The 143,103-nt window shown below is 40.7% G+C and overlaps 5 protein-coding genes and 1 non-coding gene across 11 annotated transcripts; 1 reads left to right on the forward strand and 5 right to left on the reverse strand.

The window, feature by feature from the left end:
- Positions 1-4,931: 4,931 nt before the first annotated feature.
- On the reverse strand, positions 4,932-9,441 carry NAA20 (N-alpha-acetyltransferase 20, NatB catalytic subunit). The gene is made up of 6 exons (XM_038144289.1): positions 9,276-9,441; positions 9,114-9,138; positions 8,935-9,025; positions 7,645-7,780; positions 6,542-6,687; positions 4,932-5,258 (listed from the first exon to the last, which is right to left on the reverse strand). Exons 1-6 carry the CDS (start codon positions 9,326-9,328, stop codon positions 5,173-5,175), a joined length of 537 nt encoding a protein of 178 aa, XP_038000217.1. The 5' UTR covers positions 9,329-9,441; the 3' UTR covers positions 4,932-5,172.
- Positions 9,442-11,386: 1,945 nt separating this feature from the next.
- RABGGTB (Rab geranylgeranyltransferase subunit beta) lies at positions 11,387-23,512 on the reverse strand. 3 transcript variants are annotated; one of them, XM_038144285.1, is made up of 9 exons: positions 23,397-23,512; positions 22,820-22,927; positions 21,641-21,838; positions 19,287-19,392; positions 17,819-17,871; positions 17,581-17,691; positions 14,370-14,495; positions 13,429-13,578; positions 11,387-12,391 (listed from the first exon to the last, which is right to left on the reverse strand). In XM_038144285.1, exons 1-9 carry the CDS (start codon positions 23,397-23,399, stop codon positions 12,251-12,253), a joined length of 996 nt encoding a protein of 331 aa, XP_038000213.1. In that variant the 5' UTR covers positions 23,400-23,512; the 3' UTR covers positions 11,387-12,250. The 3 variants fall into 3 exon arrangements, with proteins under 3 accessions (XP_038000213.1, XP_038000214.1, XP_038000215.1); XM_038144286.1 differs by lacking the exon at positions 23,397-23,512 and adding an exon at positions 22,440-22,489; XM_038144287.1 differs by lacking the exon at positions 23,397-23,512 and having other exon boundaries at positions 21,641-21,861; positions 22,820-22,901.
- LOC119704275 lies at positions 22,585-22,667 on the reverse strand. The gene has a single exon (XR_005257906.1). It is a non-coding gene; the product is annotated as a small nucleolar RNA SNORD45 (small nucleolar RNA).
- Positions 23,513-25,049: 1,537 nt separating the features above from the next.
- On the reverse strand, positions 25,050-39,723 carry ACADM (acyl-CoA dehydrogenase medium chain). Of its 2 annotated transcripts, none has more exons than XM_038144283.1 (12): positions 39,376-39,723; positions 36,022-36,121; positions 35,122-35,219; positions 34,931-35,000; positions 32,890-32,990; positions 32,722-32,802; positions 32,141-32,271; positions 31,052-31,160; positions 30,045-30,185; positions 29,872-29,967; positions 28,935-29,183; positions 25,050-25,348 (listed from the first exon to the last, which is right to left on the reverse strand). In XM_038144283.1, exons 1-12 carry the CDS (start codon positions 39,706-39,708, stop codon positions 25,277-25,279), a joined length of 1,581 nt encoding a protein of 526 aa, XP_038000211.1. In that variant the 5' UTR covers positions 39,709-39,723; the 3' UTR covers positions 25,050-25,276. The 2 variants fall into 2 exon arrangements, with proteins under 2 accessions (XP_038000211.1, XP_038000212.1); XM_038144284.1 differs by lacking the exon at positions 39,376-39,723 and adding an exon at positions 38,884-39,030.
- Positions 39,724-47,367: 7,644 nt separating this feature from the next.
- SLC44A5 (solute carrier family 44 member 5) lies at positions 47,368-114,999 on the forward strand. 3 transcript variants are annotated; one of them, XM_038144306.1, is made up of 22 exons: positions 47,368-47,570; positions 77,869-77,917; positions 79,377-79,450; positions 81,254-81,338; positions 84,405-84,489; positions 86,877-87,005; positions 87,772-87,832; positions 89,449-89,572; positions 90,429-90,512; positions 93,102-93,214; positions 93,637-93,768; positions 96,505-96,604; positions 99,489-99,581; positions 100,515-100,602; positions 102,225-102,487; positions 103,516-103,610; positions 103,986-104,089; positions 105,329-105,402; positions 107,235-107,305; positions 108,391-108,479; positions 109,096-109,180; positions 109,954-114,999. In XM_038144306.1, exons 1-22 carry the CDS (start codon positions 47,552-47,554, stop codon positions 110,064-110,066), a joined length of 2,130 nt encoding a protein of 709 aa, XP_038000234.1. In that variant the 5' UTR covers positions 47,368-47,551; the 3' UTR covers positions 110,067-114,999. The 3 variants fall into 3 exon arrangements, with proteins under 3 accessions (XP_038000234.1, XP_038000233.1, XP_038000232.1); XM_038144305.1 differs by lacking the exon at positions 47,368-47,570 and adding an exon at positions 47,754-47,995; XM_038144304.1 differs by lacking the exon at positions 47,368-47,570 and adding an exon at positions 48,023-48,317.
- A 5,715-nt stretch (positions 115,000-120,714) lies between these two features.
- LHX8 (LIM homeobox 8) lies at positions 120,715-134,290 on the reverse strand. The gene is made up of 9 exons (XM_038144418.1): positions 133,354-134,290; positions 131,474-131,635; positions 131,140-131,298; positions 128,277-128,398; positions 126,656-126,876; positions 125,952-126,055; positions 123,269-123,364; positions 122,043-122,226; positions 120,715-121,316 (listed from the first exon to the last, which is right to left on the reverse strand). Exons 2-9 carry the CDS (start codon positions 131,552-131,554, stop codon positions 121,240-121,242), a joined length of 1,044 nt encoding a protein of 347 aa, XP_038000346.1. The 5' UTR covers positions 131,555-131,635; positions 133,354-134,290; the 3' UTR covers positions 120,715-121,239.
- Positions 134,291-143,103: the final 8,813 nt, after the last annotated feature.

A 143,103-nucleotide genomic window follows, 5' to 3' on the forward strand; every position in this document is an offset into this window, starting at 1 on the left:
GGAAAAAACATCTGTCTCAGTCCAAAGGGACAGCAGAGCTCACATCTGCTCACAATAATCCTCTGGAGAGTGGAGCAATGTTTGTATGGAAAGATGACTGGGGATAAAATCAGAGGAAACTGAGAAGTTACATTTATATCCTAACAGGAATTATAGTGGGACAGAAATTGTAGGGTAAAATACAGGTGCTGTTCCCAGGATGGAACTGGGTTGGCATGCTCCACGATGATTCCTCATACAACAATAAGCACCTGCTAAGGGAGGGTGGAGTGGAATAGAGACACCACAACCAGGCTCTGCCAAAATCTATGGCAACAACTTGATGGTACTTTGAAGCTGATTAACTGCATAGCAGCTGTGAGAGAGGAGATGTCTTGCTGCCAAGCCAGCAACGTGGCAAAATTACTTTCCTCAGATGAACGTGGTTCATTATAGCCTAATTGTAATATTAATGCACAGCTCCATCCCAAAGTTACCTGCCTCCAAGTTACAACAACCTCTCAGGGGGCATGAGCCCTATACATTTTTTTGACTGTATCTTTGAAAGTGAAGTGAGAGGATTTTACACCAATCAGTAGCAAATATATGCATGAGTAGAGTCACTCAAGCTTCACCTAAATGTAAAGAAATAGTATAAAACTCAGCCAAGAATGGAGAAAAAGTTAGTGAAGGCTCCATCATTACTGCTGGGATCAGTCAATGGGCTGAACCTGTCTTCTCCCCCATAGGAATACCTGTTGGGTTAGAAATGCACTCTGCCTGCTGTATATTTTTATTGGGAACTACAGCTTGTCTGTATATTGCTTTGAATAAGTTTTTGCAGTCAAATACTATCACTAACAGATACCATCACCAACAATCCCTGAACCTTAACCTGTCACAATTTTATATTTATGAAGAGTATGGTTCCATAAACTGTTCCCTAAAATTCCAAAGTGTGACTCCTTCATGCATGCTAGCAGTTGCCATCAGCAGGTAACATATTCAAACAGGAAGTCCTACTGAGGATTCATAAAGTGGGAAGACCTGCTGAGGGGTCTCCCTTATGCTCTTGGCCTATTTCCCTGAATGTCAGTCACACTTCCCTCCAATCCAGCAGCACTGCTCAACAAAGGGTCCTTGTAACAGGACACTGACAAACTGGTCAGGCACAAGGGTCTCAGCTTTCTTGGGGCACTGACAGGCAAATTAAATACTAAGGGCCAAGAAAATCTTCCCTTTTCACATGACAGTTCTCCAGCTACAAGGTTGTGATTCCTTGCAGAAGCTCTAACACTACAGACATGCACATGCCAGTAGGGCCTGGAGCATGATCCTGCCTAGAAAACTGTTGGTAGCTACTCTAAACATGATCACTCACTCTTTCACACTCCAATGACAGTACTTACTAAATCTCCCCTTCAGTGAAAGCCCAGACACTTTGTTCAGAATACTACTGTGGTGGGTGCACCCCGGCTGGATGGCAGGTGCCCACCAGAGCCTCTCTATCAATCACTTCTTTCCTCAGCTACATAAAATGTAAGAAAAGCTCATGAGCTGAGATAAGGACAGGGAGACATCAGAGGGAAAAAAAGGGAGAAATTAATTGGATTGATTACCAATCAAACTCAGAATAGGGTAATGAGAAGTAAAACAAGTCTTTAAAATATCTTTCCCCTATCCCTTTCTCCTTCTCAGGATTAACTTTATTCCCCATCCTCTCCCTCCTCCCCACCAGCAGTGCAAGAGGAGGAGAACATAAGTCACAGTCCATTCATGCCACTGTTTCCCCCTCAGGAAGAGGAGGACTTGTGCTGCTGCAACATGAGATCCCTCCTACAGGAGGCAGTTCTCCATTAATTTCTCCAATATGGGTCCTTCTCATGGGCTGCAGTTCCTTACAAGCTTCTCTTCCTAAACTCCTCATGAGTTGCATTCCTCCTAAAAAAAAAAAAAAAAAAAAAAAAACCAAAAAAAAACCACCCCAAAAAAACCCCCAAGAAAACCAGAAATCGTAAAAGCATATCACTACCCCTGAATACACAACCCAAAACAACGAACTTAAATACTCCCTGTGTTCAATGCTGTTCTCTGCACAGTATCTTTAAAGTCTCAGTTATTTTAGATGCCCAAAAGCACCTACTGAAAACAAGCTGAAACAGCCTCTTCACTGAAATGAGAGAAGAACTATTATCCCAGCTGATCCTAGAAAGGGAATGAAGGCCCTTAGCAAAGGCTGGGGTTGATATACCCCTGATTGTACCCGCCTCTCATTTCCACAATACCCGGGAAAAGTGAGGGGGCAAATCCCACCAGGTATAAAAGCTCTCAGAGCAGCTGCAGCTGTTTGGCTCCTCTGACTAAATGCAAGGTGGATAAAGGGCTTGATGAAGGAGAAAATTCTTCAAGGAAATGGTAGTGCTTTGTTTCTTGCTGCAACTACTCTAAGTAAAAGGGAAGAAAAGTGCTGAGAAATAAGGTTTGTGTTTTGGCAGCATAGCTAGATAAGTTAGATAATTTGTTGTTAACTTGCATAATTGTTCCGTAGTGGTTACTCAGTAGTACTCCACATGTGAGTAAGCAGGATGGAGAAGAATTTAAATGTGAATAGTGTCCACTCTCATTGGGACCTCTAATTAGACCTATATAGATTATAAATAAAAACTTTTTAAAAAATTAGACCCCTGGGCAGTGCAATGGTTACATGTGTGCTCAGCCCACACTGGTGTGACATTTGGTACTGGGGCATGGGTAGGAGCACCCTGAAATGTAGATTTAAACCCTTAAAATGCTGAAAAAGAAGAAGCTTCCCTCAATTAAATCCCTTTAATTGAGGGAAAGTGGGGGCTTACCTCTACTTAGACTGATACAATGGCAAACAAATGGCTTCTTCCCTTTAATTTAATCCCTTAAACTACTGGAGAAAGGTGGGGTTTTCCTGCTTTAAATATCTCTGCTGATGAGAAAAGGGGGATTTTTCCTCAGTTCAAACCCTTTAGAAGGAGGGACAACTGGGCTTCCCCCTCAATTTAAACCTTAGGATGATGAGAAGGGGGGAGTTACCCTTAATTCAAACCCATAAAATAGCATCATCAAGGTTTTTGCCTTCTATTTAAACTGGAAAATAATGGAAAATGGGTGCTCCCTGTTGATTAATACTCCCAGCACCATGGAAAAGGACTAAAATTGCAGGGAAAGCAGATTCCTCTTCAATTTAGACACAGACAGTTACAGAAAAGGAAGCCTTTGCCCTTGTTTTAATCTCCTTTTCTCCTAATAGCCCTTCTCTTTTCTGGGGGCTGTGGGGGGAGGGAGGGGACTGACCAGATGAAAGAGGAAACTTTAAAGTTTCCCCCTGGGACCACACATGCTGTTCTGCCTGCTCAGGTGCTGTCTCTTGGCATGAGGGCTTTTTCTTGAAGCGATGCTCCGGTGCCCAGGTGCATCCGGCTGCTCCCTAGCCCCTGCTGGACCCTGTAACCATTGATCCTGGAGGGACTCTCGGGATGCCTGTGTTGCCCCCTCTTGACTCTCAGCTCTCTGTGCAGGTGTGCCCGCGCAACCCTCTGAAAGGAGCCTCTGGCAGGAGCTGCCCCCTCCTCATCCTCACAGGTCACACCTGCGGCTGCTGCACCTTGGAGTGGGGGGGTGAGGTGGAAAAAGGTCCCGGTTGTTTTTCCCTCCCCTGTACGGCCCCCTGTCTGCCCCTGAAACACTGGGGTGCTGGGCTTTCCTTTCTGTGGAAAAGAACTAGCCTTCTAACCCAGGTGCCCGTGGCCAAAACTGGGATTCTGCCTCTGAAATTCCGTATGTCCTAGCTTTGTAATTACCGAGGAAATTCTCCATGGACCGTAAGTGATTACTGATAATTTTTCTTCTGTAATTGTTACTGACCTGTGTTTCTGTCGAAGCATTTGACATGTCCCTTGAGGGGTCATGGGTTTGGCTGTTGTTTACGGCTAATCCTGATGAACCTGAGCACACCCATCGCTGCTGTGTCCTGAATTTCAGTGAAATATGTAAATGCTGCCTTTGCCTGCTCTGCAGTCTTTCCTTGTGCATCTGCAGAAAACAGATTTACTCCATCCTTTGATCCCGACTGCAGCTCTCTGGCCCAAATCCCAGTTCTCACAGACACAAACTAAGCAGACAGCTACTACAAGTGTTTGCTTGTAAAGTAAAATTCTTATTGCATCTGGCTGTACAATTAGAATAAATGCATGTATTGATGGTCATCAGAGGAAAGCTCTACAGATGAGAAAATATCCATTTTGGTAGCACAGATTCCATTTTGACAATATTGCATTCTTTTGGGTTTGGGAATCCTGACCACATAAGAGATCTGAAAATTGGTGGTTTGCAGTTTGATATTTTGAAATGGGGTCATTCTGATATTTTGGAACTTGATATTCTGGTATTTTGAAACAGAATTATTTTGGTGCTTTGTGACTTGGTGTTCTAGTGTTTTGAAACTGTGTTATTTTGATATTTCAGAACTTGCTGTTCTGGTATTTTGAAATTGGGTTACTTTTGTATTTTGGAACTTGGGTTAGGTTAAAATTCTGGTATTTTAAAATCTGTGATTTTGAAACCTGGTTTTCTTTAGTATTTTGGAATTTGGTTTCCTATTATTTTGAAACTAGTGCTCAAAACTGGGGTTTTGAACAAAAATACAACTAGGGCTGTATTTTGGAACCTAGTTTTTTGCAGGGGGAAGTTTTGGTATTTTTGTACCTGAGCTTCTAGTATTTTTGTAACCTGGGGTGGGTTTTTTTTGGCAACCTGTGATTGGCAGGGGTTTGGGTCATCCTAGTTGAGTGTCCTGGCTTCATTTGCCTTCTTCCACCACAATTAACCTGGCATAGGAACTGTTAAATCACAGACTATACAATGAGATGCTTCCTGAATCAGTAGTAAATTCTAGCTGCAACAAGAAAACCAAGAAAAGACCATACAGGAAGTAATTCCATTTTAATAGTCTCCAAATCTCCAACATGTGAAAGGAAAAATAATAGAGTAAGTGTGGCAGTATACAGACATTACCAATAGAAGCAGTTAGTCAGCTTCTCAACATTGCTTTCAAGTATTTTATTGGAAAAACATTTGGCCTAAAACTTCTTATGCATAAGTTTTTGGGGTTATAGGAGATGGAATCTGACCCTTAGTAAATTGCATGAGAACCACAGCTTAAAGTTACTCAATGTCTTCTGGTCTCACAGGATGAGGCAGAGGTATAACTGATTTCTTCTCTGTATCTCTGGAAAGAGCTTTTCTCATATCTAGAGCAACAGGAAAAAATGTTATTACACTAATGCAGTCATTGTACAAAGCCATATTAAGTGAATTCTCCATTAAAATAAGATAATTTCCAATCAAGAAAATTTCCTAGATTCATAAAACTACCTCAAGTTTGAAAGGACCCATAAGGATGCAACTCCCTGCTCCACACAGTACTACCTAATTATAACATATGATTAGGAGCATTGTGCAGATATTCTTGGTGTCATGACCCTTTCCCTGGAGAGACCACTGCAGTTACCAACCACCCTCTCGGTGAAGAGCCTTCTAACATCCAGTCTGAACATCCCCTGACACAGCTTTGCTCCATCTCCTCATGTCCCATCACTGGTCACCGGAGGGAGGAGATCAACACCCCCCTCTGCTCTCCTCGGAAGTTATAGACTGTGACAAGGGCATGCGTCAGCTTTCTCTTCTCCAAGTGGCACAAACTCATGGACATCAGCTGCTCCTCCTAAATCTTGCTCTTGAGACCTCTCACCATCTTGGTTGCTCTCCTCAGGACACAATGCTGTCCTTACTGTTGCTCAATGGCAATGATATCAACTGATACAAAACACTGCATGAAACTCAGCCAAATGGAAAGGAAATGACAAGCTAAAGAGACAAATATATGACTTAAGTCACATGTGGCAATGGTAGGTGTCTATCTGAGCCCTTGTACTTCACAGTGCTCCTACATATCAAATAAACAGTGCAAGAACAGAAATGATACACAGCCTGGCCATGTAACCCTCTGAGAGGATAATTTAAGAAAGGACCTAGAAAGAGGAAGCACCTTGTAGTTCACTTTTGTTAACATAATTAACATTAACATACTTGAATTTCCATGTTCCTTTCCTTTTAACTTGAAAATGTTACACAATTCTTTGCCCTTGCTGAATGCTGACAATTGTTAATTTATAGGTAGACATCTGAGAAAAAAAAGTTTCAAGTCCCTGTTATGGGATGAAAGGAAGAAAGCACTGACATTCCTTCTCATTTATTCTTGTTTTGTGGTTGATTTTGCCAGAGATGCTACAAAATGTGTAAATGGCAAGATTAAGCTTTGTAACTGATATAATCTTAAGTAGGAAAAGTTACAAAAATACAAAAATCCCATTAATCAGCAACTATCTGAAATAGTTTCCTATAATTGTTTTAAATTGTTTCATGTTTTCTTATGTTTCATAGTAACAGTAAATAGTAACAGTCTTACAAACAAGGCCAGCAACCCTCAACATGAGAATAGTTCCATTCAATTTGAGACCAAACGAGAACTTACCATAAGCATCTTCATCTGGCTCCCCACTGCTAGCTGAGTAGTACTCTAAGACTGTCCGGTACACACTGTAGCCTAGTTGCTTATACATATTTACAGCAACCTGATTTGATACTCTCACAAAGAGATCGACAAAAAATCCACCCTTTCTTTAGCATGGGAGGAAAAGAAACGAACAAACAAAACCACATTAAGGAATAGTAGGTAAATGTATTTCTAAGTAACAACTCATAAATTGTAATGAAACACAAGCAAGTCCAATGTAGTATACAATGTAATATAATTAAACATCTTTCCCAATGTAATAACAGATACACTCGTTTACCAAGGGACAATTCAATCATAGACAAGGGTTTAATTTTATTTTTATCACATGGCCATCTTTCACCAGCCAGTGGGTTCAGAAATTTGATCAGAAAGAACAAGACAAGTTAAATGCCCCCACAGGCCTATATCCAATTTAAAAAGTATCCACATGTTAGATTGCTTGGATTAGGAGAAGTGGAATCAGTCACAAAATTCAGTTGCCTAACAGGAGATGACAGACCTTCAATTACACAAGGCAAATTTTTCAAAACATCATACTACTTTCCAGTCTTGCCAACCACAGTGGGGTTGCCCTACTAGAATCAGTAAAGGACATTTCCCAGTGGGTTCATCTGACACTAAATTACATTTTCTCAGGTACAAGTAACCAAGCAAGGGATGGCAAGTAAACTAAGATACTCTCTGCAGTACAAAATTTGTTCAGGATTGTGCCTGAGGGCATTGCACAAAGCCCACAGTTACTGAACAAGTATGTTGGAGGCCCTACAGGAAACAGTGCTCTTTTCCTGTCAAGGAATGTTCTTTTATACACTATCTCTACTGGAATTTCAGGCTATGTCCTCCTTGCTCCTTGCAAGTTAGCTTTCAGAGAAACCCTGAGATTTTAAACTGCCAAGCAACTTTCATAACTCTTTTTCTCCAACTATGAGGAATTTCAGAAAATCAGAACACCACATAAAGTAAAATTCTGCCACGTAAAACAGGGACAGATTTCTGTAGAAATACTACTTTTAAATGTTACTTTAAAAGATGAATTTAAAGATAGCCATACTACTCACTTTTCTGAAATTTCTTCCAGGAGCTCCATCAATTTAGCAGCCAAACCAAGCCGTCGAAATTCTGGTGCAACAGAGAGAGCAGTAACGTGTCCATGCCATTCTTCCCTAGCCACAGAGCCTTCGGCTTTGCCCATGACTGTAAACATACAGAGCATCAGTGCAGCAGCACCTTTGGGGTAATGCACTGCCTGCAGCCAGACAACTTCTCAAGAGGAATAAGCCATGGATAAACACACATTACAATGGTTGTGGTAAAGGCTAAAACAGGGATGTCTACCTTTTCACTCTATGATTCAGCAGCCACTAAAAATGTCATTTTGCTCAAATATTACAGCAGTTTCTTGACTAGTGTAAAAAAACACCAAACAAGTTTGCAAATTCCTTGCTTGAGGTGACTTCTAAATGCAAATTTTAAGCAATTCTTACAAGTATCACCAAACTAAAATTTAAGATCTGACTGAAATAAAGGAGGCACAGAGGGCTAGAAACCCAAAACTAGCATCCCAGCAACTATTTGAGACTTTTGGAGATTATGAGGGAATAGATCTTGGGAAGCTTTGCTAGTCTGGCAATAGAAAGCTGAGGCCCTGCAAACACGATGTGTTTAAGGGGGAAAAAAAGTGGAGGTGGGGATGGTGTTTTGCGGTTTTTTTTCCTAGTTTCTCTCCTTTCTACACTGTTAGTTTATTAATGAGCATTCACACTTCCACCCGGTGCTTTTTATAGATATCACAATTACTGCTAATAAGCAACGAGTCTGATGGATACAGAGAAATGTTCTATACAGCACACATACTTTCAGTTTTAGTATGTCAAATACTTTTAGTTCCTGGGTCCCTGTAAAAACCATTACTCTGCCCCACCCTGTCTCCTGGCAGTTCTCTTTGGCATGATTTCTGAAAAACACAAATATTCCACAGCAAATTAGCAAACGACATCCAGGCCCAGAGTTTTCCCTTACAGGGCAATGCAAACCGCAAGTCCAGCACTTTTACTGACTGTGGGTAGGGACTTAATCTTTCAGATTACAGAAATACCCATTCACCAAATACAGGTGGATGTTACCACAGCCAAGGCTCCTCTCGCTGCGCTAGGAACATCTAACTGGAAGCTATGGCCATGAGTCTTGCATAATACTCTAAGACATTTAAGAAACGGGAAGATGCAACGCAAGGTTCCTCTTACATGTTGGACATTTGGTAAACGCGAAGAGTAAGAAAAGTTCCCGCGTTATATTCCCCGAAATAGGTAACGAAGGGAGACGTTACCGCCGGAACACCCGGCACTCACTGTAACCCATCAGCTCCCCGCCGGGCGCCTCGGCGACGATGAAATACTCGGGCCAGTGGGCGAGGTACTGCAAGTAGAAGGGGATCCCGTACTGGGCGCTCGGTTAAGGAGCAACTGCGGCCGCCACGGCTGCGCCGCCCGCGCCCGACCCCGCGCCCCTGCCCCGGCGGGAAGGATACGGTCTCGGTCAGCGGGTCCAGATTGCTGTGGGGGAAGAGAGCGCGGCGCTCAGCGCGGGCCCGGGCCCGGACCGCCCGGCCGGCGAGGCGCCGCGGGGAACCGCGGGGTGGGGAAGCGCGAAGGGATTCGGGGGCAGGAAGCGGGGGACAGCCGGCGCTCACATGTTGTTGAATCGGAAGAGGTCGTCGCAGGTGAAGGCGCGGAGCGTTGTCATGATGATGGCGATCCCGGCGCAGACGCTGAGCGCGACGGTGACGACGCTGCCCCGGAAACGCTCGCAGCCCAGCGGCCTCTTTCGCCGCGGAGAGGCGGCACACGGAGCGCCCCCGCCCCTGGGCAGCCCTGCCCCGCCCGCAGAACCGCCCCGGCCCGCCCGCGCCTGGGACCCGCCGCAGCGGGCCGCGCTGAGGAGGGGCACGGCTGAGCAGGGGCCGGGATCCCGCCGAGAGCAGCGGGAGGGCGGCTGGCACGGCTGAGCCAGCCCCTGGCGGCGTGGGGCCCGGGCAAGGGCAGGAGCAGGAGCGCTCCGAGCTTGTGCAGCTCCACCCCGAGCACTCACAGGCTACACGGGTAACGCGACGTGACCGTAGTATGCGAGACTACCATACGCAGAAAAAACAATTCTGCCTCTGGAAAGATGCCGCCGGACGAGGTCGGACACACACCGGAACTGCCGTGCCCGGCACATGCTCGCCTCATGTGGAATGAATCCCCCAGCTGCTCTCAGCACCAAAACATCACTGATCCTGAACACTCCTCTCCACTGCACTGATTCAAGCACCTCGCTCACCCCATTCTGCAGTATCTCCACCTTATCCTCTCAGACCATTGGCCCTTCAACTTCGCTTTCAGAGGGCAGCGAGTCAGAATCCATCCTCAAAAAGAACATCGATTTAACTGGGATCCTGCTGCCATCAGCAGTAGGCGCCACTTCATGATTTGCAAAAACACAGGGCTGGAGGTCATGCCAGCCAACACGGACATCTTCCACAAAAATATTGTCCTCAGTAGTGGACTATACTCCACTCACCCGTTGCACAGCATCTCCTGTGGCACCCAAGAAAACAAAGAAACAAGATGTCCACTACACCCAGAAGCACTCACCTACTCCACATGGCCTGGTGTGCCATTCCTCTCACTTCCATTCAAATGCTGAGCTATTTCTGAAGCAAGTTACCACTGCAAGGGACCCAGATCACTCTAGTTATTCTGAAGAAAGACTTGCCCAAAAGTTGGAGGCCATACTGTGGGTTTGATTTTGTCCTTGAAATTCTGCATGAGATGCAGTGAATGGAGTTTGGGTACATGTCCTAGGACAATGAAAGAGGCTTTTCTTGACCTGGAATTTGGAATCAGGAGATGTTGGCAAGGCTACTCCAGAGAGAGCATAGCCTGTCAGATTCAAGATGTGCCAGATTTCTGATAATTTAAGGGTCAATGTTTTGGTAGGAGAAAGTTGATTCAAGGTCTGTAGTTGTGGTGCAACAGTGATGTGGGATTTCAGAGATGCCAGAAACAGAAAGAGACTACACTTTTCAGGATGGTGGTGGAGGTGTGAGGGGGGTATCAAACTTGGGAGAAGGAATAGACGATTTTAAGGCTCGTTCTTGATCCTTTGATGTGCTAGGAAATATATAGCTTTATAACCCTCTCCCACTTGAGGCACTCTTTTATTGCAGAACTACAAGAATGATATAATGACACACGCTTAAGAATAGAAAAAGCTCAACCGTTCACCTGTCTGCCGTGACTTAAGGCACTCTCTCCAGCCAAACTGGACTTTGGGCTGCTTTGCTGTACTCAAGATAAAGCCTTTGCTTCTGAAGTGCTAAAAAAGGCACTAAAAAGTGCAAAAAGGCATTTTTGTTACTGTGACTGAACTTGGTTCAAAAGCTGGTCATGGCTACAGCAGTCTTTACTATTATCAAATTAATTAATTCCCAATATTGTAGCCTAAGGCAGTATTTTCTACTCAGTGAGTTTGGGTTTTATTTTAAATGACTACATATCAATATATAGTTCTGCTAGTATGGAAACTGTGCAGGCCGAATCTTGGGTGGCTATCTCTGCTGAGTGAAGTACAGGTGAAACAACTTTAGGCCTTATTTAAACGTAAGTACAGAGATTATCAAAGACTTCCCCCCCTTCCTTCCCAATTACCTTTTACTGTGGAATATCATTCAGTCTCAGCTAGGATGTGGAGAATGTAAATTAAGAGGCAATTTCAGCACTTCTATAAAGACAAAGAGGATTTCACCCTTCAGAGAACAAGTATTTTTCACAGCTAATTTTATTTTCAATTACACCAAAATCAAGTGTTGACAATTAGTGTCTTAAAAGCTACAAAAGCAGGATTTCAACCCAGCAAGAGATTAAGAATCAACTGTATGTTCAATTACAAGTCACCGTCCAACAGACACCTTCTCTAGAATGTTTAATGTTAGCAAGTTTCATTCAACATACTCAAGGTATGCTGTATCTCAAGTATCAGTGGAATTTTGTCTAAGGGACTCATCAATAAATGAAGACATCCGTATATTTAAAAGAACCATAATTATGGCATTACTGGTATCAATTACTGTGAGAAGAAGCAGCTGTTTCTCACTCACTACGGAAAAGTTATGGCAAATGTGAACAGGAATAATTAAATATGTAAGTGTATGGCATTAAGTGCATGCCTCAGGTAGGATTTTATTGGTTTGTTTGGTTTGGGGTTTTTTTTGTTTTTTTTTAAAGTGCTTTGCATGATCCACCATCACAAGAGGCCTGTATTAGAAGACCAATACTAGCATGGTTGATATTACAGGAATAGAAAAGTTAAGCATTCACACAGTCAAGCTCTGATTTGAATATTATATTGAAAAAAAGAAAAAAAGCCAAAGCCCATACATTTAGATAATTGAAATGTTTCTACACATCTTAGAATACAACCAAGTAACATGTTACACTCAGATTATGAGAACCAGCCTGTCCTGAAACAATTTATAAAGTGACAAAGTCCACAGCACAGCTATTGCTTTACTTCCACAATGTAAACACATCTGAAAGAAGAATATGCTGACAGTTTCACAGATGAGATTATAAATCAGGAAAACCAAAGCAATTGGTCATACAAAAGTTTTGTCTCTTATGAGGCTTAGCTTACAAGCTCAGGCTGTACATTTATTCTTCGAAGGACATCTTCTGGCATACAAAAGACAGGATTGACTGCCTTAATTTGTTCTTCTCCTAATAAAGATAGTCCAGCAATACCAAATAAGGTGTGAAATGGATCCACCTGGAAGTAAAAAGAAAGCTTGTGTCTGTTTCCAAAAGTCTACTGGTTTTTCACTTGTATGGAATGAAATTTTCATTTGCCAGCAAGAGAATGGAAAATCTCCATGGCTTCTCTGGGGAAGACAATACTACTGAATAAATTTTCATTTGTGCTACCATGTGTTGACAGGCAAGAAATTTCCATAGCAGGCATTTACAATACTATGATTTACTCAGGCATGCTTGTCAATTATCTGCTGCTAAAACAATTTCCAACTCCGAGTTAGACACAAAACACTCACATTTGTCTATTAGCATGCAATATCACAGGGTGGTAGAAGCAAAGATAATTAACATTTTAAAAGTAAACTGGATCATCTACAGGTACCACTTCCATAAATTCCCCATTTGTTCTTCAGAAACATCATAATGCTCTTTATTGGTCTCCAAATACAGAGCTGAGCTGTAAAACCTTGAGAGGGAAGCAGCAACCTATTTTGCTAGAAAACCTCCCAGAACTATAAATAAAAACAACCCCCCCCCCCCCAAAACTCTACTCCTAAACCACATGAACACCACCTCCTCACCCCCCTAAAAAACAAACAAATGAAAAAACAACACAAACACAAAATACTCCAAAACAATAAGGTCTGTTAGGACTGAGTTTCTGCAGGAATAAAGCAAAAACCTGGGACTCAACATTTCTACAGGAGTAGGAATTTCTACACTTCAGCAATCGAAGACAGGTAAAAACAATATTAAATGACTGCTAATGTAACATAGAAAAGCTATCCCAAAGGTGCTCTCCTTAGTTATGGGAGACCAAACCAGATTTTGTAAGTAATGGCAACTGACTTCACAGGGGGGATACATGTGTGTTATAGAGAATGCGCTCCCCAAGTATGCCTTCAATGGCAATTCTACACTATTCCTCCTTCAGAGTAAACTGCAGCCTCTGCAAAACCCACCTAGACCATGATTCAAGTTACACTCAAACAAAAGTTGAAATTTCCAGTTGAAATTTTCATGTGTATTTTATTTAGAAAAAATATCACTCACCATATCTCCCGGTCTGTCAGCAAATCCTCCAGTCTCCTCATCCTGGCATGCCAAAATAAAGCAGCGCAGTTTCTCTCTGTCAATCCACTGTATCCTACCAATCATCTTCAAAGAAGCTAGCACCCACCACGAATAACATACATCAGGTAACTGGCAAGCAGAGAGGCAGATTAAATATTTGCTTGGGTATTAAACATAATCTTGCAAATTTTACTGGTAACTCTGCACATTATCAGGTGTGCTATCATAATACTCTTGCAGAGACACAACACTTAAGAGTGTCTTTGGAGTAGAAGAATTTCTTGACAGAATCTCTTTTCAGTGGACTTCTGTTTTCAAGAAAGGAAAGAACTTTTTCAAAGTTCTTTAAGAAACAAGACCACAAGAATGTGATTTTTAAAGACTTCACTTTCTGTGAGAGAGGCTGAAAAACCACAGCAATTCTTTCAAGAGGAAATACAAAGACGCTCATATCAACTATTTGTATTTTGTGGGCAAGGGGGGAAGCAGGGGAATCTGTTGGTTGATTATCTATTTGCCAGAGATTATTCTAGGTTACACAAATCTCTAGTGTGATGTGGAACACTATGACACTCAGGATTTACATCCAATAGAACAGTAATTTTTATACAGATCCTATAGAAAAGATCATTCCCCAAGTTAGAAAATATTAAAGACCGAGTTTAACAGGATAATGGTTCAAGTGGTCAGCAACACATCCTTCAGTATGTGTACTTTGCTACACTGAGGACTCAAACGAAGCATAGCTAAGGACTGCATGACAGGTTGTTAGTAAAAAAAGAAAGAATCAGGATGAAGGCCTGACTTCTTTGAAAAGTTTACTAGATGTTTTATAGAAGTGATGTCATTTTGCAGTAGTTCAGCTTCAGAAAAAGCAATCTCTATTGAGGTTTGAACAAAGAAAAGAAGCCACACAATACCTTCTCTGGTCGTCCGTTGAGACCTCCAGAAGGTAACTGACGTTCACAAAGCCACCAACCTAGCAAGTCAACATTTACTTGATGCAACTGGTCTGTTATAGCCAGAAATCCTGTGCAACAATAGATCTAAAATTACAGACATAAATTTTTTGTGTATTTAATAACTAAATACAGTTTAGCAGGCTAAATGCAGGAAGATCTCAAAGCAGCAATACAGTCATAAAAACAATGCAAAATAAGCTCACACACATTTCAGCTTTTAGTTTCAAAGACTTTTCCTTCAGAAAACCAGGTTATTGTTATAGTTCCTTTTGTAAAAAAGTACCAGTAGTACAGTTTGTAGTATTTCACTATAAGACAATAATGTAAGGTTTGGAAAGTAATCCTAGGAGATCTGAGAGAGCCATATAATTTTATTTTAAAAACACAGACTCTCAAGCCAGAGTAGTCAAACTGGCTTCTGCAGGCTGGATATGGCCTTTATAAAAATTTTGCATCCAGCCTACAGTTTGTTCCTGTACCTGCCTTTTACCCTAATGTTTGCAAACAGTAAACAACAGACCAAATGAACCCCCTAACAAAAGAAGGCTAACTCAGATCATTAACTGTCTTGGCAATTCCCTATGTGTTCAGTCATGTCACACTTACTTTCAAAGTACCATGTAATAGATCTGCATTGATTAATCCCCTTTAAATTTTATTAAACCCCTAAATTATTTAGTTAATAAAATTAATTAATACAATTAATTGTGTTAATTTTAATTTAATCCCCTTTTAATAATAATTTTTAAATTAATAGTTTTTTCCTGGGAGATAACATTTATGGTGCAACAGCCCACTTTGGTCACATTTCATGCAGTCACTAAGAAAGCAGCAAAGCACAAAAAGCCAAGAATCATAGAATCATTAAGGCTGGAAAAGGCCCCCAAAATCATCAAGTCCAACCTTTAACTTAATACCACCAAATAACACTATACTATATCAGGAACTGCCACATCTACTCATTTTTTGAACACTTCCAGAGATGGTGACTCCACCACTTTTCTAGGGAGTCTGCTCCAATGCTTAACCACTCCTTCAGTGAAGAAATTCTTCCTAATACGCAAGCTGAATCTCCTGCAGTGCAACTTGAGGTCATTTTCCCTTGTCCTGTAACTAAATGACTGGGAGAAGAGGCTGACCCCCACCTTGCCACAACCTCCTTTCAGGTAGTCTCTCTTGAACCTTCTTTTCTCAGGACTAAACACTCCAGTACCCTCAGCTGGTCCTCACAGGCCTTATGTTCCAGACCCTTCCCCAGCCCTATTACCCTTCTCTAGACATGCTCCAGCAGTATAATATCCTTTTGGAAGTGATGGGCCCAAAACTGCCCTCAGGATTGGAGGTGCCCCCAGCAGTGCCAGCGCAAGGGACACCAACTGCCCTGATCCAGTGCCTGGTACAGGTACATTGGCTGGTACAGGTGCCAATGGCCTTCTTGCCCACCTGTGCACACCGGGGCTGATGCTGAGCTCCTGCCAACCAGCAGCCCTAGGTCCTTTCCTGCTGGGTAGCTTTCTAGCCACTCTTCTCCAAACCTGGAGCATTCCACAGGGTTGTTGTGACAGAAGTGTAGGACCCAGCACTTGGCCTCGTTGGATGTCACACAGTTGGAAATGGCCCATGGATCCAGGCTTTGCACGGCCTTCTGCCCATGAATCAAAACTCCCACACAAACCCGTCCTTCCTCTGACCTTACTGAGGATGCACTTGATTCCTTTGTCCAGACCACTGATGAGGATATCAAATAGGACTGGCCCTAAAACTGAGCCCTGGAGAATCCCATTTATGACCCTTCGCCAACTGGGTTTAACATCATTCCCCACTACTGTCTGGGTCTGGCCATGCAGCCAAGACTGCACCCTGTCCAAGCCATGGGCTGCAGCCTCTCCAGGAGGCTGTGAGAAAGCATGTCAAAAGCTTTACTCAAGTCCAGGTAGACATATCCACTGCCTCTGTCTCATCTACTAGGCAGGTCACCCGCTCATAAAAGGAGATCAGGTTTGGCAACATTCCCAGAAAAATTCTGAACTTCCATGGAGGTGAAAGAGAGAGCTTTCTAAGGAGTATGTGAATAACCACAACAGATCTAATCCTCACAGGAAATGCCAGCTGCAAACAGAGTGAGTTCAGCTATTGAACTGACTTCCTTGAACACTAGAACATGGTCCAGCCATTTAGACTATATGGGCAATGCTACTGTACATTAAAACTATAAGGTAAGTACACATAACAGATTTACCTTTTTTCCTGATTTTAAACAAAGAAGGGACAGGAAACCCAACACTTGTCAACAAAATGCCTTTAATATTTTCATGTGATGGGGTGAATCCTAGCTATGGCATTACTCACACCATAATTATGCAAAAGAAACAGGTAACTGCAACAGCATTAAAAGTTGATTTTTTTCACACATTAAGGTTAAGTGCACTAAACTTTTCTATGAAAAGAAAAAAATATAGGAAAGGTAAATTTAAATGCAAAATTATTTCCATTATGTAAATTTCCTTCTGAAAGAAGTTACTTAGATTGTCTTCCTCGGGAGATCCCTTAATTTTTTCTAATTATACTACTGCATTTTCTTCTCAAGTACATTTTACTGAGCTTTTTTCAGAATTCACTGTCACCAATAACAGCGTGTAACACTAGTGATTCTAGCTGATAAATATGCCCATTACTAAGTTAGGTATGTCATCTAAAAACTGACTTTCCTCAAAAAATAAAGCAATTCTTGACAGGATTCATGTCTTGTTTTTATTTGGGTTCATTGACTGATAAATCTCAAACAGACTATACAATTAAACTTTATGTCTCATTATGACCTGTGTCAGAAACAGTGATAAATCTTGTTCACCGTCTCCATTGATACCCATTTCAAATTCTCTAAAAATCCTCATGGTGGCAGTTTCAAAATCACTATGCAAAGACTCAAATACAGTCCTAAAAGCTGTTCTGTCACTGTCTTTTTTTCTACCTAAACTCTCAAGTCTCAACTCACCTTCCCAGATTAGGTTACGTATCCGTTTATTTATTTTAACTAAGATAGTAGAATCAGGCATTTGGGAAACAAGAAGTACATCCACTGTCATCAGTGATACACGGTAAAGTACCATTTATAGGCAGTATGTGATGCTTGCTAATTTTAAGTATTTCCATATAAAGAGAAACTCACCTGTCCTGCATGTGATTCGGAACCTGGTCTACAACCAAATCCTCCATCAAAGTTCATACAGGACAAAACGAATTCTACTGCTTTTCCCACATCAATAGCATCCAGCTTTCCCTGCAAGTCAGAAAATAACTCATGTACTTGATCTTCTACCAAGCTGATCTTCTGCAGAAACTTCAGCAGTACCAAAGAGCAGTACCAATCGACTCTCTACTTGTACAAGTGATGGTTTAGGACTTACCAGAAGTGCAAGAGTTGCTGCAGCACAGAAAGAGAACCTTGTATCTATTTCTCCTATAATGTGGGGGATAAGGAATGAAATCAGATTATTTTTTCAACAAACATACATTTAAATCACTACTGAAAATACAGAACAAAATGCTAAAATCCTAGGTTCTACATCAAAAAACAAAAATCAGCTAAAAAAATCCCCCCATACAATTAAATTTTCCAGCTTACCAATTATTTCCCCAGTAATTTAGAAAATACACATTAGCATTTAAGTGATCTGTATATTTTACTGTGCATAAAAGTCAACAACTCATTTAGAGCTGGACAGCTATATATCCAAAACAATTCAGCTACTGGTAATTTACAAACAACTGTTTAATTTTAGAGTTTATCTGTAGTGCTCTACAGACAGTTACAGAGCAATGGAAATAATGCAAAAATAATCTGACAGCTCTTGCTTTGCCTTAAATCCAGCCGGAAGTAAAAGCCATTTCTTGTTTTAGGGGAAATCTATTAAAGTTACAAGGCTTCTTTTGCATATTTGTACCTGGAAGCAAAACTAAAGCTCCTACACCTGTAACAGAATGATTGCTTGTCAAGTCCAATATAACTCTTGTAGCACAAACTCCAGGCAATTAATACTTTAAGTCACAATTTAAAATTTAACTGAGCTGCAAACATTCTGTTTCTTGGTCGAACTTTTGCAAGACTTCTGTTCTTAAGAAATTCACGAGCTGAAACACATAAATCAAACGTCTGCTGCTCTGTCCTACATCAGGGGTCACACTCCCTCAGTCACGCCTCTCGGAATACTTCAACAAAGAGGGCGCAGCAAACTATGAATCAATTTAGCACACAGCATACCATCTAGCTTTATAGTAGCATACATATACTGCTAAGATCTCAGTTGCTGAATTTTACCTGAACAAGAGGGATATGCAATAGATTTTCTAAAAATTTAGGTCTTTGGTGGTGATAAATACTTTTAGAGTGACTAAATATTTATGTCACAGCTTAAAAATGCTGTGTTTGTTCATAAAAATTTATATGCAGAAACAAAATCAGTATTAAGAGAAGTTCATGAGTACAAACGCAGTTTTTCTCACTCCCACACAGAGAAAAATCCTTTCACATTTGACATGGATATAGGTCATTACTAACTACCATCAAATAGCAAGTATAAAACCTTCCTTATGAAACAGTGTATCTAGTATTCAAAGTACTGTTAAGTTAAAAATGCCTGAAAGTTTTCCTCCTCAAGACACTTTATTCTTAATACAAGAATGGAACTGAAGTTGAGAATATTTATGAAAGGAATGAAACATAACTCTGTCCTTCACAAACCCTTCTTTTTCATGACACAGAAAATAAAAGTGTTCACATATAATACATATGCAAAAAGACCATCCAAGAAAACTTAAGTTTACAGACTTCCACAAGTCAACCTAGACACCACATTTAAAAAATCTAAAAATTACCCCATTCATCTCCAGCGAATGATCCATCTTCTTTCTGCAAGCTCTGTATATATTCAACAATTTTATTTACATCAACTACATGGAGACTATCATATAAAATAAGAATCTAGGAGGGGAAAAAAAGGACACAGTAACAATCAAATAGGAGCAAAAATTTTAAAAACATATTTGTTAAAAAAAATCATGGGTTTATAAAAGACTTGATTTAATTAAGTCTGAATACTATTTGGTAAAGTTTATTAAAGTAAACTTTTTTCCCACTTTAGTAGTTAATCTCTGCACTGATTAATCTCACACTAGATTATCTTGGCCTAAAACCTTTAGGACATTCTCAAAGGGAGATACAAACAATTCAAACTGAACTCTTTCATGCTTTGTTAACTTTCCAGTGTTGAGGTCTTCTTTCAAAAGCACAACCCGGTTTATTTATTTTATGTTAGCAATATGCAGAACAGAGATTTGATTATGGCCACTATTGTAATGGGACAATGACACCTTAGATGTACCAACTTGTAGTTTTGCACTGCGACTACTTGGATATGTGTATGTTAAGTTACTAACTCTACTTACAGTGCAATCTTGTCAACAATTACTCATTTCAAATTATTAGATTTTTATTTACATTAAAATTTTGAATATAATGAATGGAACCAAAATGCAATAATTTAAGAAGAACTATGAACAATATGATTATACACCAACTGTACAGTGAATATATTCTGGAAGAAAAATAAAGGTTATAGTAGGGAATACAATTTTCCAAACCACTGCTGATTTAAATCAGCAAATCTGTATGCCACAATGTCGTGTGAAAACAACAGTACTGTTTCTGAGCCCTATCTGACTTAAGGTTTTTACTCATACCTTGCAAATCAGTAAAGAGAGTAAATAAGAATTTATTATATATCACAAAATGGAAAAAAAACCCAGCTGAAACAAAGCAATATTATAGTACCAATCTGAAAAACATTGGACACTATGACTTTAGATCTAGTTAGCTGGAATCTTTCAATTGTTAGATAAAAACGAAGTCAAATAAAATATAAGTCTTACAGAAAATTCCAAAAAAAAGAACGTACAACTCCAACTGAAAATATATCATCACAACACGCACCCTAAATGCAAACCTGAACGAATTACTACTAACTGTGATCACAAGAACATATGATGTGACCCTTTAAACATCCTGGATATGTAGACAGGACTAAACAGTGTTTGTTCACTAAGACCACGCATAGTCATTAAGATATGCTGGTTAAGTTTACCACAAAAATTTTATATCAGCATTTGTGAACACTTCTTCAGTTTGGACAGCTACAGCTCAATTTAGTTAACATGAAAATATCTCCTACTAATATCAAGCACATATTTAAGAACTAACATATCTAATATGTAAGGTAACCACCTCAAATTGTACCCCCCTTATACTGAATTGGAATTTTTGAAAGGAGCAGGATTGGACAGTTTGGAAAAGTTGAGACATCACAGCCTGGAAAAACTTTAGTGTCCTGGTTCTCACAGTATTCAGAGTAGTTCTAGTGCTAAAGTGGTAATAATGATCAACCTTAGAGCATCCTGTCCTACCTAAGGGGTTCAAACCCAATATCTTAAATTCAGCATAGTTTCTGCCTAGAAAAGAATGCTGTATTGTTTTTTTGTAATGCCATTAAAATACTTCATCCATAAGACTGAATGAGAGACGCACACTGCAAGCAATCAAGCTAATTGTTCAAAAGTGTTTGAGCCTTTTTGGTACTTTTTCACACAATGGTTTGCATCAGCAGAACAAACCGAAACAAAAAACAGAACAAAATAAAGGCATAAGCAATAGTGAGAAAATAAGTCTATAATGGAGATAGCTGCAGTGAAAAAATAAGATTGAGAGTTACTTCTTATCAGGGGGAGCATATGCACCAAATAAATTAAATGCTCAACAGACTAGTTCAATTTTTAAATTACACACCCCCAAAAAACTCACATAAAAAATTTTGCTCTTGTTTTGGTCATACGTATCTGTCACCTCAATGTACACCAAGAAGAATTTATAAAATCAAAAATTATCTATAAAATGCTCCAGTAAAACCTGTAGCTAAGGAGTATTCTGAGATAACTTACAAAACTGGCAACAATGCAGTAACCATTAATTGACCATTAAAAGTAAAACATTCCCAAATATGACAATTTTTAGAAAGTGATACATCTAAATCCTACAGTTTTGTCCATTCAATTTTTTTTTATTAAGATACTGAAATCATTTTTGTCATGGACCTCCAACAGTAACTGGTTCATAAATCTGCAATCATCAAAATCTTAATCACAAACACTTTTTTCTAAAATTACCCTCCTACATTTACCTGGACAGCACTGAGGGTATACAGAAGATGAGGATCATGACCTATGCTGGCACTTATTCCACCACACTCATGTTGACATAATTTGATGAATGACAGAATTTCTTCTTTGTTCATTCGATGCAGCTGCCCCATGAGATCCATTGCTGTCAGTCCCCAGTACACACCACTCATCCTCAAATACTCCGACATACAGTACTCCTAAACAGTGCATTACTTTAGTTCTTGATCAGATAAGCACACCATCAATACAGCACAATGAAAATATGTTAGTTAACTTTCACAAATAGCTTCTAGTTAGTCAACCGTTTTCCAACCATTTAGCAACTACTCATCAGCCACTCACAGATATGCTGTACATCATGCACATGTGTATATACACATACATATGGGAAAATGCACACATAGATACCAACACGTACTACACTCCCTTCCTCCCTGTATTTTTCTAGTTCAAACCGCAAAGCTCAATGTCAAATTAGCCACAAACAAATAGTTGTGCACCAGTTCCCTCCAGATTACTTATTATCTTGACTTTCAAAGAAACCCTCAAATTGCCACCCCAACTAGTCTCAAAAAATAACAAGTCTATTTCCAAGTGCCAAAACACTCACAATTTAAAGTTGCACTAGGGAGTGAAACTTCATATTGAATTCTCTTACACTGATTACATCACCTGCACTACATAAACATTATTTTTTACATGCACTACAATTGAAAGCAACAGTTCTTGGCATGCTTTTGTGAACAGTAAAGGTAACCGCAACTTTTCTTCACATAAGCAATTATTGACAATTTTTACCTGCTGGATGTGGAATCCTATTGTTGTGGACTACATCCAACCACTTAGGACTGTAAAAGTGATTTAAGTTGTCCCATCAAAAGAGTAACATGCAAATGCAACTCTACTTGTGCATTCTAGTAGAATAAGCTAGTAGCCTGTTTCTCAGGTCTCAGAGTAATTATAGAGCTAAAATGATAATCTTCAAATTTATAGTCAGATAATACATGCCAAAACTCATCACAGACCTAGAGACATTAGCAAGGGCACCTTTACTTTATACTTTGTATTGCAGGGTAAAAACAATTAGCTTCTTAACATGCATCTAACCCTTAACTCTGAGCCAATAAATAAAGGTTATTACTGTTAACAAAACCACAGTTGTACAAACAGATACCTACATAATCATCTTTCTTTGTTCCATATGAAGCTATATAGTCCGCGTGTTTTTCTGAAAGTAATGTGCTTGGTGCATCGGGTTTTATTATAACATCCTTTTGCGGTGTCCCCTGTAAAAAGCACCAACAAGTCAGTTGTAATGTCAGGTCAAAACGTTTTATCAACTTGGTGACTGCGAACTTGGTGACTGCAACACCGGTGACCAACACCGGTGACTGCGATTCTGGGAGAAAAAAACATCTCTCTAGCTATTTTGAGCCTAGGTCAGGTTTCGCATCTCACGCCATCACTGTTCAGCCTGGCTAAACCCTTCCCCAGGAAAGGCTACGAACCGAGCCTTGCAACAAAGCTGAGAAATAACACCAACTGGCCAAGAATGACCGGAGGTGCCGGACGCAGGAGCCTTTCCCGAGGCCGGGCCCGGCCCGCGCGCTCCCGGGGCCGCCGGAGAGGCGAGCGCCGCGCGTCCCCCGAGCGCGCCCAGCGCGACTCGCGCCCCCCAGGGCGGTACAGCCGGGCGCTAGGAAACAAAGCGCTCCCGCAGGCGAGACGGGCCGCGACACCGAGCCCGGCACCCACCATGATCTCCGCACGCACAGGAAGAGGCCGAGCGGAAGGCGGCGGCCGGCGGGGCCTCGCTGCGCCCGCCCGGCCCCGCCCGGCGGTGGCTGCGCAGAACCGAGCGGCGCTGGGGCCGCGGGGCGCGCTGCGCCCTGCCGGGGCCCGGCGGCGGCTGCCGTCTTCTGGCGTGCCGCAGGTAAAGTCTTTTACCTTTGAAACAGGTAGTAAATTTAAAGTACACTAACTCCAACTGTGCACTTTCTTGCATCACAGCAAATAAGACAGCGTTTAGAAATAACTTCGATTTCCTTCTTCGGCTCTATGAAAAAGCAAATCCAAGAATTTTGTCGCAGGTCAAATGGGTAAAGATAACTGTCTTTCTGCTCAAAACCGTCTCTCTTGCTTCCTAATTAAAACTATCTTGGTTGATTCTGTTCATGATTACCAACTCTTGATGTTGGCACGTGTTCCCCCTGAACTATACCAGGCAGGAGCACCAAAGAAGTAGTACTATTGCATAGGACAGTCAAAAATAAGGTCTTACATACGTCAAATACCAAAGATGTTGCATTATGACTGTTCCTGGAGGAAAGTCAGTAAGTTGTAGAGATTAAATGCTTTCTTTAAAGAACTAATTTCCCAGGTAGTTTACCCAAGAAATAAGGATTGCAGAGCTTATACCTGATGACAGTAGTAGTACCATCCAGTAAATTCAGATGAGACATGAAAGAGACCGGACACAGGCGAGGACATTTTGGAGTGAAATTGGAAATTAATTAATAGAATTATTGAGGTTTGAAGATAGCTCTTGAAATCATGGAACAAAACCCACCTACACAAAGCAGGCTTAGCTAGAGCAGGTTGATCGAGACCACTACCTGTTGAGTTTTGAGTGTCAAACGGAGACTCCACCACCTCTGCCAGCATATGACATCCCTCACAGTAAAAAAAAAAGTTGTGTTCCAGTGGAATGTCATGTTTGTAATCTGTCCCCAATGTCTCTTGTCTTGTTAATGGGTACTATGAGACTGGATCCCTCCTCTTCATTACATCCCATCAAGTATTAATGCACATAGATAAAGTTACCCAAGCTTTCTCTCGTCCAAGCTAAAAAGTTAGCCTCTTCTCACATGACAGATGCTTCAGGTCCTTAATATTTTTGTGGCCGTGTGCTAGACTCCCTCTTTTAAGTCCCCATCTTTCTTATACAGGGGAGCCTAGAACTGGATGCAGTACAGCCTCACATGGGATTTTTGTGCAGGGCCAGGAGCTGGACTTGATGGTCCTTGCGGGTCCCTCCCAACTCGGCACACTGTCTGACTCTGTGTTTAAATATACTGGATTTTAAATAAAAAACATATTGTAGGTCATTGTTGAGGGAAAGCTACACATTCTCACTTGAAGTGATTCATCCTCATTAATATGTACATGCTCCAGAGTGTAAAGGCCAGACTCTACTGCTGATTAGTATATAAATCCCCAGCACAGATGCACAAGGACAATAGCAATGCAGGCCTTCCTGCTGCTCAACTGGAATGGCTGTTCAGCTGCTTGGGGCAAGAGCATAGAGAAACTGAAATACAGCTATTAATGTACTTCAGAAATAGTAGTTTGGGTTAGTTGTCCAGTGAAAGTGATATGACAAGCAAAATTAACACAAACCAACCATACTTCTCTTAAAAATATTTTATTGAAATGCAGCATTGACTGTCAAAATTATGCTCTGATTATCTTATTTTATACTGAGAACAGAATCAGTGTTTAATAATGAACAGAATAAAAATATTTTGAAGGATTTTTTAAAATTTCTTTTTAATTCTATTGAGAAACAAACTAAAATCTTCTTCCATAAGAACACAGAACACTACAGCAGCACCACACACACTTTATACATTTCTTTAAGCCTTAAATTTGCCAATATGTTCACGAGCTATGATCATCCTTTGAATCTGAGCAGTTCCTTCATAAATCTGAAAAGAAGAATTGCAATAATGTTACTGGGTGATTTTAAAAAAGCTTTTAACAGGTATACATTTTTTAAACATCCATAGCACTAATCCAGTGTGGATTGGAATGTGCAGGAAGACAGAAAAAAAACAGAGAAAATTCCAGTGTACCAGAGTAATTACAGTGGGCTAAATTAAATTTAAATCATACAAGATACTGACAAAGTCTTGTTCTCTCAGGTGCTCCTATCTAAAGTCAGTAGGACTCTCTTGAAAATAGGTGACAAAATTCCTCTTGTTAAAGGAAGAAAATATATTATTTAGATTTTTCAAAGTAGGATCTGAAATCATGGTTAGATGGGAAGAGATGACTTGTCCTTTAGTGTTTTCTTTAACTAGCCTTTCAAGGTCATACCATATGTTGTCTTTGATCCATTTATTTCCATTACTTCTTGTTAACTAGTACTCTCTCCCACAGTTTTGTTTGGGGTTTTCTTTATTCTTGCATTTTCTTCTAGAAACAGCCTGCATCATCCCTCTGTACTGTTTGTTTGCTGGCAGCAAAGGTAAAAATAGACAAAAAAGCACCTATGAAGTTCTAATGCCAAAGGAGGACGTATGCTCCACAGACATACTGCAATGCAATGCAAGGGCTGAGGCAACATAGTCTAGAGGTTTTAATGTTTCAGCTCCCAGTTCTGCCAGAACTTGGTTTGGCAAAATGCTGGAAATCATGCAAATTCACTTACAGGAATAATCTTTCCAGGAACATTAAAGAGCACTTAAAAAATAAGAATGCTATAACCTGTGTTCACATTAGTGTTCTGGTTCAGAGCAAGCTGTTGATTCCTAAGGCGAATTCTCTGCTGCTGCTTACCCCATGTTGATCCACTCCACAGAGCAGACTGTGTTTTGTGAGTACTAGGTGCCTTCTGAAACCAACTGAAATGGAAGCTCTGCTTTCTCTCTATACTAAACATTCACCAATCCCTAGGAAAGCCATAATGGTACAAGCTGACACCTGGACCCTAACAGTTGGATGCCTGTCAGGGACATACATTCCAAGGGACCAAACAGACTTGCTATGAACTCAGCCTGCTCAAACTGCTTAGAGCATAGGTGTCAAGGTCTCAGCAGCTGCTCCTATTGCACTAAATTCGCACTTGCTGATGAACACAGCCATGGAAATCAAGTGTAAAGACATCACAACTCACAATCTCATTTAGTAATTACAGGAAAGGTTTTGGTTTATAAGCCGATGGAAATAGTTTCAAGACTCTCTGACAATTAAAGAAAGGAAGTTTTCCAAATTTGAGAGTTTCCAAACCTAAGAGTTTCTACCAAAGTAGCCAAGATTTCTAGCCGGACAAAACTAGGACACAGTTAAGACGTGTAAAAATGTTATCAGTCAACACAATAAAAGGATTGTGTAATACCAAAAAAGATCAAATATATGAAAGATAATTTGAAAAGTCAAGTTTTTCTGCATGCAATGTATGGCCAAAAGTATACACCATCTGGAATTGAGAAGTAATACAGCAAAGCACAATGAAGTGTAAGATATAATCAAGAGACATGGACAAAATAATTGCAAGACAAAAACCCTTTCCTGAATTCTTTTGGGGATGAAATGGAAGTACCAGTCATCAAAAATTTAATGCTAAATCTGATTAATTACAAAAACAAGCCTACTTAGCCATGCATTTGGATCACTGTAATGAAAAAACTACATAATAATGGAATTTTGTCAAATCAATCTCAATCAATCTGAGTTTCAACCCTCACACTATCATTCTCTAAAAAAGCATGCAATCTGAGAGGAAAAAAAATCCCAATTGTAAATTTCAAATAGTCATTCATTTCCTCATTTACAGAAGTGAAGTTAGTTATAGGGACCACCTTTAGATTCCAGCATAGCAGTTGTTGTTCCTTAAACTGAGAAAAATAAATTCTTGGCTAGTGGCAATAATAGTTTGCATTTTGAAGTCAGCTATAAGACAAATATTAACTGCCTAGAATCTTGGATTGACAGCTGTTGTAGCTAGCAATCATTAGAGGTCATGGTCTATGTGCGTTTCTTCATATCATCTACTTTGGTATGTTTTATCTAGTCACTACTAGTGTTAGATGTCAATAAAGATTACTGGTTTTGCTGAATGAAATTAAAATATTCTTGCTGAATGAAGAACTGCAGCATAGTATATGCCAATATAATAATTACAACATCACATGGAATAATTTCTTGACAGTAACACTGCAGTAAAAAAACCTGGGGATTTCAGTGAACTATGGGCTAAATATGAGTATAAAAGGGTCTTTTTAAAAAAGTGGATAATCACTCTAGGTTGTGTCACACTTCTGTTGATACATCACATGCAAGGTAATAATTTTACACGTCATGGTGCCAGCTAGGATAGGGTTAATAATTTTCCTAGTAGCTGGTCCAGTGCTGTGTTTTCTGAGAATAGTGCTGGTAACACTTTCATGTTTCAGTTCTTGCTCTGTAGTTCTTACTGCAAATCCAGGACTTTCAGTTTCCTGTGATCTGCCAGTGAGGAGGTGCACAAAAAGCTGGAAGGGAGCACGGCCAGGAGTGCCGACCTGGAATGGCCAAAGGGGCATTTCATGCCATAGAGAGTCACTTAGGGGGACCTGACCAGGAGGGTGCTGATTGCCGTGGGTGGATGGGGTGGGCATTGGTCACCAGGTGGTGAACAACTTTATTGTGCATCACTTGTTCTTCCTGGGTTCTATTCCTATCTGCCTCTCTCTTTTATTATTATAAGTTACTTTATTTCAATTATTAAACTAATTATTATTATTAAATTTATTTCAATTATCCTCAATGCATGAGATTTACCGTTTTTTCCCATTTCTCTCCACCATCCCTCAGGAGCAGGGAGGAGAAGGGAGTGAGCAACTTCCTTGTGTGGCAACTTAGTTGCCAGCTGGGTTTAAACCACAACACCATGATACTCAATACTGTTGATACATCAGCCCTGGCATTCTACATAGCTTATAATACCAAAGTTTCAAACAGAAAGTTTAATGGAAAAGTAAAACAAAAACCCCAACCAAACAAATAACACTTCTTCCCTCATAAGTTGTTGGGGTAAGAAACTGCTTTAGTGTTCAGGCTAAGAAGACAGCTGATCTATAAGCACACATCAATCCAGGATACAGAAGATGGTCAAAAGTTTTTCATCTCTGGAGATTTTCAAGAATGGTATGATATATAAACCACCTCTACTTACAGAATGCCGAAGCAAGCATTGGTATTTTGATCAAGATTTTTTTTTCTAAGAGTTCAAAGACTTCAAAATTGACAATCCAAGAACTGCAATGAGTTACCACATTAGAGGGAAAAAAAAACAAAACCAAAATCCACACAATATAATTTATTTCTCTTAAGTGGTTTCAGTTTTTGTCAAGTGCAATGACTTTAGTATGAAGTAATTTCCTGATTTGAATCACTGTTTCTTTAAATGGAAAGATTACTGCTTTCATTCCAAAATTATTTTTTTAATATGTGTACATCATGATTTGAAGTAAGTAGCCATTACTTTATTCTGTATAAAATCTATGCATTATCACTTTCTCTTTTACTTACCTGGTAGATTTTAGCATCTCTCATTAGTTTTTCTACAGGATATTCAGTATTAAATCCATTTCCTCCAAAAATCTGCACTGCATCTGCAGCTACTTGGTTTGCAATGTCACCAGCAAATGCCTTTGCAATGGAAGCATAGTAGGTATTCCTGCGACCGGCATCAACTTCCCATGCAGCTCTCTGGTAAGCCATCCTAGCGAGTTCAACTTTCATTGCCATTTCAGCAAGCAAGAAAGACACTGCTTGGTGCTATGATGAAATAAACTAGGTTAATATTGCCTGCTTAAAATTCTATGACACACAGGAAAGATAAAATCTCCTTAATGCAGTGATTTTTTTCAAAAAACTCAGTAAGTCATACAAGAGAACTTATAGAGAACATGCATCATGCTGTCATATATGTATGTTGAATTATACTCTTAAGTTTTCGATTTCCGAATCCATTTAGTCATAGGGATTAAATACTGATGAAACAACAACTGAAGTTGTTCTTTCCTATTTGTTGGTATTTATCTTGTTGTTTATTCATATTTTTTCCAAACTGGTAAGCAGCATGATGGGCAATTATTCTATTGGTGTTAATACTATATATGTTGTTCCACATACCTCAGATGTTTTCTTCTTTCCTGAAAATCCCTTTTTATTAGTGCTGAAGAACTTAAGTATTACCAGTTGGTATGTAAGTTCTGAGCTTTGGGGCAGAATTTTCTTTCTCCTTTTCCTACTATCATTGATAAATTACCAAAAATTCTTGAAGTTACCACATAGCTAAGTTTACTTACAGTGCAACCTAGATACTTGGAAATCACAAAATGGCAGAGGTATAATATATAAACTAAGGAAATATAAATATCAAGGAATAACCTTGAAAAATAAGTAGCAGTACATCTGGTGTGAAAACATAAGCTTTTATTACATTGTCTGCCCCCACACTTACTTCAACAATTGGTTTCCCAAACGTTTTTCTCTCCAAAGCGTATCTAGTAGCTTCATCAAGGGCTCTTTTTGCTAATCCAACAGCACCAGCTGCTACCTAAATTTAATACAGGCCAGAATAAAAAATCAGAAATTCCTGCAATATTTTATAACCTATTTTTTTCTGATACTTACGGGTGGTCTGGTCTTATCAAAAGCTCCCATTGCGATTTTAAAGCCAGCTCCTTCAGCTATCAATACATTTTCTTTTGGGACTCTCACATCTTCAAAGACAATGCCTCTTGTATCTGAGCAGCGTTGACCCATATTCATTTCCTGAAGTGGGAAATTTACAGATGTGCTGCTAACTTGGATTATTCAAAGGTACATTATGTTTTCATTTTTTTGTTGACTGAAAGCATAGTTTTTCTTCCCCAAAACACTTAATCTAAAAATTACCACATGCAAGACAAATACTAGTTTTGAATTTGCAGACCAGCATGCCCTTAACTTGTCTAAGCTGGGCAGCTTACTTTCTTTTCTCCTTATATGAAATTAGTTCTGTCACTCTAATCAGTCTTCTTGTGTTCTTCTGGTTCAACTGTCTTTGAGATGCAAGTGGGAAAAGAATCTAATATGCAGGAAGTACAGGTATACTACAAGTGAATAAATAAATGAGCTTTTCAAGTTTTCAGATTTCTTGCCTGATGTTCCACATTCAGTTTTACGTACTATTAAAAATAGTAATTTGTGTAAAGAGAGAAGTAGCATCAGTATCTCTACAGCCTCTTCTTTGACCAGTACTGGCTAAAATTAAAACTCACTATGTGTGTATTTGCAGTCAAAATTGTCCAGCTTGCTTCTTATTTTTTCAAGGCATACTACTTCTCATTTATTGGCACCTGCCAATACAGTCATTCTCAAAGACTCTTTGCAGACATTCAAAGTAGTCATCTTACTTTAGACCATTCTGAGTAATTCCTTTTCTGAATTAATAGCTTTAAAATTATGTTTCATGCATAGTTCCTCTATGTTGTGAAAACGAAAAGATAAGCATACATAAGCATACATAAGTACATAAGCATATGAAACTGTTCAGTTGTGTAACAGTCTTTTTTCTTTAGTGGTACATTTGTTTTATTGTTGGTTTAGAACTGAACAAGAATTCCTGGCTTGTCGAAAACAAGAAATACAGTCTTCACCTTTCTTCCAATTTGTATCCCTGGGCTATCTGCTTCCACAATGAATCCAGTAAAGGCTTTGCTTGCAGGAGCTTTTGGATCTGGATTTGTGCGTGCTAGCAAAAAATACCTAGTGTAAAACAAAGTAGATGGATGCAGTTCATCTTCACAATTAACAAGATATATTTATCTAGCACTTTAAACATTTTTATGTGCATTTCTACCAAATAATAAATTCTGTCTGTGAGTTAATAACCTTTCTTTCTTGCCCATCCTGAAAATAAAATGAGAGGGAGCAAGAGAGTAGAAGTTTCAAAGATTCAATATTTCATAAAGTTACTCAGATCAACATGCAAATATTTTAAGTCTTTATGATATTAACAGCTTCCCAAATAGTACAAAAGAAACCTATTCATAGCATGTACATAAAAATTAATGCTTAGGACATACTTTCTTGGATGTAAAAGTTATAGCCTGATTTCCAAGATCTTGATTTAATTTTTCCAAGTATAAGTTGTAAATAAGTATTTCTCTTAAAAATTAGGCAGCTGTTAAATCACTTCTATGGTATTCAGTAAAGTCAAAATAAATCTGACAGATTGTCTTTGGTGGGTCTGCCTTCAACAAGAAAATAACTAGAAAATTACGGTTTTGGGCAAGTGTGTAAAGTTTCTTCCACTTGAATTCAGGGAAATTTCTGTGTTGTGAATCAGTGTGATGTAAGACACTATTTGTCTTGACATGTAAGACAAGTAACACTACAATCTAACAGCATTTCTAGCTTCACTAGAGGTGTTTCTAGTAGAATCACATTTAATTTTAATTGCCGAAAGATTCAAGAGGCTATTATTGAGTGTGGGGTCATAATGTCATTACTCATTTTTCTTTTTAGGCTTTGCATAGCACTCAAGACTGCATTTGTATATGCTATCCTGATAGCTATCCTCATAAGCTGGGCAGAGATTAAAATGGAGTCTGCTGAAACACCGAGAACATTCAGATTTGTGTCTGAAGGATAGGTTTTTTAAAGGATTGGTCTTTAAAGAATTTAACTGAGGTTGGAGGGGTGGGTAAAGCTACAGCATAGAACTATGACACCAGTTAACATACCAGTTTGCTTTCCCCCCATTTGTGATCCACATCTTCTGACCATTAATGACATATTCATCTCCTTTCTTCTCAGCCTTTGTTTTTATACCAGCCACATCAGAGCCTGCTCCAGGTTCTGTTACACAGTAAGCCTAAAAAAAATTAAGATGCAAAATCTTGCAGAATAAAAGTTCTATCTTTACTCAACTACAAATTCATGCAGATTATGTGCATCAAACTAGTTGTTGAAGGTTTAAGTGAACTGCATGGTAATATCCAAACATCAAATAAACAAAACTCCCCAATAAAACCCCAAAACAACCCTACACATGGCCCCCTCCCCCTTGCAAACAGCTGGCCAAGTAAGGGTTAATTTTCTTTATAAATCCATAATAATACATAAAATTGGCTTTTAATCAAAATCCCTTTTTTAATCCCTTAAGTTACTACTTCCAGGATTCAAAAATTCTGATGTGAAAGCCGAGGATCTTTAAAGTCTGAAAATAGGAGCACCGAGTCCTTCAATTTAGGAGGAAAAAAAAAAAGGAGTAATACAATTAATGTGGTTCAGAAACATTCTGCAGTATAGCAGTTATACTTACACACATCATTGGTTCTTCTGTCATTCTTCCTAAGTATTTCTTCTGCTGATGCTCATTTCCCGCAATGATAACTGGCATTTGCTGGAAAAAAAATATTTAGACCGTTAATCCAGCTCTTTCAAGGGCAGAGACTGTAGTTTAAGGAATGCAAGAAAAGACAGAACTTACCCCTAGGGAGTTTGCTTCAATGGCAGTTTGAACCCCTGTACATCCGTAAGCTAACTCTTCTGTAATAAGGCATGCTTCAAAACTGCCAAGGCCAAGGCCACCTATGGTTGAAGTAGTTAAGTTACTCAAGGGGATTTAAATTATAACGTATTAATATTAATGATTTACACAACATACCTAATGAAAGTGTATTATTCCACATACATTTGATTGTATACTGTGTTTGGTTAGGCATTCTCACGCAAGGTTTTTAAATAAATCTTCACCAGAAGAGTAGCAGGTGATTTGAAAATTACATGTCATGTGTCCAGAGTTATTGTTTGATTAATGTGGGACAACTTGCACAAAGTGGCAAGAATGTACCACTCACTTTTTTTTTACTACTTCAAGAACATTAAGAATTAAGAGTTCTTAGGAAGCAAAGAAAGGGCCACTGAGCCAAAAGCATTTGGGAACAAAAAAGTGTCCATGTTAGTAGACAACCAACACAGTAATCTGACAGAAGCCAGCACTATGGGAAACCAGCCAACACTACATACAAGTACAATAACAACTGCCTCAAAAATATTTTTCTGAACTTTCAGGTGACTTCCTCGGTCAAAGAAATAATTCTCTTTGGTATCTTTCTTATGCCAACCCCTGACAGACATCTGTTACATGAATTTATCCAGTGTCTTTTTGAATCTATGTCAAATTTTAGCACCTATATCCTACAGGGGCAGTAAGTTGCAAATTAACTCCACACTGCATGCAGAATCATCTCCTTTCACTTGTTTTAAATCTAGCATCTGCTGACATATTTTGATGCCTTCTAGTTATATTGAAAGGGACAGTGAACCATCAATCAATCTCTTTTCACACTCTCCCATGACACTGACATTTTAGTAATTTCTCCTATAGAATTTACATCTCACACAAAAGATAAAACTTCTATATTCTTTGTCATCCTTTTAGAAACCTACTCTGTTTCCCTAATACTCTCTTGAGATGGAAGGCTCTGACTATGTAATGAGTTAAAGAGGCAAGTGCAATTTGGATTCAGGAGGCAGCATAATTATGCCTTCTGCTTTTTAATTCATTCCCTTAAGAGTCCCTCTTGACCTTAGATTTTACAGTTTTGACCACTTCTGAGCATTATGCTCATGTTCACAGGATCCAAAGATGTCTTTTCTGAGAGGCAGTATCTAGTGCACAGCATAGCTTTCCTCTGTGAAGTTCAGATTGATTCTTTCCCTTCACATGTGTATCACTTTTTCTTTTTGGAATCACATTGCCATTTTAACTCTCACTCTCTTCTGTGACCTTTTCCTGCAGCTCTCTGAACCAGATAATCTTTTCTATGCTGAATAACTTAGTATTATCAGCAAACTCTATCACCTTTGCACTTACGCCCTTCTCTGTTTATTTATAGACATCCCAAATAGCACAAGACCTAGCAAGGCTGTGCTGCTAATTTTGCCAGTATGAAACCTGATGATTTTTAAAATTTATTTTGGAAGTTCAGGCATTCTCTATCCCCTGCTAACATATTTATTAGCTACTTCAGAGAACTTCAATGATTTTATGAGGCGTGAGTTCCTTTCACTAAAACCCTTCTCTAGCATATCATGTTTGTCTGTATCACTCATACATCTTATGAGTCAGGACTCTGCTGTACTGCACTTAATCTAAAGTGAAAAATGTCCTTCTGGGATAAACTCTTAAATTGCTCCAGCCTGTGTCAGAGACTAGAACAAAACATGACCTTCTAATTTCTCTGCCTAATCAGCTGGCACTGCACCAGGAGAACATTAGGCAGCTGTAATCACGTTAGAAAAATCTGGTCATAAATTACTAAACCATAATCTGCCTAATTTGTCTCCTGATTACACCCTCACCTAGTACCACACTTGTACATGTCAACCTGCCTACTGATTAAATTTAGATTATTCAAGTATGCCACTATTTGTGTCACAGTACAGAATCCATAATTACACATAGGAATCTCATCTAATGTCTTTTTGTTGTTTCATGTTACAGATTAAAAAGAATGTTTACTTACCACAGCTTTCCGGTATGTGTGAATTCATAAGACCAAGCTCCCAAGCACGCTTTATAAGTGGAACAGGATACTGAAACAGACATGGAAAAATCACCTTCTGATTCATCACAACCAAAACTTCAAATTTTATGCAGGTTAAGATAAAAGTCTGGTTTTTCCCAGTTTTTCCCTTATACTATGGTAGAATTTACCTCTCCAGTTTTGTCATATTGTGCAGCAACAGGAATAATTTCCTCCACAGCAAATTTACGAGCAGTAGCTTGAAACTCTTTCTGTTCATCAGTAAGTTCTATTTTAAAAAAGGAAGAGAAAAAGATCATAAATCCTCTGCTGCCCAATTGTCAAGACTATGATAAAAAAGAAAACAAGAGCATCCTTCCAGAACAACCCAAACCACCATTTTTTGTGGCTCTCCGGGAAGCAAAAATGTTCAGGTTCCTCTTCCTCCTGGGACAAAACTTCATTGTTCTCTGATCAACCCCTGCATGCACTTACTTATGTCTGATAAAATTATCCACAAAATATTGAAAACGAAGAAGACAGGACTGTGTAAAATAAAATATATTACCAAAAGAAATAAGAAGAGTGCTGTGCTAATTAGAAGCATAAAAAGACAGAGGTTGCCCAAAGATCCTGGATCTTCAATTTCAAACATTTAGCTCTGATCCTCTAAATTTGTTTGTATATATATATATATTATATATAATATGCCAAGATGAAGATAAATTTCTTTTTTTACATTTCTTGATAACCAAGTTCAACTAATGACTACATTTAGGTAGTGTAACATTGAAAACAGCAATATGAGATAAGCATTCAAAGCTAAGACACTCTGGCAATAAAAAAAACCAAACTTATAGACATGAGTTAAAAAAATAAGAAAATCTTAAGAATGCTGCACACATATCTGCCTTGCCTCAGTTAAGGATAAAGTTACTTTGTTTTTCAAACTATTTTTTAACTATAAATATATTTAGAACAAATACCTTCATTTTAAAATCATGGTGAACTACAATATGGGATATGATTTCTTTTTAACTCTGCAATTTACCCGTTATTGTTACATTTCTTTCAAAAACTGTACTACTTACCAAAGCTAAAGCCAGCTCCAAGTTTGCCTACATGTAAGTTTTGAGCAGGTTTACTAGAATAGGACCTCCATCCATGCCCTGGAATGGTTTGAAGCATTTGCTAAAGAGGAAAAGAACATGAGGTGTAAGATCTCTATAGCTCAAGCCTCCTAAAGCTACTAGCCTATCTGAAGCACAGCTTTAGACTCCCTCTCTAGAAACCGTGTCACATCAAGTATAATACAATTACTACAGTGATAAAAGAATTACTGGCTACATTGTGTTTTCCTCCGGTGGCAAGCAGCACTTGCACAAACTGACATCTCTACCAGGAATCTCAGGCTTTAACATGACCAAGGGCAGGTGAACTGCTGCACACACTTTTAAGTATTGTGCAATTGACTATTTAAAAATTTATAAGAATAATTAAAATTTATGTTCACAGAGACACAACAATATATATTTCTTTCATTTATACAGACACTAATCAAACTTCATTTTCTGGCCCTCTAGTGAATATCCTATTACTCAATGCTTACATACGTGGAGATTTAGCAAGATTTTAAAAACAATCTACCTCTTAGCCAATATATCAGAATATTTTGATAAGGTCCTACACTAATCTCTGCTTTCTTTTAATAAGCTCCTGCCACTGACACTTGGTGATTATTATTGTCCTCCAATAGGAGAGGCAGCAGACTATCTGAAGTTTATTTTTCCTCCTAATACTTACCACAAATTTATTCTTTTTCATTGTAAATTCTTTCTCTGCTTTTTCAAGTTTAAAGCCCCAAATATGGTTGCTACAGGTAGTTTCATAATGTGTTAATACTGTGCAAAAACATGTCTGAAATAGTTTTAATAGGATGGTTTACTCTCTTCAAGAGCTATGAATCTCTGAAATGTTTGGAAATTAGGGAAAAATATGAAATTGGATAATTTTTTAGGATGACCCAAATCAATATTGCAAAACCGAATTTGCCTGTACACTAAGGAAAGGCTTCTTCTTGATTTTCTTCTGTGAAAATGTAGATTTCTTTTTTTTTTTTTTTTTTTTAAATTGTGATCAGAGCAGTCACTTCCTAGCATTAAAAAAAAAAAAAAAAAGAATTATTGACAGTAATGCAAAAAATATCACAGAAATTTTACTGGGAACTCTAGAAGACAAGGACATTACAGAAAGTTACACAGCTGGGGAGGCAACAAGTACCTTCAAAAAAGTTATGGTAGATAAACTGTGCTCTTAATAATAATGCTATATGATAGATGGTTATAACACAGCACAAGAAGCATGATGGATACTGCCAATAATAGGTATTAACACAGTGAAAAAAATATTTCCAGAGGATACTGAAAACACCTATAAAGTTCAAAGGTGAAGAAAGGACGAAAGGAGGTCCAGAAGGACCACTTCTAGGCAGGGAAGAGGGAGAGGCTATGACATATTTGCATACTGTGCTGGTAATGTCAATCTATTAATAGTTCAGAATTGCATTTTGCTGTAGGTAATATAATATTAATTTCAAGTTTTTAGAAACAATAAACATTGCAAAAGAGTATCTTGCTAAGTTTTCTGTTACTGCTACCTCTCATATTAAAAGCCAAAACAATACCACAAAAATCTAGATAGACCTTGATTCTTCAGAATTATTTACGCCTTATTTTATCTGGAAAAAAGACGAGATGAGGTTGAAAAAAAGTCAAATGATTGAAATTTTTTTTTTCTTTTTGTAAGGAGCAGTCCTTGATAGACTAATTGCATAGCTTTGCCACCAAAAGGTTTTGCCTACACTTACAAAAGTACTGGATTCAAACTAATGCTAAAAGTGATACCCTATACGAAAGAAGCTGTAAAATTTAAACCAGTGAAATTATGTCTATTGTGGTATAGTATGCAAGGTAACACTGAAGATTACTCTGGAAAAACTCAACAATACCCCCACAAAGAAATATGGACAGATGGGACTCATACCTGGAAGCTGCATGACTGATCAGATGACAAAGGATGAGGGTTTGCTACATGTAAAAATTTGGATGACCATCTGTCTACTTGTGAACTTTCCCACTGCTTAACTCTGAGGAACAGTTGGATTCAGTGCCAAACTACTGCTAGTGATGTTCAGATACAACTCCTACTGCATTTCCTTGCACTACTGTATAAATTCTGTCGCAATTACAAATATGATCATCAGTGTAGCAAGACTAACACTGGAACAATGTGCTGCCAGGAAAAGGGTATGACAGGGCTACTCACAAAAATGATCCAATGTCTTTGTTACCTTGATGACAAAAGAACTACAGAACCTGTTTGAAAAGATGCATGTCACAGAAAACGGTGGGACAACAATAAGCTAAGGGTCACTAACCTTGATTCTGCCTCATGTATCTCAGGGCAAAAAGGAAAAGAATTATCAAGAGCAGTTTGTTGCTGAGGTAATATGTCAGGAGGCTGAACTTGAAATAATCATTTCCTCCCTAGGAGTTCCTTCCTTTGCCTAAAGCTTTACTTTTGAGCTATAAGATACCAACTTCAGATTGAGACTTCTTCCCTCACTCTCACAGCAACACTTAGGACCTGCGGCAAAGCTGCATGAATTTGGGGCAAACTAACACCGCTGCTAGGAAGCTGTGAAGGGCCTTTCAAGTAATTCAGACTCATGAATGTCCCTGGAAAGGGGGAATCCAGAAAAAGGCATGTATAATGCTAAATGTGTTTTGAATAGCTTTCATTTTCTAGTTTGAAGCTGTGAAGTTATTGGTGGTTCAATACAGTAGAAAGTTTGTACTTTAGAAAACATACTATTATATTCCACACATATTTTTTTTTAATTAACATAGGCAGTACAGGTACGTATGCTAAAGGAAATGCATTGGATAAAATACCCTGCACTCTAATCCCGGTGTTTTGAAGCCGTCTCCACCGATAAATGGAGAGGTGCCAGACACACTTGGCACGACGCGGCCTTTGCCACATGAGGACCCCCAGGGCTGTGCAGTATCTCCACTGAAGAACATCAAATGGCAATACCCATTCGAACCGTGAGGACCACGGCATAAACTCGGGTAATACTGCGAGGCAGGAAAAACAGCACAGCGGATGGATTGCAACCCCGCCGCTTCTCCGCACCGGGGCAGCCCCGACGCCCGCAGCTGTCCCGACTGTCACGGCGGGCGGAACCCGGGCTGGCCCTGCCTCTTCCGCCCTTCGCCCTCTGCCATCCCGCGGCCCTTCCCCGCCGCCCGGCTCCCCCGGCCGCTAGCACCGGCAGCGCCTCGCTTCGGTTCGGTCTGGTCTGATCCGGTCCGGTCCGTCCCGTGCCGTGCCTCTCCCTGGCTCTTGTGTCCCCCGAGCGTTCACCCGCCCCGGCCGCTCACCCGCGTCGCCCTCAGCGCAGCCATCTCGGCGGGGAGCCCGGCAGCCGCAGCAGCTTCGGCGGGGCGGTGCTGGCGCGGCCGGGGCGGTGCCACGCGGGCCGCCCGTGGAGCCGAGGGCTGGGGAAGCCCTGCACTCGGCGGCCCGGCTCCGCCTTGCCCTGCCCCTGCGAGGAGAGCCCGCGGCCGTTCCCGTTCCTCCGCTCGCTCGTGGGAGGAGCGCCGCGCCCTGAGACCGGCCCGCCCCGGCCCGAGCGCGGGCAGTGTCCGTGCCCCCGGCTTCGCTGCCTGTTTGCTGAGTGTCCCAGGCTGGCTCCAATCACCTACATCATTCATCTGTTAGCAGAAAAGCCCGTGTAAGCAGTTTTACTGTAATTTGCGCCTCAGGGAATCATAAACTCGTGTTTCGGACGTGTGCCAGGAACTGGAGAGTGACTGGGCCTGGCGCACGGGAGTTTTAACTATCAACACAGTTGACAGTTACATAAAATATGCTTCTAAATGCTCTTAATTCCGCTTGTATTTTAAAGGAAAAGCAATGCTTTTGGAAAGTGCGTAAAATACATGCTTTTGAATAGTACTGTTTCACTGTTTCATGGCAGTGTTATTTAGGGGTTTATTGAAACAAGGATTCCAAGAAAAATGGAAGCCGTTGATTTCTCTCTCAATTCCTTGTTTGGTGTGAAATTTCAACAAAGTTAACAAAATAAAGTATTTTTCTGGAAGCTGGATTTTGAGTGACATTTTATTTTGCATAATAATACAAAATAGTATGCAACAAATATTTTTGTGTCATTATTGCCTTTTTATATTTGGCTCTTAGTTGCTTGTTTTGTTTCTGACAGTTGAGAGTATTGATTTTGTAGTTAATACCAAAGAAACAGTTTGATAGAAAACTAGCCATATAGAAGTTAGTTACAGACATATTTATCAACTGTCTGAAAGAAGATGATTGTAATGTTTTATAGACTTCATACTGTTGTGATTGCAGGTGATTACCTAAGGGAGGCATGTGGGCAACTTTGATTCAGTGCACAGGCTGCTGCTTTTTCACTCTAATTTCAGGAGATTTTTTTTCCCCCCGTACTTTAAGGGCAATGGAATAAAAGACATAAGCATAATTTAAAACTCTGTGTTGCTTAAGTACTTTTGAGGATTCTGTATGTTCCTGTTTCAAGTATACCATACCTTTGGAATGTAAAGCTGCAGTGGGGCTTTAAAATACCAGCACTCAAAGTCTGCATTTTGTGTTCTCTTCCATAGATCATGGTTCTGAATATAGTGAGGGAATTTCCTTACTGAGCAGTCCATTTTCTGCCTATATATTAGTTAACTATTTGTGTGGTTTGTGTGTAGCAATATCTTTGTATTCCTCAGTTTATTTATCATCACAACACTATGTTGTGATGATATATAAGGAAATATGTTAATCTCATTTGAAAGCTTTAAAGTTTTAATTTTTGATTTTTCACATGGATTATACTGTGCATATTCTAAGATGGCACACATCAAAATTCTAAAAATGCATAGATGGGTTCAGAGTATGTATAAAAAGCTGAAGTTGTATGTAATACATCCTGTCATGTGTAATAAGCAACTTGTTACATATGACAGGATGTATTACATGCAACAATTTGCTTGTTGCGTACAAGCAAGTCATATGCAACTCCACCTGACTGATCATGATTAAACACCTGTAAGAATGTTATGTACTAAACATAGTTGCTAGCTGCACAAAGTGGTTCAAATCCTACAGTGATCAAAAATGAAACATTATTTCTAGATGCTTTTGAGATTTAGAGATTTTTGAGATGCTTTAGGATCCATAGCCCTTCAGTAGTGAATAAGGTCTTTTTTGAGGTGAAGAGACAGCTTTGAATGGGGTTGAGGACATCCCTAAGGCAGGGAGATTGAATACATCAGTACACTGAGGGAATGTTGACATCAGGAAGTAATGCAGAACAATGCTGTTTGGCTTATGCAGTGAAATGTTGTATTCAAGACCTCAAGAACTTTTTGGAGTGTTTTTACTTCTGACTTGACTGAGTGTTCCTTAGTAAGTGGTTGGAACACTTTGGGTGCACTCCTAGACCATGTCTTCAAGTAAATTTCATCAAAAAAACCAGTCCATGTCCTCTGAAATCTCTCTGTGAATCAAGTAAGACGTCGTAAGCAGAGACAATTTGGAAACTCCCCTCAAAAGTACACTCCTCACCTGAACTGAACTGCTCATGTAGACAGAGACTGAGAAGTTGTTGTCTGAAACTGTCAAATTGAAGAAATTGAGTCAGGCATACACCATAACATTTGATGTTGTCCTGGTTTGCCTCACACTAGAAGCATCTTTGCATGTGAAATTTGCTACTTGCTTCTGAAGACAGATGTCTGTAGCAAGCTGGAAGCAAGCTTCTGTAGTAAAAAGCTGCTAACCATCTGTGATCTCCTGCAGGGTTGTAGACGTTAAAGAACAGAAATTGTTCTAGAAAAAGGAAGGAAAGAGTGCATAGAGCCAAGACAAAGGTATTCCAGGACATTTCCACTAAATGACAGGTACAAGTAGGTTAAGGTTCTAAAATCAGCTGCTCACTATGCAGCTTTCACTGATAAAGCTATACCCTTGCTTTCCTTCCTTCTCTCCTTCAAATTGTTTTCTTGCTGCCTCTCTTCACATCTCCTTGGGTAAATGAATGACAATTCTTTTGGCGATATGTTGTCAACATAGTTTTCCCAAGGCCAGTCTGGAGGAAAAATTTCAAAGCCCAGATGGTCCATTTCTACTAAGTGCTTGGGACTAGAGGGATATGAAGGATGGCAAGGTTTTTATTGAGAATACAAGCACAAGAAGGTGACGATTGAAATTTTTATCTAACATTCATGTGACAAACAATGAGGCCCTTTACAACATGAATAGCTGAAGCTCATTTTTCTATAGAAGTAACAAGACTTGTACTAGGTCAGACAAAGATCCATTTGGCATAGTATCCAGTTTATGGTAGTGCAACAAAGAATGGTCAGAAAATGGTTCCAGGTCATTTACCAATAACATAGTGATTTTGTAATTTTTTTTCTACATTTTTTCTACCCTCCAAAAATTTTTCAATTTATGAGTTTCCTGAGCTGGAGATGATGCCTTTGTGTTTAATAATGCTTCATAGATGTTTCTTCCATTAACTTAAGTGGTTGCTTTTTGAATGTGTTGGGAACCACAGCTTAGTTTCTACAGTAGGAAGAACCACTTCAGGTTGCTTCTTTTTAATCAGACATCTGATAAATTCATTTGTGGTCCCTACTACTTGAATTCAAACAGGCACATTCAAACATAATATCTTTGAGGCAGTCATCCTCTTTGAGTCTAAGATTTGATAAAAAAAGTGTTGATATCCAAACAGCAATTTCTTTTCCAAGCTGAATAATCATCTTTGAGTACTTTCCGCATTGTCTTAGCTTTGTGTCAAAGAATCAGAATCATAGAGTCGCTCATGTCCTTGCAAAAAGATGAGTATAACTTCTGTGGTCTTTTTTGTGTGATTTTCTGTTACCCTTTTTTTTAAATTCCTCTGAACACCAAAGTGAAAATTTTTATGTATTATTTATGATAACAGGATGTGGGATGTAATGGTCAACTCAAAGCTCATCTTTGTATATACTTATTTCTCTGCACCTCTTGCATTTTACATTTGACATTTTATTTGTCCTGAGCTTATCTGAAATTCTTTCAGCCCCATAACTATTGGCATCAAATTCTCCCACTTCAGTATTCCTCTCCTTTTTTAAATCTTTGAGGAGTATCTGGAACAAGAGTACCAACATACAAGCCTTTGAGAATCTGTGGATGACCCCACCAATTAAAAAAAAAATTCATGAGGTTATGTGGAAGGAAAATGTGTGCTTCTTTAAGAATATCTGGTCATGAACCTTTTCAGTGCAGAAATGGAAGAAGCCATAAACAAGAACATGAAAGACCTGACTGACAAATGGTAAGGGAGTCAAGGATGATGCACAAATCAGTTGTACTAACTGATGAGGAATGCTTATTTCAGTGCGATTATCTGATCAAAGGTCTTGTCAAGTGAGATGACAAGAGAAGGTGGAAAGCCATAAACAAAATATGGAGCCACACACTTGACAGTCAAAGATAACAGTGACAAAGACAAGAAACAAACTGCCTCTCAATAAACTGCAGGCAAATTGGGACTTTGCACCTGATAAGATGCAAATGAGGGTCCATAATGTTTGGATCTGTGGAGCTATTCAAACTGATGAAGGAATGTGCAGGTGAAGTGCGTCTGGAGGAGCAAAGGAGAAAATAAAAGATGGACCATTAAATGGACTAGTCAATGTTAAAAAGGGCAGTAGGTACACCTGTCTGACTGAGCCCAATCTCACTTTCCCACGTGTATGTGTGTTGTAAGGATAAAGTGGCAACTACTGAGGGCCCTCCATGAGTGTATTTGGCACCAAGGTTACATTTGGGAATATAAGGTGCCCACTGGTGCTGCTGGTGTTGGGGAGGTCTCATTATCTGCTACTGGAGTGGTTGGAGGTCTTAGCTGCCAGGTGCTGAGGTGGGTACAGTGAGTGCATGTCCTGAAAATCTTCTACTGAGAGGGACTGCTGTGGGTGAGGTGAGTGAGGGGTTCAGCACCAGTAGCTGGAGTGTGACCACATGTCACAGCTTGTGTGTGTGGTGCTGGATGCTGAGGGTGCCATTTTCTTCTCCATAGTGGGTGTGTGTTACTCTTTTCCTGGCAAACTTCAGGCTGGACTTGCCAATGAGTAGGAGACATCAGGTCATCAGACGGGCAGGGATCCATCCTGTCATCCATGGCAACCTGTGAGTGTGGAGTGCCTGTGGGATATGTGAGTGCAATATGTTTGAAGCAAGCATCAAGCTGAACCAACCTGGAAATAGGCACTCCTGAGGCAGGTAAAGGGGCTGGGATCTGGCCAGGAGTACCGGGTGAAGGTGGTTGGGCATGTGCCTGGGCATCCAGGGAATCTTGTGTGTGCCTGCACTAGTGACCTTTTGTCTCTGCCAGCCCAGGAGGAGGAGAGGACATGGCTGACTGTGCTCTGTGCTGGAGCTGAAGGTGAGTCCTGCATGTAGGTGCTATTGAAGACTGTGCACCACAAACAGGAATGCGGCAGCAGCCACATCACTCTGCCTGGCAGGGATCCTGCATCCCCAGGCACCAGCATGGGCTCCAATGGCAGGGCAGGACAGAAAGGGTCCTGGAGCTGCAAGAAATGATAGACCATTTTAACACCCTTTAACAATTTTCAGCCATAAAAGAACTTTTCTCTCCATGGTGGCTTATTTTATTTAAACCTTTTTTCACAAGGAGCCTTGTGGAATGTTTTCAGAAATCCAAATAACTTGAAAATCAGCTGTATGCCCTTATTTTCATGTCTTCTGTCTCCTTGGGAAATCTTCAGTAGTTCTCTGAGCCTTGACTTCTCTACAAAAATTATACTTTTCCAACATATCACAAAAATCTGTCTGCATTAAATCTGTCTGCATTATTGTAATTTTCAGTATTTGCAACAATCAGAGGCATCATCAGCAGTTTTATGGATTGTCATCGGAAGTATTTTCAAAAAATTGTGAAAATGCTTATCACCTTCAAGTCTATATGTGCATAGAAGACTTAAGGAAAATATCCTATTAACTCCACATATTGTCTTCCTCCTTTTGGCCTTTAGACAAAAGATTCTTTTTGGCATCCATACTTTTTTTGCAAAGTAATGGTCAAACTCTTTTTTGGCCTGCCTTGCTGTTCTTTCACATTCAACATGCCAAATTTTGTCATTCTTTATAATTTACTCACTTGAACACAATTGTTCCATATTTTGATAGGTTATAGAAATATAGGAATATTACTCCTTGTTTGTAGCTACTGCCCTTTTCATTCTATCTAGACCTGGTGACTTCCTTCTGCCATATCTCAGGCCCTTCAGAGAAACATGAATATACAAAGATGATCTGCCTCAAAGTGGTCTCCTTACATACCCTTCTATCTATCTGAATAGATGTCTGGTAGTTTTTCGCACTATTCTAACCTTTTGAATGCTTTTTAGCAAATTTTATCTTTTATTTTAGTGTATTTTTAAGTTGTTCCTTGGTTCTGGTAGTCAGAACCAAGTAAAAAGTTACTTCTCCTGGAGGATATAAATACTATATTATATAAACTGTACAGTATAGACACAATATAGACATACAAGCTCTGTATTATATATATATATATATATATGCGCAATATATAATATGTGATACTTATGTATCTTAGATCTTTATTTGTAGAACAGGCTATACTTAGATCTTTATTTGTAGAACTTATGTATACTTAGATCTTTATTTGTAGAACAGGCTATTTGTAGAACAGGCTACCCTATGTTTTTTATTGTTGAGATTCCAATATTAATTCTTGAAGGTAGGCTATTGTTGTGGTTTGACACTGGCCCAATGCCAGGCACCCACAAGGCCATGCCAAACCATACAGCTATATATATATATATATATACATTCCCCTGCAAAAAGGGGACAGAACACTGAAGAATAATAACTGAAGCTTCCTCAAGCCTGCTACTTAAGCTCTGACTATCAAATCTGGTCATGCCCTGCTACCTTTAGGTTCCCATGCCTTATCAGAAGGAGCCAGAAGACATTAATACACCTCCTTCCTTCTTACGAAGCTGTCCTATGCCGCATTTCTCATGTTCGACTGAGTCTTTGACACAAGAAGGTCTTTCTTCTGCAGGTGAGATTGTCTGAATTGTTTTCCTAGTCAACGTCACTGAGATGAAATAAGAAGTTCTTCTTAGATAGCAAAGTACATCAACCCTTTTCCACATCAGGTATTTACTTGAGGTCCATTTCCTGGAACACAGACAGGCATCTTGGGTAGCTAGGCTAGGTAAGGAGCCTAGAGGATAGGGAGACAAGCTTAAGGAACTCTTATTAAATTTGTAGACCACGAGCAGTGCACAGAATCATAAACCTCTGCTCAGGTTTATTATCATAAGTCAGAATCATAAACCTGTGCCCACTCTGATAAAGTGGGATGACTGAAGGAAGCAAGTACTCATTTGAAATATCTAATATTTAAAAGTATAAATTCTAACAATTCAATATGGGGGGGGGAGGGGAGAAGGAGTGACTCCCCCCAGTACTTCCACTACTAGCAGACAAAACTACATATGTGAAATTCAGTAATTACTGGAGTGATTGGCCTGAACAGAGACCGCTAGGAGGATGGATAAAGTTGTAAATATGCCTGATTTGGTTTTGTGTAAACTAGCCAAGGCAGCTACAAGACCTGATGATGCACAGACCATGTATGTAAGAGGCACGTACCCTCACTAATGCATAGATGATTGGTTTACATCTCCATACAAGCAGAGCAACAACTTCCATGATCTATGGACATTAATTTACTCATAAATAAATGAGCCATGTGCTTTTGAGGTCTTAAGCAAATTTTTGAAAGGGTAGTATTTGCAAGCCTTGGAAAGTAACTTTTTCTCCAAAGCTCATGTCTGAAAATATAAGTAATGGCTGATAGATGCACTTCTGTCATTTCAAAATGATTTGTCTTATAAAATACTCTGTGTCTTGGTCTTAGTGACAACAGATAACAACATCATGACATCTGCCTATAGTGGCCTTTTGCTGTAGTGATGATTTGTGCTGTCACGACTGTAAAAGAATCTCAGACTAATTGCTCATAAGTGGCCTTTGTCCCATTCAGGCAAAATGCATGGAGGAGGATGTCAACTGAAGGAAAGTTTATGACCAGAAATGCGTATTTCTCAGTATTGAGAGTGTTTTTTGACTGAATCATGAAAATGCCCCAACCCAAGACCATCACACTTCCCCCGTCGGGGACAGACGGACGGCAGTCGGTGAGCACATAGGAACGCTTCGCCCTCCTCCAGCCCCGGGAGCCCGTGCCGGCTGCTGGGCACGACACTGCTGCCCGGGGGCGGCCGGCCGGCCCGGCGCTCAGCACGGGCGGCACGGACAGCTCCGCCAAGGGAGCTGCTTCCCAGCGGGGCCCGGCCGGGCGGCGAGCGGCTCCAGGGCCGGCCCGCCACTTCCCACCAGCGGCAACACCTCCGGGCTCTGCGCAGGGCACGGGCACAGACACCCGGCTGCGGTCAGGGCGGTTGCTGCGGGAGGATGGAAACCGCCCTGCCAGGTACGGCCCGCCGGCTCCGGCCCCGCTCTCCCCGGATGCCGAAGTTGCCGCCGGGCCCACGCGAAGTTGGCGGCGCGCGGCCCGTGCCGGCACCCCCGGCCGGCCCTCAGCGCGGCCGCTCCGCCCGCTCCCCCCTCCTCGCGGCCCGGGCACCGGCACCGCCCCCGCGGGTCGGCGCAGGCGTCGCCGCGGAGCCGGCGGGACGGGAGGGTGGGCGTGGGGGGCGGGCGGTGCTGCGGGCGGCCGCGGCTGAGCGGAGCGGGAGGCTGCCCGGCCGCCGCCGCCTCTCATGCCTTCACGGCAACAAAGAACGCGCTGAGCGGCGGGGGAAGGCGCCGGGCCCCTGGCTGTGCCTCGGCAGTGCCGGCGCGGAGGGCTCCGAGAGACGATGGCGAGGAAGGGCGAAGCCTCCGCACATCTCTACGGTGAGCGCGGGGCACGGCGGGGCGAGCGCCGGTGCTGGGGCGGGGGCGGTCGGCGCCTGTACTGCCCTCCGGCCTGTTTACAGCGTGAATCCGCCCGGCCGGACAGCGGCGGCCGGAGGCAGACGGAGTTTGTGTCCCTTGGCGAATGTGGGGGCGCGGTGGCCGCAGGGTCCCCCGTGTCGGAGGTAGACCCCGGGACGCTGGAGCGCCTGGCTCGGCCTGGAGCAAAGCAGGACGATCGGTTCAGGGAAAGAGCCGGTGGGCGCAGAGATGGGGGCGGGCAGACCTGGAGCTTCCGCCGCCGCCCTCGCCGCGGGAGCAGGTGCGTTGTGGCCGCTTTGTCCGCGTTCTGGGGCAGAGAGGGGCCGGGTGCCAGGTGCACACGCCGGGCCGGGCCGGGCCGAGCCGACTCGAGTGCGGGATGCCTGAAGCGCTGTGCGGGGCCGGGGCCGGTGCCCGGAGCGCGGTGCGGGGGCGGAGCCCGTTGAGCGGCGGTACCTGTGCGCTGCCGGTGCTCGCGTGCAGCGGGAGCTTCCCGCCGCTCCTGCTAACCGGCGCCGCGGGAAGGTTACCGGGGGCAGAACTTCATCTGCTTGTTTGGGCTCTGCTGTAATTGCTCCTTGGAAGGCGATGTATTTGCGATGTGGGACACGGGGTTTGCAAAGCTGCTTAGCTTGTTTGAAGGTGTTGCTACAAAGCTGATTTCCTCTTCCAGTGTGCGCGATATTTCCGTGGCAAAACAAACGTGCAGAATAAGCAAACCGCCTTAGGACTGGTTTGCTGCTCCAGGAGCCCCGAAGGCCTCCAGCCATGAGCCGAGTTACGCAAAAGCGTAAACGTGGCTTGGTAAAGCAGCCTTTGCCTCGGTACCACAGGCATGCTGGTTTACACCTTGGAAAAATCTGGTTTTTAATTCACTGCCATATTGTGAACCTTGATCTGACTAAACAAAAGTCCATGGCTTGGCTTCCTTCGGAAAGGGAAATGAAAAAAAAAAAAAAGAAATAAAGCCTTTAGGGAGGGAAGACAAGCCACAAAGCTAAGGTGGTGAAATAAAAATTGGTGAGTCTGAAATAATTTAACTTCTGAGAGGACCTTTTCCTACTCCTGTGGAATTCAAATGGTTTTGCAGATTCCTGAAGAGAGTGTAGGCCTAGGATCATAGATACTCAGCACTGATAGCAGAGAGAGTGGAAGTATTATTCTGGAAGAAGAGTAGGAACACAGTATTCAGGAAGGGAAAAACCGCTTTTGAATAGAGTTCAGTAAGTGTTACGTATACTTCCTCATTTGCCGTTTGTAAGCAAGAATTCTCTAGTAAAGTCATGATGAGTTATACCAAGTTTTTACTGTCATAATACAGTAATTTTTTAAACTTAATTTTGAAAACATGTTACATGGATAAGAAAGGGTGAATCTTTTTATTCAGAAAGGCAGGAGGAAGGCAGCATTCTGAAGAATTGTAGAATTTTTGCTATTTGAGCTGTTTCATCAGTGGGTTTACCTCCTTTTCATTCATTTACGTGTATGGATATTAATAGTTGTAATGTTTATTGTGTTACTACATTTGCAGAAATCCTGAGCAGTTACTCTGCTCTTGTGTTGGGAAGCAAGGTTCTTTCCCTTATTAGAGTCCATAATGTTCAGGACTTACAAAGTGCAGCAGTTTCAAATCGAGCATGTGTAATATAGTTTTCCTTTTAAATTAGATCACTGTAATAGTTATTCTCTTGACTTTGTTGTCTTTGTCTGCAGCTAGTTATTTGTTAGCCTGCAGGTGTATTTTTCAGAGGAATAGATGTCCTAAACTTCTTTCCTTGGAATCTCAAGGATTCCTCACAGCATTCATTTATAAATGAATTCATTTATAAAGACAAATACTTCTCAAAGTTTTTTAACTTGTGTCATCAGTCTGATTCTTTAGAAGAGATTAGTCAAGTGCATGGTTTAGGAGTGGGGTTTTATTTTTTAAGGGAAGCAGTACTTTTCTTTAATGTGACTGCAGTATTAAATGCTGTCATGTGACTGTTGAAATGAATGTTGAAATTATTTTTTACATCATTGTAGAATCAGTGATTGTCCCATAAACAATTTCCTGTAGCAGTGAACTGCAGTTCAGTTTTACCTTACAAATGGACACTGAAGGCCAAAGGGATGATGACATCTTTAACAAAAACTTTTATCACTATTTTAAGAAACATTGAGAAGGCCCAATTTATTATTTCGAACTCAAATTCATCTAGCTTTTTTATATCTGTGTTTTTAGATCTTCTCTAGGAAGAACTACTTACCCATGTTTTTTTTTGCCAGTAATGGATGCAACCAGAACTTGAGTTTATAATTGTGATTGTCTAGTTACTGCTGTGAAGTGATCATGTTAGGTTTCTTCTAAGAAGACTTCTATTTTTTATGTTTCCCAGCTGGGGAAGTTCTTTTTCACTTGTGACAGCTTTTGAGGAACTGTGACACTATCATGATGTCATTCTTGTTACTTGGCCATTCTTAATTTCCTCCAGTTATGTATGTGTACCACACAGGAAGGGCATCCTCAAACTGAGGAAAATGGGCTATTTGGCCACAGCAGCGTTGTACTATGTGGAAGCTATTGGCTGTGACACTACTGCAGATAAAGCTTCCCTAGCTACTGCTGGTAAATCCTTGTGCATGTGTATGTAATTCATTTTTCCTTCTGAGGCTACAATTTCATACCAGTGGGGTAGGTTCATATCAAAAATGAAACTCTATTTAACGCTTTATTAATATATTTTAATATAGTCAGAAGTGTTGGAAGTAGTGAAATGCAGATTCAGATGGCTTATACCTTTCTTCTCTGACATAAGTTTGGTCCACTTCATCTAGGCTTTGATGTGCATGTTTTAGGCGGGATAGATCATTTACTCTTTGAGTAGATCTGCTGAACCTAGTTACAGAGCTTCGGACATACCTGATTTTGCCAGCATCATAGTTTTACATAAAATTATTCACTATGGAATAAACTTGAGAAGCTGGGCAGAATTTTAAGAATTTTAAAAACTTTGTAATATGTTCCCTGTTGTTTTTTACTGCCGACAGGTTTTTTTGAGTGAAAACTTTCTCTCTCAGCATGCTGCTTCATTTTTTGTCTGGTTCTGTGGTAATGCCCTCTACACCATCCTTGTCCCAAGAGTTAGTCACTAGTTCAGTATCCATGTGAGAACCAGTAATGATGTTCATATTGAAACCAGTGCTATTCAGTATGTACATCAACAAAATAAATGAAGTCAAGTTCACCCTCAGCACAGCTGCAGATGACACCAAGGTGAGTGGTTCAGTTGATACAGTAAAAGGAAGGGATGCCATTCGGGGGGGCATGACAAGCTTGAGCATCTGCAAGCTGCTTGAAGTCAAGCAAGGCCAAGTGCAAGATCCTACACCTGGGTCAGGTGATCCCCATTATCAGCACAAGCTGGGGGATGAATTGTTTGAGAGCAATGCTGCAGAAGAAGGACTTGAGATACCGGTGGATGAAAAATTGGCTGTGGACTGGCAATGTGCACCTGCAACCCAGAAAGCCAGTTGTGTCCTGGGCTGCATGAAAAGAAGTGGTACACCAGGTTGAGGGAGGTAATTCTGCCCCTCTCCTCCACTCTGGTGAGACGCCACCTGAAGGTAGAGCATCTGTCTCCAGCATTCCCAGCACAAGCAAGGCAGGGATCTTGGAGCAGGTCCATAGGAGGGCCACAAAGATGGTTAACAGGCTGGAGAACCTCTCCCATAAGGAAAGGTCAAAAGAGTTGGGATTGTTCAGCTTTTTAATATGTATAAAGGGGGTTTGTGAGAAAGATGGAGAAAGATTTAATTATCTATATTTTAACCCTGGGTTTTTTTGGTTGGGTTTTTTTCCTTTTTCTTCTTGTTTCCTCCAGGATGTCATTGACAGGATGAGGGACAATGGTTTTTAACTGAAAGAGGATTTTGGTTGGACATAAGGAAGAATTTTTTTTATTTCAAGGGTGATTAGGTGCTGAAGCAGGTTGCCCAGAGAAGCTGTGTCTGTGCTATCACTGGAAGTGTCCAAGGCCAGGTTGAAAGGGACTCTTGAGTAACCTAGTCAAGTGGAAGGTGTCCATTCCCATGGCATAGGGTTGGAATGAGATGAGCTTTAAGGTGTCTTCCAACTCAAATCATTTTGTGGTTCTGTGAAAATATGAAAAGTACTCCATACCAGAGATGGTTTGGTTAGTAAGTGAATAGGCAATAAAGCTGGTAGGAGTTAGGTAATACAATTTTTCCTTACCTAGTGGTCTAGCACTTTTTTGTATTTGTTGAGCCAAATTAATTACTGCATTTTCAAGTCCAGTTAAGATTCTAGAGTATCTGAAAGTATCCAGATTCTACATTTGTTATCCTTTAGCACTTGAGTGTTGTACATCTTTTAGCTTATTGACTTAAGCTGAGCCATTCTTGGTAGTAAGGTATTGGCTTAGCCATGAACAAGGATGATACAATCAGAACACCTATAATTAAGGAAATTAATGGAACTGTTATGCATAGTTATACTCTATTGAGTGGGTTATGTATAACTGTCACTGGACATTATCTAGAAAGAGTTTAATAAGCTAGGCTTCTTGTTGACTAATTAAACTTGGTTATATCTTTTAACAAGCAGGATACTAATACATAGTTGAGGGGAAATTCTCTCTACTACCATCCCAAGCCTGTATAGTGTATTATCATCCCATCTTGCATCTCTGCTTCTCAAAGTCTCTCCTGTTCTACTAGGCCTGTGTTTCTCTACACTGTATCCTTATATTAGAGTCATAAATATCTCATTCTGCACAGGTTAAATAGTTGTTACTGTTATGTAATAAGCAAAAATAAAATAAATTTGCCATAATCATCTGGTCAGAAGAAAAAATGCTGCTAAACACACAGAAATGTGGAGATGATTTAGTAAATTCAGTAACTGATCTTCACTTACATATGAGAAAATCTGTTCGCTCTGCATTCACTCCTGAAGTGTAAAGCCACATCACATTCATAGTTGCTTAATTGTGTTTGAGTTTCCTGTTGCTAGTATCTGGCTCAGAGGCAGTCAGATTTACAAAAACTGCTAATGGGATTCCTTAGTATCTGGATATTATGTCAGGGAGTCTGACATAATATTATTGTCTAATAATCTAATAAAATAATACAGAAGCATCTAGGGATAGTGTAAATTACATTAACTTAGGACTATTAAAGCACATAAACATAAGAGCTTTCCTGTGAGGTTAGGAACAAGGTGTGTTTTATGGAATAATACTCTGATTTGTTTACTACAGGGAAGATAAATACCCACATTTGTTAACAACCTTACTTTGTTACAGTGAAGTTAAGGAAAATGTTAAGGTAAGGGAAATGGCTGTACACTATACAACATATAAGTCAACCTGGATGTTTAGATTTCCATATGTGGAACTTGTACTGAATCGTTTGGGACTTTGAAGAAGGTGTTTCAGTCAGAGGTTGAGGAAACAATGAAGAAGTACCCAAGAAATCCTGGAAGGAGACTAACAGAAGAAACTTTCAAAGTTCTTTTCAACTTTATTTTCTGTGAACATTTACTTGGGAGGTGGTGTGATTACACAGGACTCAAAGTCCATGAAGATGGTGTGGAAAGGTGGTGACAAGTCTAATAAGTAACTGTGGGGGGGGAAAAAAAGTTTATAATAAACCTGTGTTTTATTTTTGCTAGGATGACAGGAAATAAATGCCTGGTGACTGTTAGCGTTAAGTGGATCTCTTCAATATCTAAGTATTCTTAGGCAACAGATCCCAACAGTGACTGAGTATAATTTTGGACAAAAGACCTGTGCAACTTAAACTTTATGTGAATGCTTCTGCTTTTTTTTTTTTTTTTTCATATTGTCAGTCTAAATTTGTTGGTACCATGCTTTGTCTCTGGGATTCACTTTTCTCTAGGTATAGCTATAAATAGCTTCATACTTGCCATTCCAAATAATAGAGCTGCAATCCATATGAAGCATCAAGAGTTTTTATCACATTAATCCGCTGTGGCACTTTGCTGCAGCTGGGATGCCATAATTACCCAGAAATAAAAGTAGCCAGGAGGGAATCTCTTTCTCTTGTGGGATAATCCCACGGAGTCTACTGCTGATATAGAAATTCACTGCTGTCCACATGCCAATACAAATTATGGGCAACTTTTCATGGGCAAAGATAGGATACATCTGACTGTTCCTTCTAACTAAGGGACATTTGCATTTTTCCAGACTCATTCCACATAAATGAAATCACCCTTTCCCTCCTAGATTGTGCTGAAGAGAGCTGCACAAGTGACTGTACTCTTTGAAGGTACTCTGTTGAGTAGTCACTTTGAAGTCAAAGGTCTTCTGTTTTACTAAAACCTGGAATGATGCCTTTGATTGACCTCTGACATCTGCCAAGAAAAAGAAATTTTGCCTAAAATGATCCTCTCCATAAAGAGGACCATTATTAAGGTTCCCAAAAGATGTTTGGTGGGTTACTTTTTCAGCAGGAAGTCCCATGCTTGTACCTCCTTCAAACCAATAGATATCTGTTAAAATAGATGATTTAATGTGTACTTCTGATGTGGTAAGAGTGGGAAGCTATTTGTACTTTAGGAGTATGTTTCACCAGAAAGAGGAGCTCTATCATGAGTGGGCTGGTATACCACATAATTATCTCTTCTGCACAGCTGATTGTATACAGAAGAAAGGGTCTATTGCATGCAGATCACCTAGACTTTTACAAGGTGATGTGCTGTGAAATTTGGTAGCTGAGTAAGTGTCCTTTATAATCAGTATAATTTGAAATAAATGAATATGTGGAATAATAACTCTGGTATTTATTATATAATATTAGTTTAGTGTATATTACATTCAAATTAACTGTTTTTTTTCATCATTGGTATTTTTCTATAAGAGTAATAATTTCTTGGATATGATCAGGTTGCTAAAAACTAGCTAAGTGTAGTAAAATACAGTATTTATTTTTAGATTCCCCCTGCCCCCTGGCAGAATGATAAATAATTCCTATGTTGTGTTGCTTTATTCTGTCAGACAAAAGGCAATAAGCTGTATTTGTGAATGCGCCTTTTTGTTGGTTTCAGTACAATGCAATATCTGTGCTAGCATCTAAGCAACTGCTATAAACAGGGAAGTGATGTGCCCTGTGACCAATACTCTTGAACTCTTATAATATTTACCCCCATAAGTAATTTAAAGGTTTGTGTAGGAATTATGAGAGAACACAGTTCTTTCACACACACATATATATATGTGTGTGTGTGTATTTAAGTAAATATCTATATAATATGTACATATATATTGCTAACAGAATTATTATAACTAGGAATACATAATTTCATTTGGAAAACAAGTAACATAATGTTACATTATATTGTATTTGTAGTTATGCAGTTCATGCAGAGCAGATCCTTTCTAATTTATGCTGATAGACTTTTCACAAATGACTAAGTGTTGAGGCAAGAGCCATGTAACACCAGTCCACAAGCTTGAGGTTAGCCACCATTTTGGTTTCCAGTCTGAGGGAAAAAAATCACATTGGCAGCTGTATGGAAGCTTATTTTGGAATTGTAGAGAGGATAATAAAGGGAGCTCAGCTGCTGGAAACTTGGCTTTTTCTTCCAATCCTTTTGTAATGAAAGGTTTTCCTTTCAACTGAGGGAATCAAAAAAATCTGTAGGTAGTGAATGAGTGCTTTGGGATACTGAGAAGCAGAACAGGAAGAGAAATCAGTGAAAGTTTTTTAACAAAGTGAAAGTAACCCCAAATCAAGTGAATCTGTAAGTGGAGATGGAAAACAAATCAACAAGTGCACTAGATTTCTGAGCCAATGACAATTCATAAATTGTGTCGTACACCTGGAAATGTGGCTCTGCAAGCAGAAAAAAACAAACCCCCCAACTGCCAAGAGCTTTTTTCCAAGACTCTTCCCTGTTATGTACACTGTAACCACTGCCAGAATAAGATATATGAGAAATCCTACAAATGTTGTTTATTTATGTTCTGTCTCCCTCAAAAGTATAAGAAAAATATAGTAAGAAAGGATGGTATGGTAAAGGAACAGTGTGGGAAAGTGTTTCTTTTTTTCCCCAGAGTTACTCTTGGGGGATGTGGATGGTCAATTAATGTATTTTTGGTCACCTGTTTTTTGACTTGTTTTAAGCTGTTGGGTCAGTTCAGTTAGTGGGATCAGTTAATGATAATATTGCACACAACGTGGGAATTAAAGTTGGTTTGATTTGACTAGTCCTAATGGACTTGTGCTAAAATGTGTTGTCTCTAACCCTTTTCTGTCATACTTTAAGGCAAAGTATCATAGTATCAAAGTATCATACATCTCTGTACCAAAGATTATCTTTAAAAGGCATCCTTCAGTGAATTTGCTTTAAAATATTGAATGTGCCTGTATTGATTTTGCCTTTAAAATAATAAATTGTAGTTGCCGAACCAAACAAGGGCAACTGACAGTAGTCCTTAATACAGACTGCTCTGCATTTGGAAAGATTCTCTTGTTTATGGGTAACATTCTGCTTGTAGCCTGCATAATAAATGACACTGAAAGAGGAAGTAGCTTCTGTTCTCACTGTGTGACCCCAAGAGCCTTTCTGGAGCACTTGTGGAATGGTAGGACTGTCATCTGTATAGCTGTGCTTTTTTTGACCTTTCAAACAAGCTTGCACTGTCTTGGCCTGTCTGCTCATCCTCTCACCCAGACCTGATGAGCACTTGCAAACCTTTGGGATAGCTGGGCACTATCTTAAAACATGTTTTCGTGATGTTAGGGCATTTTAACTTTGATATCAGTCGTGATTAGTGTAATAAAGGCCAAAGCCATATGTGTTTGCTTTCCCTTGCTATGGTCTTGTACATGATTTCCACTTACAGGGAAGTAAGTGGAGTAAGCTGGGATTGCTTTAGTTTTCACCCATGTCCTTACCTTTTCTTTTTCATAGATAGATGAAAGCTCAATATTCGATTAGAAGATTAAATTATGTGCTTATGTTTTTGTGGGCTATGTTTATATTTGATGACAGCTATGTATTATGTTGTCTTTCTCTGCTGCTTTGGCTGCACTACAAAAGCTGTGGTAAGTTATGTTGTGGTTACTCACAGCTTCCTCCTGACCATTTGACACCTCAACCAAATGCTGCTAATGTTTCTAATGTAGATGCTTCTAAATAATTGTGAGGTTGCATCCCTCCAAGGGTAAAGAAAGTTTATGCAAATTATTAGTATAGATGTCAAATTCTTGTACTATAGCTGTTGTCATTACAGGCATCAATTTTGACATCATCTATGCATCTGGAGTATCTGCTTTGTCTTTCATTATTGTCTGTCTTTCTCTCTGTTCTATCAACCTGTCTTCTTGTTACAAAATACAGTTTTAGTTTATCGCATGCTTCTTCATTGTTGTCCTCTGTTTTAGAGGAATTTTATGGTTTTCCTAGTCTCACTCTGTTGGTTTCAATTCTACATCAAAATAAATAAGAGCAAAGAGCAAGGAATCTGAAGCTTTTTTCTGTGTTATATTTGCAGTTTGCCAAAATATAATCTTATTTAGAACTCAAGTTTTCTCAGGAGGAGTTTGTACTTGACTTGCAGCTGTGAATCCTCTGTAATGCATGACGGACCCCGTGAAGGAAACCTGCCATTTTCTTTGGCAACACCTCAGTAGTGATAAACATTGATCAAGAAGTTGTTGGAGGTGATTTTGTTCATTTGTTTTGCAGCTTTCATAGAACTAGGTAGAAAGTAGTTTGCAGCAGATTTTCTATTCAGCTGAAAGTTGTTTGCAAATCTTTTCCAAATCTTCTGCTGAGTTAACGTGCTGAATCTGTAATAAAAGAAATATTTTGGCCATAAGAAAATCTTCCATGGGAAGTACTGAGTAAGAAGAATGTTGCCATGTACTATCACATTAGAAAAAGATGAGGAAATGTTTATTTGGTAAAGGAAGCCTCTTGTTTGGTTGGTTTTATTACTTGTGTCTTGCTCAAGATGGGAGACTTGCAGAATGTGTGAGAAGTTGTTCATGCTTCATGACCATTTCCCAGTAGCACTCAAAGCAATTGAAAATGTAATTGTATTGATATTGTGACAAAATGTCAGAGTATCCCAGAAATAATACGTCTTAATACCTAATGGAAGCTCTGGTTGGCTTGATGTATTTATTCCTGGTGATGCACTGTGCCAAACAATTGAAACACTTCTATTCTGGGAATACCAGTAGGATGGAATGTGTGCTGTGGAGCAGTTTTTTTTGTTTGAATTCTCTAGTGGGTGGGAAGTATTTGAAGAGTGGGGTGCCAATCGACTGCCATTTTTTTTTCCCTAAGTCTGAATGATGGCTTTTATATGTTCTGTGAAGACACATAGCTGCTTCAGTGTTCCAGCATAAGTTGCTTAACAAAGTAGGGCTTAGCAGGGTAGATATCCAAATCACACTGAGGGAAACGGGCACTTATTTTATGTCTTGACATAAAATAACCTGGAAACATGTAGTTAAAAGTGTTTTGCAAGACTATAGAGTCACTGGCAAACTGATATAATTTTCAGATTTTTAGGACAGTAATCCACAAATCAAGCATTTTTTTACTTCTTTTCCTAGCCTGTAGTGAAGCAGGAAGAGAGAGCTGAGGATAATTATTGGTATGTCAAAAAAAGCTTGGGATTGAAAAGCATTGGCTTCCATCCTTAGAATAGAATAGCAATTTGGAACAGCCTTCTGGCATGTGAGACTAGAAAGTCAGTCTTCTGTGTCCTAGTATTCCCAACTTGTCCCATTTAATCTATATTAATCCTTTCAGTTTTTATAGAAGCTTTGATTAGGTTTAGTGATTGAGATCTCTCACAAAAGGTACTCCAAGAAGAAAACCACATGTTAACCTTCATTTTGTCTATTAATAGTAGGAAAATACATGGTTGTGTTTCAGGTAATTTTCTTTCAGTCAAGTTCCTTACTGCATTTCCTAAAACATTCAGGATATATATGCATTGTCATCTCATTCTGCATTTTACCACTATGTGCTCATTATCTTTAGGGTTCTGTCTTTGTTGTTAGCATTCAGGAATAATTTCATCAGTGTATTATCCAGAAATCAAGATCAAGTAATAACTTATTGTGACTATCAAATTCTCATTTATGCAGAGTTTATTACATAGTTTGCAGTTATAGTTTGACTTAAATGGATTCAATGGATGGGAGGGTACTGTTAACTAGAAGACATTTAGGTGCATTAAAATAAATTATTGCTGATGGTTAAGATTCAAGAAACAACTCTTTGTAAGTCATAATATTAATTGTATCTTGAAAACATGCTAGGATTTGAACTTCTTTCAGTGTACACTTCTTAATTACAAAATTGCTGTGCTTTAGATTCAAAATTTTGATTCAGAAATTGATTTTTGAATAGTTTATTCAATTTTGCAGCTGTCAGGATAACCAAAGTCCCATTTTAACTCAATGCTTTTAGATTGCCTACTAAATACAACTTGTGGTGGACATGTCTTCAGTGAAGGACATATGGATAATTTGCTGCTGTTCCTGGATACCTGAGCGGTCTTATAAACTCTCCTGCACTTACGCTACAGATTGTTCTTCAGTTTACCTTTCCGCATCATCTTGTTCCTATTTCCCTTGCTTACCTGATTCTTTCCATTTCCACTTGCTTTCCATTCTATTCTTTTTCATTACTTCCTTTTTTCCCCTCCAGAGGATTTTTTTATTCCACTTAATCATTAATCAAGCCCCATTAATCACAGTGTAGATAGACATCTGGTATTGTGCCTTTTAAGCTGAAGAACAAATATTGCTATTGCTGCATTGACAGGGAAGGAAGTCTGGGAAGTTGAAAACATTAGCATTCTAAAACATTTGATCAGCCCTATTTTAATACCCAACCAACCAAAAAGCCAGCACCAAACAAAAAAAAACCCCACAATTGCCATCCTGGAAGTAGCGCTCATAAAAAAAAGAAACACTGCTATTGCACAGACCACATATTTTCTTAACAATAACATGTCTTGTTTAGGTGATTGGGGAGTCTGAATAGGGCAAACATTCAGAAGAGCTCTACTGTTGTAAAAATCTCAACAGAGTGGTTCCTGTATGAGGATGCTCTGGCTAAGAGGCCAAAGAAAATCCTGAATAAGTTTGTTTTGGTTTTTTGGTTTTGTTTCTTTGGTTGGTTTTTTGTTTATTTGTTTGTTTTGTTTTTTCTGAGAGCTCTGTAACATAAAATCAGTACTCTGAGATTGGAAACCAAGTTTCTCCCACCAGGCTAGTGTATCTGTCAACCAGTTCTGTTTTTCTCTTGGTTGACAGTGATCGTAACTTTTAAATTACTGTCCTTGTGGTTTGCTTGTAACAGGATCCCATATGTCTGCTTCTTTTCTTTTTTTTTTTTTTTTTTATGCCCTTAGTTTAGTTTATAGATCACTCTCTTCACCTTAGGTAAACCCAAACTGGGTTACTAGAGTAAAGAAAAACTTCCAGAAAATAGTAAAAGGGCAGTCAAAAAACTTCTGATACTTTGGCATCAGTTTCTCTGGCATGAGGTCTGCTGCTTAAAGCATGAGAGAAATTCAAAATTTCTTGCTATTTTTAATGCATATGTTTGCAGCTTTTCTTGGAATTCTGTAGTAATTGCCACACAAATTTAGGTTGCTCTTTAAGAACCCCATCTGTCTTATAAAAAAAAAAAGAGAAGATACAATTTAGAAGCAGTAGAGAAAGATGGAGTTTCTGAACCATTATTTCAGACTAATTCAAGTCTCATTTGACTTACAGAAAAGACTTAACCTGGGCCCTTTCCTGTGGAATCCATACAGATACCTGTCTTTAAATGAGCAAGTTAAAAAACATTTGCAAGATTTAGAATCTCAGCTTTCAAATTCATAATGCTGAATTATACACAGGAAAGAAATGTATATAGAGTATATTTCTTCTTGTAACATAAAGTCTTTTTTTTGACATTTCCTTTTATTAATCTCTCTGTCAACACAGGGTTGTTTCTACAAAACATCTCTCTTTTCAAATTAGTTTTTTGTTACCTTATAATTTACAATATTGTTGGAATGTTGATGTCACTTTTCACAGTTATTTTCTGTGACAGGCTTCCAAACAGATTGATTCTTGGCTGGCAAAATGTTTTAGGGGACATGAAGAGCTGATTTTGTTTTAATGGGTGATGGTGAAGTGTAAAGGACACCATTTCAGTGGAGACTAGACAAATGCTACTGCTCACTGAGATATTTAATTAGTGCTATGTATTCAGGTATATAAAGCAGATTTAGTATGCAGTAGTCTTGATTGGTCTTTATGTACCTTCTTATATGGCCTTTTGATTTTGGACCAGCTCTTCACATTAAAAATGTATAAAACATTTTTATCTCTAAGGGTGAACAGAATAGAAACCTGTCATTCAGGAGCAGTCTTGTTTCATATATGGCAGCAGAATGGTAATAAAAATGTGGTTAGGAAGAGAAGGGAGAATAATTTGGGATTCATGATGGAGAATTAGTTAAGAATGTGAACTAGGAAATGAGGGTTGAAGGACATTGACAGAACAGAACGAAACAGATTACAGGACCTGGAACCTTGGAGGTTACAGGTAATGGGAATAGCACTTACGAATCCTTGAACATATTCTACTTATTTTTTTGCCAGAAGAATTCCATGAAGATGTCCCTATTACAAAGGGATTGCTCTCTTAGCAGAACAGTCACTTCCGCTCAACTGGAAAGGATGTATGTAGCCTGCTAGCTAAATATGGGTGACAAAAAGTGTTATTATGCAATAATGTGGACACATGTCACCTTGGAGTGTTAAAATCTTGCATTTTAGAGTCACAGTGAAAAAAAATCCTTCCAATTAAAATTTAAAATCTATGTATGTGTATGCTCACAGACCACACATGGAAACAAACAGTAGGTGAAATAAAATTGTTGCAAAATTGCTAGTTAATAGTTTGGGGTGTTTTAGCTTCTCCAGAGATCTGGAATATTCAGTGAGTGCTGATAATAAATTCATGCATTTCTCATTTATACATAATATAGTACAGCTATAATGTCTTTCTCCTCACTTGCCGTTCTTTAAAGAGATGGGTGGATTAACGGAACATAGGAAAAAGTAGAGTACAAGCATGCACTGTGAAATCTTCCCTCTGCACACCGACACTTTGGTTTTGCAATACCTTTTGTTTGCATCAACCAGAAGTTCATCAGAATGAATACTATGATGTGGTGTCTCATTGGAGAAGGCAAATTCAGACTGCAGACCATAACATTTCTGTTGATGTGCAATTCCCTCAAGGTCTCAAGAGATGAGATTAGGTATCCTGTGGTAATGCCTTCTGTAGGTATTACCTACGTATTTTTAGCACAGTATCTGAAGGCCATACAAAGAGTGCTGTGACCTGCACTGGCTCCAGGTACATGTGTCCTGAGGGCATTTGCATTGGGAAAGACAGAGAATTCTTCATGGCACGAAGAGCAGAATTACTAGCCACAGAAACCTTACTGCTATAAATTCCATGTAGCAAAGCATGTTAGCAGCACCTTCATAGCTGAATGTTAAGCTTACATGTTTTCAGTCCACCTCTTTGGTATCTGTGTACTAGCAACTGGCTTCATACATTGCGCAGAAAAGTGTAAGTAACTTGGGTGTTAATGTGTACCACTTCAAAAATTGCAGTTTTAATGGGGACATGTAACAACAACAGCAATAATAACAATGTATTAGTTGTTTATTACTAGTATACTATTTCTTGACTATTCTTTTCAGTACCAGATGACCCTAAGAAAAAAGCGCTGCAGTTGATTCAGCAATAAAACTGTAATGCTAAAAGCTCAATTTTCAAAATTTATTTTGCTTCCAGTTCCTAGGATTTCACAGTATTCGCAGGATATTACAACCATGTCACATATAAGAGCAAAAACTAATTTCCAATTATTATTTATGTGATTATTAATATTTACCAAATATAAAACATAAATTTCTAGGAACGAGTGGGAGATTAAACCAGACATTAACTTCTAGGCATCTGGGCCTAATATTAAGCATTTTTAGCTGAGAAAATAGTACCAGAACTTCCAGTCAGCAAGTTCTTGTATACATTATGATTTTATTTCTTACTGTTATTCTCAAGATGTTAAGGTACATCTGCAGTGCATAAAGCTGAGTCTAGGACTGTAAAATGCTTGGTTTTGTAAGACTTTGTGACTTTTTGTGAGAAGGTGAGACTTGTTCTACTTCTGAGACTGGGAAGGAATTTTCTTATCTTTCATCAGAGTAAGTCAAATTCTTATTCATACGACTTCCATCTTCTCATATTTTTTCACAACTCTCTTAAAAGCTTTTTTTGGTGTTGCTAAGATGAATACATATTCTGAAAATCTCCCCAAATCCCCCAAATCTTATTTTGCCTCCTATTTCGGTTCTGGTTTTGATTTGTCTGAGATGTTTCTTCTACACAAGTTACTTGTCAGTCTGTTAAATATTCATGTGTTAAACATTCACATTAAATGTTTGTATCTACACTGGGCTGTGATTCTCTCCTTCCTTCCTTCCTCCCTCTCCCTCCAGCAGCTGGAATACACTTTTCATGTCGTTTATGTGTAACGAGTGTGTCGTGTTCTGAAGCTGCTGCAAAGTCTGTAAGACTATCTCCTCCCTCTTAGAAAACAGTGAGGGTCTGATTCAGCATCTGTATTTAACCAAATGCCCAGGTTTTGGATCCTGATCACTTGTTAAGATGTAAGGAAGGGCCATGGCCCATTCCTATAATGAAGCAGATACTGGGCTGGGCTGTCACTGAGTACCCTTTCTTTTGAACAACAAGAAGTGTTCCCAGAGGATTTTATCTTTTGTGGTCACATCTTCATTAATTCTACATATAGCTGATACACATCTAATGATTTATATATATGGGCTTTAGTCCTATAGTAATTTCAGTGTAGACTGAGGATTCAGGACTGTTATTTATGGCAGTGCGTCTGTGGATTTACATCTAGGATTATACTTTTTCAGGGGTTTTGCTCTAAATTGATACAGCAACAGCAATAGAAGACAATTTCCAAATTAGGTTTAGGTTACTCATCACAAAATGGAAAATCTTCAAACGAGTTATAATAAACCTAGTCTTATACAATGTGCATGTCATGTATTTTTCGGTTGAAATGGAGGGGGAATCTGAGCATGTTCTGTGCTTTAGACACTAACTTGACACCTGCTTCTGCAAGAAATGGGTTGTTTCCTAGAAAGACTTTTATCATAATGCATAGTGCTTGGTATAGTAGCATTGCAAGTCAGTCTGTGTACAGGTTTAGGAGTCACTGTGTATCAGTTTTTACAGATATCTAGCTAATCTGAAATTTTCCAGACTTAGTCCTCTTACATCCAAAATTATTCAAACAGTTTTCAGATCACCATTCAATTAATAATTTCGTTGTTGTAACACCTAGTAACGAAATGCATGGAGACGTTGTTTTCTGCATTACTGTGTAACAATCTCTCATTAATTGTGTATGTTGGAAATGCCAAGAAGTTCTTTGAGGAATAAAAACCTATAACTAATACTGGATTATTTATTTGCTAACAGTCTTATGAATTGAACCTGGCTCAGAGGATGCACACCAACTTAGCATAATATGTTGTTCCTTTAGAAGCCTATAGAAAAAGAAAACATCAGTAGTCATAGTCCTTTTGTCTAAGAACACAGTAGGCTTTGTGTAAAGTCAAGCTTTTGATTCCAGAGTATTTTCTTTTATGAAGACAAAATAGAGAATACAGTAGAAGTCTGTTTTTATTAATATGTGAAAAACTTGGAATAAAGGGTGACTTCTGACCCTTTCTAAGCAACTGTATTTGCTCAAATATATTATTAAATTGCATCTGCCTGTATTATAATTTAGAGAATTTATTCACTGTTCCAGACACAGAGCCATTGTTAACACTGCTAAGACTACAGAGCACATCCTACAGTAAGTGGCAGAAGTCTCAGAAATGAAGGCAAAATAAATGAAAATGTGCCTGCCTGTTAAAATACTGCATCTAATTAACATAGTCTTACAAACTCTTAATTGTCACTGCATATCTAAGGGTTCAGAAACAACCAGGGAGAGCTGGTGCTTTGTTCATTATACCAGACAGTATGCTGTACAGAGACAGAAAGACAGGCATTCATAATAATAATAATAATGCATTTTATGTACAATGTTAAATAAACAAAAATTTTAACCTGTTAAAGCAGCAATAGTCATGACTCACCAAATCCCCATCTGAATGGTTTTATTTCTGTATTGTAATATCATACTGAATACTAGCAACCAAGTGCAAAAGTTGGTCACACATTTGGGCAGTGGGACTTTCAGTGAAACTGTGGGTGCTTGCTTCAAAGAATGCCCTTTTTAAAGGCAAAATAAGACATTTTTGAGCTTTGGAAATGCCTCAAACTATCATCATGTCATATGTTAAATTCTGCAGCTTTATGTAGTGTAATTTACCAGACACTGCTCTGCAGACACAATCTATTGTTACTCAGTAATGTTTGGGTGAAAACCCTTCAGCTGTTGTGGAGAATATTCTTTTGAGGGAAAATGTTTTACTAATGTTAAATATGCTTGGACTTCTGTTACATTTTTCTTTAATAAAAATTAATTAGTCACTGTCTATGTAACCGTCCTGCTGCCAGATCGAGGTTTGCCTTGGGAGCTGGGCCACCGGTGCCGGGATTGGGCCGGCAGGCAGGGCCTGTTGTGTGGTGCCCAGCGCTGCCGGCAGGTCCGAGCGAGCGCGGGGTGCGCCAGCCTGCGGCCGGCAGGCAGAGCTGACGCTGGGCCGCTGCTGCGGGCTGAGCAGGGTCAGACGGCTCCGTGGCGTCGGGCAGGAGCGCGAAGCGGCCTGGGCTGTGCACGGCGAGGGCACGGCCGAGCTGCGGCTCGGGGATCCGCCCTGGCTGAGGCCTTCTCGCGGTGCTGCTCCGGAGCTTCTCCAGACGCGGCTAACGGAGGACGTCCCGTGGCCGTGCTGAACCCAGGCCTGGGGCAGAACAGAGAGCTCATAGGGCTTGGCATTAGCGCTTCTCTCACTCAGATGTGCACCAAAAGGGGATGCCTGAGGTGAAGACCTGAACTAGGGCAGAAAATGTCTTGCTCTGCTTCCAGTTTTTCAATCTCTCTAAGCAAAATAATGGTTTTATTTCAGACACGGAATGCGAGGAGAATGATGGCGACACCCACAGAAAACATGTTGCAACAGCTTGTCGTACAATAATGGCGTCCAGGGACTTGTTAAAGACACTGATTAAAATTTTACTAATTCTTCAAGCTATATAGAGATATTTTCTGAGTGGTTTTCTGTCGTCTCTAGTAATCAGCCATCATAGCTGGGTGTGGCTCCCATGCCAGATTCTCATACACCATAGGGCTAAGAGTTTCTGAAAGCTGTGCATTTAATTGTAGAGACAATTTTCCCAGAGACTTTGTCCTACTCTGTAAGACCGTGCTTCATAAATTTGTGGCCCCCTTTCCCTCAGAATAAAGGACCGTGGGAGTGGATATTTGTATATTCTATTGAAAAACAAAGGGTGAGAGATGGTAGTTTGTCTTGAGTGAATCAGTATGTCTGGCTTACAATTTAAAAAAAAAAAAGTAATTTCTAAATGTTGTATTTAAAAGCAGAACTTTATGTATATGCTTCTTTTACAGAATACTCTCATTTAATTTTTCTGGTTTTGAACTGATGTATGCTACAAAGCTCTTACTCAAATGCTTCTACTTCAATAGAAGGAAAAACATAATTTGCAATGCCACTTCCAGTATTCTCTTTGCATCTAAAACAAATTTTTAATTTGCAACATAAGTTTTAAATGGAAGGTTCTAAATAGGTTGTAATAGTTTTTTCTAGTAAATACTTCTGAGTATAAAAATCAATAGGAAGTAAAAGACAATTAAAAATTGTTATTTATTTTTAGTTCTCAATGGAAAATACTGACAAATCTATGAATAATCAGAGTTTTGGAGTAATTAATCATGTAGGACCAAGAATCCATTTTACAGAAAATTGTAATAATTATCAAAGATCAGAGTCCATGAGATGTAAACTTTTTGTGGAATTTGAACCTTGTGGTAAAGGTTTAGTGGTATAAATTTTGTTAGTCCCAAAAATGAATTGTGAAAGGCTATTAATGGTCTGCTTTACCCTTAACAATAAGTCATAACTTGTTCTGGAGCAAAAGGTTATCTTATTTATTTTACACCTTCCATTTGATTTCAGTACCAGACTCATTTAATTTTGTAATAGTAGTGATGGATGTTTTGTTGTTGTTTAATGAAAAACCAGAAGACAAGCTAGAGGACTGGGCAATCACCAACCATATAAAGTTTGACAAGGGCAAGTGCCAGATTCTGCCCCTGGAATTCACAAAATTCCCTGAATGCAAAGACAGACTGGGGAATGAGATGCTGGAAAGCAGTGCTGTGGAAAGCATCCTGGGGTCCTGGTTGACAGAAAGTTGAAGTATGAGTCAGCAGTGCTCTGGAGCCAGGGGAGCTGACTGCACCTGGGGCCCATCAGGCTCAGCATCACCAGCTGAGCAAGAGAAGGGATTGTACCACTCTGCTCTGCACCCGGTGGCTTCACCTTGGGTATTGTGTGTTTTGGTCACCACAATATGAGAAAGATATAAAGCTCTTAGTGAGCATCCAAAGAAGGGCATCAGAGATAGTGAAGGGCCATGAGGGGAAGCTGTATGAAGGGCTGCTGAGGCCACTTAGTCTGTTCACCGTGGAGAAGAGGAGAGTGAGGGGAGATTTCATTGCAGTCTACAACTTCCTTGTACAGGGAAGAGGAGGGGCAGACACTGATCTCGTCTTTCTGGTACCCAGTGACAAGACCTGAAGGAATGGCCTGAAGTCGTGTTAAGGGAGGTTTAGGGTGGCTGTTAGCAAAAGGTTCATAGCACCAAGCCTGACAGAATTCAAGAAACATTTGGACAATACTCTCGGGCACGTGATATGACTCTTGAGGATGGTGCTATGTGGGGCGTTTGACTCGATGATCCTTGAGGATCCCTTCCAACTCAATACATTCCGTAATTGTGTAAAAATTATGTTCAAATTCCTGTGTTTACCTGCAGGAATACAGTTCCTCTTAAAAGTGGGGTCCTAATTGTAAAAGTGAATTTGCCAGTTTCTAAATGTGCTCAGCAGGCACTTCCTGCTGAAGTGGAAGTGTTGTACATCTGTACTACAACAGTAACAGGATAGTGCACACCAGGCACAGAGTCCCCGAGACATGAAGGACCGTAAGGGGAAATAAAACAGAGGTAATTGTCTTTAAAATTTGGACGCCTGACAATTCATTGTCTTCAAGACACAAGCTGCATTTTTGAATGTTCAGAAAGGCTGTGCGGGAAGAAGGGGAGAGAAAGGATAGAACCTTATCTTAGCATTCTGAGAATTGTGTCAGTAATGCTGACTGACAAATTTTGGAATTATGGAACAACTTGAGACATCTGATAGCTATGTTCATTTTCTATTGGACATTTCACTAACATGTTGCATTAGGATTTTGATATCTATCTTTCAAAAAAAAACCCAACAGCTCATTAAACAAATACAGGCAACCATTGACCATTCTTGGTTTAATACGCAGCTATTAGAAAAGGCCTGGTATACAGAGAAAGACACATCTTCAAAATTATGCGTTGCGGCCAAAGCTCTGATTACTGCAGTTTCAACGTGGCTTTTGTGAATTAGACACTAGTTTATTCATAAGGTTGTGAGTCTGACTGTTCTCATGCTTCCAAAGTAATTGAATGCATTTGTACAAATAAAATAGTGGCATATAGATGGTGTACACAAAGTCCAGAATAATCCAGCTCTTGTTTCATCCACCTGGCATTTTTATATGTAAAAAACGTGTATAGTTGCACTTCTTTTCCCAGTAGCAACAGTGCTGTGTTGTGATTATAAATGGTAGATGCTGAAGTTAACACCTTCCCTCTGAGATTATAAAAGTGCTGTTTTAATGATTTATAGAAAAGGTCTTGGTACGGTATCCACATGCAGCATTTTACTGCATAGGAATAACTAGAAAAGGTTACAATGATATGTCACGGTATAAAGCATTTGGGGTTAGAGACTCTGCTAGGAGAAAATATTGTTAACTGCCGCCTGTCATTCTAGATCAGCTAGAGTAAAGCAGACTAGAAGCAGAAAACTGGCATTTTCTGATCCTTGGTAGAAAGCATCTGATTATTTCAAAACACTCCTTTTTCTGGGTAAAACATTGTCAAGGCTGTATTTTAGGTGCTGTTTTTTCTAACGCATGAGAGTGTGTTCCAAGATCAAGAGCCCTTTCTAGCTGGATTAATACATGAAAGCGTGGGGAAAAGGAAATATTTAACAAAACAGCTACATCAGACATAACTAACAGAGAGAACTTGCTTTGTTCTAGAGTTCACCCAGTCTCCTGGGCCCAACATCATTTTGAAAAAAATGTCTTGCAGAATAGTTGAGTTTGCAGAGAAGTACTCTTCCCACACACCATACCATTTCAGAAGTATCTTTGTGGCTGTGTCTTAGCTTAGATATTCCATGAAACTTGTTGCTGCATTTGCCGCAGAACAAGAATAAGAAATGGAAGATGGGGAAAAAAAGAACAGACAATTTCAGCTCCAAAGAAGAATTTGGGAAAACAGCTAATAAGCGCATTGAAATGGAAGCCATAATGAAGCTCTGTATGTGACCCAAACTGCTGGGAATATTCTGTTTGTTGTTCAGAGAACTGTAAAAGTTCCACTAGCTATTGGTATTTTTGATCATATGGCAGAATTGCAGTTCATTGATAGTTTGCTTAGAATACATTAACTGTATACACTTTCAGTCCCCTTTCTGAGGATAATTATTTGACAACTGGTATGTTTCAATACCAGCCTAATAGCCTGTGCTGTCACTAATATTAGGAGAATGTTAGATGTGGACCTTTGACATGAGATTATATCATGCTGGTGATGTTTTTTCTAATGTTAAGTGAACATGGACAGCATGTTAATTGTACAGTCACCATCAGGAAGAAATATTGCACAATGTTTGGACTGATAGTCATCTGGGAGTATGATATGTTGTCATTCACTTTGTCTTGTGGCTATGACATGGAATACATCATGCTTTTTCAGCTACATGGCTTGTTAGGAGTCTGCAATGATAATAATTTTATTCTTAGAGTTTAATTTAGTGCTTGGTTTTTGAACCACAGTAGAAAAACGGTCAGCCTTCTCCACTGAACAGTCACTGACCTCAGGATTCCTGGCCAATTCTCTTTATGTTGTGCACATGCCCTGGACTTCTTGGGAAACAAAGGAGTCTGAATGATGGGTAAAACTAAATAGTACACAGTAGTTTGGTCTGCTTGAAACCTTAAACCCTTGCCTTTCACTATGTTGTGTTTTTTACCCCCTCTTCCTTTATTCTGTCCTTTGGTAAGACTTGGAGCAGTGGCACTTGGTTTGTGAGCAGTGCTGAATGCCCTCAGCTTCTCTATAAGTCAGCAACAGTCACTTTTGAAATTTGGACTAAGTGTGGGTGGAAACTGACTTGCACATTGAGATCTCTGTCTTTGCAGCTTTGTAAAGAAAAGGACACATAAGTGATGAGGTGACTTGTTTATCTCATCTACCACTCCTCTTCCCTCTTCACCCTTCCATTTTTTGCAAGTCATGAGTCAGTATCAGTAGCATAATGGCAGTCCAGAAACTTATACTGACACATAAAATATATTTCAAAGGCAGCTACCATTTATTACACAGGAGAGGAATCATAAGTGCATTTTTATTATAGTTGCAATTTATGTGTGCCTGATTGTATGAAGCAAAGCGATGCAGAGTCCCCAGGCAGGTGCAAAGGAGAGCCTCTTTATTGCAAAAAACCAGGCCTTTTAAAGCAGTTAGTCCATTATCAGTTACATAGTTTGCAAACGTAACAAACGTAATCCAACCAACTGCTATAAACCGTGATGTGAATGCATAATGGTTATATAACTTGTTTTTCTACTTCCAGTTCAGCTGAACTTGTCGCTTTCCTGGAGTCCTTTCTTTCTTAGCCAAAGTAGCAGGCCTGAGCCATGATTTTACAAACATAACAAGGCCCTTATAAAATAAGGTTTTTCCTATATGCAACACATGATATTATAAGAAATGTTATACCTGAATCTTTCAAAGAGGAAAAAAGCCCCAGTATGCCAGTAAACCAGGTACAAGACTTACTGAAAGAGTTGTTTTTGTATTAATGTCAACCTTTTGACTTATTAGACTGCTTCAACACATGTGTGTCTTACAGTAATAATGTATTATTTTACATTACTAGGATTATTAGGCTGTGTCTGAATAAGGAATATTGCATGGAGCTTAAAATGTACCTGAAGTTTGCCTTAAAAAATCTTCGAAGTATAATTAAATTGACTACCACTAAACAGCAGTACATTTCAAATATTTATTTGGATTCTTTGCAAAATTAAGACTGTAAACTTTGAAATTTTTTGGCTTTTATATATGTTCAAGAAGTTTCTGCTTTTGAAAGGGCTAGATCAGTTTTGCAGGAACTTGTGTTGGGATTTTTTTATAATCCTACTGAGAACAGATAGGCAGAAGCATCAAAATCTTAATGTGATTTTTTTTAGAGAAACATAACTGAGATGACCCTCTTTCAATCCTACTACACCCCATGCATTTGTTAGCTGCCTAATCTGTCTTGTGCACTTGCATCTTTGAGAGTTCAGTTAGCAGCTTAGGTACACTTACTGTTGCTGAGGCCTTTTCTAGCAATATTTTGAATTACTTGAACTGACTAATGTGCTCCAGTAGAGGGGAGCAGCGCCTACACATGCAGATCCAACGGCTTGCTAATAAAAACACTATTCCCTTAAAAAACTGTAGCTGTTCTAGTCACTGGTGTGTGTAATTGTTAACCAAACACCAGGGAAGAAACCTGAAGAAACTAATAGTTATCAAATCAGAAATAGCATTTTATTGGAGTTGAGTAATATATTGCTGACCAAATGCATGTTAGTTAGTGTGCATTTTTGCTTAGCACTGTCTCTTCAGTGCCTTCTGTTCCTTTACTTTATTGAGATTTAGTGAAGCAACCTCTCACAGAGCTGCAAATTTGAATGGGAGCACAGTAAAATCAGTCATTTGGCCTCGCTGTATTTGTTTGGGTTTTTTTTTTCCTATATGCCTAAGAATGACAGAAGGTCTTGAGAGGTAGTTAAGTACCAGGGTTCAGTCAACAGTTAATATTTTGCAGGAGATCAGTCTACATCTTCAATGTGTTACTTTTACTTTGGTTGCCTGATACTGGTTATACTAAAGATGTAATTCGGTGAACATTAGAACATTGCTGCTAAGTTCTCTAATAACAAAATGGGCTTTGACTTCATATCACAGGCATCATTGGTTAAACATCATATGAGATTATTCTTCTTTGTCATTGCGTACTATGCAGTGACAGGGCTGACTTAAAAGTGTTGTTTTTGTCATTCCAGCATGTGGTTCAGCCGTGTCTTGTACAGTATCGTAGGAGTGCATATACAAGTGTACACATTTCTCATTGCAAAATTGTACAGTTGGTGTTTTAATCATATTCCACAGGGAATGGAAATTTCATTCTGGTCAGGATCACCACATATATATTCTGTTCCCTTGTGGCTTCAAAGGAGAGATTGCCTCAGGCTTTCAGATTCACATACTGAGTATAATGCTTTGTACTTCATTTCACTATAAAAACATTACAGTATCAATGTCACAATGCTGAGACCTTCTAGCGTTACCTCTTTTGTTCTGCGCTTTTGTGCTGTGCAGAAATACAAAAAGTACATTCTAGTAATAAATAATTTAGTAAATGATGACTACTTCTACAGATAGGCTTGCACTTGACAAGATTGGAAATGCAGTATACAGCAGACAGTTTACATTTTAGACTTATATGACTTGAACTTTGGGGTGCTAGCCATATGAGTAGAGGAGGAAAGATGTGGCCATCTGTTGCATGTAAAGACTATTTACTGTCACAGTAGCACAGGCTACAGAAATGTAGCCAAGAGTGTTTTACCTTATTTTCAGTTAGCAAATCATCCAGATTTTTTTTCGGTTATATTGACTTCCATATGCTTATTTCACTAATGGTATTCAGGTGCAGCTGTTTCCCTTTCTGCATGTGCAATGTAGGTTAATACAAGCTGATAAGAGTTATTCCTCTTTGTACAGACTGGCTTGGGTAGGTAGACAAGGCACTGAGTGATAACTTTCTATTCACAGAAAGGCCTGCCTACTTTGTTAATTTCTGTTCTAGTTGGAGAAGTCCTTGACAATGAGCTTTATTTTTAAATCTATTTAAATAGTATTTTTGGGTATCTCTGCTTGCTAGGGAAAGTGTGCTAGCTAGCAACAGAAGTACACAGCTGGTATCTCAGACAGCTTACTCAACTGATCCAGGTACCGCAACATGGATAGAGATGAAGAGAGCTACTATGGAAAACATGGTAATTTACTTGCTTTCTTAGAACAATTCAAAACACCTCATCTAAATCTCACTTTTTTCAACTATGTTATTTTGATTGACTTAAATGGGCTTGAATGCAGACTCAAATGGTGTCCTGTAACTTCTTCAATTATTAGCAATATTCTATTTTTTTCCTGCATGTCATTTGCTAGTTTATTTAAATTGTACATCAAAGGTAAGTTTTACATGTGTATATTGTAGATTTTTACTTTAGGTAAGTAATTTAGAGTTGCTCTTTAAAATTATTACAGTGATAAAGTGTAACAATTAACTTCATGTGCTGTTTGGAATCAGAATTTGTAAATACCTTGTCAGTTATTTCTGGTAATGATATTTTACTTCAACATACTCAAGTTTCGTATTATAAGGCAGCCTGTAAAATAGATCTGTCTCATCTGCAAAGAAAAAATATTATCCCAGTTTTGAATCTTAGCGGAAGGTGTAAGTCCCCCCTCACCACTGCTTTCTTCCTTATGCCTACCAAACTCCTAAAGCTTGTAATTTGCTTTCTAAATATATTTGGGCTTTTATAGCTGGGGAAGTTGTTTGCTTTTACCAGGAGCAATGTAGATACTAGAAATATAAATAATTCCCACCTCACCCCCCAAAAAATCTTCTGAATTTTTAAAGAATAGTAGTAATAAAGTAGGGCATTTGAATTTAATTTGTAATTAAGTTAGAAAAATTAGATTAAACAAATGGCATTTTTTTCTTTTTTTTTTTTTATTGTTCCATGAAACTGATCACAGTTGTGATCAGCTGTAACAAGTGTTCCAGGGATCCAGACTAATTCTGACAGTGAATTCTAGTGTATTTTGAACTTAGAATGTTGTTCCTGTTTCTTACTGTACTCTGTAATGAATTTATACCAAGAGCTCAGTGATAGAGGAGGTAGTTTGAGCCGTGTTGCCCTACACCGTGCCACCATAAGCATACAGACTGCTGGTGTGAGGAACAGTTCTTGGAAGGAGTTTTCAGTACTGCAATAATTTTACAGCTGTTAGTGGCTGTTACTTCTATTTCACAGCATCTGTCTTCTGGCTTGTTGGAGGTGAGAGTCTCCGTTTGAATTAGAGCTCCCTTTCTGTAGTGCTTTGTTTTTATCCTCTTATTTGTTGGATCCGTTTGGCTCTCTGTGTACTGAGATGTTACATTTTACTGTTCTCCTCTCCAGTGATAGCTGTATAATCCTTTCTTAAAAACTTAGTGTGATGAAAATTCCAGTGTGTGTTTCAGTATATGATTGTGTCCTGAAAGATTTCCTAATACCTAATCTAAGCCATCCTTGCTGTAAATGAGGTTAGCTTATCGAACTGGTAGAGGAAACAGAACTACTGATCGTTTTAAATTTTGTATGGTGATTGAAGACTCTTATTTTGTGCTCCTTTGCTTAATCACAGGCATTGAAGTTGCATTCATTTACTGCTTTCTGTAAACCTCCTAGTATCTTCTTTTTAAGAAGTCCCTCTACTCTCTCTAATTTGTTGGTATCTTCTGAAATTCTAGTGCCGTGATCTAGAAATAGTTATTCATTTGAGGCCTCAAATGCCCCCAAGCACAAGGAACAGTGACTTTTTCAATCATGCTCGTACATCTTGAAAGAGTGGAACTTTTTTTGCAGACTTCGCTTGACTGACTCATTCTCTCTTTGTAGTGTGCTGTAATCCTTTAGGATTCCTCTCAACAGTGGTTTTGAAATCAGTTGTTCTGTATGGATTCCTGAATGGAGTTTGTCTTTACAACTTTTGTTACTTTACAAAAATCACTTTGAAGTGTTGTTTATAAAAATCCTTTTTGATAAATACCTCGTTCTTCAGAAGTATTTTAACACTTGTCACCTGCACAGTTTCAAAGTGTTCATTCTACTTCATTTTTCTAATTTTTAAGGAGAACATTGAATAGCTTTGGAGACTAGTCTCCTCCAGTAGTGGGATTGAGTTAACTACTAAAATTCAAGAGTGAGAACTTGGAGTCTTAATGGGTGACTCAGTAAAAATGTTTGCCCATAAAAGCAAGTAGACTGTTAGAATTGTTAGGAATGGACTGAAGTCAGATAGAAAGAGTCATTATGGGATTATATAAATCACGTCCAATGTTTGTGGTGAATATCCTGTGCCATTCTGGCCCCTCCTTTTCTAGTGATCTGTAGTAGCACTTTTGTAAAGGATAAGAAAAGGAATATAAGCATGACCAAGACTATGAAATGGCTTATTGTACAAGAAGCATTTGAGCAGACCAGGACATTTGAGTATAATAATTTGTAACATTTTTGTTGGCATAACATGCTGCCATGTTACATAGTACAGTAATAAACTGATTGATTGCAAGCTTAAAACAGATTAAAAAAAGTAGTACTTCAATATTTGATTGACTTGTACTACTCTGTGATGTAGAGCATTGCAGATTGTTAAAGTATGTGCAAGGTAAATAGAGATTCCTTGAATCTCAATTTTTCAATGAATGAAAAAGAAATTCACTCACAGCTATTAAATGCAAAGTCAGTACTTTTAGTTAAGAAAAATGCAGTTGCAAGTCTCTGTAATATCAGTGTTGGGGAAATACTACAGTGTTTGCCTTGGTGTTGCATTCCTCCTCAAACATGGCCCCTTATAACATTCAGGGTGTGGATTTGGTGGATTTTTTTGTGTGATCTGGTGTGGCTGTTCTTATGTGCTCAACAGGTCCTGTAAGAGCAAAGAACAGAAGTTCAGCTTCAGTGTGCCTTAGAGCCAGAACTTGTCTATAGAGCGTGATGTTACATATGGTTTTGTTCTGGTGGTAAATTATTTTGTAGTAGAAATATTTGTTTGGTAGGAATTTCTGTTCAAAAAGGTTCATTCAATATACAGGTGTTGGCCCAACATTAGGTATTGTGTATGGTACATTTGCTTTCCTGACCATGTATCACAGCTTGGCTTCTTCCACTCCCCAGCATTGCTGTCATACATCACTTCTCTAAAGTTTTAATTTTTTGGTCTCTTCTGTATTAAGATATTTTTGTTGCAGGAGCTTGCTAAGGCGGATCTGAGTACCTCAGATGAAGGGCAAATAGGATTTTATTAAGTGCTGTGTTTATTGTACTGGTGGGCGTGTGTTTTGATAAGGTTTTTCTGATACAAACCAAGAACAAAGTCTGGCATGTAGTTAATAAGCAAATTCTGCTTTTGAGAAGTTGCTGAATTGTTCTCTAATTGACAAAAATAAGTATTTTTCTTAGGGGGCCAGGGGAGAAAATTTAGGCTGGTAGTACCATGTAATACCAGGGATATTCAGAGGAGATCCTTAAGAAAGCAGTGAAAAAGCACTCTGAAGCAGTAATTTGTATTGTAGCTTTGACATTTGAATGAAGGAGTCATTTTTCATTGCATAGAGTTTTGTTCAGATAATACTGAACTTTGTAAGCAAAAAGTCCCCTAAAGCTGAATAGCTAGCTTCAAAAGGAAAAATCCAAATTCTGGTCTGCTGAATGAAAGGCTGCTTGTTTCTCTTCATACAGTAACCCAAATATGAAAATTTTAATTTGTCTATAAATTTTTTTTACTCTTTACCAAGTGAGATCATGCTTTAACTTCTCTTATTCAGGTCCACGTGGGAAGCACCGGTTAGTAGGTTAGTATTTGGTGGGTTTTTAATATAGGGTTTTTTTTATGTGTGGAGTGAATCAGTTGGAACTGTGCTAACAAGGATAGCCACATGAAAAACAGATTGCCCATGGAGGCTGTGGATGCCCCAGCCCTTGCAGTGTTCAAGGGCAAGTTGGATGGGGCTCTGAACAACCTGGTCTAGGAGGAGGTGTCCCTGCCCGTGGCAAGAAGTGTTTGGACTAGATTGTGTTTGAGGTCCCTTGTAACTCTTTAGCATTCTATGATTGTGGAGAAAAACCAGAAGCACATAGCCTGTAACTGCAGAGAGGCGGGTTCATTTACTTGCTGTCAGACACACTTAGCCTGTGACTGGGAGGCATAATCCTTGTCTCTCAAATACACTGTGAACCTGTGCATAGGCATCGGCATAGGATGTGCATTAAAGGTAACTTATTATGTGGTAAATGTGAGGCGCTCAATATTTTTAAGCTAGAAGAAAAAAAGCTGTAATCTCATATACAAAACCTAGTTAGGTTTATTGGTGAATTACTAGTATAACCCATATGAAATTATTTAAACAAAACTGAATAAATATGAATATATGGAAGATGCTCTTCAAAGGCTGGTGTTAACACCCCCCTCTGGACATATTTTATTTTAAATAAGGACATGCTTTTATACTGTTTTATTTTAAATGCAGGTGAACCAAGGAAATTTGACCCAAAGTTCAGAGGACCTATTCATAACAGGTAAATATCATAACTCATTCTATTGTTAAATTCTTTTGGTGAACAGGGGTTAAAAATTTTTGTTATCAAAACTTGTGAATGTGTTTCTGCAAGTCTTCTAAATACAGACCACCATCTTTACTACCCTTGAGGACGGATGATTACTAGGGAGTATTAAGCTGTGTGCTCTTAAGTCCTTTTAGTTTGAATGCCAATTCTGTGTGCCTTGCATTGGCTAGTATCTGCCATCTAACATGTGTGGTAGTTCTGATACACCTCTTTGTGACAGAGCCACCTAACAGAACAATCTGGCTTGACTTCACTTAGTTTTATGACATGCAGATGAGAGCATGTTACCACTTAATAAGGTTCATTAGTTTACAAGCAGAGTGCAATTGCTCAGAAAACATCTAAGGAAATCATAGAATCATTAAGGTTGAAAAATACCTCCAAGATCATCAAGTCCAACTTTTAATCATGGGCAATTTTTCAGTGTTTTTCCATATGTAGAGAGCTAAGTTCTAAACTAGCATTTACTGCCATTATTGAGAAGAATGAATTAGAGAACCACATGTTATTTCAATTTTACCATTCTCAGGAGAAAATTTATGACAGAGAACCACACTACAGACTTGTCATACTATCATTTGAACACAAACACACTATCCTTGTCTATGCAGGATGTAGTTCTTCCTCTCTGAAAGCTAATAATTTTAGAAATAAATAGGAATACTTGTTTAGGGAGTTTGTCCTAATTTGTGAAGTACCTTTATGATATTGCCAGTGTATCAAGCCAAGCTTGAGCGGTGTCAGAACTGCTTCTGAATGGAGGATGGGAAAATGAGAAGCATTGTTTTAGCATTACTTCTTCAACTTTGAGCGGTTGTCCTATCTTAAGTTACTATCATATTGACCCTGGATGCTGTACCACGTCGGCCTCACCAAAAGTTTATTTCAGTGAGATGATAAAGCTTGTCCTCTCCAAGGAAGTGTCCACACTTGGAAACACATTTCAAGTTCTCCAGTTGTTTAAAAAATCTGCTCCCTTTATCTCTTTTATGTTAGAAATATTTCTCTGTAAGAGGAAACATAGATTGGAAAACAGAAAGAATGGCAGATGCTAAAAATGAATTCTGAGACAGATGTCATGTAGTATGTATTGCCACTTATATCATCACTTGTATGATAAGCGATCTCATGGGTTCAGCGTTTTAAAGTGTTACTTGTTTCAACAGTATTTAAATTTGTTCCTCAATATGTTCCGTTGTCTACAGTAAAAAAAGCATATACATTTATTTGCTGGTCTTGCTGGAAAAACAGGACCTTACATCTCAAACATGAATTTGTGACTAAAACTTCTGCAAAGTGCTCGTGCAGATATCTTATTCAGATGTTAAAAAAGCATATGACAATCAGTGGTTTTGAAGGGTCATATTAAATATGTTGTTTTTAAAAAGTGTTTCTTTCCTCTTGCCCCTAGGCACTGCACAGACATTATTTGCTGTGTGATCTTCATAGTTGTCATTCTTGGTTACATTGCATTAGGAGTTGTGGGTAAGTAAATAGAGGTATAGTAATGCCTTTTTATATTGAGGGGAAGCAGTTTTGTGAATGTCAGAATTTTTTATTGAAATGTCCCTTTTACTTATATTAGTGCAAAGCTTTCCAATCAATAAGTAATGCCTTTCATAGAAGCAAGTAGTGAATTAACATTCAGTATCTATTGTAATTCACAGAACCACAGACTGGGTGAGGCTGGAAGGGACTGCAGTGGGTCATCTGGTCCAACATCCTTTCTCAGAAGGGTCATCACAGAACATATGGCACAGGATTGTGTCCAGATGGTTCTGGAGTATACCCTGTGAAGGAGACTCCACACCCTGTCTGGGCAATCTGTTCAAGTGCACAATCACTGCACAGGGAGGAAGTTCTTCCTCATGTTCAGGTGGAATTTCCTGGGCTCAGTCCCTGCCCATTGCTCTGGTGCCATTGCTGGGCCCCAGAGCAGAGCCTGGTTCATGCTCTGCCCCCTCCCTGCAGATGCTGACAGACAGGGCTGAGGGCCCTTCTCAGCTGGGGCTCCTCTCCAGGCTGAACATCCCCAGCTCCCTCAGCCTTTCTTGGGCATCGAGATGCTCCAGGCCTCTCCTCAGCTCTGCAACCTCCACTGGCCCCACTCCAGGAGCTCCATGTTCCTTTTGTCCCAATGAGCCCAGAGCCAGCACCCCAGAGGTGCCTCACAGGACTAAGCAGAGGGGCAGGATCCCTCCCTGACCTGCTGGAAATGCTCTTCCTGAAGCACTGAAGGATCCCATCAGCTTCTTGGCCCCAAGGACAAACTGCTGGCTCAGAGAAAGCTTGTTGTCCCCCAGGGCCCCAAGGTCTTTCTCTGAAGAGCTGCTTTTCTGTAGGTGATTAGGGAGAAGTTCAAAGCCATGTATTTACTGATTAAAAAAACCCTCAAAATTAAGTGTGTTCAAAAAAAATGACATGGTTTGAAAAGTTTGCAATTGTAAAGTAACTGTGATAGAAAATTTCATGTAGCAGAAGCTAGAGAAAAACAATTTGGGTTGAGGGGAGCCCTGAGAAGGAATTGGCAATGCGGATTGATAAGGTTTGGGCATGAACCAGCCATGTACACTTGCAGCCCAGAAAGCCAAATGTATCCTGGGCTGTGTTGAGAGAAGTGTGTTCAGCAGGTCAAAGGAGGGGATTCTGCCGCTCTGCTCCGCTCTAGTCAGACCCCATCTGCACTCCTGCATCCGGCTCTGGGGCCCCCAGCACAGGAAGGACATTGACATATTGGAGCGAGTCCAGAGGAGAAGTGCTCTGAGGACTGGAGCAACTCTGCTGTGGAGGCAGGCTGACAAGTTGGTCTTGTTCAGTGTGGAGAAGGGAAGGCTCTGAGAGACCTTAGAGCTCATTCCAGTGCCTAAATGGTCTCCAAGAGAGCTGGAGAGGGACTTTGCACAAGGACAGGAGTGACAGGACATGGGGAAGTGGCTTCTAAACTAACAGAGGGCAGAGTTAGGCTAGAGATCAGGAAGAAATTTTTCCCTGTGAGGGTGATGAGGCCCTGGCCGTGGTTGCCCAGAGAAGCTGTGGCTGCCCCATCCCTGAAAGTGTTCAAGGTCAGCGTTGGATTGCTTTCTTGCAGTTTAATCCATATCTTAGTAGAACTTACTGTGCTTTGCATTTTAGTATTTCATTAGGAAATCTACTAATCAGTGCTCTTCAGTGTTGATCTACAAAGTACAAAATGGTACTTTAGAAGTGATACATTTTCATGCTAGCTAATTTTAATCATTAACTGTGAACACTTAACTAATATCTTAAGAGGTATTGTGTATTTTGCAGCTTGGGTGCATGGGGACCCCAGGAAAGTGATTTATCCAACTGACAGCTATGGACAGTTCTGTGGTCAGAGAGATACCCTCAATGAGTGAGTACTAAATCCATTCACATAACTTTATTACTCATGCACTGTGAATAAGATGTGAGGTTTCAAATCTTTGTCAAAGAGACAGTGGCACTCTTACTGCATTTATTCCAAATAAAGCTCAGAAATCAGTTTCCCAGTGCAAATCCAGGTCCAAATTATTACTGTAAGACAATTGTTTGTGTCATTCAGAGAATATTTTTGTAAGGTATCAATACAACTTAAATATTGTGTCAGCAGTTGCATAGAAAGTGACTAGCTGGCGCAGCTTCTAGCTGCCAAAGTTTGGGTAATTCATAACCTGTTGAGTAATTCTTCATCCACCTTGGGATAAGAGAAGTCTTAAGGCATTGTAGCCTGGTCCACAGTTTTTCTCAACATACACCAAATAATGGAAAAGTCTGTAGTGAAAGGCTCTTGTTTTTTTTCCTGTGCCAGTAGAGAGAAGACTGAGTAGTCTGGGAGACGGGCAGCTGTAACTACATCCTCCTTGGATAAACAGGAGGTAAATAGAGCTAAATGACTCTATTTACTTGTCTCTGTTTTTCAGTCACTTTACATTTTGAATTGTAAGAGTTAAATTAGTTAGTTGATACCAACAGAGTACTTCCACATGAAAATAGTTGCTCAGGGAAGAAAGATGTTGTATCTATGTTTTCTTTGAAAATCTAAATGGTTTATGAAACAGAATTTTTAAAAGGTTTGCTTTTTCACTCACCGTCTTCCTTTCAAAAGGTATGTTTTAGGCATGCTTTATGCCCTTGTCACTGTCAAGAAGCTAGATGCTATGCTAGTATTTTATAACAACTATTTGCTGCTTCTTTCTTTCTCCCTTTAGTTTTCTGTGGAAAAAATTAGGAAGGCACTGTCCAAAGGGCAGTTCAGAAGGGGACGAGCAGGGAATAGAGACTGGAACAGAAGTAGAGCTAGGGCTATATATCCTCTCAATTTTTTTTTACCGGGGAGACAGGCTAGTGGAAGAAGACCTGTTCCACCCTCAGACTATTCTTCACATCAATTGTTGGAGAGTCAAACTTCCTGAAAAGGAAAAACAAGGAGGAAAAAGTTGTAGTGGCGTGTGTGTTCCCCTTACTGCACCACTTCTCTGCTCCCCCGCCTCGGTGCCAATTAGTCTTGTCCTCTCTGTTGCCAGTAGGAAGTAGTGAACAAATGACTTTGGGAGTCTCAGACACACAGCTTCAGTATCCTGTGTGATGTGGAGCCAGGTGTTTCTCTCTGATTCTTACCATTCACTCCCATTCCATGTTTCTGTTTGTTACTTGAGTCTTCCCTTTAGATATTTCTTGCACCGTGATTTTCAGTTTGTATTTACAAATGACCCTCCCTATATAGGATTGCTGGAAAATAATACAGCTACTGAGACTGCATTTTGGCATTATTTGGTACATTGAGGAGATTCTTATAAAAATATAAATCAGAAGACACATGATACAACCTACCAGAAAAGCAAGAGTGTTTATGGCAGTAGGCCAGGATACCCCTCTGAAAGAGTCCCTCTAGTCCCTGGAGTGGGGCTGAGGATGTGCTTGTGAGACTGCATTTTGGCATTTATTTGGTACATTGAGGAGATTCTTATAAAAATATAAATCAGAAGACACATGATACAACCTACCAGAAAAGCAAGAGTGTTTATGGCAGTAGGCCAGGATACCCCTCTGAAAGAGTCCCTCTAGTCCCTGGAGTGGGGCTGAGGATGTGCTTGTGAGGCTTTTGTCAATACTATTGTTTTTCAGATTCCCTGAAAGTAAGCAGTGTGAAAGACTAACCCAGAGCTGTGGTATTCCAAAGTCCCCAGGGGTTTAGTCTGAGCTCATCTCGTTCCAACCCTCATTCCATGGCTAGGGACACCTTCCACTAGACCAGGTTGCCCGGTTCAGCCTGGCCTTGAAGACTTCCAGGGATGGGGCAGCCAAAGCTGCTCTGGGCAACCTGTGTCAGGGCCTCACCACCCTCACAGCCAAGAATTTCTTCCCAATATTACGTATGAACCTACTCTCTGTCAGTGGGAAGCATTCCCTGTTGTCCTGTCTCTCTAGGCCCTTGTAAGTAGCAACTCCATATTTTTTGTAGGCTCCCTTCAGGGAAAGCCACAGTTAGGACACTCCTGAAGCCTTTTCTTCTCCAGGCTGAACAATCCCAATTCTCTCAGCCATTCCTCATGGGAGAGGTGCTCCATCTCTCTGATAACTTGGTGGCCCATTGTAGTCCATAGCGGGGCATATGCACCATTTCTTAGGGTGCATATACAGGGGCACTGCATAACCCTGACTAGCTGGCTTTGAAGTCTTGTTGAAAAAGGACAGGTCTACTGCCATATTATCTTCAATAGAGCAATCTGATAATTTTCTGACATAGTGAAGACTAACATGACGTTTTGCTGTCTTCAAAACCCAGGTTTTAAAATCAAGATATCTTGGGGTCCTAAGTTTCCAACAAATCCAGACTTAAGTGACAGCTGCCCCAAGGCTCCAAGTTCCAGTAGATGTCAAATATGTGGGACTGACAGACTGACCCTTATTTATATCAAGAGGATCTTGTCAGTGTTACTAGTAGATGCTATTATGTTCTGTTTTCTGGACAACTGCTTTTAGTTTCCAACCGTAAAAAGCTTCTGACTGATTTTGGTGCCACCTTCTGATCAACTAAAATTAGGCAGCTTTTACAGTGAAGCATTTGCTGATGGTGAGTTTGCATGCACTGCATACACAGGATGTTGGTGGCACAGAGACTATGATGTTTTTTAAGGGTTATTTTACAAACCTCACCCTCTCAAGGCAGGACTACAGCTACATGGATTGTTTCAGCTTAAAATCATGCTGCAGAAAAAAACTTGTCAAAATTATCATTCTTTAGAGCAAATACTTTTGGTTTCTTAGATGTCTTGATGTGAAACATTCAAGGTCTACTTCGGATATTTTTTGTCTTGTGTTTGCAATTTGGATGTTCACAGTAATAGAACTTAAATATCAATGTATGCTAATTTTGGAATGGTAGGACGTATAAGCACCTATATTTCTGATGATTATTATCTTATATCCATTTCCACAGGAACAAGACCATTTTGTTTTACTTCAACATTCTGAAATGTGCCAGCCCCGTAGTGTTAATAAACCTACAGTGCCCTACAACACAGGTGAGTGAAAATGTAGAGATAAAATATTTTCCCTGCATCTTAGTCATGGTGTTTAAAAATGAGACATGTATTTGTTTGGATTTAAAAATTGTTGTTCATTTCCTTCGAAATACAACATGGTTGTTTTATAAATGACTTGTAACAAGCACACTCTCTGTAGTGTGTGACGGTCAGAAAAATGAAATGGAAAGGCTTGAGATTGTGTATTTTGGATAAGAGTAGACAAAAAAAGTCAGCTGACTTGAACACAACAATTTTTTATTTATGAATTCATCACAAGCAGCTATCCAGTAGTATTCAGTGCGTGCAGAAAATACTGATTTATACCTAAGGTTTTCAAAGCTGAACATGTTCAAGAAACTGTGCATATTGCCAGTGACAGGATTATCTGGGTATGAGTAGAGCCTATGGCTCTTTCAAAAGTGAAGATTTTGAAAGCTTGTTCTTGCCTTATCTCTCCATTTGTTGTGCTGTGGCTCCTCATGAAGTTGTGAAACAAACCCAGTCACTGCATTTGTGTGGGTTAAGATTAACCTCCTGATCTTTCTTGCAAGACAATTTTCCTGATCATAAAACATGGAAATCTCCAACAAGAAAGAGCAAGAACCCTCTTAACACTGGCTAGTTGCTGTCAGAATGAAAACTTGCTCCATCAGCTGCAGATTTGCTTCAGGAATCCCCATCTGTCTGCTTGCAGACATTGACACTGGTGCCCTGCAGTCTTTGGACTCTTTTGCTAGAACAGTTCAGTCTGTTCAGAGATATGAGGTCATTGTGTAGGATTTGAACTTGACTGGTGCTGTGGTCAAGTTGACACTGGCCATGAATCAAATAGGGTGAATTACTTGTTGAAGGAGAGTTTTTGGGAGCAGAGTAGTTATTTTGTTCATTTTCAAATATGCAATAACTCCAAAACTACGAATGCTTTTTTTGAATGCTGTTTGTTACTGCAGATGGTTAAATGACCGGTCTTTTTGAAAAATGCTGAAGAAATTTTTTTTGATCATTCCTCTTTTGAACTGCAAACAGGGTCCTTCATTCCTGACCTATACATATAAATATCAGGAGAAAGAACCCCCAAGAGCTAACATGAAAAGAGCTTCAGTTCTTGAATAAGACTGGATTTGAAAACTGTTACTACAGTCCATTGGATCCACAGACAGCACATTTCACTGCCTGTTTCATAGATAGCAAACAGTTTATAGTAAAGTGTGTGCTTGTTAGTCACCCATTGCCCCAGCAAGGACAAAACTCTTCTTTCTTTGTTCCATGGCCTGTGGGTAGTCCATAGGACTGAAATATTCATATAGAAAGATGCTCTTGCAGTATCTGCCGTGTCCTAAGGACTAGTTCAAGACCTCTTCCAAAAATTCTTTTCGGTGAATTACTTATGATGGAATGCCCTTGACAAGAAAGACAATTTTGGTGCATGATGTCTCTCTGGTACTTGGACAGCAGAGCTTTGCAAAGGGTCTTTGGATAGCACACCTTTGGAAACAAACTGCCTTCTAGAAAAGGCTGAAATGTGCTGTAAAGATTGAATTCAAACCACCTCACGGTCTTAACGCTGAGGAGTCAGAATGTCTGTCCTTAGTATGATTCCAGGGACCAGCAGAACCTTCAAAGTCTTCATCGGGGCAGCCACTTCTCCATATCTGAAATCTAAATCACAACTTCTCAATGTCTGCATTCAATAAACCCCAGTCCTCACCTGATTTCTCACATAAATCCAGCTTATAACAGCTGTACCTTGAGTATTGTGAGCATCATTCTTGACATAGGCATCCCCTGGCTTTGTAACTCAATTCTTAGTCTACAGTTAAAAGTCACTTTTGAGTGATTTACACCTAACTTGACAATATTTGTATAGATGTAATTGACTGAAGAGGTTGTGTAGAAGGATGGAATAGCAGTACCTGAGACTTTGGATTTTAGTGAGACTTTCTTTAAATAAAGTTCTCCTTATACATGTAGTGGAAAGAAATTGCATGTATCCTGTGGAAGTAGCTGTCACACCACCTTGTTCATATATGCTGCTGATGATATAGAGGAGGACCTGAGAAGTTTTTCCTTGCTGCCCAAAAAAAATAATACTCTTTTCAACAGACTGAAAGCTCTTCTTGCTTATCAGAATGTGTAGAACCTAAGAAGATACAGAGAGGGGCTTGATATGCCAGATATGAGGAGAACACACTTTGAAAGTGTTTTCCATCAAAGAATTCTAGAAGTATTCATTTAGGGAATCAAAAGGATGACATATCTTTTCTAAGTCCTGCAGTAAACATTAGTGAAGACAGTGACATTTTTCTTGCTGTTACATTACACTGACTTTCCTTACCCTTCTCTACCCAGAGTGTGTCTTTACTCATTTTTTTCTTTTCTTGCAGCTTTGTGTCTCAAAGTGCCCAGACAGGTTTGCAACCTACATTGATGTTCAGGCTTCCTACAGATATAGACCAGATCAGTGGAATTACTTCAGACAGTTCTGCAAACCTGGTTTTAACAATCCTCGCAAGGTGTGTATGTATCTGTAGATGATAAAGTACATTTTTTCTTCAAGCAGTATTTAATATGCATGATTTTACTGAGCTGCATCAAAGATTTGAATTATTCTGATTTCAGTATATAAGGAGATGTCCCATTTATGTGATTTGACAGTTGTTTAATCCAGGCTGAAGGTCTTGAATGCACACTAAACCTCCACTCTTCAAATGATTGCTGTTAGCTTAAAAGACTACCTGCAGCTACTCATGCAGTTGCAGTACTGTGGCAAGCAGTATCCTTTAGTACTTAAGTACCCCACAGCAGTAGAGGGTCTCAAACCAATTCTTAAGGCTCCTAAGTCATCTATAGCTACTTGGAAAGTTAGCTAAGAAAATTAATCTGTCCTTCATATAACTGATTTTGCACTCAAAAGTACTGCATTACTTTTCCCATCTTTAAAATGTCTTGCAATTCAGCTATATTAATTGGGTTAAATTCTTACTTTTCTTTAAAAGAAAAGATGAAGGATAGGCAAGAAACAATTGTCCAGGTAGTTCTGGCTTAGATGCTGATCCAAGGGTATTTTCTTTTATGTCACTAGAAAAGAAAAGAATAGTCTTTTCCCAAATCACAATGACAGTTTGGATTCTCACTTAGATATAAATGTATCTTGCAGCTCCAGCAGTGAAATTTGGGGAGGAGGCTACAAAGCCCAGTTTGGGGCAGTCCTTCAGAGTGGGTGAAAAACAAACATACTGTTATACTGGTATTCAGCGTTCCTATTTTTCCCCTTTTTAGTCTGTTGCTCAAGTCCTACGTGATGAAGATTGTCCTTCGATGATCATTCCAAGCAGGCCTTGTGAGTGGTTCTACTTCTTATATGCATCTCAGCAGATTGTGAGCATTCATAATAAAGCACAACTCCAGTCTGAAATGTGTTTTGCGGCAACATCACTAGGAGCTGCTTGTTATCTGACATTCACATCCATTCAGTTTTAAAGTATAAATCAGTTCAATTTGAAACTATAAACATTTATTAATATTTTTTGTAACAGTCATCTGGGAATATTCAGCATGTGATCAGGTCAAGCTGAGCTCTTTCTTGCTCTTAAATCATCACTGATAGCAAAAGCTCTTCAACTGAAATTGTGCCTTCCAAAACAAGAGCAAGCGATGCCATTGGCATAAAGAAAATGCTCCAAATGTTGGAAGGATCCTATGGCCAGGTGTTGAAGTTCAAACAATACTTCAGCCCAGTTACAATGCAGCTCTCTTTTCAGTGCAATGCTGGCTATGCAGGACATGTGGAGGAATTCAGAAGCAAAAAATTTCACTATGATCAGCAAGCATTTCTGAGTAGATAACCACTGATCTCAGAGCTCATCTCAGCTGCACAAGTCTAGTATTGACCCAGAATCTTACAGAATAAGAAATTGCTGTTTATTTTTGCCATACTTTAAAGTAGGGATCATATAAACCAGGAAAAGGTCATTAAAAGGAGAAGATATGGATTAAATTTTTAAAACATAGTCTGAATTTGTATGAAAACTGAAGTACTGACCCAAAAGACATAAAATAATTTGCAAAGAAGCTCTTTTAGACTACATCAGTGGGCACAGATTACAGGGGGAAGAAAAGGTATGTTAAGATATGTTGCTCAATCATTTAGTCAGAATAATTGCTGGGGGAGATACATCAGACTGAATATTGAGCCCTGGCATCAGTATTTGTTGGAATCTGATAAGGAAAGCACTGAGTGGTTATGTGAAGTACACCTCTGAAGGAGGACTCACCTGCTCTTCTCTTTGGAATGAAACCAAGGATGTTTTGCAGCAAAGAACAGGGCAGAGTAAATGAGTATGCAAACATCTCCTTTTCTCGCTTTTTTATAGTCTCCTCTTCCCTCTCTCTAACCAGTTGTTTCTATCTTTTTTCCATTGCTTCGTCTCGAAGAATATCTAGTGATAGTGGCTGGTACTGCAGCTCATCTGGCATATAAGGAAAATGACACTTGCTGTTATATATTGGTTTGGGGCTAATATGATTCATGATCAGTCAAGTTGAATCTGTCCTTGGGGGCTGGTCTGATTATTACCATAAAATGGTGTATTTGAGAAGCTGCAGTTTTTATGAGCTGCCCAGATACTGACAGAGAGTAAGTTCCACATTTATTACAAATTCTTAAACTCCTACGTATAGTACTGTTGTTATTTGGTAGGACCTAGAATCTCCAGTTGAAATCTGTTATCCCACCCTGCCTGAGCTTAGACAAAAAGCCTCAGAGCACAGAAATCATAATTTTGAATGCAATGGCTCTACCAAGATTTGTCAAAGTCAACATATTGCTAGATAATCAGTTGAAAAACAATTGACTGTAAATCTGAAATTATTTAAATATGTTGCAAAACACACATGATAAAAGCAGAGCTTGACATGAGATGTAATATGCAGGCTTTGTTTTGATATTTTGAATAGTTCTGAAGAGATGCTTCCCAGACTTCTCCACGAAGAATGGTGTGTTGACCGTGGCAAATCAGACTACATTCAAAGATGGAAGAGGGAAAACAAGAAATGTAACTGATCTCAGGGAAGCTGCAAAGTAGGTTTTACCCTTCTTCAGTGTTTGTTGGCTTCTGAGATTGCACAATAATTTAGTAATTTTAAAAAATCAGAATCTGTTGTAGCAAATGACTGAGGGTACCCAAGCAAGACTTGGTAGTAAATGGTCACTCTGTGCCTGAGCACTTCCAAAGTTCCATTAAGGAAATCCAGCACTGTGGTGTGCAGAAAGGACACTCAGTCACTTTTTGAAATAGTTCTTGTTTTTCCTAGCAAAAATAAGTTCTGCAAGGAAAGTTGCATGAGGTTCAAAATGCAATCCTCATGCTGCAGGACTCAGGCCAGCCAGGAATGGCCTTGGCTATCCTGTTCTGTGATGACCTTTCCACTACCATGGGCTGGCCTAGTACTTTGGGCATCTCACCTCATCCGAATGCTCTTGTTTCTGGTAAAAAGTAAATGTATTGGAATATTCTTCAAAAAACTATTATATCGGCAAGCATTCTGCAGGATAGAAAAACAGTTCCATGAAGTTGCTTCACTGATCTGTTTTCTGGTTTATGCTGTTAACAGTTCTAGAGTCACTACTGTTTGTCCCTTTGTACATTGCAGATGTTGATAGTATACACTTGTCTTGTGACATAATAAGCAATTCTGACAATAAAGCCTTTTTAATTAATTTTTTCAGGACTTGTAGAGACATTCTTATGCAGATTTTTTCTTTGCTGTAACTGTGATTGATGTTGGCTTGGTGACAGAACTGGAGCTGAAAAATTGTAGTATACTCTTATCACTACCAAAGATATTTCAAATTCTTTTACTGATCATATTTGTTGTTTAAATAAATTCTCCTTTTCTACCTGAAGCAAGCTTTTGTTTGATTTTTCTTTTCTCAGTGGCATCAATAATGTCCTGGATGCAAGATCAGTTGGAATGAAAATTTTTGAAGACTATGCCATTTCTTGGTATTGGATTTTAATGTAAGGGGTTTTTTGGTACTTTTAGTATTTCCAAACTCATATTGGAATGTGCAGGAAATAAAATAATAGATTGTGTATGTATTTGGTACATGTTCTACTTTAAAACTCAAGGAGCAACTGTAATTTCCTTTCATCTCACATGATAATAAGGTTGTTACGGTTCTGTGGATGAGGTAAGGATAGTTAGTAGAGCATACATACATAGAGTGTCAGTTGATCTGGAATAGCTTTTTAATGTCCTGCCAGTCAGAAAATCAGGAGGAGCAGTGTTCTGTTGCAGCACCCATGTGTGTAGCAATTCCAAAACTGAAAAATCTTACTTAATTAACTTTCAAGCCAGTTGCAGTTGCCAAGTATCACTAGTACATATATAAAACAGATAGTTTCTAAATTTGTGCAAGCAATATACAGTTAAACCCATTAAAATCCCTAATTTCAATATGAATCCATAAATCCAATGCAGCAGGCAAAGCAACATCAAGAAAAAATTATTGAACAGTATTAACTTTATATTGCAATTATTATCAATTAATCACCAATTAATTAAAATGCAGCACCAAAACAAGAGAAGTAACTACTTTGCTGAAGCAAATATGTAAGTATTTGTGAACTCCTAGCCATTAATATTGGTTTTTGATGGACTAGTGTGTTGATCTATTTAAACAGGGACAGAATTCATCGTCAGGTGAGAGCCTTTAACATGTACATGTTAAGCATACATTAGTCAATCCTGAATGCAAATCCACAGTATTTAATACATACTTTAGATAATAATGTAGGTATTTAGTCAGTTCAGAAACACAAGCCGTCAGCTTTTAAAGGTGTTCAGTCACTGGTGGAAAGACAGCTTTCTCATAGTCTGATACTCAGCTCACAATATTTAGTAGCAGGAAACTCACAGATATTCAGCAAGCCTGGGTCTCTCTATCTCTTACTGAAATCAGGCTTGTGGTATACAAATTCTTTCAAAGGAGATACCACTGAACACACTGGACAGAGAACTGACCATTGTTTTGAAAATAAATTCTAAATATTGAAGCAAGTTTCCACATTTCAAATATGGTATTTTTTTGTAAGGAAGTGTTGCCACTTCAAAGTAGTTGGATAGGATTTTCTTCACACTTTTCACCAAATGATAGCATAGATCAAATGATTTCTGGACAAATATATTTAAGTGCCAGAGTTTGGGGGAAGTTCTTGACAGTGAAGGCTTGACACTGAAGGGAGGCTGGATTAAAATTTAAATATGGAATTGCTGTAGTCTTTTTAGCATACCCCAAAAGAACTACTGCTTTGAGCCTCATTTTAAGGGAACTAGTCTGTTGAAGACAGTTGTTACTGTGGTCTCAGTTTTGGTGTTACTTGGAATCATGTATAGCCAAAGATAACTTTAGATAAAGGTAATTTACTGCTTTCAAGATGGAGCTCCAAAACTACAACTTTTCTTGAAGAATACATTCTGAATTTCAGTAAATCATTCAGAAAGGGAAAATACATCAGGCTAGGAAGCCATTAAAGAGGTAGGACTTAAGGCAAACTTAGGAAAGTTTAACTAGATAAACTGATGTGATTTTTTTATTATCAGGCTGCCCCATTTTTTAGCTTTGGTTATTGGCTAAATAAGCTGGGAACATTCAGAAGAAAAGTTACTGAACACAGGCGAGAAGGGGGTTTAAATTTTTTTGAGTCTGTACTAATACAAAATTTGCATGCAACACCTACTAAAAATAATGAGACATGAAATGTTCTTTGAAGCATCTGAGCTGGATATTTGTTCGATGGGATTAATATTCATATTGCTTTCTTCATAATTGTTTAGAAAGCCATGCAGAGTGAAAAAGCCTTTTGCAATAATTTTTTCCTTTCTGACTTGCTTTCTAGAAAATGAAAACAAATATTACATTACATTACATTACATTACATTACATTATATTATATTGTTGTCTTGATGAAGAGAAGGCACTCTAGATGTCTTTCCTATGGACTCCATAGAAAGGCTCTCAACAGGCTCTTTCTGTGCATCATGGTGCCCTGATCATTTCCTCTTCTGATTAGTAGTAGCAGTGATGGGTAGAAATTATGTTCTTCTAACCTCCTGATGGTTTTCTCCTAAATTTAATTTTTTTTTCCCTAGGAAGCTTCTAGAATGTTGTTTACTAACATTTTTCTTTCCAAGCAGGGATTTTCTATGGAGGACATAAACCAGCATCTTCCCCACACATAGATATTCCTCCACTTTAACTTTCTGTACTGTAGATTAGACTGTGGCCTGAAAAAGGCGGGGAGTTTTTCAGCTGGTGTAAGTGACAAAAAAGGCATTCTATTAATCCCATTCAACCAGCCTGAGAACCTAACACACATAAACATTTCAAGCTCTGCCCTGTGAGATCATCATATATAAGCTGTTTGTTTGTAATGGCCGATAACAGCCATGAGAATGTATTTCCTAATGAAGATTTTGAAATACTTTTTTACAAATCATGCTATTATGTGAGATCAAGTGACCCTTATTTGAAGTAACAGGAATGCAAGAAAGTGGATAGATTCTTACACTCATTTTCCCTGTGTTTCTGTTTCTTCACTTTCTAGTGGACTGTTCATTGCAATGATGCTGAGTCTGCTGTTCCTTGTGTTATTGAGGTTCACAGCTGGGGTTCTCTTCTGGATTTTCATCTTTGGTGTGATTGGAATTATAGGTTATGGTAGGTGTAATTTTCTAGCCTCTGAGACTGTTTTTTCTTCCTGCTTAAGTCTGGAAAATCAGTAGTTACTTCAATTAAATGATACAATTGGGTGAATTAATGCCTAGTTTTAGACACAATTAAGTGAGAAAGACATAAATGGCAGCCAAATGCAGTAAGAATCCAGCTGTGCTGATACTTAGCAGCAGATGTAATAAACTGCATTACCTATGCACAGTATGCTTAGTCTGTAATCACTTGTACTGATATTTCTTTCCCATATATAGGATATCATAATTGGCTAGTCTCACGGTGGTGCATTTTTGGGTTTTGCTTACCTGACAGGCTTATAGAAGAGAAAAACATTTGGCTTGTAAGATTTTTTTTAATTTGTCTTTGCACTCTTCATACACACTCCTATTTTATTAATTGTTTTTTAAAAGGCATCTGGCATTGTTACTGGGAGTATGATCATCTTAAAGGAATACCTGGATCTGACCTCACTGTTTATGATATTGGATTCCAGACAGACTTCAAAGTGTACCTGCAACTGAGGCAAACATGGTTAGCATTTAGTAAGTGCCCTTTTACATTTGGTATCTGTTAATGGATATTCAGGAAAATCAGTCAGTGTCTTAATACGCTTTCTGCCTTGGTAAATCTCCTCCTCCACACATGTTGCTCAGAGGAGAAAGCAGAATTCCCTTTCTCTGTATTGTGTAAAAATATACTTTTTTTAAGGAGGCTAGTATATTTGTAAGGGGAAATAATGCAATCACACTAGTGATAAGAGTGAAAAAATCTTTTGTTATGAGCATTCTGTGTGTTCAGTCTTCACCATGGGGAAAGCAGAAGGCAATAATTAAGTTCATCATGATGAAGTTGCACAAGGAAAGGTACTTTTCTTTCTCAGATTATTTTTTCTCCCTCTTTGAGAGCCCCAGAAATGAGATTAATAAGTCACATTAATAACTACACTTCTTTTGTGTCTTAGAATCATAAAATATGCCAAGTTGGAAAGGGCCCATCAGGATGATCAAGTCTACCTCCTGGCCCTGCACAGGACACTCCAACAATCCCACCCTGTGCCTGAGAGTATTGTCCAAATGTTCCTTGAGCTCTGGTAGCCTTGGGGCCATGACTATTCCCTGGGGAGTCTGTTCAGTGCCTGACTCTTAAGAAGAACCTTTTCCTGATCTCCCACCTAAATCCCCTGACCGAGCTCTAGCTGTTCCCTCGAGTCCTGTCACTGGTCATGAGAATGAGATCGGTACCTTGCCCTTCTAGTTGCCCTTGTGAGGATGTTGAAGACCACGATGATGTCTCCTTTCAGTTTACACTTATGTCTCTGAATTTTCTTGGAGTCTGATCTAAGACTGTGGAATGAACCATTTTAAACAAAATCCTACTGGAACAAGACAACCTGCAGCATACACATTCCCCCCCCCAAGAAAGGAGGAGCAGAAGAGGAAAAAAATAACTGTTGAATATTACTTGCACTCCTGTTACCGCTCTGTTAGAAGACACATAGACTTTTAACTGATGATGAATGGATCATGACCAAAAACACTGCCTCTCCCTATTGGTAGCTAAATTAATAGAACAGTAGCTTACTGCTTAAATCTCCTGTCTCTTCTTTATGTCTTCATTTACTTCTGTATTGGATCATTGAGCTTATGAGGCATCTTCTATATATATTGTTGAGGTAAAGCTTTTTAGTGTGCTCTCCCTAGAGAATATTAGGACTTTATTATGCATTTTTTTCCCTGTAACTCTTCGGGCTCTTCCCCTGCCTAATTCTTAGCAGCCAGTGTATAGTTTACCTAGAGTTTAGTGTCACTTTCACAAGAGTAAATTGCGGTACTCAAGAATTAAATTGCTTTTCCAAAACCCCCAGCAAATTAAATAGTTGCATATCCTTGAAGAAAACATAGTCAGAGTCCCAGTCTATAACTCTTAATGTACTGACATTGCTTGCCTTTTTCACAATGTTTTGGACAAGTACATTAATCTAACAGAGCCAAATTGGAAGGAGACCAGGTTTAAAGAAACCTGTTTATATAGTCCTTCATGGGAAAATGGCATTGAAATGTACTTAACAAAAACTTTGTTCTGAACAAGGTCTGTGGCTCTTAGCACCACAGCAGTCACTTGCCACCTGCAGTTCTGTTGCCAGGGGTAATACTTGGGATTGCAATTCAACATCCTCCGTGACTATTGGGTCTGATATTCTGAGACCATGTCTGAGCTGTGGGACCTAAAGCCAAATCTCATCTTCCTTTGCAGACCTTCATATAAGTTTTTGGATACTTAAGGGTACTGTCCCTTCTGTCTTCCTCTCCCTCCACAGAACTTCTTGGTTCCAGCTGGAGCACACAGGTCCTGCTGCATGCAATAACCTGCCCCTACTGGGCTGGTTTAAGTGTTGTCTAATGATCTGAAGCACCAAAAATAAATGGATATGTCTCAGAGTCGGAGGATGTGTGCTTCAGGCATTGAAGACTCAGTCTTCTCTAGATGAAGTTCCCAGAATTTTCTTACTTTCTACTTTCTACTGCAGAACTAGGTTTTGAACCAACATGAATAGAAAGCAGACAGAAGCAGACTCTACTGAAATCAGTTATGATTTATTTAGAGCTCTCAGCTCTCTAATATCAGAGCATGATTCCAGCAACACAACTGGAAGGTGAAAGTAATTTGACCAGGATGGTCCTATCTTAATCTCTTTTTTTTTTTAAACTCAAATGAGGTGAAAGGAGCTCATGCCAGGTTAATACTCAAACAAGCCTTTTGATTTTAGTACATCTATGTTTTAGAAAAATGTAGATTAGGAAAAATACACTCTCCATGAAAAACTTCACTCTTCACCTCCTATTTTTTATTATCTAAATACTACAAATGAGCAACAGTATAGCATGAACAAATGCTTGTATTATGAGCAAATTTCTTGTTTATGGAAAGTATAATTTGTAAAGGATGAACTGTACCTAAGGCTAGATGCTGCAGTCACATCGAAGTTAATTTTTGTCTTTTTCTGGGAATTATATATTCCATTTTTCTGTTAAAAATATAAGTATCAGGATCGTATACATTCTGACTAACTTGCTGCGTATAGAATCTTTGTTCAATGGGACTCAAAAACCTATGAAATGGGATTGAAGTTTGGCAGCTGCAGTTGGAGAAAGAACTGCTCAGGCAAAGAATTTTACAGAGTTCATGAACAATAGTTCAAATTACAAGGAAAAAATTACAGAAGCAGCATATCAGTTTGGTTCTTGATAAATCTAATTTCTTTATTTGCTTGTTTACAGTGATAATACTTTGTGTTGTTGAGGTCATAATCATATTGATGCTGATCTTCCTAAGAAATCGGATTCGGATTGCTATTGCACTGTTGAAGGAAGGTAGTAGGTATGTTGGTCTGATTTGAATATATGTTGAATTTTATTGAATGATCCCTAGAGCACACTCTTCTTGAACTCCATCTTGCCCTACCAAGGGCAGAAAATTGGGGTTTAAAATGCAACACTGCATTTGTTGAATGAATCAGGTTCAACAAGGAATTCACGGGAGGCATTCAAGGAATATCAGTTACCTTTTAATGAGGTTATGCTTAATAGAGCTTTCTCTTTTAAAATAAGGTATTTCTTATCTTTCTGCTTCTTACCTTAAGAGTACATACACTGTTGATTTTACCACATACCCTTAGTGCAAAGATAGTGTCTCAGCAGAAAATCTAAGTTTGCTATACTGTTTATAGGAGCCTGGGACCTGTAAGTGCCAACTTTTCTTTGTCATTGGATTGTCCCTGCAGTCATATACTAGTGGTAGAGGATTGGTGTTGTTTTGGCTGTGGCTTCTATTTAGGAAAGACTAGGAGATTCTACTGGGTCCAATCAAACTTCTGTGTGGACAGGCATAAATCTGCAGAGAGAAAAAGAGACTTCTGTGACCAGACATTGTAAGAGGATGCAGTCTAAGATATGTCTTTTTAGCTCTGAGTAAAGAAGAAAGCAAACCAGGATATGAGAGTTCAGGGCCTAAGGGACTTCTTTGTTCTGTGTTTCCTGAAATCTGCATAGGCTTTGTTCACAGTGGTTCCTGTTTTACACGGAACACTTAGTGGGGTTTTTTTGGTTTTATTAGGGTTTTTCGTTGGGTTTATTTTTTCTTTGTTCGGTTTGGTTAGGGGTTTTTTGTTTGTTTTTGGTTTGTTTTGGAGTTTGGATTTTTTAAATTTGGAGTATTACAAAGGGTAAATGGACTTATAACTGACTGACTTAAAATGTCAGGCCCTTGGGTTTCATTGCAAATAGGCCATGGTCTCATAGGTCCTGAAAGCATGCCTGTTTCTCAGAGCACATGGCATTAGCTCTGAGTTCATCTATATGCACTTGCTTGTGGTTTTCTGCCATTCTTATTGCCGTTGTGGTTCCCAGGAATCACAATTTGCGATTTTTGTCGTGGGATTAAGGAGTTCTGCATTTAGCCAGGTATCTGTTTCCTGTCTTATGCTACTGTGCAATTAGAGCATAGCAATTAATTTAGGCAGCACTAAATTATACTGTTTAATTCCCATTCATTAAAATCCAGGAACACTTTTAACATTCTTCAAAACCTTTGTTCACAACCTTGACAGGTGGAAGGATTTTAGAAAGTTCATAAACTTCTTGCTGATTAGTAATATCATTCTGTAGTTTTCCAGCAGCATGGAAAGGTCACTTGAAGGTGAACGTTTTGCTTTCATGCATAATGGATGAGATGAAACACTGTATGTAATTACTGTAAACCTAACAGACCAGGTCATGCATTTAGATAAAAAATAAGGTGCTAATGATTGGAAATCAAATTAGGTTTTTCAATACCTTTTAGCTACATTTTCAAAAATATTACAGTTACAATGCCAATAATTGACTTGAAATCCATAATTAGAAACAAGAGTTGTTAATCAGTGTTTTGGAATAATACGGCATGGTCTTAATGGTAACTAAGATGTCACCCTGTTCTAAGTTCTTCTAAGCCTTCAGATATTTACATTTTTGTAATAGAGTTCTCATGCACTTTTATGTAAATAATGATTGTTTTGCATTCCTTTCTGGAGGAGGAGAAATTTGATGGACTGTTGATTTGACCAGTGTCATTGGAGAGGTGGCACTGTCACCCTCCAATCCAGGGTCACTTTTCCAATTCTATAGATATCGAGGTTGAGAAACAAACTTCCCTTTTTTTACCTCGGAGGTTCCAGCGTGCATGTTGTTTTATTTCATGTCCTATTGCAACACTAAGAGGCTTACCAATAACTGAACACAGCTAATTTATTGTGATTATTTCTCAAGCAGCACACGTCTGTGTCCTCCTGTGTGACTCGTAATAGACTTTTTTGTCTCTGTGCTGAGACAGCAATTATGTTTGGCTCAAAACCTCTGGATTGCAGATGACAGTTTCCTTGCATTCCCCCCAGCATTTAATATTTTACCTTCAGAAACTGAGTAATTTTTCCTCCTTTTGCTGTCTGGAAACTGCATCCTATAAAACAAATAGAATGAGTCCCTGGCAGGGTGGGAACTAGCATGCTCAAGTTCCTGCCACTAGTCACATTCTAGCCACAGGAATTAGCAGTAGAGTATCAGTCTACATATGCCTTGATACTAAAAGAAGTTCTCTAAGCTGTCAACAGGAAAAGGCAATTATTCATTTTGCCTTCCATTAGTCATAGGTGAGCACCACTTATCTACAGCATGTGCAAGGAAAGTCACATAGGTGCAGGAAGGTGTCAGTCTGTCCTGGCATTGCAAAGGCAAGTTGACTGTCTGCCCCTACATAGCTAGCACTTAAGGCAGGAAAGTTGCTGGGAACAGAGTTGTCAAATACAAACTAGAAAAAGGTAGTTTCAGGTCTGTAGGAGTGAAGGAAGAACACAGGATGAGCAGAGTGGGATAAGGATGTAATGGGTCTGCAGCAGTTGGCAAGAAAATGTCATGGAAATCAGTTAATGGCCTGGAAAGAGATAGATCTTTGAAGCCATCATGAAGAAGGAGACAGTAGAAGACAGGCTGGAACATGGCAAATGGAAAAAGTTCACTCTAGTACCATTGATAAAAGTGAAGTGGTAGAAATGACAAAGTCAAGGTTTGAAGACATAAGAAAAAAATTCCATCAATATTGTGAGATCCCAGTACTAGGTTATGCTATGAGTGTCAACAAGGTTCTTAAAGTAAAATTGCTAGAAGAGGACTGATAAAAAGCTAGTTTCTGGAATTGTTACAGTTATTGATGTATTTTGTTTCTTTTATAGGGCAATTGGCTATATAATGTCTACACTGTTCTACCCAATCGTCACCTTCTTACTCATTGCAATTTGTATTTCCTACTGGGCTGTGACAGCTGTGTATCCTTCTGTCTGTGTACCTATCTGGTGCAAGTTTTCTGGTCTCCAATACTAGATAATTTTCTGCTCATTCACATTAATTAATTAATATTAAGAAGGCTATTTGCTCCCTTAGCACTTACTCTTCTGATGCAGTCTTCTGCACTGCACATCTACATGTGATGCACAAACCAGACAGTGATTTTATTAGAATTTTTTTTTTAAATGGACTCAAAGTCAGGCCAAGGCAGGGGGATCGTGCAAAGCCTTGTGTACTGCATAAGGTTGACTCTTAGGGGTGAAAAGGGCCCTCAGTGAAGAGTGAATATGATCTTTAATGTGCTGTGTGCTCCATAGGTCTGGTGTTAATTGTTTCTTAGTAAACTGGAGGTGGAATGGGTTATGTATGTGTTTTGTTCAGAAAAATATGAGAAAGGAGTGAGAGAATATACAGTGTACTATCTCCTCTGAATTGCCTAACAGCAATCACTGTTTGTTGCTCAACAACAAGAGTTTGGTAAGGATTAAAAAAGGGGAAAACTGCTGATTAAAAACCAGCTGTTATTTCATATGCAAAGAGTGTCAGTTGCTGCTGTTCAGGGCAGTGTTAATTCATCCTTATGCTCTGTATCTACTTCTACCAAAATACAAGAACTACTGCTTAATCTGCCTTGTCAAAGATGTGGAGGAGAGATGGGGATGGTTTTCAATGTTATGCACCCTGCCCATTCTGGTAAGGGGTTATTGCAGCTCCAGGTATGAGTTTGCAGTAGTTCTCTAAGTAACGAGAGTACTTGGTCTTGTTTGTCAACCCTTCAGCTATATCTCTGCAGAGCAAGAGCAGTTTTTCTGTTATCTACACAAGTTCTTTAGAGGTAGTGGTTACCCACTGCAGAATCCTAAGTTGCTCAAAAACCACAGTTCTGTGATTCCTCCTTAAAATATTTCATTCAGTTTTCTGGCCACATCAGGAGAACCTGTGTATAAAGTAATGGCTAATCAAACACTGTGCAAGTATGCAAACCTGACTTGTGACCCAGAGGTAAGTGTAACAAATATTTACCTATAGGGCAAGATATACTAACTGCATTTCTTAATCACTATTAAATGCACTTCTAGTAAAAAAATGTGCATGTTTTAAATAATTAGTCCCTATGTTAAATCTGAAAATATTACCTGATGTTCAGGTTACACTTTTTTATTTTAAAGACTTAAACTAGTTTTTCTGCTAAACTGTCTTGTAAATGTTAGCATTCTAATTTACAGGGTGAGAAAGGAAGAGACAAAATTAAAAGTTTATTGGAAAGATGTTCTTGAATTTGTGAGGAGTCTGTTTTTTGGTCTTCTGAAGGCAGTAGTAAACTTTGAAAGCTGTGCCTCAAAGTTGCTCTGGGACTAGCCATGATTTGAAGCAGAAGCTTAGCTTCTTCTGACACAGTAATTACCTTTATGAAGCTCCAAAAATATTTGTCTTGTTTTTTTTTTAATTTTGCCTTCAGTAAAATTTTTTTACTTGGCTGTGGGTTTGAATTTAAGGATTCTTTAAGAACTAGAAATATTTATCAAATCTTGTGCACCAGGGGAAGAATAACCCTATACACCAGCACAGGCTGCAGGTGACCTGCTGAAGGGCAGCTCTGTGGATCTTGGTGGGCAACCAGCTGTCCCTGAGCCAGCAGTTTGTTCTGGGGGCCAAGAGGTGCTTCAGGAAGAGCATTTTCAGCAGCTCAGGGGTGATCCTGCCCCTGTGCCCAGCCCTGGAGGCACCTCTGGCTGCTGTGTCCAACTCTGGATCCTCAGCACAGCAGGGACAGGAGCTCCTGGAGCTGAGCAGGGGCCTGGAGCATCTCCTTGCCCAGGAAAGGCTGAGGGAGCTGGGGCTGCTCAGCCTGGAGAGGAGCCCCAGCTGAGAGGGGCCTCAGCCCTGCATGTCCCTGTGTGCAGGGAGGGGCAGAGCATGAACCAGGCTCTGCTGGTTCTAGGGACCTAGCAGTGGAACAAAAGGCAGTGAGCAGAGACTGATGCATTAAATTTTATTGTATTGCAGTGGTGATGCACACCCTGCTGATGTCTAAACACTACAAAATAAAGGAATTAGAATTGATCTGGTTTCATTTCATGTCCAAACCAAGCAAATACATGAAATGAATACTAGAAATAGGGAAAAGTAATTCAGTGTTAAGATTATTCCTTTTCTTAATAGTCTGAGATACATAAACTAAGTTGTGACCTCATCCACAGTTTATATTAAATTGCATAGCTCCATTTTTCGTTTCAACTATGGTGATTTACCTGAACATCCAATTTGGCCTCTAGTTTTCAAGTAATTCTATTTTTGCTTTAATTGAGCAGATTTTCTTTAACAAAGCATTTATATATCTTAAAAGTAGATTCCTGAAATTCAAATTTCATTTATTCAAGTTTCAGGGATGTGGTGAACAGCCCTGTTTCCAATACCTAGTTTGAAGTTAAGCCTTTGCAGAACACTGCATAAATCCTTGATATGAATCCTTAAATATGTAAAAAGTTTACGTAGTGTTGCAGTTTTGAATGACGTAATGGAACATCAAGCAGAGTTATGTTATTTGTATTAACCTGCTAAACTTCAGAGGCTATGTATATAGAATTAATTGCTTATGATTGTTTATTTTTCTTTCTATTTAGACTTTTAACACAACCAATGTGACTAAACTGTGCCCAGGTGCTCAGTGTACTTTTGCTTTTTATGGAGGAGAAAGCCTGTACCATAAGTACATCTTCATCTTCCAGTTAGCCAATGCCTTTGTCTTTCTCTGGCTGGTGAACTTTGCAATTGCACTGGGTCAGTGTACCCTTGCTGGTGCCTTTGCCTCTTATTACTGGGCCTATCGAAAACCAGCTGATATTCCACTGTGGCCACTCTTCTCTTCATTTGGACGAGCAATACGGTAAGACTGTGGACCTGGCAGTCAGCCTTGTCATGTATCTGACAAATGCTTTTTTTCCATCTAGGGAAGCCAGTCTTAGAATATTATACAAAAATGATTACTCAGCATTGTGGTTTAATCTCAATGGCAGTCAAGCCCCCCACAGCCACCTGCTTGCTCCCCCACAGTGGGGTGGGGGAGAGAATCTGAAGCTGAAAATGCAAAAGCACGTGGGTTGAGATGAAGACAGTTTAATAGGTAAAAGAAAGCTGCATGCACAAGCAAAGCAAAGCAAGGAATTTGTTCCCATTTCCCACAGGCAGGCACGTCCCCAGTACATCAGGGCTTCTTCACGTGTAGCAGTGTCTTGGAACGACAAACTCCGTAACTTCAAATGCTCCCCTCTTACCCCTCCTTCCACCAGCTGTTACTGCCAAGCACAGCACAGTGTGAAGTATCCCTGGGGTCATTTGGCATCAGCTGTCCTGGTCATGTTCCCTCCCAGCTCTTCATGCACCCCCAACCTGCTTATCAGTGGGGCAGGGTGAGGAGCAGAGCAGTTCTTGGTGCTGTGCAAGTGCTGCTCAACAATGGCTAAAATAAGGGGTGTTATCATAATTGTTCTGGTCAGAAATCCAAAACATAGCATAGCACAAGCTACTATGAAAAAAACTAACTCTAGTCCATCCAGCTAGCACAGTTTGGAAGATGTGGTTATTCTGGTGGTTAAGGCTGCTGCAGCTCCCTGCCCCTAGATCCAACCAATTGTAATGCTGAGCAGGTTCCCAGTAGACACACATGCGAAATACATGTACACAACATGTGTACACAGATTGAGAGACACAGCACTCACAAACACCAGCAGCAGCAATGCCTTCATCCTGTTCCTCTGTGGTGGACTGGGATGAAGGTCCATTAGTTTTATGTAATTCCCACTAACGGACCTTCCTTCACTTCTGATTTTATTTGTATATACATACATATATGCCTACATATATCCATGTACATAGGCACACGTGTGACATAACAGTCAAATATTTTGTTTTTAGATACCATACAGGTTCGCTGGCATTTGGAGCCTTAATTCTTGCAATTGTCCAGCTTATTAGAGTAATACTGGAATATCTGGATCACAAACTGAAAGGTGAGATTTATTAATCTGCCCTAAGGTGTTAAGACCTTCCTTGCTTAATTACTTCTTTACTTTCCCAAGCTGTTTTTTTAGCAAGGAAAAGAGACTAATTCCACATTATCCATTGTAGTTTCTCTTGAAGCCAGTAAATTTGGGTTCATTTACTCAAGCTAAGTCTATGTTCTTGGGAACCTAATGCAAAGTTCAGATGGGATATGAGTCTGATCTAATTGAAAGCTAGTGAGTTAAATTTGGTTAGAGAGAGAGTCCATACCTAGAAATAAAAAAATATTGTCACAATTTAAGGTCTTCTTCTGAATACCTTTCTACATTCTGAAGACTATTAATGAGTTCTGTGTATGATGTACTCCCTCCTGCTCTTTTCAGGTACTCAGAACTCCTTCACTAGATTCCTACTCTGCTGCCTCAAGTGCTGTTTCTGGTGTTTGGAAAAATTCTTAAAATTTATAAACAGAAATGCCTACATCATGGTATGTGCCGTGTCTACATGTTGTCTCCCCTATCTAGGACATTAAAATATCCTAGACACTACTAGTTCATCAAAAGCCATCAGTACTTGAATCTGCTGATAATGGGATTTATGGGAGTTTTCAGTACGTGTGTGTGGTTCTACCATGAAAGAGTAAGATTTTTTTTCCTTCTAATTTCAACCTCTTTTTATTCCCTGTCTTTGTCCATCACCCTTGCCACCAAAATAAGTGGGAAGGGATGGAATAACTGGTTAACTGCCCCTGTAATTCAATAATTGATATCCTGATTTCAACAGGAATGTTAGCTTGTTTCATATTGCATGTTGATGACATTTCTGTTTGGAGACAGTAGTTGAATAAGGAGGTCAGAAGGCATGTGATGATTGTATTTCCACCTGGAAGTTAAAAGCACAAATTCTACTAGCAGAATCAGTGATATTTCTCTCAAACAAGCCTTCTTAGCTTCCAGATAAGAGAAGTTTGAAATTTTCACATAAATTAACATACACAGATTTCAGCCTAGGATGTCCTGGCTGGAAGCAATTTTGGTGATTGAATGGTACAGTCACAGTCTTCTTGTCTCAAAGGAGGTGGCTGTAGTGGGTCCTTTACAACCTGTGTTGATGTAATTGATGTTTAAAATTTTTGCCATCTTGAAGAGGAAGTGTTTTTGACAATCTTCTTTACAGTTCATAAACTGTCTGACCTGAGAGCTGTTCTGGTATATCTTACCCTGGTGGACCACTATTCCAGGAAGAAGTAGTTTTGTTCCTGAATAACTTTACCTGCTTTATTTTATGCAGATTTCTTCTTCAGGGAAAGCAGCATCAGGTCCAAGGAGATAACTACAGGGGTCAGCTCGCTTCACTTCTACAAGTGTCTATTCTTTTCCACTGTACATAAATCCAGTTTAGGTAACTAGCAAAGGGAGAAGAACCCCTCAACAAGTACCTTTTTTGCTCTGCTTAGCAAACTAAGTACTTAGTCTACTACCTGTGAGATCACAAGGGGTGGCATGCTCATCGCCAGGTGATTTGAAGGGGAAAGATGGATAATATTCTGTCCCAGCCTGATGGGAAACATTGAGAAGTAGCAGGTGACTGAGAAAAGTGTTTTATGTTCATCTGAGTTTCAAGGCCACATATTAGGGAGAGCTATGCATTACATGCAGATAGATCCTGGCTTGTGAGAAGGTATCCTAATTATTTAAATTACTTAACAGCCACTGTTGTTTTACAGATTGCCATATATGGTAAAAACTTCTGCACCTCGGCAAAGGAAGCATTCTTTTTGCTCATGCGGAATGTGGTGAGGTAAGGGACTGTCTCCTGGCCCTTGGAAATGTCAGGAGTTCCTACTATTGCACTCTGTGGGCATACTTCTTTCCTCTCCCATATCTTCTGCAAATACTGAGTGCTGTTTCTGTCCTCAAAGGTGGCCCTCGCTTCTTACACTCAGTGTGTAACAGCAGGCTGGCCAGTATAGTAATCTATGCGGAGTTGATGCAATCTCATGGGTTTGTTGTGATTGGTCGTTTAAATTCCTAAGTACCCAGTACATTGTAATAATGCCTCCAAAATGCCTCCTCTGAGAGGAGATCTGCAGATAGATGGGAATGGAGTGCTCATCATCTGTCATATGTTTGTGTTTTGAGCTTTGGTCCACTTGGTCTGAGAAGGGTAAAGCAGAAAAACCCAAGTCTTCAGATTAATTCAGAAATCTTATGAGGTCGGAGAGTGGAAGTAAAGAAGACAAAATACTTTCCATTCAAAAAGGTTGTCTTTAACATAACCTGATGTCCTCTGATGCTTGGAAATTTCCTGGCCCTTTTCTCCACTACCAAGCATGTTGCCAAACTCCCTGTTCTCATCAGTACTTTCCTTCATTGCTCCTGGCCCCTCCTTTGCTACTGTAAGATCAAAACATAATGGGAGAATAACTTAGGAGCAGGCCATATTGATGCAATACTACACAATCTAATTACCAAGCAATAGACTCAGTAAAACTGGTTAGGTGGTTTAAAAGCATTAAGTGAAGGACTGGAGGAGGAGGGAAATGGAGGCAAAGGCTGAAGAGGAAAGTGGAAATTATGCTTAAGAAAGAAGAGGAAAGGACTGGAGGTGGGAGATGGAATATCTTCACTGTGTTACCCTGCACTAATGTCAGGACAATGATGTCCATACTGAGTAATGCCTGTGCAATAGAAGAGAGAAGCTGCCTTCATTTCCTTACAGAATATCACCTCTCTGCCCTGTATGATTTTGCTCTTAATCAGTAAGAACAGTAGTTAAAAGCTAGACATATAATTCTGTTGTTTCAAATAAAGATGTTTTTGTGTATTTTGCTAAATCTGAATTCTGACAGGTTAATGATGATTTGCCTCTTCAGTAGTTCTTAACTTTTATTTTTCGCAGTAGTCAGTACTGTGTATTACCATATCCATAATGGTAATATGGCCCTCAATGCTGTCAAGAGGTTCATGATACAAAGTTAATTTTTCATCCCATTATCTGCAGCTTATGATAAGACAGACTGGCAGAACATTGAGCAGAAACTCCCTGCTGTGCTTCAATGAGAGCTGCAGATTTATTGTCTGCTTTTCTGTCTACCTTCTTTCATCTGTGATTATCTTCCCACTTAAAAGTTTCCTGCCTTCCGTGTTGTACCATGATATCTTCAAATAGTAGATTTGGCGTATTATGAGGTCATGAAAGATGGAGTGAAAAGGAGGCCTACCAGCAATCTACATAAATACGGCTTTTTGTTTTGATGTGTACTTCTCCTATTCTGGCCCGGCTTATCTGTGCGCTTAGAAATAAGGCTGAAATAAAAATTTTTTGAAGTTTTGGGTTGGTTGATTTTTTTAAACCAACTTGAGGAATAAATAGTCTTCATGTCAGTCCTGTAGCAGCATTGCTACATTAAGGCCTTGCCCAACAAAGGCTCAGTGCTTTTCTGTCTCCTGAGATTATGCTGTAGCAACACCTGTCTCAGCACTGCCTGTCTGTGGTGCTGTATTTTCAGCCTGTAAAACCAGCAGAAGATAGCTTCTGGTCATGCTTTGCAATTATCCATAGATTTAAGGAGAAAGAGTACAAATGTCTGGTTTGTGACAATTATGTCTCATTTGTCTTTTGCTAAACAGGGTTGCAGTTCTGGACAAAGTTACAGACTTCCTTCTATTTCTGGGGAAAATCCTTGTCGCTGGTGGTGTAGGTAAGCTGGTTGTTTGTTTTCTAAATTGCATGCTCTATTTTCTGATACCCACGAGCATGCCTGCCATATTCATATGTACTTAGTTAGCAGCTGGAGGTTCTCATTGGTCTGACTATTTGGAAATCTGTTTCTGTGTTTCTGGGATTTGCTAGATTGATCTAAAACAATTTTTTTCCCTCTCTTCCCCCTGCTCAGTACTTGGTTTGCCTTGAAAGTGTCTTTTCCATGATTGCTTTTACAGCTTTTGAATGTGTGGCTGGTGCATGGACTTCTGCAGCCACAGCATCATAGTTGAATCAAACCAAATTCATGTCCAATAAGTCAGCCACAGTCAGTTCTCCTTTTGTAAGAACTGAACAAAATTGCAAATGAGATTCACCTGGTAGTAGACAATTGCCTACAGGTGTGGTGGTACAGGTCTGCAGGAATGGACCTGAAGCTTTGCTGTATTTGAGCCCCTTATATCTATAAGCCATAGTAAAAGAAATAGGGTGTTTCTAGCATCCTTATAGGGTTTTCTTTGTTATCAGTAGATATCAAGCAGATTATTCAGTAGAGTAGTTATCAAGTAGACTATTCATGGTTTTCTGTAACAGAAGAGTGCTTTTCTATCTTTTAAATGAAGCACTTTCAGAAATTCAGGTTGGCAGTGTTCTGTTGTGGTTTTTCCAAATTGTCACAGCACTTTCAAAAGCCTGTTTTACAAATACCCATATTTTGCATTCTGTGTACTTTCAAAGTTAACTAATTAATTATATTTTAATCAAAAGTAAAACTAGTACCAAGAGCTGATATAAAGAATTTTGTCATCACTGTAGAATTACAGTATTTATTAATTTTGCTGTTAAATTCATTAGAATGGTGAAACAAAACAACTCATTAAAGTCTTTCTGGGCCCATTAATATATTTATGGTAATTGATTAATTTACATATCTCTTCTGTTAGATAATTAGTAATGAAGAATGTATTGTTTACAAACTTTTATTGAAACCAGCCTTGGATCTGTTGTCTGTTTTATCCATTCTTTAGATCCTGGGAAATCAGAGCTAGCATGGGAATAACTAATTGCCTGTGCTTCTTGCAGGTGTTCTTGCATTCTTTTTCTTCACACAGAGAATACCAGTCTTTGCACAGGAAGTGCCAATGCTAAATTACTACTGGGTACCTTTGTTGGTAAGGCAACCATTTAATTTCCTGAATGCTTGGGGCAGTTCAAGGTGGTCAAATACTCAGGGCATGGTCTGGTAACAGCTTCTTTGGTCAGCATCTCAGTGGCATAGTATCTACTCAAGTGAGGACTGAGCTGCTGCACTCCAGTCCTTGGGATCCTTCAGCCAGAAGTGGCACTGCAATGACTCTGAATCTTCAGAACAATTAGGCTTCACATCTCCTCAGACTTCCCAGACAGCAAGACACTGATGACAGTATGGCTTCTAATGGAAGGGACTTACAATGCATCTTTCTCTCCTTTTGTAGGCCCCCCCTTAAACTTCAGAACATCTCTAGGCTGAGTGGTTCTTGAATGAGTTCAGAATATTCTTGGCATATATTCTTCTCAGAGGTTGAAATAATTTCAGTTTGGAGCTATTCCAGCTGGAAAACTAAGCTAGGATGCAGTATCTTAAACCTGTGATCCCTGTCCACAGCAGTAGTAACCTTTGGAAGAAATACAGAGCTGACATTAAATTCTTCTAAATTTGCGTAGCAGACTAGGCTTCTGACTTGTGTTAATACTGCCACAGCGGTGCTGAAAGAAATCTGGGGTTTTATTGTGGTTTGTTTTTTGTAGACGGTCATCATTGGCTCCTACCTAGTTGCACACGGGTTCTTCAGCGTCTATGCAATGTGTGTCGACACGCTTTTCCTCTGCTTTTGTGAGTACTACATTTTCTTGCAGTAATATCTGCAAGTCTTGGAAAGAGGATTAAAAAATCACCTTATCCATCCTTCCAGACACAGAAGTCTGGTGACAGACTAGCAAACTGTATGAAAAGTTATAAGCTTCTTCTTTTCATATTGGCTCTGTGATATGGTCTTCCATGCTTTAGTGTTCAAATTTAATTACTTTAAGAAGTGTAAGGTAGCTTTATGGTTTATGGAAATATCTGGCTTTTGTTTTTCCTTAAATTTCCCACAGAAATTCTACTTCCCACGCTCCCATTAAGTAATGAACAATAGATCAGATAGAATATTACTAATTCACAGCAACAAGTTCTCAAATGAACTTTATCTTAGGCAGTGAAAAATGGTCCAGTTTTAGAAAGTGCTTAACTACATGGCTGTCTTTCTGACACATTTTCTTGCAAGAGATTTCCAAAATAGCAGGGTTTAGTGAAGGAATGAGTTTCTGAAAATTTCTACCTATACTGCCAAACCAAAGATCTGGAGAATAAAAGGGATCTATTGCTATCATTAAAAAACAGCAAGATGTTTGTGTCTTTGCATCATGTAAAACCTCTTGTGGTCTAAGAAAATAGAAATTTTATAATGTCATTCATCAACTTAATAATAAAGCTAAATTACCGTGGCTGCATTTCTTTTAATGTTGGGTCTATTGCTCTATCCTTTTTTCAATTCTCTTTGTGTCTCTCTGTGTGCGGTTGTACTGCTGTTTCCTTTTTTGACTGGTTTTGCTGTGTGAATTCAGGTGAAGACCTTGAAAGAAATGATGGATCTACAGCAAAACCCTACTTCATGTCAGCTAGCCTCCACCGAATTCTAGGGAAGAAGAAATTAAGCCCTAAGAAGGCAGCGGGATAGTGAACGCTAAACCTCGACATCAAAAAGTGTCACTTTTAAGCAAAACGTGTATAAAGTAGGCAAAAGTAAAAACTGTAAATGATGCTTCTGGTTAATGGGTGATTCTTTTTTCCTTTTGCTTATATAAAAAAGAAAGAGCAACATTGATAACATTTAACTAGTTTAAATGCTTAAACTAACAGCTGTGAAAACAAGGCCACATTTTAGTTTATAGAGTGCCTATGAAAAGGAAAATGTAAATTTAAAACTTTTATAAGTGTATAATGATGTTTTAATAACTTTTGTAATACAAGTTGCTGCCTTAGATGACAGCAGTTTTGATAATGTTTCTTATAAGTGTATATTTGTAAAAGAAATTCAGGCAATTTTTTGAAAGCACTAACGTATAACCTAATTAGCCATAAAAAAGATAGTTTGAGACTCCAGTTAATGAGGAGATGGTACTAAATTTGTAAATATGGTGCTATGATTGTATTTTTTTGTACAAGCTGGTTTGCAGCTATTTAAACTGTGATTATACATGCATTAATGATTCCCTACTCTGAAAAATGTAGTGATATTTTAATCACATCCACAACTGCATCTTTTAAGACAGGATGGTACCCTGCAGATCCCAAAGAAGGTAGTCTTAAAATATTTAAGTTGATACTGTTTAAAGTGAAGTTTTCTGGGAGTTATGCTTAAAAGATTATATAACTGAGAGAAGGTCCCACTGCAGCTGAAGTGATTTGTGGTTTACACAAATGAGGTTTCATCTGGTACAAGATGGTGAATGTATAATTTTTAGCTGATGTCTAAGAGAGATGCACATATGTTAATATCCCCCTATCCCTGACAAGTCTCTGATTGTGTTCTGTGTTACAAGGAAGTTGGGCTTCACTGAAAGGAAAACTAAATGCAGTCCTTTTTTTCATTGAATGAAAGTCTTTGCTCTGTGTGTGTGCACAAGGAGTTCCATTGCCTCTGCCTAGCATAGAAGGGCTCCTACCAAGCCATTGGAACGACTGTGCAGGTGCAGAGGGCCAGGGCTGCACTTCCTGTGCGTCTCTGTGCTCCCAGTGGCTCACACAGTAAGGTACTGGGACATTGAACTCAAATCTTCTCATGGTACAGGATGAATTATTCAACTACTGAGAGATGCTCTGAAAGATTTAGTTTGCTTTTTGATTGTTAAATTTTCCCAGTCATTAGTACAAAGTTGTATTTTAATACACCTGTTGGTAGAAAGCTCATTAACATTCAGTGTGATTTATGACCCTCCCAGTAGTGGAACTGTCACTGCCATTAGGTAACAGCTCTGCTGATGGAAAAAGTCTTAACACTGGAGAGTTTATGTTACTGCCAAGGCAGAGCTAAAAAGATTTTAATTTATTAGTCTCCTGGGGGAGCCAAGGTGCCAGCCATACTGAGACCTGCCCCTAGTTTTCATGGATTCCAGTGCATTGAAGAAGTTGTTCCAGCACTTTCCAGGAGTGCCATGTGCCATACATTTGCCAGTTCTGTGACAGGAGTTTAGCACCTGGAAATACTTTTCTAACCCTAGATGTCCATTGGTGTCACAAAAAGAAGTGCAAATTCTTTTCCAGATGATTTGAAGGCAAGTTTTTGGGGAAAGTTTACTGACCATCTACATCCCAATGTGATTTTGCTCTCTAACTTACAGCTCTGGTTTGTGATGTCTGTGATCACTGCAAAGGCAGTAATACTGTCCTTCATGCCATAGGGGTCGTGTTGATGTACAAGCGACCACCATCCACATCCTTGCAGTCGTGGGCATGGCAAGATCTTGAAATTCAGTGACCTGAGGTGAAGGTGGGAGTATCCTTGTAAGCTTTCTCTTTGGTCCAATGTATGCTGGAGCCCTTTTCCCTGAAGCGAAAATGAGGGGTTCAGTTTAGGACTCCAATAATGTAAAATAAAGATACATGGTTTCAAATGTAGCTACTGATTATAGGCACCTTTAGATTTTAGATAGGTTAACCCCTCCTGAGATACCCTAGAGGAAACTTGGCTTTTAGAAAGGACTGAGAATCCCACCTTTGGAAAAAAAAAAGGACTCCTGAGAGATTAAGTTTTTCATTATCATCATCATCATCATCATCATCATCATCATCATCATCCTTCCTTTCTCATTATGTGCATGGTATGGATTACACAAACCCCCTCCTGTGATTCTAATATTTTTTGAGAGCGAAGTCAGTAACTTTTGGGGGTATGTGTAACCATTCTGTGATTAAAGAAGCTGTTGGTCTTGTTACAATCCATGTTCTAAAGCTTTTTTTAAATTTTATTTTAATGCTACTGATTAATTTTCAGCTAAAGAAACTGCATTACATAATCTATATTTCTACTGGACTTGAGTGTCTTACTGGGAGCTCAATTGAAAAGGCATATTTCTGAATATAGCTTGCTTTTTTATCATATGAATGTAACCAGAGAGTTTACTAGGAATAAAACATAATAGAAATAGTATACAGTTATTTGATTAGAAAACTTTTGTAACAAACCTATGCATTTACTAAAGGAATTTCTAAAAATGAAAGTTTTAAATTGTATTATTATTTATATATGGTAAAAATTATATATATGTATAAATTTGCTCCTCTCACTATTTTGTGAAAGTATTTAGAATGTAACTGATCATCATTTCTGAGAAGAAAATTTAAAAGCCATTTTCTTACGATGTAATTATGAGAACTGTGAAAATACAAAGCAATACCATGTAGATTTTGTAACCAATAAATTCAGTAAATAGTAATTATTTAATATTAAAATTGGCTTTTTAGAAATAAATTGCTAATAATTAGTCAAAATGAATGCAAATATTTACTTGGGAAAGGTTCACCTAAGATGTTTCAAGACTATCTGATTATAATGGTTCCTAATTAAGCCTGTGGGCCAGAGTCTGCAGATGCACACCACAGAGGAGGTACTAATGTTGAGATTTTTGGATTTGGACTTTTCCTTTGTTGCTTGCTTTAGCACGAAATTACAAATTCCTTTTTTTACTGTAGAGAGTGGAACACGGTAGGAAATGCCACGTGCTTTGCTGCTGAGCCCGCCAGGGCTGGTGCCGCCGGTCGCGCCGGGTCTGGGCTCGCGGCGCTGCTGACGCAGGGCGTGCGAGGGCCCGGAACCAGCAGCCTCCTGGGCTGCCCGGGGCACCACTCGGGGCCGTGCCAGGCACCTTCTCCCTGGGAGGAGCTGTGGAAAAGCAGGTGGATCTGAAGAAAGACCCTTTTACATGAGTAGGAAAAAAACAAACCGTTCTCAAGATCACAAACAAGCAGAATGTAGAAACCAAGACAGTAGAAAACACCTGCTATCACATCCATGTTTGTTTAGTTTGGTTTGGATTCATTGTATCTCCCTAAAGCATATTACTGAATGGCTTTCATTTACATGTTTTATACCAAAGTTTTAATGTCAAGCCTTCAAATTTTGTAAGAACAAAAAAATAACAAAAACAAAACCCACAAAAAAACCCAAAAAACAAGACAACAAAAAACCACCACACACACATAGACACAAAACCATCAAAACAAAAAAAACAAAAAAAAACCCAAAAAACAAAAAACCACAACAAAAAAACCCCATGGAAACAAAACACAGAAACAAGAAGATAGGATCATTTCTTCTGATGAGGATTTTTTTTCCAAACAGTATTCAGCAGATGATTCTTGGGTGATCCAAGAATGCTGAATATTCTTTTAAATGTTAGTATTTTATGAAATATTTTACTATTGCATGTTCTGCTGTAGAACAGGAAAAATATTTTGGTGGATGCAATGTCAGGCTAATTCTTCAATTGTCAGTAAGCGTTCTTCCACAAGTGGGCTGTCAGAGAAGTGGTTATGAAGAATAAACTGACTGTTTTTGAGTAACCCAGAATGTCTCCCTTTGACCAGTTGCTCAGCCTGGACAGCTGTATCCTTGCAGACAAAGTGCCTTACTGGCTGTTACTTTACCTGGCTTACATTTTGAAATTCATTTATACCATGTAGACTACAAAACAGATAAGGCTAGAGAGGAAAACCAACACTTTATTTCAAATTGACTAACAAAAAATCATCTGTAGTAAGGATGTCAGATGTGGTTTTGCACTGTGTGATGCAGCACACTTGCTGTTGAGAGGTTATGAAAATTTGTGGTGTGGTCTGGGAGAAAACATAACAATAGTGTTGCAAATAAATGAAAAAATGCAAGACTGTTCCATTTTTTATACAGTAGATTTTTTAAAATAGCTTTAATTTGTGGTATAGTGGACTTCTGAGTAGGGCCTATTCTGCTTTCTGTTTACAATGATCATGTGTATTGTACCTGTGTAACTGTGGGTAGAACTGGGCTCTTGCTACTTACAACAGAAGGAATAAAGCTAAAAATACATATATATTACTGTAATACACCTATTTGTGTGTTTATAAGCATAAGGTTCCTTCTCCATTTCAAGACTGATAATTTCCTATTCTGCAACTGTTTTATAAATTGTTCTAAATTTTTAAACTTTTGATACAGGCAATGATTTTTGGGGTAATTTGTAATTTCTACTGCACTGTAAACAATTAGAAAATGAGTGTTTCTTCATGTTCAAGTAACACTAGTGCTATTAGTATTAAAATTGTCTGTTACTCTATGCTACAAAATGTCCACATGCATTTGTCTCAAATAATGAGTTTTAAAGCCATAAAAATGGCTCTGTGAGGTTTAAAAAATGAAAGGTAGGTTTCATTAATATGATTCTTAAGATTGTATTGTTTTGTCAAAACCGAATTAACACGAGCATGATGATTTGAGCTCTAAATCCTGTTGCTTCTGCTATGCAGAAATAGAATCCTATTGTTTAAATATCTTTGATAACGGGAGTGCTTAATTCTGTTGTTACTTCACCGTTTCACAGTTCTTGGGGATTGTTCTAATAAAGATTTCGATACAAGCCGGAGTGCGTCTGCGCCGGGCTGCGCGGGGCTGCGCGGGGCGGGCTCTGCCGGGCGCGGCTCGGGCTGCGCTGGGGCGGAGCGGGGTTCGGGCTGCGCCGGGGCGGAGCGGGGCTGGGGCGGAGCGGGGCTCGGCCTGCGCTGGGGCGGAGCGGGGCTCGGGCTGCGCTGGGGCGGAGCGGGGCTCGGGCTGCGCTGGAGCGGAGCGGGGCTGGGGCGGAGCGGGGCTCGGGCTGCGCTGGGGCGGAGCGGGGCTCGGGCTGCGCTGGGGCGGAGCGGGGCTCGGGCTGCGCTGGGGCGGAGCGGGACGCGGGCGCGCTGGGTGCCGAGGCCGTGCGGGGCGACCGCGGCCGCGTAGGAGCGGAGCAGAGGAGGCCCCGGGAGGGGCTGCTGCTCCTGGCTGGAGGGGAATTCTGGGGTTTATTTATGAAGGACGGAGGGTTGTTTGTAACATTTTCTCATTTACATTTAATTTTTTTAAACAATGTAATAATAAGCCATAGTGGGTTTTGTCTGAATCTGAATTGGGATCTTATATGAAGCAAGGTGTATGGCTGAAATGATACCATAGAACTCAGTAGAAATCTTTTTTGGAGTTTAGGAGGCTCACAGTCATATTTTCCCCTGTCTTTGTGAGAAGTGAAGAAACCTTTACTGTACGCCATGAGTTGGCCGCGCATCACTGGCAGATGACCTGTGGCAGATGACTCCCGATCTGACCAGGGCCCTGTTGCATATGTTTTTCTGGCAGACAGGAAAGGAAAAAGGCCACCACCAAGCCCCGTGCAAAAGCTTTTCCGGGATGGGGATGGATTTCAGCAGACGTAGCAGTGGAGCACTTATTTAGAGTGGGGAAAAAGGAAGAATTTGGACTCAAGGTTAAGGTATGCCTTGTAAGTCATTCCATATGTGGGGAGCCTTGTCTGAAGTTGCTTCTGGCATTCAGCGTTCCCTGCAATGAGACCTTGAATTAGCAAAGCAAGTTTTTGAGTTAGCAAAGAAAGCTGGTATGGCTGTGTGTTTGGGATTCAGTGGCTGAATAGTGAATACATGCAGACATAGACCCTGTATCCATAGTCGCAGTGTATATCATTTAGGGGAAAATGAGTGTGTATGAGGCTTATACTATATGATGCTATTTTTTAGCAAGGGTTAATGCTTTCAGCGTTGGTGGGGAGACTGGTTGGTTTGTGCTGTCCAGTCACTGGCCATGAGTAGCAGTACTTGTTCAGCCCAGGTCTGTGTCACAAGGGGTGGTAGGCAGCTGCTGGAAAGGGGAACTCGTGACAAAGTTGTGCGTTTTTGATCCCTGTGTGGCCTCTTCACCTAAGAGTTGAATTTGATGATCTTTGAAGATCCCTTCCAAATCAGAATATTCTGCGATTCTGTGAAAGCAAATGCTGATGGAGAGAATGGCACAGCCTAGGAAGTTTAGATGTGGGTCAGTTCAGTCCAAATTAGACAGTGAAAGGTGAACAAGCAAAAGTGATCTTTAGAGGAATATTGGTGTTCCCTGAGCCCAGGTTAGCAGCTAGACTCACCGAGGCCATGCCACATGGGAAGTGGTACATTACAGTTGCATGGAAGAGATGAAAGATGCTCTTGTTCTATGGTAAATGTCCATGAAAGTATATTTACTTTTGTACTTTTGTTTCTCCTTTTTTTTCTTTTTTTTTTTCTTTTTAACATTTAATCTGATGCAAATTTGGCAAAAAAATCTGCATGCATTTTGTTCTGTAAAGCATTGCTGTAAAGCTCAATTTTTTCATGCCAGAAAGTAACAATAGCAGTAGAGCATTTTGTAGGTTAAAGAATATTGAGTTCAAGTGATCATGTATAGCTTTGAAGAATCTAACATAGTGTCCCCAGACACTGGAAGGTAAATTGTAATAGTGAAGTTATTTTAAGGGGATTCTGGAGCATAGAGGACTTTTACTATGTGTCTCATATGTATGTTGTTATTTTGATTAAAATCTGGACATTTTTATTTTTTGAACTAACATCAGTATCTGCTGTTAACGCATGCAGCCTGTTGGAACTGACTGCAGCTATTAGTTACATTGTCCTCCTTCAGAAAATGTCAGGTTTACTAACAAAATTGCTTTCTTGCCTCTTTTAAAATTTGTTTTCAGACTGATAGGGTTTTTTTATCTCACATGGTTTTCTTGCTATTCACATTACATTTAAATCTAATGTTGGCTGCATGCCATAGAAACTTTAATCCACATCCAGATTAGTTCAAAGCCTACATGGAGCTTTTTCTCATGGATGAACAGTCTGCTCTCCAGTCTTTTCTAGGGATCCTACTTTTTGCACAGTTTGTTCTTTTTGGTTAGCCAAGAGGAATGTCATACGGTGCGAGTCTCCCTGGCAGCCCTGGAACGTGGAGCAGTGACCCATGTCACCACCTGATGGAACGCAGCATGGCTACTCATTTTCAGTCAGTAGGCTTGTTTTGGGAATCACCTATGTTCTGAGTGCCTTGCTCATGGAGGTGCCCTCTCCAGCACTGGTGGCAGCTGCTCGGGGAGAGGGGAAAAGAGGCTGCCTCGCTCTGCTCTGGCACCTCGAGTTGTCACTGTGTGGCAGTTACTCTGGGCCACAGTAACACTGCAGCCATGGTATGGTCTGACTGAAACTTCTGCTAAAGGAGGAAATGGTAATGTAACTGACCTGTTATAGTCAAACAGGTCATAAATACGGGATTAAGATATTTCTGGTTTTGTCTCAGCCAGCATCTGATGTGTACCATCTTTGCAGTTTGACTTTGCAGATGAATGTTGCTTTTGGTGCATTTTCTGCAATAACCTGGCATGTTCCTTTGCACATCCACACATCTGCAGATGGCTTAAAGAAGGAAAGGATTGTTTTATATGGAGCTTCAAAATGTAGTTTCTGGTTGCCATCATTTTCAACACATCTGACCAACTCAATTTCCTGTCTTGAATCAACTTTCATTTCATTAAGTCCCAGGTTCTCCTTTCTGTTGGTTTGGCTGGGCTCTCTTGGGCAATCTGTTTTAATTTTAGAGTCTGAAAGAGGCTAAGCTTGGAAAAGAGTCCGCCCAGGAGAAGGGTCTGTACTTATTTTGCTCCAAATGGTAATGCCATAAGGGTTTTGTAGTTTTTATTTTACTTTTTGTTTGTTTGTTTTAGTTTACAAAGTTCCACTCTCTTACAGGAATACTGACAATTTGAACTGTAATGACATTTTTATGTTTAAACTCACAAGTGGGCTGCTTTTTTGAGAACACCAGCAATGGTCCAAAACAGATAATAAATCAAAGTATAACAGTCAGCTGTAGCTGTTCTGGGTCACCAGAGCTTAAAAAAAATTATTAAACTCTTTGTGAGCTTTATATTAGTGGCTCTTGTATTGCACTGGCATATTTGAATGTTTCAGTGGAGCGTGTCTGAGCATCCCAGCCCACCCAGTCACCTGTACAAATTCCTGCAGAGACACTGAAGATCAAAATGCATGTTAAAAGGTGACATTTTTATGCATTTAACTATGCATAACATAGATATATACTTCTTTGATCTTAAAATCGTATTTTGGCTAAATGCCTGTATCCATATTACAGGAATGCTATTAGTTCTGCTGATTCTTTCTGAAAAGATTAAAAAAAAGTGGCTGCTAGTGATTCCTGTGTTCAGCAAATTGCAGCTTACATAGTATTTCAATTATATTTTTTATGATTAATTTACTTGAATGTACTGCTAACTCATATTAAACAAAACTCAAACTCTTCCCTGTGTGATTTTTTTTAATGGAATAGCTATCTTCAACATGCAATGGCCTAATTTTAAAATAAGAAAATGTGGGGGTTTTTTTTATATACTACTATACTGTTAGTTTCCCCTATTTTGGTAATAACCTTTGGTTTTGGGAGACTTGTAGCAGGAGACATCTTTCTCCCATGAGATTAACTTGGGAAATAATGTTGGGGCAGTTTGTGATGGCAGCTGTTACATCATTCAGAAAGGGGATTGGTTTCTGTTGCAGTACGGTAGAGTTTAAAAAAAACTGTCAGCCCAACACCAGCTGCTGACAGCTCTGGCACTGGCAAAGGAAGACTCAAAGCCCAGATTCTCTGCTGCAGTCTCCTATTTTCAATGCAGTCTGCACTTTGCCAGCCCTCACATAGCTTTTAATAAACAAATATCTGCTCATGCACTCAACAGCAGCAAAAGATCAATGCTCCTGCTTCCCATTTTCATAGAGAAATAGGAAAATTGCTCCACCGTGTACTTTAATCCTGTTCTGACTTTGGAAATGAACAGAAAGAGGTGTTTCATAAATAAGCTTAAACCTGCTTTTGTTTCAGGCAACCTGAAGCTACTCAATTCTTCAAGTAAGACTAAATAATAACTTTTCCTTAAAGGGGCTCAGTGCAAGTGCCCAAGTTGCATTTCAAATTACCAATTTATGTTAACATCTAATTTAACATTATTTAGCATTTAGCTGGTAAAACTTCAGCATATCAGACAAATGAGCAAAAAGTAGTTTGTCTACTGGTACACATGTACTTTGGTAGCATGCAGATATCTGGAACTAGCTTAGGTACTGAAAATGGCATCTGGAATTCAGTATTGTACCCAGGGCATTTAACTTAGAAGTTATGTATGCTCAAATAAAATGTAAGGTCAGTCAAGTTCCACTACAGCCCCAATCTTGAGTGTTTTGGGAAAAAAAAAAAAAGTTTTAAAAAGGACAGGATAATAAAAGCTTTAAACCACTGGAGATTGTTTTGGCTACTCAGATTAGCTCAGACATCAATGAGCAGCACTTAAAACAGTGCCAGCATGTAACTTACAGAACTTTATTAATTCAGAGCTGGCCATCAAAGTTCTGCTCACAAAAGTAATCGACAGAGAGCACTACCTTTTCCAAATTGAAGTGGTTTGATCAGCACCATTAAGGAATTTCACAGAGTAGACACTAATGCATAGTTGGAAGAGGAAAAAAAAGGGATATGGACACACAGACCCTTCCAAAGTATTGTTTCCTTCTGATGCAAATAAAGTTTAAGTGAGCAAGGGGGATCTAACTGTCTTAAGTCATTGAAGGAAACTAGTCTTTGAAGACAAAAAGCTGTTGAATGTGTAGTAACCTTTATGCATCAAATTAGTATATCAAAACATGCTCTACTAGTAAGTCTTAGCACATTAACAGCTCTAAACACCATGGACTGTAGTGCATTTGACTTAATTCCAGTCATTGTTCATATGCAGTTTAATATTGGTCAGTTAAAATGCCAAACTAGATTTTACTTTTAAAAAGCAGACTATTCAAGTATTGCCTCTTACCTATCACCTGCTTAACAAAATCACAAGATAAAAACATGGAAGAAAACAAAAGCTGAAGTAAGAAAGATTCAAAATGTTAAAGCAGATGTGACTTCAGGTTCTCCTCTTGCCAAGTCACAGTTTGAAATCTGTCCTACATGTCCCCAGTTTCCCTCCCCCACCAGGTGTGCATCCTCAGAAACAGCACTGCTTTTCACGAACCCCCTTGTATAGCACATATTTGGAGTGTTTAAAGATCCATATAAGCCCATTAAATGATTTTTACTATCAATGGAAATAGATATGAGCCCTCCTGAAGGACTTCAGGGTAATGTTCCTCAGTATACCAGGGACTTTCTCTTAAAATTGAAGATTAAATTTAAGCACTTGACAAATGATCACAGTTCAGCCATAGACAGAGCAACATTTTTGCTTGGCATGCTACAGCAGAAACTTTATTCAGTTCTTTTTGAAAATATTCGCAACCAAAATTTATTTTTGTAAACTCACAGAAATAAGCTTTAACATATAGGCTGTACACAACTCAAATACAGGTAATACTTTTAGCAATAACTTACAAATACAAACCTAATGATAAACTACAAGTTCACAAAGAATTGTAAACATTTTGCACAATTGTCAGTCCTTTCTTTTAGGCAAAGTGCTCTTTTGATGACAAATAAATTAACACACACATAACTAGAGCAGACTACTTCCAGACAATACAAAAAGGTGTTTAATAAGGCTTGTAAACAATGTAATAGTTACTTATGCAGAATCCATAAAAGTGTCTTGCAGGCTAAATAGACGTACATACCTGGGCAAAAATTTTCTTGAAAATGCTCTGGGTGTTAAATAAAAAGTTAACATTAATATCTTTCCAATTATATTCTCAATACACTATGACTTAAGGTTACATCTTTAATAGTTTAGATCCCCAATGATAAGGAATTAGGTGTGACTTAGTGGCAGTTGTGTCATTGAATGGGGTAGCAAAGGCTGAAGTCCAAGAGCTGTAGGTGAATGAGCTACAAAAACAGAAACATTTACCAGTCAACTTCATTGAAAGTAGCAAAAGATTAAAAGTCAGTAAATCCACTGGGTAATGACAGCTCACTGTCCCAACCTGCAGCATGTTGTGTTTTTCCTAACCCAGCATCTGCACTCCTCCACCCACAGGCCACCCTTAACACCAGTGCTCTGGAGGAAAACATGCTCAGGCCACAAATGCAGCTCAGCCTGGCTCTCCCAAAACCTTCACATTCCTCCTAATCACAAAGAGGAGCCAAAGTTGTTGACTTGCTGGGCCATAAGACAAACAAAGATTGAAGCCCTCTTGACCACCAGCCTCTCTCCCACTCCCTCCCATTGTGTGTTACTGAGAGGAAAGCTGAAGCTCTCAGGGAATGTGCTGGATTGAGCATACCCACGGTCCATGGGACAAAAGCCAGGGAACAGGTGGCAAACCGTTTTCATTAAAATTAAGTACTATTAAAATATGTGAAGTAGGTGTTAAGTATTAAATTTCTTATTCTTGTTTTAATAGTCTAGAAGAAACACAAATAGTGGTCTTCATACTCAGAACTTCAGCCATGCTATTGCAGTGAAGGGCTACTGCTTTCTAATGAGGTGTAGATAGCAAGTACAGTATTGATATATCCATTAGGTTTCTTTAATGAGAACTTGGCAAACTGGTCTTGCTACAGCTGATAACGTTTTTACGAGGAGAAAGATAGCAAAGCTGTTATACCTACCATCCATGTAGCTGTGCAGAGCAGTGAGCATAGTCCCATCCTGGGGTACATATGCAGAGTATGCCATTTCTTCTAACATGGGTGGAGACAACCTGGAGGGCTGAACTGCTGTGACAGGAGCAGTAGATGAATGATTAGGACTAACATGTTTCTTATGGCGTGCTCTGCAATTCTGAAACCACACCTGAAAAATGGAAACATCGCATTAGATTGCATTAAATACTAGCACAACAACCTCAGAGCTTATCTTAAGCTGAGTTTGCGTAGTTCATTTGGCCTTTGATACAATCCTGACAGTCCAAATGGAGATACCCATTCCAAACATAGCGGTGCAGTCAAGTCAGGAATGCATCTTCAGTAGCCAGCAGCACACCAAGGACAGGGACAGGCACAGTGAGGGGCTGGGCGTCTCCCAGAGCCCGTGTCCCCCCAGGCCAAGCAGCCCCGCTCCGCTTGGACCACACCACCCAGCACGCCCCAGACACAGCCTCCTCCCTGCCTGGAACTGCCGACAGCAGAGCATCTTTCACATACAATACCCCCTTGGCCTTTTCACTCACATGGAAAAAGCTTCCTTTTTGGCTTTTTTAAGGATTGATTGCAGCAGCCAGATACCTCATTTCTATAGAAACACTCTGTCAATCTTCCAGGTTAGAATGAGCTAAGGCAGCTCAAAATTTATTTTTATTTATATTAACATACAAATATATAATTTGTATTATATTTTTAAATCACATTTATGTATGTGATTTTTAAAAAATGCATCCATATTTTTGCTGAGAGATATCTTCAAGCAAGGATTCCAAGTTTCAGTTTTTGTTGATCTGGGTATATATTTTAACTCTGCTTTCTGGAACAAATGACTAGATATTTACTTGCTCCTAATGTTGTACCACAGACACTTGCAAAAATAGTGCCGGTCTTAAGAACAGACTACTGCAGTCAAATATATATTTGGAATAACTTGATACCAATTTCTATACTGTTTAGCCTGAGAAGTTTCTTCCTGGAAGAATTATTCCCTTCACACGAAGTGGAAGAAGAATACAGCAAATTTTCCAAATTATGATGCTTGTTCTAGACCTTTTCCTAACTAAAGATGTTGTCCAAAGTTAAAAGATTAGGATCTTTTTCCATGCTAGAATAACCTCAGACAAAAAAATTGTGGTTGAGCATTTCCAATGGATGAGTACCAGACTGTGAGTCAAGTAACTTCACACGGTTACCTGTATAACACGCCTGCTCAAGCCTGTTCTTTCTGCCAGTTTCTGAAGTGTTTGTGCATCTGGATTGTTGTCCTGAGCAAACTGTGCTTGCATAACCTGAAAAGGCAAGATATGAGATTGGAGGAGCATTTGTGTTGAAAGGCACATCAGACAGTGTTCTCAGACTATGGTACTACTCCTTGCCTGTCTTCAGGAAACTTTTTTTGTGATCACTGGTCTTTAGAGAGTACCCAATACATTAAACAAAAAAAAACAAAACAAAACAAAACAAAACAAAAAAAAAAACCAAAAAAAAAAACCAAAAAAAAAAACCAAAAAAAACCCCCACAAACCCCCAAGGCCAAAGTACAAGTCCCTGCTATGCTTGAGTGAGCTGTGACATTTACCAGAAATTAGAGAAATCCATTCTGTTTGACAGTAGTAAAAACTGGAAAAAGTCCTCTGTAAGACTGCATTAAAAGAACTATAGGAGAAAATTTACTGCAAAGCAACTCAAATGCACTCAATAAACACCTATAGTAGCAGACCACAGCACAAAAAAGGCATGTGCCATGATCCACTACTCTGAACTTGTCAATCACTTCTGCATCCTGTGTTATATGGAGTAATTTATCTTCTTTTCATCTCCATGGAGGATGCAGGAATGCTCTGTGTTTCCTTTGTCTTTCACCAACCCAAGAAACAGGCTCCATTGTTGCTGACCTGATCTTTCTCATGGTTTGGTTACTCATCTTTTGACAGAAAATTGAAGTCAGCACTTGTCTCAAGGATATAAATTACACCTTTTTTCTGAGGAAGTCAATGTCAATTTGGCCTGCATCCTGAAGACTTTCACAGGCTTTAAGGATTTGCCCCATTTATAAAAGTAGGGCTTCATGGATTTCTGCAGGGTATCTTCAGCAATTTCAAAGCATTATTTTATTTTTTGGATTTTTGACCCATCAAACTTTGCCTGGCTTCATCTTTGAAGATCCAGACTATTACTTTCCACATTCAGAAATGGTTTACTTTTGTAATTTTTCATAGAATCACAGACTGGTTTGGGTTGGAAGGAACCTTAAAAGCTCACCTTGTTTCAACCCTATGCCATGGCAGGGACCCCTCCCCAGTGTCCCAGGCTGCTCCAGCCCCAGTGTCCAGCCTGGCCTTGGGCACTGCCAGGGATCCAGGGGCAGCCACAGCTGCTCTGGGCACCCTGTGCCAGGGCTGCCCACCCTGCCAGGAACAATTCCTAATTCCCAATATCCCATCCAGCCCTGCCCTCTGGCTGCGGGAGCCAGTCCCCCTTGTCCTGTCACTCCAGGCCCTTGTCCAAACTGCCTCTCCAGCTCTCTTGGAGCCTTTTTTAGGTCCTGGGAGGTGCTAAAGAACAAAACCATCAAAAAAGCGTGGACATTCTTCTGTACTAGTACTTTGTGAGGTAATTACATGCTGCCACTCTGACAGTGCACTTATCCCAATGTTTCTCTTGTTGGAAGTAGTCTTACAGCAGCCTGGAGGATAGGTACAGAGGTGCAGCAAGCAGATAGAAAGGATCATTAAATAACAAGCTGCCATAACACCTCAAACACCTGCTAAAGTATGTTACAGCCTACTTTAAAATGTTACAATCTACTTTAAACAGGAAAAGAAGGGAACACGGAAGTTTCAGTGACAGCAGCTGGGAAGAAGTCCTGAATACAGTTTTCCCATCCTAATGGCTGGTCTTATCTCCCTTTCAGCTTCCCCTGGGGAAAAAAGTTCCCTTTTGCTGAAGTTGAAGCCCAATGTCCAGAGCCCTTGCCCTGTGTAGCCGGTTGGATTATTGCTTACATGCTTGTTTTGTGTTGACACCCCCTCCTGTCTCCAGTCATGGCTATAACAGGAACCCAAGCTTTGAGCAACTCCATGCCCTTTTTTATAGCACTACTTTAACACCTCACATGTTATTACACCTCAAGATGAGTTTCTCAACTGCTTTACTATAAGAGGACAGGCCAACAAAACAACTCACATTTGTGACCAGAAATTCAAAGACCTGTTAAACTGAAGGCAAGGATGTACAACTAGGATTAGGTAGGAAGTCGCAGCTTCCTTCTCACTACAGGTTAAAACCTCTAAATCTTGTCTCACCATCCCCTCTTTCCTTGGAAGCTGGCCCTATTTTAGAGTTTTTCCCTAGAAAGCTAATTTAAGTGGTTATCTAGAGATTGAAGTAGCTCTGGACTGTCTCAATAGAAGTTAACTCTTGTCAAGGCAGCAAAAAGACAAGAAACCTGGAAAGTGGAGGAGATGCAAGCACTACAACAATTCCAACTTCCATCCAATAATGTCTTGAAGTCACATACAGTATCCATCTTCAGTACAACTTTTCACATTATATAATCTAAAAAAATTTTATTATGCTTAGTGATGTAAATAGCTGATTAAATAGATGTCATGGAGCAATCAAATAGAACCACCTTTTTGTTTCCCCTCTTCAGAATTGCCTCAATACTTGTACTACCTTCCCCCAGGGTAACAAAGAGCTTGAAGAGTACTATTTCATGTTAAACTTCCAGAAACATGCTGTGTCTTGATAGTTTATGAAATAATTTAAAGCATTCAAGCTTTTCTTTCCCCCGGATGCATAAAAGTTTCTAGTGGTTCAGCGCCCATGTCCTGCATTAACCTGAGCTGAACAAGTTTTTAGCACTGTCTCTACCTGGAGTTGATCTGCTGTGAAGCTGGTCCGAGCTCTTTTTGCTGGTTTTGGGTGATTAACATCTTGTTCTGTTAGTAATGCTCCTTCCACACTAATCCCATTACCTGAAACATTAAAAAGAAAACAACACTGCCTTCTAAACGTTCACAATGTTTTTGTAAGTCAAACTGTTCTCTGACAATAACCAACAACAGTTGGTCAGCTGAATTTCAGCTTAAAAAACAATAATCTATTCAAAATTCAATTGATCTAGTATCATAACACATTATGCCCTAAAAAACTCCCTTGCAAGTGAGGGAAGCAATAAATCTAACGTGTTATTTTATCAACAGGATATGCTGATACTTTGTTTTCCTTCGGATACAAAACAAATTCTGCAAACTAAAAAAAAAAACAAAAAAAACCCAAAAAACCACCTAAACCAAACCAAATAATCAAAACCCACCCCAAACCAGAAAATCAACAACCAAAAAAACCCCCAAACAAACAAACACCAAAAAACCAACCCAAACCAAAACAGCAAAACCAAAAGAAACAGCTAAAATCCCCTGAATGTGAAATAATTTACCATTACTTTAATTCAAGTACCTGTGCTTCCAGTTTTAGTAAAATCAGTCAATTATCTCCCAGTGTCAAAAATTAAGCAAACCCCAACAATTTAATTAAATCTGAACGACAAACATAGTTCTCAAGGAATATGTTACCATTTTCAACTTCTCTTTTCAAATTGTCCAACATGCAGTCGTAATGTACTCTGCAAAGGACTTTCTCCTCGACCAAAGCGAACTCCTCTCCAGTGGAGAGCTGCCTTTTGCAGGAGAAGCAGGCGAAGCAGGCCAGGTGGTACACGTTCCCCTTCGCCCGCCGGACCCAGTCGGTGGCGTGGATGTGCCGCCCGCAGCGGGAGCAGCGAGTGCCGTAGCGCCTGCAACGAGAACGGCAGCCGGGGGAACTCAGACCCCGAGTCGGGCAAAGCCCGGCTCGGGCAGGATTGCAGGGGACCGGGTGATGCGGCAGCGCAGCTGCAGCCCGCGGCATGAGTGCGTTGGCATTGCAAAAAAGAGAATCAGCAAGTTTCTGTATGACAGCTTAGGGCAAGACACTGCTGAAGTACAGAGTATTTTCAGAAGGCAAAGAGCAAAACCGAAGCATTTAAATTGCTATGTGAATTCATAGCTCCTCATCATTCCTTTTATAAAGATAATTACACTTAAAAGCTGAAAGATGGAAACAGCAGACTGTTCAAAATTTTTCAAATATATTTCACATTACTCCAGTGGTAGTCTGAACTAATATATTTAGCTAGATTACCCCTTTACTAATCTTTCAGCATCTTCAGCAGATGGGGGAAAACCTGCATCTTCATAGTTCTTTCCTCAATTTGCATCACATTATGATTTTTAAATAAACTAAAAAGTCTGCATTATTACACTAGAAAATTTCTCTTTGAAGAGGAAAGTAGCCACCAAAGTATTTGTTTATTAGATAAGAATTTGTCCCAAAGATCTTTGCAGACCGAAATTTTTTTCAAGTCCCACAAAATTTCTTTTTTTCAGAAGTTTACAGCACCCGGCTTGCCCCCTCCCGCTATGCGTCAGACTTGACTAGCTGGATGCAATCTATTCACTGCATAGCTGAGAATCCCAGAAATAGTTTGGTGTAGCAATCAAACTAGAGAAGTACTAGCAACCACATCAAAATTAGCAGCAATTTTTGCTGCTTTCTGGATCAAAGACTTTGCATCCTGAATACTACATTGCCAGCACAAATAATATTCTTCCTTGCAAGATTAGCCTGTAATTTGGAAAGAATCACATTGTTAATCAAACTGATCACAGAAAGGTATAACTGCTGAAAGCTTCTTTTATATATAATGGCATTTATTCTGGGTTGACTTTACAGCTCCTTGTGATGCCTTAAGCCCCACACCAGTGAAGCACTGCTCCAAACAGATCATCTCAATTTTGCATTGCATTCTCAGCCAGCATTATCCAAGGATGGTTCTTTGCACACACGGTGGCTTTACTGCCATGCTGTGGCAGGGACTCTGACATTTTTTCCCCTCGGTGCATACACGAGTAAGTGATGGTATAAATACAGCAGCTATGTGCAACAGGGGAAGGCAGATTGGAGACTTAGCAGGAAGCCACATTGCACAGACTTAGGGTTGCCCAAGTGCCTCCTCAAGAAAAGCCAGAGTTTAAAGTGCTGAAAATAAACCTAGCAAATGAAAAAGTCTCAAGTGAATTTCAGTTGTGGCTGAAGTGAAAAGCAACAAGCAAGTATAACAAGTTATCTGATAAATTATATTCCTGTATGATATACCTGAAATAATCAAGTTTGCAGAAGATATCTTTGTCTTTGATGTAGCAGCTGGTGTGCCTTCCCAGGGATGTTCTGCAAACGCTGCATGAGAGGCAGCGCACATGCCAGCAGAGGTCATTTACCTGCAAAAACCCAACAAAAAACCACCCCTCAATACTTGTACTACCAATATTGCATTTTATATTTACAAACTCTGTGTTTTTTCCCAGAAATGATCAAAAATTATATGCACCATGATTCACAGAAAAATTATCTTGAATGCAAAATGTTTTCCCTGTAGAACTGCATGTATATTGAAGGTAAACTAATTTGATTCAAGCCTTCAGAAGAAGCTTTCATGGGTTTGTAATAAAAGCAGTAGAAGAGGAAGCAAGAGATACAAGTTCTGTGCAGGTGTTTGGTGCCCAGTTCTGTCTCATAGCTTTAGAGTAAGAGAGCAACTTTTGGCCTTATGTGACCTTGAGAAGGCAACTGACTTACACACTTTTATTTCCTATTTCTGCATAAATTCCTGCCTAACAAAAAACAAACGTTACAAAGTCATTCAAAATTTTAAAACATGAGTATTGAAGGGAAAAAAGGTCTGTCAAATAGAAATACACCATGAACCACTCGTCCACTTGCCATGTTTCTGTTAAAGCAAAATTGGTGAATGGCATCTGAGTTTCAAAACAGCAGCAGGTGTCTTAATAGCAAGTTTGATATTTCTTTAGTATGTCCATAGCAAAACTAAACGTAGTCATGGAATGCAGTAGAAATCAGCATTTTTGGGAACTTACATGTAATTTTGGGGCATATAAAATAAATAAAACATGAGCAATTATTTTAATTTCTGCTTTCCTATAAAAGGAACTCTTAATTGTGCAGACATTGCACATCACCTAAACAAATCATTTGGCAACCCAAGATTCCCATTGACCACAAAAATTAAGTAATAACCATCTGGAAAATCCCATACTGTATAGGAGGAATTCTGAAAACAAAAGAATGATTACATTTCGATTTTTTTTCCCCACTGACCCAATTTCTCCTCACATACCAAACAGCCCATATATTCCCTATGGAAAAGTAGAGTTGAGGTAATCCGGAATGTGCCTTTCATCAGAGCACGGCCAGACAAACCTCAGGGAGGGCAAGGCATGCACTCCAACACCCATGCTGGGATCACCCCTTTCAGCCATTCTTCAGGCTGTAACGTTGCAGTTTGCCCCATGCTTTCCTAACCCTTATCCTTGTTGGCAGCCGCCTTCCCAAATGCTGACAAGTTTACACCACAACGTATGAAACTGTTGATAGCTGTCACCAAACTCGCCCTCCCAGCCATGTCTCAGAAAGGCCGCAGAGTGGAGGGGCGGCGCTGAGCCAGGCTGAGCCTGCCCTGCAGCCGCTCCTGCCGTGCCGAGGCTCCCCGGGCCTCCCTCGGTCCGCACCAAGCCCCGGCGCGCAGCCCTGCCAACGTGAGCTGACATCCCAGCCACCTCTTCTTCAGAGAGCAACGCTCTTGCCAAGAGCGGGACACCAGCAGCTTCCGTGGCTGTCCCATGGAACGTCATTTGTCAGCGTTCCTATTTGTCCATTGACAGGGATGAAGTTGAAAGGTGTGCTGCTGCTGGACGGCAGCATACCAGCATCCATTCCTCTCTGCCTGCACGAGAAGCAGTAACAGCTAATTTAAACTTAAGGCTAAATAGTTTGGAGATCTTTTCTCCAAGTCCTCTTATCCTGGTTGTTCAGATAGGAGACAGCAGTGATCAGTAAACAATAAATGAGCTGCCAAAACGTCACGGGAGTTGACAGAACTGAAATTGAGTTCAAGTCAGTTTCGTTCCTTGTCCACCCGCCTGTGCCGTGCCAGCCCAAATTTCTGCAAAGGAGACGGGGTCGCCCGAACCAGGGATGCGCGGCAGCTGCTGCGCCAGCCCCATTTTAAGGGAACACCAGCCCCCGCAGGCATTTTCCTCAGACCTCCCCACCTCAACCAAGACCTAACCGGATAATTTAACAACGCCACAGATATTCTTCCAGGAGTGTCACCCACTATCACTTTGCAACTATACAACAACTTTGTTTAAGATTGATGGAATCAACCGATTTCTGCCGTGATTGTGACTCTCAATTTTGAGAGGAAAGACGGCAAAAATCTGACCCAGAATAATTTTAACGGCTATAATACGAAAGCCAAATAAACTTCCCCCCTACACCTCCCCCCGCAGTAACAATTCATGTTTAAAGCCACTTGGTTTTGTTTATTTGTTTTTAAATTATCTTACTCGGTTCTGATTGCTAAGACAAGAGAACTGCTCTGCACGCACTCAGCTCGTTTCCTTCAAATATGTTAGTTAACCACCTTTCACAGGAATAACTTATTCCATTTCTCAAGAGGAACTTTTGGCTTTGAGACTCACGACGTTCCCCCCAGACCCACGTCAGTAAAATGCAGGTCGCGCCGCCGCCATCTGACCGAGAGAACGCGGGAATCGCCGCGGTCGGGACCCCCCGTTCCCAGTCGCTTCCCCGCTTCTCCCGGTGCGTCAGGAACACGCAGCCCAGCGCAAGTAGCGTCACCCGAAACACCGACAGCAGCTAGGGTCCCCTCTCCGGCCCGAGCACCGCGAACAAACGCGCTGGGACTCCGCACTCCCGTGTCCGCGGCAGCTCCGCGTCGTCCGGGGAGGGAAGGGCCGAGCCGTAGCGATGGGGCGGCCCGGGGGGCTGTACCCTCCCATCCCACCGGGCCCGGTTCCCCGAGGCTCTCCGGGCACTACCGGCGACCCGGGTAGGCTCTGCCTAAGAGGGCCGCCCTCCGGCTTCAGCGGTGGGGGAAGTCGCCAGACGAAGGGGGCTCCGGGTCGGGCGCCCTTACCTTGAGCAGGTACTTGTCCACGATCTCCAGGCCGCAGCTGCTGCACACGCATTTGCCGGGGGCGCAGCCTGAGCCTGAGGCCATGGACCGCGGCGATGAGGAGGGCGACAGGGCAGCGGAGGAAGAACAGGAGTCCTCGTCAGCTGCTGCGGGGCTGGCCTGTGGGAGCGCGGGGAGACCGCGGTCAGCGCCCCGCCACGCCCAGGAGCCCCGCTCCGGCCCTCAGACGCCTGTGGGTCCCGCCAGGACCCCAGAGGCCGCCGCGGTGTCCGCCGGACCCGGCGGGAGCGCCGAGGCCACCAGCCCCACCGAGATGCCCCCCCCGCCCGCGCACCTTCTCCGCCGGGCCCCCGAGCGCGGGCAAGTCCTTGTCCTCCAGCCTGCAGACGAACATCGGGTCACTCTTCCAATACATGGCCCTACCCTACCACATACCAGCCCCCGGCGGGCGGCGAGCCGGCTCCGGGGACCCCGCGCCGGTCTCTGCTCTCAGCGCCTGCAGGAAAAAAAGTTTTGTTTTCAAGTGGGTGGACCTGCCCCGCTGGCCTCACCTCCTGCACAGAACCCGCCTTCCAGCGCGGCGGGGCCGTTATCTCCACTAGCGAGCCCGTGCGGATTTAGTGAGGGGAGGAGGCACGGAACCCCCCCAACATCAACAACAACAAAAAACAACCCCCCTTAGAACCCCCTCACTCGTCTTAATCGTTTGCCACAACTTCCCCCGATCACCCCAGTCTAAGCACACGTTCCAGTTCCATCTCCTTATCAGCGAAGAAAACAGACACGGAGGAAAGCGAGAGCCAGTGTGAGCGATTTTTCCACATTCCTAAATCTCAAAGCGAATCCTGTAGCTTAAACTCACAGCCCCTCCATCTGTCTCACTACCTCACCTCCTGCTTGCACCTCTCGTAATAAAACCTTTCTCATTTAGCTAAAATAGAAGGACCTGAGCCGCGGAAGCGCTCCTCCGGCTCTAAGCTCCCACAGGTGCTGCTGATTAACACCGGTGTTCCGGTGGCACCGGGAGCAGAGGCCGACTGTCCCTCACTGCCTGCAGAACCAGCCGTGGGGAGACTGTGGGTTACGGCCACCCTTTCTCCACGACCACAAATCTTGTCCGCAGAGTTCCCTCACATCAAGCACCATCGATGTGCTCTCGGAACATTAGAGGAGAATAAAGCAGTAGCTTGTCCTTCGCAGGTGAGATGAATAACCGGGTATCTACTTCTAGGCACGTGTTTAAGCAGCCAGCTGCTTTTAATTAAATTGTCGCTTAGTTTCTATCTTTCCCCTCACCTCTGTGGCTCAGCCTCGCCTCACCACGGATGCAGGACGTGCTGTTGAGCCTCAGTAAAGTGACCTGAGAGAATTGCCCCTACGTTTATAAACAAGATGGATTTGATAAAAGGGAATTCTGCGTTTGAAGAGCTGTGTGGAAGGAGAAGCCCCGTACTGCTCACCCTCTAAAAAAGATGATCGTTGTTTCAAATCCCGGGACCTGATCTTGCGGAACCGTAACTCGGCTGTGCTGAATCCCGGTAGAGCCGGGACGTACCGTCAATTACTCGTTTGTCCATCGGTTTTAACCGATCTAACCGTGGGCAGAATCTCGCTGGCATCCAGTCTCGGTGTCCCTGACACCGCTGCCGACAAGGGCTTTGAGGTTTCGGATGGCCGTGAAGTGCAGCGCGACTGACGCCCGGCGCGGCGTCCAGAGCACCGAGCGCCGGCAGGGAACACGGACAACGCTGGCCCCTGCGAGTACCGGCCCAGCCCTGACCAACACCTATACTGACCCGGAGCCGGCTTTCTGGCGTCTCCCCCAAGGGCCTTGGGTGCGCTCGCTCAAACTCCGACCCAAATGCGGCCCCCGATCCGGCCCGAGCGCCCGCCCCGCAGGCGACGGGCTGCGGCCCCGCGGAGCGCCCGGTAACCGCACGCCGCCGCCGCGCTCTAAGGCCCCCCGCAGCAGGGCTCCCCTTGGGCTCTGCTCCCTGTCCGCAGCAGTGCCGGTCGGGGCGCCAGCGGCCGAGGGCTCGGGCGGCCCTGCGGGTCGCGGCGGGGCGGAGCGGAGCGTTCGGCTCGGAGCAGGACCAGCGCGGATCCTGCCGAGCCCCCATCCTGCCCCCCATGCGGATCTCCCCATCTGTGACTGACAGAGGCACGACAGCACTACTGTCGTCTGTCGCGGGTAGCACGACAGAAAATGAGCACCTGGCGGGGGGCTCCGAGGGATGCGTTGCGGCGGGGCCGGGCCACCGTGATGAGAGCCCGTGGTGAGCCCGGTCGCGGCTGATCGGGCACGGCGGGAGCAGCGTCAAGGCTGTCGATCCTCTTTGCTTTTCCTGCGCCTTCAACGAGATAATTAATGAGGTTGGTGCGCGCTCCGAGAAGGGCTGTGGGTTAGATTTCTATGAAAAAAGCCCTTCCTATGCGTCTTTCCTCTCTGGAAATACAGCGGTAGGAGTCAACAAAGTCAATGTGCGCGTTGTTTCCCGCGGCGATGGTGAGATTACGAGCAGCGGTAATTCACACTGCGGTGTTGGAGGAAAACCAGCGTGCAGGAGACCTCCGTGCTTCGTACCGTGTCCGGAGCCGGCTCCGCCAGGTGACGAGCGGGCGCGGCTGCACTGGCAGCCCGCTCTGTCCGCCCGCCCCGAGGCTCCGGAGCAGCCCCGCGCAGGGCGAGGGTCTCGGCGGAGGCGGGGCAGGGGCGCGCTGCGGGGGTGCGGTGCCTGGCGGGGCGCACCCAGGGCCTCTCCGGTGGCTGCGCCGAGTCGCAGGCTGGGTCGGCCGCCCCGGGGCGCGGGAGGTTCGGGGAGTCAGGAGCAAAACGCGTCCAGAGAACAGTCCGTCAGCAGATCCGGGTTATTGTTGTGGCCGGAGGGGCTTCGCAAGAGGTGAGCGGTTTTGCCGAGCTAATTGGAGAGAGGCGTTATTTCTGAGAAGCGGTCAGAAACGCGATAACGTATACGGGGTGGACGTGGGAAGTATATGGGCTTGGTTATCCGGGATACGCTTTGGGCCGTCCACCTTTATCACCCATCTCTCCGAAGCCTAGTCTAAACTTCATCGCTTAAATTACACGCCCTCGATATTTCAATGAATATTTCCTGCATCTTTTTCTGAAGAGATGGAAACGGGCAGACACGCAGGCTCTAGAGAATTCGCGACTCTCGCGCACCCTGCTCTCCCACTGCTGTCTCTGTGCACATCGGAAGGATGTGTCCCCTTTTGGGGCGCCGGGTAGGACCCCTCGGCGGGTCGTCGCTGTCTCGGCAGAGACGGGAGGGAAGGGGAACCTGTCGGCGGCGGGCAGGGTGGCCCTGGCCTGATCCTGCTGAGGCTGGGAGCGGAGAAGAGCGGGGGATTCCAGCGGGACCCTCCGACGGGGTCTGTACCTGGTTCTGCTTCCCCTCTCTCAAGAATTATACCAGGATGTTTGTAGGTGGGAGTGCTGACCAGTTGCACATAGGAAAGATCTCTTAAATATTTGACGATACGATACAGCACGATGACAATACTGAACGCAGAGAATTAGGGCTGTTTTAACGAAAGGGTGCTGGCACACGGACTCCTTCATCAGAGACTGCACCGTGCTGCAAGTGCATGCGGCTGGGTGCTTCTCTCTGGAGTCTTCTTCAGCGACACCGGCTCTCCCATTAAAACAAGTTCTGTAAGAAATTAATACCGCCACCGTGGTAAGCTTACGAAAAACGGGCACCGACACCAGGGCCACGGTAAACCGGGTGCCCACCCCCGTCCGGTCCCGCTGGGCATGGCGCTGTCGGTGCCCGAGCCGCGCATCCCAGCGCCCGCCCGGCGGGTCCCTCCGCGCTGCCGGCGGGACGGGCGCGTCGCAGGGCTGGGGGGACCGCGGGGACGCCCTGTCCCTTCAGCGGAGCGCCACCCCATGTCCCCCCAGCAGCTGCTGGCAGGAGAGCTCGGAGAGGCGGGTCGGCTCAGAGAGGGAAGCCCGACACCCTCGGGACAAGGTTCACTTCCCCGGAAGCCCCCCCTCTCTTGTCTCAACCATCTCTTTGCGCTACTTGGGTGTTTGTACACCTGCGGGTGGCCAGAGGTTTTTCATCTATAGATCGCTGTGTCTTGGGCTGTGGAGCCTCTGTGAGCTGTGGAAGAAAGAACCGAGCCAGCGCCCTCAGGCTTGCTCTCTGTGACTTTGCACCCCCACTGATCCCAGCCAGTGGTAAAAGATGCAGGGTTTGGACTAGCCCTGAATAATTGACTCTGGGCTGACTTAACGGGAAGGAAACGAACCCCGTCTCTTACCAGTGACTCGTTTTCCAAATCAGCGCAATGCACTTTCCTTGGGTCGGGCTGCCTGTCTCCGGTTTGCGGGTCTAGGATCTTTAAGGGCTGCAGACATGCAGCTTTTGTTCACGGCTCTTCTAGAGCTCTGTATTTCTTAGTGTGAGTGGCAAGATCAGTTAAAGGGAAAAATTCCTATTCCCTAACTGGATTCCGGAGTCTGTGGTTCCCCTGCCAAGACCAAGAATTTGATGCAATTTCCAATTTATTTTTTTAGCACTTTCCCCCCCTTCCCTTCAACAGGGAACTGGGGCAGGGAGGCAGATGACAAGAAAGGAATCAGCGAGATGCAGCCCTGCATGTTTTTAGAGCACTGGCCCTTGCACTGCGACCAGAAGTGCAGGGAATAATTTCAACATTCCAACTTCTGGTATGTCGAAGTGGAACTTCATTTATTTCAGCTCTTAGTCCCTGCGCTCTGGACATACTATCTGGATGAAAGCCGTGCCCGTTCAAATAAAACGTTGCATCTCTGCGTTCCTGAAATCGCTATGAACACTTGATGTAGAAATTGACTTTTTAAGCATCTATGCTAATTTTGTCACGATGTCACTCAGGGAAAGTGCTGGGGACAGAGGAGGTTAGAGCAGCGATCAGATTATGTAAAAGTGCGTTTTGCCCCTAAAGTAATGGAAGGCAAAGACAAACTGGAAACCATGGTGGGTTGTTTATACATACACAGGCACAACAACGTTGTAAGGATGTCCTGGTTTCGGTGAGCACTGTAACTCCACGCTGGCGGGCCCGAAAGGTACCGGGTCTGTCTGCCTTATTCCTTTCGCTTCTGTTCGTGCGATGAATAATCACACTCTGGAGGAGAGTCGGGCCGTCAGGCGGGATAGCCTGTGAGGGCGAGGCCGGGGCCCGGGGGTCGCAGTAGGCTCGGAAGCTTTTCGGCTGCTTCGGCCGTCCTCCATAGGGACAGGGCACAGCGAGAAGCTCCTCCCTGGACGGCCTTTGGGAAACACACAGGGATGCGGCAGCAGGAGAGCTTCCCCAGGAGTTATCTCTGCCCCCGCAGGCTGTCCAGCTGCTCCAAAGCCCCCTCCACCGGAGCCGCGCCCGGCTGGGGTCAGTGCCACCGACGGCCGTGCGCAAGTCTGCTCGTCCTGCGGCTTGCTCTGCAGGACACTGCGCGGCCCGGGGAAGGGAAGGCTTCGCCGGGACCCGCGCAGGTATTGTGGAAACCCTGTACTCTCCCAGCTGCCCCACGGAACCCTTTCCCGGTGGGTCCGAGGTCGCACTCGGCGGCGGCGCAGTCAGCGCGTCCAGCCGAGCGCGATCTCGCGGCGTGCGGTCTGCCGGCGCCGTGAGCAGCCCGCGCCGCCGCGGCCTCACCGGGCCCCCGTCCCGCGCCCCGGGTGTCGGACAAGCCCTCTCCGGCCCGTGTCGGGGCTGCGGCGGTGGAAGGACAGAGACGGCGGGGAAGGACGTGTGAAGAGGGGCCGGCCGAGGCGAGGGGCAGCGGCCGCAGCGGGGAGCGCCCGGCGAGCAGCGCCGGGCAGGGTGGGCCGGGTCCGCCCGGGACCCGCCGCGGCTGCGGAGCGGCTCCGTGGACACCTGGGCTGTGCCGGGCAGAGCGGGCGGACAGCCGCGGCGCCCGGGAGGACGAACCCGGCCGCACTGCTCCTTGCCCCGCCGGCGATTGTCCCCGAGAGGAGGGACTCGAGCGGGCCCGGGATTTGGCAAAGACGAGCCGTAGCCGGGCAGCGCCGCCGGCCGCCAGCCCCCTCGGAGGAGGCTGCCCCGGGCTCCGAGGCGCCCTGCTGGGCGCCAGCCCCCGCCGAGGGGGCGCAGGCAGCCACCCTTGTGAGGAACGACAGCTCCCTTCCTTCCCCACAGAACAGCAAATGCTTTTCAGAGAAAAAACAGAGTTTCAGGGCAGATGCATCTTTCAAATTCTTCCCCAGCCAATTTGTGACTGTGTGTTTATACAGTGTTAAGTGTCTGTATTAAAGTGAGAATATCTGTTAAAAACCGAGCACATTTGAGACTAGCGAGCTAAGCTGTTTTGTTTAGTAAGTGGGCAAACTGGGAAGGGAGCTAATGAAAGAAAGGTGATTCATTCATACCAGGTCTGAAAAACACAGAGAGCCTCCAGAAACGAGATTCTGGTTTGCTGGTCACAGGTTACAATTGACTAAATGTTTGCGTGTGTCTACAAGTCAATCAAGATTTACAGTTATGTAACTGGTGTTTACAAAGTGCTACTGTAATACTCTGAAATAAAATACATTTATTTGGAAAGTGCAGAGGCTGCAGGTTTTAAGTAGCAAGAAGAGCAGTGTTCTAAGTAGAAATGAGAAATCCTATCATTCTTGGTGCTTATAATTTTTAACTGGTATGACAACATTAACTCTTGACTGACACAGAACTGAGAGGGGAAATTTTAGCTGGTGCCATAGGGATGTTGATCTGGAGGAGAATTAAGTGCCTGAACAGTGCATGTTTTTGCTCATACATCTTTCATTGAATTTAGTGCCTGAAAGCATTCCAGTGCTTTTGGGCAGGCAACAAAATGGGGAAAAAGGCCATGTTAATTTTAACACAGCTACATCTGACAACCTGCTTGCTTTGAGCTGTTTTCTGAGTTTAACTAACCTGTTCACACAGGAAAATACACTGATCAGTGTTTTAAATACATCTTTCATCTATGAGCACATGGTGGCTGTAGGAAAAATCATTGTTTTGTGGTACCTTGGTTATAATTATGGAAATCTGGATCCAGCCCTATTCCTGCTGCAGTCAGCAGTGCCCCAGCTATTCTGTCTTTGCTTTTGGAGGACATTAAGGATAAGTTTCACTAAGCAGATGTAAAAAAAAAAAAAGCAACAACCAAAAATACCCAAAGTAACTGAAGAGGCTGATTAGTTAAGCAGCATGTTAACAACGCAGTCTTGTTCACCTCCCTGCTCTACACAAAACTATTCATCACATTTTTGGGGCCCAGGAGATGCTGTGCTCTCATTATGCACTCTAGGTATTCTTTATGCTCCACAACAAAAGTCAACAGAAAATGAGCTTTTTTACTAGTCATCTAAGATAAGCTTCTGTTTGTTGTTTAACTTGAGATTGCAGAAGGACAAGACAGTGACAGAAGGAACCAGTAATTTTAAAAGCAATTATTTGTTTTAATATGTACAAGGAACACTTGTCGAGATGAGTCACCTCTGGCTGATTACCTGAAAAAAAGTTTGCATACAACAGCACTCCATTGTTTAATGTTTTGCTGTTCCTTGGTACCAATCCGAATGCTGGTGCTCGAGCAGGAGAAAAATTATTTCATCAACTCTCAGGGAAAGAAAGTTTGGTGGATGAAAGAAAACTTAGAATTCAGTGAAACATTGACTTACCATCAGGGTCATACTGACTATAATATAGAGTCTACTGCTCTATTATAAATATCCAAACACTTACATCCCCTTCGATCAGCTCCTGGTGACACCGAGAGGCAGATTTATAAAACAAAGGATGCAATGCGTCCACGCTCAGCGTTTTGTGTCACTTCCACAAAAGTGAAGCCCTTACATTGTCACGCTCCTGCCCACTGAAAGTGTCCCAGTGTGTGGAGCCCAGTCGGGCTGGAGCCCAGGGTTTTGGCAAGTGGAAAGACAACTCTGTGAATGCCAGCTGGCTTTGTGCTCGTCACAGCAGCAGCTGTGAGGTCATCAGGGTCTGTCTGGTTTTGCCTCCTACATGGCTGCAAGCAGAGTGGGAGACATGGCCCCTCTCTGCCTTGTTTACTGGTTATATTCTGCAATGGTTTTTGCTATATTTCTACTTTTACTGTGGAAATCTGCACTTTCTGGTGAGACAAAATCAGAGAATTCAGAAATGGAAATTCCATTTGTCCTCTCTTCACTGCAGTTCCAGTGTTTTGGGGGATTTTCATACTGATGTTTGATTGTTCCCCACATTCTCATGATGCTGCTTTATGTCTGAATGTTGGTCTAAAATGGGATATGAATGATCCCATAGGAAGTATTTCAGACTGCTAAATCTCTGCAGGGGTACAAGAGGATAACATATGGATTCTATTCAGTGCTAGAGGCTATGAATGTGCTATTCAGCTATGATACGTGTGACTAGATGATATACACAAGAAGAATGGAGTCCAACCAGACAGCAGTTACATCCAAAGACTGAAGAAGGTGTTGGTATAGTGAAGGACTCATTCCCATATTGAATGAATAGTGAATGTAGGTTAAGATTGTTGATTGGTACAGCAGAGAAATGAAAATGTCAAATGTGCAGTGCCCATCTAACCACAAATACTTCTACTGGAGCAGACAGAGGCACTAGTTAAGACCCATCCCTGCAGTAAAAGGGCAATTGGTGTGGTCTATGATGACACTTCTTGAGGGGACACAGCTCACTGATATGCTTGCCAAACTGACAGAAGAGGCACCTTCCTCATTGCCTGATGCCCTGGGAATAGTTAAGAGCTCTCTCTGCAATGTTTAATTTATGCTGTTTTTTGCCATGTGGAGAATTTGTGGTTAGCATTGGTTGTACCGTTGGTGCATTTCAAGGGAACAACACTTTCTCTCTGGTGCTCAGGCTGCCTGAAAATCAACAGCTATGTTGATTCCCTTTCTTGACCTCTCATTTGTGCTGCACACAGCTGCAAGCTCTGGCTCTCATCAGGCTTTTGGAGCAGCCCAACAGTGCAGGGTCACATTTGCCATCTTCAGGGGAGAGGTTTGTCCACCCATGCAGGGGAGAAGTCTGGGCACCACTTGGAGAAAAATGAGATGAGATGGGGGGCCCACAAACTGCATCAAGGTGGTGGTGAGAGAGCAGCTGGACCATCCAACAAAAAATCTGTTTCATGTTATATTTCTTTTCTGATTTGTGCCAGGGTTACCAACTTCTGTGGCAGGACTTACCCCATGAGTGTCAATGGGCATCGGTGGGACACGTGTACATCTGTGGGCAGGTAGTTAGTGTGTGCACAGGTGGGCTAATTCAGAACACCCAAAACGGCCCAATAACTCTTGGACCTCTACTGGTCACAGGCACAGGATATGGTGTATGGGATGGGAAGAAATGAGAGGCTCTGTCCTCTGGTGCAGTCACATTTCCAGCAGCCGAGATGTCACCACTGCACTGGGGATGTGCACAGCTTTCACATGTTTCTGCTGGTGCTGCAGCCCCGTGGCAGAGCCTGTGTGAGTGCAGCCAGCAGCCCTTGCTCTGGCAGGGCTGGGCACCGTGCCCCAGCCCCGCTGCACAGCCTCTGCTCACCTCAGCGCTCACATCCCTCTGTGCCTGCTGGCAGCTGAGGGGGGGCTTCGACCCTCAAATGGGGTCTGTGGGCCACGTGTCTGAGCTTCACCTGGGCGTGTGCAACGCCTTAGCTAGAGACATAAGCCTGGGTTCTATCTGCGTGCTTAAAAAAGAACAAAGCAGGCTACCTGGGGGTGAGGTGCATGCAGAAGTGTCAGTACACAACATGAGGGAGATATCAGTGCGAGTCTACAAACCATTCCTCTCTTTATTTTAGCGAGTGTCAGACCTCCCCCATCCTCAGGCTAATGTCTGCCTGTATATTGTACACTGTAGTTAAAGATTTCTTGCACTAATTATTCCAAGTGGTAGATTCTGTGTAATCATCTTTGCACAGTCCTGAAATTGTTGAGCAACTTTTTAGCCAGAAATACTAAGAAGCAGTGGAAGTATTTATCTTGGAGTCAGTGGGGACTGTGCACTTTACGAGCTTCTCAGTTCATAACAAATGAAAAGCTTTGTTTCAGTTTGGCTTTATCTAGATGCGACAATTTCTGATTAGGACTTAAAGAGAAGACTTAAAATTACTTAATTGTGTTTTCTGTACCTCTTATTTAACACTGCAAGCAAAATAAACCAGAATGGGATTAATTCATTTTAATTTGTTGTTGCTACTAATTATATAATTAAGACCTCAACTGCAGAAACAGTTTTATTTGAGCAGAAAAACACCCCATGTTTTAAAATAGGTATGTAAGAGAAATAGAATTTATTTTCAGGGTCAATTTTAATAAATCATATTAAGTATAATCCTGGGTCCTCCTTTCTCTGAAGTTCATATCACTGAAGAGTTCTGCTTGGTGTAGCTGAAGCATTCCTTCTTTCTAGCTCTGCTGTCTTTCAGGGTTTGTAGAAGCTCTGATTTTACTGTAAGAGAAAATTAGCAACCAAGTATGTTTTCACCAGTTTCATTTGGCAAATGAACTTTTACTCACTCTGTGTAAGCACCAGTTGCATTTTGGTACCAAGAGTAGTTAAGATAGGGACACCTGCCCTCCAAGTGCACCTTTGTGGTTTCAATGGCCACAACATCTCCCATTTTCTCATGGGATGAGGCAAGATATTCCTCCTGCCTCACTTTCAGAGAACAGTTAAACACCTTGGGCCAACAAAAAGTTCGTAATTTTGAAGCTCAGTTGAGGTCATCTGCTCCCACAGAATGCATTCTTCAGGGTTTGTGTCATCTATAGCCAGGTGCACCTCATGCCATGAGGCTCCTTGCAGCTTGGTCCAGCAGAGAGAACAGCTCTCACCTCCTTCAGGGTCACCTGAAGGACTGTCCTTCCATGCTGAGTGCCCATGGGTCACAGTGGTGCAGGATTTGTCTGTTTACAACCCTCTTTCTCTCATTTTAGGTGTGAGGTAATATCTGGGCAAAGGCACAAGCTCATGGATCTGATGCAAATGGCTTTAAAATCCATCACATCAGGAATGAAGAAGAAAACAGAATTAGACCAGCTTAGTGCAAAGAAGTGATGATTCAAATATATTCTGCACTACATATGTATGCCTCCTTCCATTTAAGTTCCCAAACAAAAACAAATTTTTTAGGAAAGCATTGGAAGAATCATGGAGGCAGTTGGGGGTGTAATATCTTCCTCTGCAAATGGGATACTGGAGGAAGCTTGAATTCTGCAAAAGTGACATATTATTTCCCTAAATTGTTTCACTTGTGGCAAGCTGATTTTTAAAGTACTTGTCCATCAGAAACTTTCTGACTGGTGCTGGTGAAGGTCACAGTTGTTTTGTTGCGTTGAGATGAAGCTGAAGTTCTCTAACCAGTTAACTGAATTTTGCCTGTGTCAAGTCCCATGTTTCTCAAGAGGTGTGGAAACCAGCAGTGTTGTGGAGGAAGGGGTGGGATGGCTGTGCTGATGCAGGGGAGGATTGTGAGCAGGACGCTGTCCCCAGGCATCGCTGCCTCGGCAGATGGCCAGGCCAGAGCTGCATGCCAGCTGGGCTGTGCCTGCCCTGCCACAGCAGAGACACACACTGAACAAATTTTATCAGATATTTTCAAGGTAATTCCTTCTGGAGGGATTATCAGATTAAGTGCCAGTCATCCTAGCTTTAGCTAATTTCATCTGTTACACTGTCAAAATATTTTCCTACAGAAGATCAGGGATCAGGCTGCCTTGCTTCTGAAATCAAGGGCATTTTTCTGTTGAGCTGAGTAGGTAAGTTGTCCCCCTGTGCTTCTCAGAAGAGGAGGAAGTTCACATTTTCTCAAATCTGTTGCCAATGTGCAGGTCAACACCTCAAGGTCAGGGTCCAGGTGTGGGCCAAAGTGTAGAACACCCAGTGTGTGAACTCTATTGGGGTCAAAACAGCTGGTGGTTGCAGCGC

This window comes from Motacilla alba, chromosome 8, assembly GCF_015832195.1.
Source record: "Motacilla alba alba isolate MOTALB_02 chromosome 8, Motacilla_alba_V1.0_pri, whole genome shotgun sequence".
Classification (NCBI taxonomy): domain Eukaryota; kingdom Metazoa; phylum Chordata; class Aves; order Passeriformes; family Motacillidae; genus Motacilla; species Motacilla alba.

Coding starts and splice junctions, on each gene's coding strand:
- SLC44A5 (XM_038144304.1), top strand. CDS start 48,266: ATGGGGGCGGGCAGACCTGGAGCTTCCGCCGCCGCCCTCGCCGCGGGA. Junction 100,603..102,224: donor ACCTGACTTGTGACCCAGAG/GTAAGTGTAACA, acceptor CTTTCTATTTAG/ACTTTTAACACAACCAATGT. Junction 109,181..109,953: donor CACGCTTTTCCTCTGCTTTT/GTGAGTACTACA, acceptor GTGTGAATTCAG/GTGAAGACCTTGAAAGAAAT.
- NAA20 (XM_038144289.1), bottom strand. CDS start 9,328: ATGACAACGCTCCGCGCCTTCACCTGCGACGACCTCTTCCGATTCAAC. Junction 9,139..9,275: donor CTCTTCCGATTCAACAACAT/GTGAGCGCCGGC, acceptor CTTCCCCCACAG/CAATCTGGACCCGCTGACCG. Junction 6,688..7,644: donor CTGGAAGAAATTTCAGAAAA/GTGAGTAGTATG, acceptor CCCATGCTAAAG/AAAGGGTGGATTTTTTGTCG.
- ACADM (XM_038144283.1), bottom strand. CDS start 39,708: ATGAATGATGTAGGTGATTGGAGCCAGCCTGGGACACTCAGCAAACAG. Junction 35,220..36,021: donor TGGAGCTGGCTTTAGCTTTG/GTAAGTAGTACA, acceptor TTTTTAAAATAG/AACTTACTGATGAACAGAAA. Junction 29,184..29,871: donor TTGGGAAACCAATTGTTGAA/GTAAGTGTGGGG, acceptor ATTTCATCATAG/CACCAAGCAGTGTCTTTCTT.
- LHX8 (XM_038144418.1), bottom strand. CDS start 131,554: ATGTATTGGAAGAGTGACCCGATGTTCGTCTGCAGGCTGGAGGACAAG. Junction 131,299..131,473: donor TCGGGGGCCCGGCGGAGAAG/GTGCGCGGGCGG, acceptor GCGCTCCCACAG/GCCAGCCCCGCAGCAGCTGA. Junction 128,399..131,139: donor TGGACAAGTACCTGCTCAAG/GTAAGGGCGCCC, acceptor GGGTTTTTGCAG/GTAAATGACCTCTGCTGGCA.
- RABGGTB (XM_038144285.1), bottom strand. Junction 19,393..21,640: donor ATACCCTCAGTGCTGTCCAG/GTAAATGTAGGA, acceptor TTCCCCTCCTAG/ATTCTTATTTTATATGATAG. Junction 17,692..17,818: donor CAGCAACTCTTGCACTTCTG/GTAAGTCCTAAA, acceptor TCTGACTTGCAG/GGAAAGCTGGATGCTATTGA.